Genomic DNA, 134760 nt, shown 5'->3' with positions numbered 1-134760 from the left:
TACATATAATGCAGAGAGGAAGCCACATAAACATTCACAAAAAAGGATCCATATAGAACATTACAATGCTAAGACCATTGAAAAGATGAGATCATACAATATATGGGATACAAGACAGAGGATGCCATTACAAGGATTACCATTTCAGAGATGTGAGTTGTACCATTATAGATATTGTCATATAGAAATGCGAGATTGAGCCACCATAAATAGGATATGTGAATCATCAAAATAAGTGAGTGAGAAAGTCATATGTTTGCTACAGGTGAAGATTCTAAACCATATCACAAAGATTACAACTTGGTATCATCAAACCATTCATTAAAAAATTGTGACCTTGTAATGCTAGTCACCAAGGGATATATGTTAGTTGGCTCAGAGAGAACATACACCAACCTCAAATCAAATCAAACCATAGAATATTGAAATGAATAATTGTATAGGATATGTGAATCATCAAAATAAGTGAGTGAGAAAGTCATATGTTTGCTACAGGGGAAGATTCTAAACCATATCACAAAGATTACAACTTGGTATCATCAAACCATTCATTAAAATATTGTGACCTTGTAATGTTTGTCACCAAGGGATATAAGTGAGTTGCCTCAGAGAGAACATACACCAACCTCAAATCAGATCGAACCATAGAATATTGAAATGAATAATTGTATGTCCAATAGGGATAGATCGATTTCCTATTTATATAATTCGATGTGGATTCCTTTTGTAGGACCGACTTTGATTTTGGAGGCAAAGTTTCAAATCGAATTCAAATTTAAATATAATTTTTTCTTTTAATATTTTCTTGCTCAAAATAATATTCTTCATTGACCATAGGGGTTGCAATTTGGGGCTTAGGGTTTCCATTAGGGGAAATTCGTCTAGACGTTGCCTAACTCTCAGCACTTCCTCTCTAGGGAGGAATTTCCATCATATTTGTAAGTCCCATCTTGAATGACACATTTCAACATAGAGAGGCAGGCAACTGTATCATTATTAGATCTTGTACCATCTCATAGAAGAATAATAATGCATAATCAAGGTGGGGGATGATCAATCCTCAAATCCTATTAATCTCCAAGTCAAGTCACATGTCCTCCATCATAGTTATATCAACAAAACATTCATCTCATCACATCTCATCTTCCTTTGGTCATCAATTGTTCCAATAGAAGAAGAAGAAGAATCATAATAAGGGAGCTTCAACTATGACCCTATATCCAATAATCAGTTCGGTCATCTGAAGTAGATTCATTATCGATCTATTCATATCTTATCTTGGCTCATTTATTAAATAGTCTTGAATATAAAGAGGATAAATATGACATCATATGGGAATTCAAGCTACCAGCTTCTATCCATCTGGGAGCCATGGATACCACCCTCTATCCATTAGGGATCCATTGCTACCACCTGAAATTACAACTAACGGGGAGCCACTACTACGACCTAGGAATCATGATCATCAGAGAGCCACTGCTACCACCCGAAATCATTTGTTGATATTCCCAACATGACCTTCAAGAGTCAGTAGTAGAACACCTACATCCACTACCTTGGAAGGAGATACACACTTACCCTACAAGGTAATGATCATACACAATCCAAGGAACTTGTGGGAGACACACACTTATCCTGCAAGTTAATGATTATACACGCCCAAGTCATCTTCTCAACCCATTGGCCAGATGGGGAGGAACAATCCCAAAAAGCCCAACTTTTGGGTAGGATACCCACTTGGGTATACTCAACAAGGGGAGATACACACTTACCGTGAGGTAAGGAACAAACATGCCCTGAGATGAAAATAGGGGAGATACACACTTATCGTGAGGTAAGGATCAAACAAACCTATTTTCTGTGAGTACCCTCAACCCCAAGAGCTCTTTGGATCAATTCCTCTCCCCGGGAGTGCAGACAAAGGGGCAGAGCATTGATCAATGTCTCGTTCAACCCTAGAACCTTACCTAGGAGGGTCACCTCCATCAGTCCAAGTTTATCTTTGAAGATAAGCAAGTATGGTGAGGCATCACTGCAACATATCAAAGCGCTCATATTTGGCAGTATCTCAAACAATTCACTAAAGATTTTAACCACCCTTATTCATTACTTTCGAGCAAAATTGCTTTGTTTTCATGTTTATGCAAGTCATTAAATCAAATATTATGTTAGAGAAAATACATGTCATAAAGAAGAGAATACCATATTCATCCTCTCCCTCTCACATAGGGAGGCGATAACCACAAGCCTAAGCTTGTCTCATACAACAACATAATCTCAATCCATGAGGATGTCTTTGTCTTAGCTATGCATGTATGTCTAGACTTTATCTAGCTGAGGGTGCATGCTGGTGACACAAGGATCTGTCTGGCCAATTGCTTATTATAGGATATGTTGTAACTTATTTTCACCATGTTATGTTTTCCATTTCCTTTATGTTCAAAAATAGAAAAAAGAAAAGAGAAAATACAAAAAGAAAGAAAAATAGAAAAAAAACATATAAAATGGGATATATATATGAGAAAAATAAAATAAAATCCCAAAGTATAGGCATGCTTATTTAAATGTTGCCGCATTATATTTGTATTATTGTTTAAATCTTTATTATGTTAATTAATCAATGATTAATTAATATATTGTTAATAAAGTGGATTGATTTGACATTTTGTCGGCTTGCGATAAATCCCGAGCAAGAACCAAAGGCAGAGATCACCCCCACCTTAATCAACGATGGGGGGATGAACTTTGAATCCCCCCCCGGTGTTATTGACGTTTAATGGGGGGGGGTCCGAAAAGTTGTTTTGTAAATTCCACCCATGGCTATGTGGCCTTTCCACAGCCATTCCCTCCACCCCGAAAAATGCTCTTTCACCTGCTCCACTCCTGTCGCTGCTTTCATACCTCCTTAGACCTTGCCACTTGTCATTCCCTCATTCGCCCACATCATATTACTGTTACATTAATAAATTTCCCCGCCTACATCTAATTAACCGTTATGACTAATAAATCTTGTAGAAATTACCACTGTAGATCAACAGATTATGCAATATACTAAAACACAATACAAGATCTACTTCTACAACACTTTGCGGAAGCTTAATCGAATTGAGCAAGATCAAGAAAACACATATAACTGAGAATGAGAAATCAATCACACATAACACAGAAGAAATATCGCGGGGAAAGCCTCAGCCTAAAACCCCAACTCTGTATTATCATACAAGTGGAAATCTTGTTCAAGTTACAAAAAGAATCAGCTCTCAAGCTATCCTTCTCTCTCTGCAAACAAACAATACAACTCACAAACTAAATACACATTGTATATGTCCTCCTCAAGCCCTCCAAGCCTCCTATTTCCTTGCGCAATTTTTCTTGGGTCCAATGATGTCACATGTGTGAATTGGCCTCATCACACTCACTAAACCTGAAGAAGTAACTGCGCAATCCTCAAGGAAAGAATTCGTTCTGCATGCAAGGAATATTCACAATGGAATATTCTAACAACTGATAGTACACTGCCCCTCCATCTGATCTCAACTGGGTCTCTGTCTGAACTGACATGCATGAGTTATTTGTGAGAGAATACTTAGTTATCTGAAGTGCAGTAGTTACATGCATGCAAGCATTAACGAACAGAACTTACATTAATTCAACAAACTGTTTGAATTAATCTAATTGGACTTGACTCAGTTAACTAAGTCAACTAATTACAACTCAATATTACAACTCATCCTTATCTCTTTAACTAATGGATAAATTCCTCAATTAATGGAGAAACTGTTGCATTTCCCCACATATACTTCAAGTTTGATTTTCCTTAAGTAATTAACTCAAGGTGAATTAATTAATTATTTTATAAACTGCTGCTAAGATCAAATTCGAATTTTACTTCACTATTTTAGTATAGGGATTGACTAAAATAGGAAGGTATCTCGAAATTCTATTTATAGAATGCTATTTTTAGCACTTCCATTTTTCCATCCATTGTTGCTAATATCAGCACTGGCTAAACTGTTATTTATAGCAGTGCTATTTTTAGCATTTCTTGTTGATATTTTCAACACCCCCTCTCAACAAGAAAGGGATTATTAGTAACCCCAATCTTGTCTCTCTGGAACTCGAACTTGCATCTTGACATGCCTTAGTCAAGATATCTACATCCTGTTCCTCGGTCGAAACATATGACAACAACATGATCCTCTTGACCACACAATCTTGAAGATGGTGATACCAGATATCTATGTGGTTGGACCTATCATGAAAAACTGGATTCTCCAAGAGTTTAATACAACTCTGGTTATCGCAGTAGATCACTGTAGGATCCACCATCTGACCAAACAATCCCAATAGAATCTTCCGCATCCAAATGGCCTCACATGCAGCCTGACTAGCAGCCATGTATTCAGCCTCTGATGAGCTAAGTGCAACTTATCTCTATTTCCTACTGTACTAGGAAACTGCAGCTGAACCAAGGTTGAAGATTCCTCCAGAAGTGCTCTTCTGGTTTGTTAGACTCCTTGCCCAATCCGCATCTGTGAAGCCCTGAAGCTTCACTCCCTCTGTCTATCTGTACCACAATCCGAACTGAGATGTGCCTCTGAGGTATCTCAGCACATGCTTCATTGTCTTCCAAAACAGCTTGGTAGGCTGAACCATAGCTTGACTCATCTGGTTCACCGCAAAGCATAAGTCGAGTCGTGTGTTCACCAGATACATAAGTGAACCCACCAGCTATCGACAAATAGTAGCAGATACTACCTCACCTGAAGTAGCATCCTCCTTCCTCCAGTTCCCAGCTAAAGGAGTTTGCATGGGCTTGCACTTCTCCATGTGAAAGCGCCTGAGTATCTCATTGGCATACTTACCTTGAGACACAAATAATTCCCCATCTTTCTGCCACACCTCCATGCCTAGAAAGTAGTGCATAAGGCCCATGTCCTTCAACTCGAACTCTCTTGCAAGGTCCTCCTTGCAAGACTGTATCAGCTAATCATCACCTGTCAAAATCAAATCATCGGCATAAAGAACAATGATCAATGGTTTACCTTCTACCCTGATGTGGTAAAGGTTCACATCTGCTTCACTCTTGGTGAAGCCCAAACTGGTGAAATAATTGTCGGTCCTGGTGTACCAAGCACAAGGTTCTTGCTTCAGCCCATACAGAGCCCTCTTGAGTCTGCACACATGCGATTCACGATTGAAGGTCTCGAAACCCTCTAGCTACTCAATGTACACCTCCTCCTCAATCTTCCCATTGAGGAATGTTGTCTTCACATCCATCTGGTGGATCTTCCACCCCATATAAGCTGATAGTGCCAACATCGATCTAATCATTGAGTACCTTGCTACGGGAGAAAAATTCTCATCGTAGTCAATCCCCTCGACCTGTGAGAAACCCCGGGAAACAAACCTCGCCTTATGTTTCTCAACACTGCCATCAGCTACCTGCTTTACCCTGTGAAGCCATCTATAACTCACCACTGACTTGCCCTGAGGCCTTGGGACAACATCCCACACACTGTTCTGAATGATAGAGTCGTACTCCTCTACCATTGCATCAACCCAGACTGGTTGTTTCACTGCCTCCTCGAATGAAGAAGGTTCAGTATCTACACACTCCCCAACCAGGGCCATGTACCCAATGTACCGCTCGGGTGACCTCCTCTGTCTGCGTTGAGAAGATGGTTGTCCCACATTCTCCCGCGCATCTAGCATCAACCTGTCAGCTTCCCTTGAGCATTTCCTCCCATCTCTGGAAGTATCAGCATGAGTGGATGTCTCCACTCCTGGATCCTCTGCATGCAGTTGTTCCGCATCAATATGAGGCTCCTCATCCCTAGGAACTGAAAGTTCCTCATCTTCATGCAACTCGAGCTCCCTCTCAAGTGATAAGCGCATGGATTTCTACTCATCGAACTTCAGATCCCTGTGTACCACAGTCCTCTGAGTGGAAGGAAGGTACACCTGATAGTTATGGGGTGTATCCATGTACCCCACAAGTATTCCCAACTCAGTTGTTGGGTCTAGCTTCTTCCTGGCATCTTTGGTCACATGACAGTAAACTGATGATCCAAAGATTCGGAAGTGACTTACATTAGGTCACTTCCCGGAATAGGCCTCCATAGGTGTCTTCATCCCCAGTGTACAGTGCAGGGTTCTGTTCTGCAAGTATACTGTTGTATTGCATGCCTCAGCCCACAAATGCAATGGTAGGCTTTGGTCATGCAACATCGCTCGAGCTGCTCCCACAATCGATCTATTCTTCCTTTCGGCCACCCCATTCTGCTGTGGGTTATGGGGTGCCATCAATTCCCATTTAATACCTTCTGCAGTGCAGAAGTCTTTAAACTATTGGGAGACATACTCTCCACCATTGTCGCTATGCAAGGCTTTTATTTTCTTTCCAGATTCTTTCTCTGCCAAGGCTTTAAACTCACAAAACCTCAAGAAGGTTTGATCCTTCTTTTGCATAAAGTAGATCTAGCATCTACGAGAAAAATCATCAATAAAAATAACATAGTACCTTTGTTTAGTGGTGGAGGCTGTAGAGAAAGGTCCACAAACATCTGAGTGAACTCGCTCCAGGATTGCTCCAACTCTACTGTCTCGATCCAGAAAGGAAGATTTCGCATACTTACCCAAGGTACAACCTTTGCATGTAGTCGTCTGCTCAAGTTTTCCCTTGGGTAATCTAGTAGAAATCTGTTGCATGATCTTCAGGGCTCCATGGTGCAAGTGGCCCAGTCTTCTATGCCATATCTCACCAACATCTTGGCTCTGCACCATCTCAGCTTTGGAACTCAAAGCAGCACAATCATCTACCTCCAACTTGTAGAGATTCTTGACTCGAATCCCTATTCACTTTGTATGTCCAGTACCGATATGCCTCAAGAAGACTTTTCCTTTACTAAAGACTACATCATAGCCTTTATCTTCTAGCATAGCAACAGACACAAGATTCTTCTTCAGACCTGGTACATACTTTACATCATTCAGGGTGAGGGGAGCTCCATGCTCCCTCTGAAACACAATCGTACCTTCACCTGAAACATGGTACTTTCCATCATCACCCATCTCCATCCGCAACTGGAGATCCTTCTCCTCCAAGGTACTGAAAAGATTCTTGTCACCTGACATGTGGAATGAAGCTCCACTGTCCAGGTACCACACACATCCCCCCATGGATGAAACCATGCATGCAATAAGTGAGAAATCTACCTCAAAATGTGAGGCATGTGCCTCACCATCAGATCCCTTTGAGGAACCCTTCTTGGATTTCTTCTGTGGACAATTTGTAGCATAATGGCCCACTTCATGACAATGAAAAATCACACTTTCGATTTGTCAATCTTCTTCCCACCATGGGAAGAACTGAATTTGGAATGGGATGCCTTCCCTTTCCCTTTCCTCACCTTACTCGTTAAGGCTAGATTTTCCTCATCATCTTGCTTCGGTGAGGATCCATCTTTGGTGCTTCTTCTAATTTCCTCCTGCATCAAATCCGACCAAAGTCGTTCTCAATATAGCAGTTTTTCTCTTCCATTAACTGAGTCCTGGTAGCTATGCCAACTCTTAGGAAGACCGAGGAGTGCAAGACTCACCATTTCATCATCAGCGATAGTGATAGCTACACTTCCAAGCTCATCCCTGCAGGTGGTGAGCTTGTTCAAATATGTAGAGATTGTGTCACCATTTTCACACTTGATCTTATGAAGCTTCTCTTTCAACGCCAACTTCCTCTAATCGTTGTTGTTCTGATATAAATCTTTCAATGTTTTCCACATCAAAAATGGTGTCTCCTTCCCATGGAGGCTCGAGACAATGTGGTCTCGAACTCCCTCCAGGAGGATTCTCCTTATTCTAGCCACACATTCCTTCCATTCCGCCAGTTGAGTAGCATCAGTCGGCTTGAGGACTTCTTGATCAATGAAGTCCTTTAGACCGTTATCCTCTAATACTGCCTCCATGTGATCCTCCCAAGCTATATAATTCGAGTCTTAAACCATTGAATGCCATAGGTGAAATAGAGATGTGATAAGAACTCGATTTCTATATTCAGGAACCAAACTTCGAACTTCTCCTTCTTTTATACGGTTCTTCGCCTTGATCACCTTTGCTCTGATACCATGTAGAAATTCCCACTGTAGATCAATAGATTATGCAATATACTAAAACACAATACAAGATCTACTTATACAACACTTTGCGGAGGCTTAATCGAATTGAGGAAGATCAAGAGAACACATATAGCTGAGAATGAGAAATCAATCACATATAACACAAAAGAAATATCACGGGGAAATCCTTAACCTAAAACCGCAACCCTGTATTATCATACAAGTGGAAATATTGTTCAAGTTACAAAAAGAATTAGCTCTCAAGCTATCCTGCTATATCTGCAATCAAACAATACAATGCACAGACTGAATAGACACTGTATATGTCCTCCTCAAGCCCTCCAAACCTCCTATTTCCTTGTGCAATTTTTCTTGCGATCCAATGATGTCACATGTGCGAATTGGCCTTATCACACTCACTAAACCTGAAGAAGTAACTGCGCATTCCTCAAGGAAAGAATTCCTTCTGCATGCAAAGAATATTCTAGCAACTGATAGTACACTGCCCCTCCATCTGATCTCAACTGGGTCTCTGTCTGAACTGACATGCATGAGTTATTTATGAGAGAATACTTAGTTATCTGAAGTGCAGTAGTTACATGCATGCAAGTATTAACTAACTGAACTTACATTAATTCAACAAACTGTTTGAATTAATCTAACTGGACTTGACTCAGTTAACTAAGTCAACTAATTACAACTCATCCTTATCTCTTTAACTGATGGATAAATTCCTCAATTAATGGAGAAACTGTTGCATGTCCCTACATAGACTTCAAGTTTGATTTTCCTTAACTAATTAACTCAAGATGAATTAATTAATTATTTTACAAACTGCTGCTAAGATCAAATTTGAATTTTACTTCACTACTTTAGTATAGGGACTGACTAAAATAGGAAGGTATTCGGAAATTCTATTTATAGAATGTTATTTTTAGCCCTTCCATTTTTCCATCCATTGTTTCTAATATCAACGCTCGTTGAACTACTATTTATAGCAGTACTGTTTTTAGAAATTCTATTTTTAGCATTTCTTGTTTCTATTTTCAACACTTCCTGTTAATGTCTAAGTGCATTAACTAGGCACACCAAAACAATTAATTCATTTAACTCCCTTATAAAATATCATGCTACCCTTCAAACTCGCTTTCTCCCATTCTCTTGCAGAAGTGTTGGTATCATTCAGATTCTATCAGCTAATAGGCACTTGCTACACCAACGATCACCACTTTCCAGTAATTGGATACACCTGTCTACAAATTCATAGTTCAACATCTCCTCGTCCAAAGGAAAGTCAAAATTAGTGGTGGAAAGCCAATGTTTCTGCATGTAGTGAATTTAGACGAATTTCCCCTAGTTGACAAGAAATACAAAATCTTTGAAACCCAGTGTGAGTTCGATCTTTATGAACTTCACAACTAGGTAAATCAGAAGTTTTTAGATGATAGTGATGAATTGAACATATGGGACTCCTTCCAACCCCAATTCGTCTTTCCTCAGACCCATTTCTTCTTGGAATTTGTTACCTGGTGTCATTTAAGGTATTTACCCAGTCAGAGGGCTGAAATTGCCCAAAATAATGAAGTATTGTTTATTGTCACTCCTAAATCAATATGTCAAATCCTTCAAGTTAAACCTATAGCTCCTTTTCATCCTTTTTCTATAGATTCTCTCATGGAGATCTATTATAAAATCACATTCCCTCAAAGAACCAATATCTTTGAATCATTTTTACCAAGAACCAATCCACCCTACTCTTCAATATTTCCATAAATGTCTAGGCAAGTCATCTCTATGGTTTCATGTCTATTAGGTTACCCTAGTGATCAGTGGGTTGATGAGGTAATTCTAGCATTTTTATCAGTATTTTCAGCAGGTGATAAACCATCACTCATTTTCAACTACAGTCAATTTCTGGCAGAGAGCATTCATGATCAGTTTTTGAAGTTTTCTACTGAAGGTGCTTTTAAGCATCAATCAATCCTTGTGTATTTATTTCTATTTTTCCAAGAAGATAGATTCAAATTTCCACTACAAAAATTAGATGCACAGGGGAATCCTCAGTCTGTTATTCATTGGACTTCATTGGTAAGAAAGAACACATAGGAGTATTCTTTCAGTGATTATGTAAATCAGTTTTTACATATGACATTATGTCTTCTCAGCAGTGATATTATACCTAGAATTTCACTTGAAATCAAAAGAATTCTTCACCTCTCTGAGAAAACTAAGATTGGAGACTAGTACCTCTATTAGAACTACACAGAAATCAGGATCTATGGGTGTGAGCTTCCTCCCTATAGGTTGCCAAAATTTGTACCAATCAAAATTTTTGCATTGGAATATATCAAACAAATGATGAACATGGATGATCTACATTTTGTATCCAGCAAGGAGAAATCTCTTTTTAAACTAAAAGCACGAATTGTGCCATTTGTTGTCAACATTAGAGAAGCATCAAAGGAGGTAGATCTTCTCTTGAAACAAGTGAATTTCAAATTGAGCTTCACCTAGTCTTATGATCCCTTAGGGATTATTTCTAAGTTAAGAGTCAAACATAAGACTACAACTTATGCACATACACCTAAGCCAAAAATAGAATAGTATGAAAATCAAGAGGAGTGGCAGGATAACACATTACAAGAGGCAGAGGAACAAATTGATATTCTAATAACTTCATAAACTCCATTTCCTCAAGAGAAAGAGACTAAGAGGCCAAGCGAAAGTTTGTCTCCTTTAGTTTCAGAAATTCAAAAGACATACTTCCAAGTGTTTAAAAGAAGAAAGAAAACTAATACTCGGGAGGGTCCTTTTCAAGGAGAAAGTTCAAAAGAGCAGGCAACAATGATATTAATAAGTTCTCATACTTCTACCTTTCCAAGGATTGATGAGATTTCCACATATTCTCCTATATCATTTATTTCTCAGGGTACAAAATAACATAACATTTTTGCTAGGTACAAAGAGATTAAATGAAAGAATGAAGCATTGAAGGCCACCACATATTTTGAATTCTGGAAACAGACTTCTACTACCCAACATAGACTTCTATCTACACTTGATACTGAAAAGGGACAATTTGAGTTACCTTTCTTGGAACCCAAAGTTCCAGTCCCTAGAGGTGCAGAAGATTATAAGAACTCAATTTTTGCTTTTGACACTGTTATCACTGACAAAATTTCAAAGAAAAAAGGTAAGGGAAGATTTAATTGATCCTGGAAATATTCATGATGATCTTGGTCGTGTTCATGCAATAGGCATTTGACCCAATTCTTAGTTTGAGCAAACAAGCCCATGGTGAGCAGAGATAAGAAATCTTCATCAAATTCAAGCAAGGCAGCTCCTCAATTAAGCAAGGTATTTTCTTCCAAGTTGTTTTTTCTAAAGAAATTTCAAAGGAGAAAATGTCAAAAGAAAGGAAAATATCATCATCAGTACAACCATCACCAATGTACAAGAATGACAGAAACAAGGCAGCCAGCAGTCAAGAAGAAAGACAGAGCTTTGAGGAGGATAAGGAGAAATTTTGAAACTAGCTACGAATCCACGTTTTCGTAGCGCAGACAGTGTAAAAATCCTATTTTGCGCTACGAAATCAGTGTTTTCGTAGCGCGTTGCGAAACCCCTGTAGCAGCCTGTTTCAGCTGAAGAAACTCTGTTTTCTGCTTTTACTAGTCAATTTCTAAAAGCTTTCCTGAGCAGCTGAGAACTTAATTTTGCAAAATGAAAGAGGCGTTTCTTCATACCATGCTGCACTACAAAAACCTCTTTCAGTTTCTTCCAATTCGTTCTGAGGTGGGAGGAATTTATGGTTAAACTTGCGCTACGAAACTGCAGAAAGTCAAGCTTTGTCTACTGGTTTTAGTAGTGTTTTTCAAAATCAGTTTCTGGTCACATGAAAGGCTATCTTGGAATTATGAAGGAGGTTTCTCTTCATAACATGTCCAGCTACAATAACCTATCTCACTTTATTCGTATGTGTTTTCAGTTGGGAGATAAGAAGCCTTCATTGAGACCCTACTTTCAGAAAACGGATTTTTTCCTGTTTGCCACGTGTTTTTCAAGGACAGTTTCTGAATAGCTGGAGGAATGTTTTAAAAAACCAGGAGAGGTTTTTGTTCTAGACATCATGGGCTACAAAAACCTCCTTCAGTTTCATAAAATGTGTCATGGATGAAGAGATAAAGGCTCTGCGATTTTCAAGGATCTAAACCTAAAAACAGGGAAACATGTTCCCTAATTTCTAGGGTTTGTCATCAGCAGTTGGGTGACCACGTGGGAGGATTCATCAAATTCGACTTCATGGAGTGTTAGGTGTCAAAGAATGCTTTAAATGTTTAGATAAGGTTGTTGTAATCATAATAAGGAGTTACACTCCTAGTTGTATTAGGTCTCTAGGACTCCTAGTTAGCTGTCCTTTGCATTTAATAGTTAGTTTTGAATGTCATTAGGTGTCAGGTCAGGTAGAATTCGAATTTTCCTCATCCTAGAAGAGGAATCTAAGTTATGTAAATAACTCTATATATAGCAGAAGAGCTGATGTACAAGGGGTTGGAGATTTATGAAAAAACAGAGTTTTGTATATCAGCTTATGTAAAAGACTTTGACAGTAATATAAAGATTACTTTTTCTTCCCAAGATTCATCATGTGTTCAAGTGCTCAGAATATATGTGGCTTTGTTTTTATCCTTTTATGTTTTACAGCTCACTAAATATGCAATCACTCTGAATTCACCTAGTGCTCAGACTTCCTGTGTATATTTATGAGTTGAGGTTCCTTTTGAGAAATGTTCTGAGTGTTTAACATTATATGCCTTGGCTTCCATGATTAAGTAGTTAATAGTTTACTGCAGAGGTGTTTGACTCCATGAGCCCAATAGAAGAAATGTTTTTTTTGTTGTTCCAACCAGCTTACTTTCATAAACTGTTTGAAGAGTTAGCCATCTTTTCTTATTAATAATTCCTATCAAAAATCTGTGAGAGAGCCCTCTCTGACTAAGGAGGCTAAGCCTTAGTCTAAAGCCTGGTTTGAAGTAGTTACATGAGATCTTGCTAAGTAGCAGCCCTTAGTACACGATTTTGTGATAACATTTTGGTGCGTCTGCCGGGAGCCTGAAGTCTATTCATTCCCGAAATCATGAAGCTGAACTTCTGAAGGTAGCAGGAGCTCAGACATCTTTTTGAGGCTGCAAAACTACCTTGGCGACTCCACACATCAAATAACAAATTAGAAGGTGACTCCACTGCTAGAAGACTAGTAGCTTGATGAAGTTACAAGATGAGTTCCACTGCAAGAATGAATGCCAGGTATGCTCCTATGAATCGGTCTCATATCCCTGGTTTTCCAAATCCTATGCCAAAGGTTGATTGGTTAGAGGATCTTCCGATATTCAAAGATGAAAAGAAAGACAATGCTGCTCTTCATTTGGTTAGGTTTCATATGCATGTACGCAGTCTTAAGGTTCACTTTCCTGAGGATTGTCTCATGAGGATGTTTATGGCCACTTTAGAAGGAAAAGCATGGTCTTGGTATAAAAGTTTGGAAAATGGTTCATTATCTTCTCTTGCTGATTTCCATGATGTGTTCTATGACACGTATAAATAATGTCATCCTTCATTATTGTTGCTCAAAGATTGCTGTAGACATTCTTTAAATCTCATTCAGTACTTGGAGGATTGTTATGATGATGATGAGTTTATGAATGAAGAAATTTTAGAGGCTCTTCATAACAATGCATTTCAGCACCAAGAAGAAAGTACAACATCTCATGAAATGCAGCATGAAGATCAGCAGGGGTTTACTTATGAAAACCATGTTCAATCCTCTGATATTGATGTAGATATGCAGCAGACTTGTCAGTCTTCGGATCATTATCAAAATGAACATGATTACAAACACCAAGAAGAAATGTTGGAAGAAATTTTTTATGACCCTCAGGCAGAGGAAAACATTGTTCATTTTTGTAATTTCTTGCAGCAGCTTACACCAAAGAATGATGATAATAATGAGGAAAATTCCATTGTTTGTTGGAATGATTCAAAAAAGCAGTTGGATAGCATGTCAAATAAATTTGGTGTGGCTGAGGATAAGTTGTTTGAAGATATAGAATGTTATGAGAATCAGCAAACTAACCGTGTGTTTTTTGACCCTGTAGCTAACTACATGGAGAAGATTTACTATTCAGCTTTCCAATTATATGTTTATCTTGAAGAACAGTTACACCTCATGCTTCCTTGGCTATTTTAGTATCTGGTTCATATATGCTTCAAGCACAGTAAGGAGATCCAAGTTTCAGATCAGATTGATGATTGGCTTCATTGGAAATATCATGTTGCTTGAGCTATAAGTGGAGCTTGCAGCTGATAGGGTAGGTAGGTAGGAAAGTGCCAATAAGCTCAAGGTTGATTGAGCATTTTTTTTTTCAGTAGCGGTAGATTTCTTTTTCCCACAGTGACCATCAAGCTTAAGCCCGAGGTGAAGGCCCAAAAGCTTGAAGAAGATGTTTGTCAAATAATTTTTTGTTCATCATAAGAGGATAAGGCACTGGAACTGCAGGTTCTTAGTGTACCACAAGGGCACACTATCCCAAGTGGAGCCACTGTTATCACTGACAAAATTTCAAAGAAAAAAGGTAAGGGAAGAGTTAATTGATCCTGGACATATTCATGATGATCTTGGTTGTGTTCATGCAATAGGCATTTGACCCAATTCTTAGTTTGAGCAAACAAGCCCATGGTGAGCAGAGATAAGAAATCTTCATCAAATTCAAGCAAGGCAGCTCCTCAATTAAGCAAGGTATTTTCTTCCAAGTTGTTTTGTCTAAAGAAATTTCAAAGGAGAAAATGTCAAAAGAAAGGAAAATATCATCATCAGTACAACCATCACCAATGTACAAGAATGACAGAAACAAGGCAGCCAGCAGTCAAGAAGAAAGACAGAGCTTTGAGGAGGATAAGGAGAAATTTTGAAACTAGCTACGAATCCACATTTTCATAGCGCAGAAAGTGTAAAAATCCTATTTTGCGCTACGAAATCAGTGTTTTCGTAGCGCGCTGCGAAACCCCTGTAGCAGCCTGTTTCAGCTGAAGAAACTCTGTTTTCTGTTTTTACTAGTCAATTTCTAAAATCTTTCCTGAGCAGCTGAGAACTTAATTTTGCAAACTGAAAGAGGCTTTTCTTCATAACATGCTGCACTACAAAAAATTCTTTCAGTTTCTTCCAATTCGTTCTGAGGTGGGAGGAATTTATGGTTAAACTTGCGCTACGAAACTGCAGAAAGTCAAGCTTTGTCTACTAGTTTTAGTAGTGTTTTTCAAAATCAGTTTCTGGTCACATGAAAGGCTATCTTGGAATTCTGAAGGAGGTTTCTCTTAATAACATGTCCAGCTACAATAACCTATCTCACTTTATTCGGATGTGTTTTCAGTTGGGAGATAAGAAGCTTTCATTGAGACCCTACTTTCAGAAAATGGATTTTTTCCTGTTTGCCACGTGTTTTTCAAGGACAGTTTCTGAACAGCTGGAGGAATGTTTTAAAAAACCAGGAGAGTTTTTTGTTCTAGACATCATGGGCTACAAAAACCTCCTTCAGTTTCGTAAAATGTGTCATGGATGAAGAGATAAAGGCTCTGCAATTTTCAAGGATCTAAACCTAAAAACATGGAAACATGTTCCCTAATTTCTAGGGTTTGTCATCAGCAGTTGAGTGACCACGTGGGAGGATTCATCAAATTCGACTTCATGGAGTGTTAGGTGTCAAAGAATGATTTAAATGTTTAGATAAGGTTGTTGTAATCATAATAAGGAGTTACACTCCTAGTTGTATTAGGTCTCTAGGACTCCTAGTTAGCTGTCCTTTGCATTTAATAGTTAGTTTTGAATGTCATTAGGTGTCAGGTCAGGTAGAATTCGAATTTTCCTCATCCTAGAAGAGGAATCTAAGTTATGTAAATAGCTCTATATATAGCAGAAGAGCTGATGTACAAAGGGTTGGAGATTTATGAAAAAACAGAGTTTTTATATCAGCTTATGTAAAAGACTTTTGACAGTAATATAAAGATTACTTTTTCTTCCCAAGATTCATCATGTGTTCAAGTGCTCAGAATATATGTGGCTTTGTTTTTATCCTTTTATGTTTTACAGCTCACTAAATATGCAATCACTCTGAATTCACCTAGTGCTCAGACTTCCTGTGTATATTTATGAGTTGAGGTTCCTTTTGAGAAATGTTCTGAGTGTTTAACATTATATGCCTTGGCTTCCATGATTAAGTAGTTAATAGTTTACTGCAGAGGTGTTTGACTCCATGAGCCCAATAGAAGAAATGTTTTTTTTGTTGTTCCAACCAGCTTACTTTCATAAACTGTTTGAAGAGTTAGCCATCTTTTCTTATTAATAATTCCTATCAAAAATCTGTGAGAGAGCCCTCTCTGACTAAGGAGGCTAAGCCTTAGTCTAAAGCCTGGTTTGAAGTAGTTACATGAGATCTTGCTAAGTAGCAGCCCTTAGTACACGATTTTGTGATAACAGACACCATACATATTCATACCATTGATCAACTTTGATATATTCTACTTTGACCAACTTAGCTATGGCAACTTTAAAACTACAAGCTTCACTGAATAACATTCATTCACAATTAAAAATGGATAAAATGTCATCCCTAACCAAAGATACCAGAATTAAGTCATTAGAAGACTTGGTAATAAAATTAGGATATGATCCTAATAATGTTAAACAAGCTAAAGAAATGATCAAGAACAAGAATGTTGTTATTTAAGCATTAAGGAAACAGCTAAAGCTTCCTACTACATAACATCCACAGGCGAAAGAAGTTGGTTAATTGGAGATAGAAAAATAGAATATGTTCAAAATGATAATTGAACAAAATCTCGAGATACAGAAAATGGAAGTTGAAATGGAGACACTATTAAAGGAAAAAGAACAATAGCTTGATGTTTCAGCAACTATCTCCATAGCAACATCTATTGCAGTTACTTCAACAGCAGGGACTCCTATTTATCAAAAGCCATGGGAGACTTAACACTAAAGGATTAGGAGATTGAGAAATTAAAAACTCTACTTTAGAAGCTCCAAGAACAAAAGATTAAGGTTGATAATGCATATTTGTCCGAGTTGTAGAAAAGTTATAAGTTGACTTAGTAAATAACAACTTATGAAAATGAATCTGTAATTGCTTAGACCATTGCTCAGGACAAAAAAATATTTGGATTAATATTAATGAATCAATTACTGAATTGTGGTCGTCAATTGAGATTATTTTTGAACACGAAGAGTTGTTACAGGAATCAAAGGAAGCAGAGGAAAAAGTAAAGGAAGACCTTAACCACAAACCAGGAGATGGTACAAAAATAATCAAGGTTCTGAATTCCAAGACATAAGAAGAGCTTGAAGAATATGGTATTGAAGATAGAACTAAAGGTGTCTTAGAGGTGAGAAGGGTACATACTAAAAGAAATTAATGCTACAGCTGGAGAATAAATGTCATAATTTAGAAGTCCAGATTAAAAAGTTTCATAGAAAATTTAATTCATTACATGTAAAAGGACTTCCAGGTCTGTACGGTATAGGTGATAAATTAATTTCACTGGAAGATTATCAGTATAGATTGCATGATATAACAATAGATAAAGCTATTTTTTCTAAAATCAAAGGAACCATCATTGGAAAGGCTTTCATGGAAGATCTTAGTTATGATTTATTAATTCAACATGAGATCAAGCATATGTTCATAACTAAGCTTATTTTTTAGAAATACACTGAAGTGGATGAATCATAGATAAAATTATTAAAATTTTCTATTCCTGATGAAAAAATACGGGACAGGTTGTGTGAATTCATCAAATGAGAGACAACAACTTTTCAGCAGCAGAATACCAAGTTTTCAAGAACAAAGAATAGATTTCCAGGAACAAGAAACAAAATAACAACTTTATAACTCCATTCACCTGCAACCGTCCTCGAATTATGTGCAAGATGTCAAATCAGTTCAAATTTCCAAGATTGGTGGAGAAATGTTTAAGTGTTCTTCTGCATTAGAATAATCTCTCACAGTGACTACTAAAATGATGTTTAGAAAATAAACCTTCAAAATAATGTAAACTTTGAAATGGGAACTGATACGATTACCCGTTTCGTTGAGGTAGCAAAGAAGTCAATTGAGATTATTTTTGAACACGAAGAGTTGTTACAGGAATCAAAGGAAGCAGTGGAAAAAGTAAAGGAAGACCTTAACCACAAACCAGGAGATGGTACAAAAATAATCAAGGTTCTGAATTCCAAGACATAAGAAGAGCTTGAAGAATATGGTATTGAAGATAGAACTAAAGGTGTCTTAGAGGTGAGAAGGGTACATACTAAAAGAAATTAATGCTACAGCTGGAGAATAAATGTCATAATTTAGAAGTCCACATTAAAAAGTTTCATAGAAAATTTAATTCATTACATGTAAAAGGACTTCCAGGTCTGTATGGTATAGGTGATAAATTAATTTCACTGGAAGATTATCAGTATAGATTGCATGATATAACAATAGATAAAGCTATTTTTTCTAAAATCAAAGGAACCATCATTGGAAAGGCTTTCATGGAAGATCTTAGTTATGATTTATTAATTCAACATGAGATCAAGCATATGTTCATAACTAAGCTTATTTTTTAGAAATACACTGAAGTGGATGAATCATAGATAAAATTATTAAAATTTTCTATTCCTGATGAAAAAATACGGGACAGGTTGTGTGAATTCATCAAATGAGAGACAACAACTTTTCAGCAGCAGAATACCAAGTTTTCAAGAACAAAGAATAGATTTCCAGGAACAAGAAATAGAATAACAACTTTATAACTCCATTCACCTGCAACCGTCCTCGAATTATGTGCAAGATGTCAAATCAGTTCAAATTTCCAAGATTGGTGGAGCAATGTTTAAGTGTTCTTCTGCATTAGAATAATCTCTCACAGTGACTACTAAAATGATGTTTAGAAAATAAACCTTCAAAATAATGTAAACTTTGAAATGGGAACTGATACGATTACCCGTTTCGTTGAGGTAGCAAAGAAGTCAACCGATTTTGAAAAGTGGTGGTGCAGAATACACTTTTTTTTCGAAGCATATTTTTGACACTTCAAATTTTCTTATTTATCAAATATAGATATTTGTTTTTAAATGTTAGTGATTTTCATGCTGATTTTGAAACGTGTTGATGCAACATCAACTCTTTTTTTAAGAGGACTTATTTTTGACACTTTAAAACTTTTAATGTATTAAGTGTGGATATTTTTTTAAATGTTACATTTTTAACACTTTAAAAAATTTTATGTCCATTTTTTTTTTAAATCATGATTACTTAACAAATTTTCTAGTTGTTTTAATTTTCTTTTTTTAAATGTTGATTACTTAAAAAAATTCAAATATAAAAATATATTAGCCTCACTCTCTTAAAAATCAATTATTAAATTAAATAAATAAAATCATGATAATTCCTCAAACTAAGGAGTCTAGTTTGGATGAGAGATTCTCTCCAACTAGCTCTCCTAAATTAGTGTGTAAGTTGAGAAATTGTCTCAACCAAGTGAGTCTAAGATAGACGCACTATCTTAAGACCACTTACTCATGTATTTAAATGTATTATTAATTTTTTTGAATAATGTGAATTACATGAACTAGAGAGGCAACTGATCCAATGCAGAGACCCCCTTCGTGAAAGTATAGAATGATCAAAATTCTTGTTTTTTATCTGTAACCTCGAAACGAGGGAGGTAGAAACGAACGGAGACACCAGTTTCAGGATCCAGCACCACGTCCTTTATTTGGTTTATTTCTGTAGTAGCGTTCATTCTCCCAACCAATATGAAAGTTATCTTATTCGATTGACCCCGTTGTACTAACATTGTAGAACTCTGTCTCGGCCTGTTTGTCGTTATATATAGTGTATATATCAATAGATCTCTGAAGATACTCGCATGTGGAGCTAAGGGAGCGAGAATTAAGGGGCTTATGTGCTCATAGATGTCAAACGTTTTGTTGAGATTGAAAATTGAAATTGTTTTTGGCTTTCCTCTTCGGCTAGAAGCCGTCAGATTGGCAGTGAAGTTAAAACCTGCTTCGATGTCCTGATGGTCAGACACTTCATTGCTAGGTTTTATTGGACATGATTTCAATCAGAGTTGTGATTTCCATTCTTGGGATGCAGATAAGTCGACAAAATTCTCTGCAAGCAATGTTAAGTACTTTTCTGTTTGCCCCAAAAGAAAATCCAATTGTTTGTCGCGCTCTCGATTCTTTCTTTCTTCAGTCTCCTGCGGGTGCTTATAAAGCTCCAGTTTTTTAATATTCATCCAGAACTTCCTAACATCTTTTGCAATGTTACTGGCCAACCTCTGAGTACGCTACTCCTCCTCCTTTAAACGCTTCTCTCCCCTTGAAGCCTGGTCTAGCCTCTAGTTGAATACCATGGGCCTTCTCTGGTCGAAACTGAGCAACTGAGATGAAATTCTGTAATTTCTCTAGTCTCTCCAAAGGAAGTGCTTGGAGAGAGAGCGTACTACTAGGGACCTGCAAATTGAAGGCCCAAACAAAAGGCTTCTTGACACTTTCACAATCCTTACAGGCTTCTTCTAGAGCCCGCTTCACATGACCCTCGAATTTCCTGAAACCCTGGAGCCGTTGATAGAAGCTTTCAAAACCCCAACAACCCCATCGATTTTTCCACATGATCTTCAAATTTCTCACTGTACAAGTTACAGAGTCATCAGATCTAGAATCTCTGAAATTTCTTAAGCGGAAGGCTATTTCACGTCAAAATATAATCCTAGTTTTGTATCAATGGCTCCCATCATGCTCCGTAAACATTTATTTGATGGATCAGCCTTGGGATCTTTGGCTTCGCTAGAATTTCTTCACTGAGGGTTTGCTTGATTTGGTTGAGGATTGGTTGGATGTGAAATCAAAGGAGTGGTTTTTTGTGTTTGGCAACAACAGTGAAGATGAAGGATTGGCTGTGGATTGATTGTGTCAGTTGTTGCTTGATTTACCATTTGTTCAGTGCTGGAGTGTTTTCATTATCCAAGATTGGAAGAAGAGGAGAAACACCATTTGAGAAAACTAGGCAATCTGTGTCTGAAAATTTCGGGCTTGTTTGAATGCCTATGGAAAGCAAAGTTGTATGAAGATGCGGTTTAGGGGGAATCACTTGACTTGAATTTCCTAGTTTGAAAGCTTTTTGTTACTTTAAAGTTTTTTTGTGAATAAAATAATTTTTTTATATTTGGAGTTATAAGGATGAAAGTTCCACTTAATTTAAATTTTAGTGAAAGGGTAAATTGTTGGAAGAGATAAGGTTTGCTACCATTTTGTATGAGAAGAAAATATTAATTTTTTTGTGCAGTGTTAAAGTGAAATTATTCTTTTGTAATATTGGGAGTGAAAGTGAAAGTCATTATTGTAATCCAAAGTAATTTTTTACTTTGAGAGCGATTGAGTCAGTGCAGGAAGTTTTTGAAGACAAGTTGCTTCAAGCATTTGTAAGCTTGGCATTCTCATTGTTTGAAGAATTTCATTCACGATGTTGTGAATGTGAAGGTTGATGTAATTCACTACTTAATAAAAACATATCTTTTTTGTGGTGCTTGTGTCCTAGATCCACCCGAAATTTAATAAGGGGATGTTAGGTACACCGTGTGTAATGAATGTGTGTGCATGACTTGTATTCAAATTCTCAAAATGCTCTCTTTGTATTATGCTTAAACAACTACGTGCACATAAGCAATCTTAAGCATAATAACGCTTAATCAAACTTCTGTAATCAAGCTTAAGTACAAAAGCACTAAGCGTCACATCATCAACTTGATAAGATGATCTTCTAAGCAAGCACATTTCACATCATGTAATCAAAGCAATCAAGTTAAGGATGCTACAAAATCAAACATTTCAAGCCAAGACAACATCAACATCATCAACACTTTTTGTATCACTTGCAAACAAACATTTTTTAACTGAATTGTACAGGTGCATTCTCGGTTGTAACCGACACCCTAATTTGAATTGATAAGATGAATACATTAAGTCAAGTAAGTCTTCAACTGAGTCATCAAGATTGAACTTGAACATTTATCATCTGGGTACATTTTCGACAATATTCAACACCCTTGTTTTGATCACTCAAGAGTGTGAGTTCAAACAATCAATTGTTAAAACAAGTTCAAGCGAGCTTGCAACAATCAATCAAACATCAAGCGAGCGAGTTCTACAAATCCAACAAGTATTAAAAGCAAGCGAGCGTGAATTCCAATAAGTTCACATGGTGAAAAGCATTCAGTTGTTAAAGATTTTTAACAATTTGATCCTCTCAACTGCTGAAGACATGGTACAAATCAACAAAACCACTCTCGCTAACATTCAAGTGCATATTCAACATGCACATGAAACAATTAAGTTCCTTCAACTGGAGTCGCAACTGTAGAGAAATGAGTTGCAAGAGAAGCGTGTTGCTTCCAAGTCTTTTACCAATCCAGAGACAGCTGATCATTCGACTTCATTCATCTAACTAGATTCAAGTGTTGAAGTTGTTCCAATTCAACTTTCTTCCAAACCCTTCATCAAGCCATCAGAAGAAATTCAAAGTAATCGAAATTGACGCAGCTTAGGATATGTCAAAGATAACGACAACTTACATATCCCTGATTATTCAAAGCCCATTCAATTCGTCAATGCAAAATTACTTGAATAAATCACCTCAGCAAGTTCTCAACAACTTGCAAACTGACGTCCATGCATACAAACTGAAGTTGTAGAAAAACAGAAATGCACACAAACTCGAGTTGCAGACAAACCGAAATGTTCTCATTGTCAAAGAACCGGTCATCTGGAAAATCAATGTTTTGATCTTCATCCTTGTAGCCATCGTGGAAAGTCAAATCATACATCAGAGAACTGCTGCAACCAATGACAGTCAGCTAAATTGAAGATAAACTATTCATGGATTGATCCCTGGGAATGGTCATCCACAGCGAGAAGATTGTCTAATGTCTAAGTTTTACAATCGGATTCACTCACACATCTTGCAGCCCACAGTCAAATGAAGATGGTACTCTCGTGCAGTTAAACAGGGGAGTACACCAGTGAAATACTCCACCTATAGGGGGGAGTTCAGATACATTTTCGAGAAGATTGCCTCTCCTTTCAGTTGACAAAGGGGGGAAAATGTCAATGAAATTGATAAGTGGTTTTCAGACTGAAAGTCTTAACAACATCAGCGAAGCAGCCAGTGGGCATCTTCATTAGCCAGTGGGTGATCATCAGTAGCAAATACGTCAATGGACGTTCATCAAATTGTGTCAATGGACACCGGATGCCAGATCTTTTTTTCAAGCAAAGGACAGTAGGATCCTTTTGTGGCTTGGCACATGATGGATTTTTCAAGTGACATTCAAAGATGAATCAGTCACGCAGCTGACTCATGGTCTCTTCATATTGTAGTTTCTTCAACATCTAGCTTTGGCGGTTTTTTAGGCAAATGTTTTTTGAGGATCAACTTGAGAACTTGGAAGCTGGTTCCTTATTCGTTTTGGATTTATCATTGAGGAGGAGAATGTTAGCCTCACTCTCTTAAAAATCAATAATAAATCCAACTATTAAATTAAATAAATAAAATCATGAGAATTCCTCAAACTAAGGAGTCTAGTTTGGATGAGAGATTCTCTCCAACTAGCTCTCTTAAATTAGTGTGTAAGTTGAGAAATTGTCTCAACCAAGTGAGTCTAAGATAGACGCACTATCTTAAGACCACTTACTCATGTATTTAAATGTATTATTAAATTGTTTGAATAATGTGAATTACATGAACATTAGAGACCACATGATGGCTCTCTGCCTTTTCCGCCAGTTTAATTTTTGTGTGTTAATTTGTTGTGCATATGGTTATATGGCTTTGTGATTCTTATTTATATATATATATATAAAGACACAAAAATGTAAAAAACAAAAAACAAAACAAACAAACAAACTAGAAAAATAGATTAAAAATATTTAAAAAAAAAAAAAAACCTAAAAAACAAAAAATACTCGAATTTAAATAAAACAATATATATATATATATATATATATTTCAAACTTGTAAAAAAAAATTCGCGCCCCCATGAGCATTCGGACAGTGGCAGTCCGATTTTGGGAATCGAACTCCCACAGCCCGTGGGGGTGAAGCCCTAAGCAGCGTGGCTGCACGAACCTCGCCCCCACAAGTGGCGGCAATGGTGCAGCTCCGTCGCCCAGGGTTGCGCCCCCATAGACGGTCGGGCGACAGTAGTCCAATCGACGCTTGGCCGCCCATGGGGGCGCAATTTTTTTTTTGGGTAAGTTTGAATATATATATATATATATATATATATATATATATATATATATATATATATATATATATATATATATATATATATATATATATATATATATATATATATATATATATATATATATATATATATATATATATTATTTATTTATTTATTTATTTTTATCGGTAAAGACTAATTCTATTAAGTAAAATATAGTACAATCAAGAGAAGCAAGAGACCGGCAGACCGGAAATGATGGAGCCATCAACCTCGGTCCCGGAGGAAGGAATCAATCTCACAGCTACATCAAGTAATTTGAGAGTAAAGACTGACTAACTGACTTTTACCCCACAGGGGCAGAAACTTCAACACAGTGTTTTTTCCCTTTCTTTTTGTTGACTTTTGTCCAGCCCTCATGGGGAGAATGAGCTAGAACCACTTGAAGACTGGAATTCTCTATCTTCGGGAACTCCTTTTCAGATTCAGAGGAGGAAGTCTCATGGGCGCGTTTCTGAGAGATTGTTGTGACATGGGTGTACCCCTCAGTTTCCGTGGGCGGAACCATCGGCTGAGGCGCCTGGTCCGGATCTGAATCACTTTCCTCATCCTCCTTACTTGGGGAGCTAGAGCTCCCAGCTGGTGGCGGTGGACAGGGAGTCCAACGCTTGGGTTTGGATTTTGCGAAGATGCCCTTTTTCATTCTTGCTGTCAGCGATGGGCATGAGTTCTGCAGGTGCCCTGTTAGGTGACAATGGCGGCATCGGAAGGCCGTGTTTTCGTAATCTAGAAACTGGGTCCAAACCGAGTCATTGATCTTGAGTTTGATTTGCTCTGGCAATCCCTTCCTTAAATCTAGCTCCACACATACTCTAGCATATGTATAGAGACCTTGTCGTTCCCTCTTGTAATCTCCCATTAAAAAGCAGCCCAAGGCGTTGCTTATTTGCATGTATACTTATGTGCGCCACATGTGAATTGGGAGATTTGGAAGTCTGATCCATACAGGGGCTTTAGTGAAGACTGCAGAAGCTGGGTCAAAGTCTGGGAACCATGGAGTTAAGAAGAGGCCTGCTGAACCCATGAACCAAGGGCCTTCTTCTAAGGCCTTTTTGTAGTGCTCGGGGTTATCGAACAACACTATGAAATATCCCTTTGCATAGAAATGAACCTTGCAACGATCAGTCCAGTTGTCATTGATCCAGTCATAAAGATCCTTTGAGCGTGGCCATAGCCCATTGAATCTGCAGATGATGGCCCTTTCAGCAAATTTTTGGGTGTCGTCTGCAAGATCAGAGTAGGAGATCTCAACAGAGGGAACCTCCTCCAATTTGTCCACCAAAAAAGGCTTAGGTTTAGGAGGTTCCGGGGTTGCAGGTATCTCAGAGCGGACTGCATCTTTGTAGGAGAATGGAGGAGCAGAAGAGGATTGCCCTGCAGCTCCACCTCTCAAGCGAAAGGAAAACACTAAAGAACTGTTGATTTTTATGCTGTAAAAAGAGAGAGGAAGAGGATCGTCGAGCTGTTTACCTTGGAAAATAAGTCTCTGTAGGGCTGTGGGGATCCCAAGTCTGTGCTCCAGATTTGCTTTGAGGTTCTGCACCAGATCTGAAGGGTGTACCCATTGCATAATGGTTTTGCCTGAGATCTGTGTGATTTGAACCTGAAAGGGGGCAGAGAACTTTTTTCCAGAAACATTCTGAAGCAGCACAGGGCCAGAGGCTGTAGGGTCTCCTAACTCTTGACGCCCTGGAGGCAGAGGAGGAGAAAAAGGTTTCTGCCAATGGTAGCTTTCATTCCAGCCCAGATCCGATGCAAAGGAGTTCTTTCGTGCCGTAGATTCTGACAGAGAACTCGATTTCAGGTTCGCACTGTGAAGGGTATCCGAATATGAAATTTCTGAAACAACATTGGCTTCTTTAGGCAGGCTGCCTTCTGTGTACGCGGGTTCGTCCATTGGTGAAACAAGAGAAAGATCTGCGTCCTCTTTCTCAGTCGCCGCCTCTGCATTCTGCAGGAGGCAGATTTTCATGCATTCTACAGAGGTTTGAGGAGAAACAAGAGAAAGATCTGCGTCCTCTTTCTCAGTCGCCGCCTCTGCATTCTGTAGGAGGCAGCTGGCACGAGATGCGGCCGTAAAAGATCCAGATCTGGCATCTTCAGGGCCGAAGGCGACGCAGTGGAGATGGAGGGTTGCTTTCAGAATGTCATGGAGACCTGGCGTATCATCAATGCACTGGAGCGGAGGTCCTTGAATATATCGCATTTCCCCTGCATCAACAGAGCCTTCCAGAGGCCGGACGGCGGCCGAAGGCGAGGAGGCGGCGGCTCTGCATGTAGGGTTCATCTTCGCTCTTCCTATTCTTCTTCTCTTATCATGACATAATTGTCTATATATATATATATATTAATGGTTTTTTAAACTTTTGTATTTTTATTTAATAATTTTGTTTTTTTTTTAATTCCAATTTTTTTTTATGGTTTACGAGATATTTTTATTTTTACATTTTTTATGTTTTTCTGCAAATATGTTTTTCTTATTATTTATTTATTTATATTTTTATTTTTATTTTTTTTTAGTATTTTTAATTTTATCTTTATAGGTTTTTTTTTTCAAACATTTTTTTGATTGATTTTTTTTTTGTTAATATTTTCTTTTTCGTCTTTTTTTATATATTTGATTTTTTTTGTTTTTTGTTTTTTTTTTTAATTATTTTATTTTATGTTTTGTTTTTAATATATATTTTTATTTAAGTTTTGTTATTATTATTATTATTTTTCATTGTTTTTAATTTTTGTTTTTTCATTATTCTTTTGAAATTTTAATGTTTTTCGGAGTCGTGATAAAATCTTTTACACCATTATTTCAAAATGTTGAAAATTTATCCTAGGAAAAAAAAATGTTATTCAAGCATCAACACTTTTCGTTTCCAAGGAGTTTTTTGCACAATTTTTGCACGAAAAATTGGTTTTCACTGCCATTTTTAAAACATCAACACTTTCGTTTTTAGCATTGTTTTTCATGTCTTTTTTTTTTTTTTGCTAGAGTTTCTGTTTTGAGTTTATAATTCCCATTTCAAAGTTTACATTGTTTTAAACAAAGTCTAAGTATACTTGTGCGACTCTTTTCTATGGTTCTTAGGTCAAGATGTGACTGAATAAGAACCCTAACCAGTGATCCAAAAGGAAACTCGACACACCTATATGGATCAATATTTGTGGAGATTAACTCACACCTAAGGAATAATTTAAGCTCTATTATCATTGTCTTATACTCATATTCAAGCTTTGAAACAATTAATTTGTCAATACATTTTGAGCTAAGGCCATTCTAAGATCTCATTATTTTAAAGTTAGTATGTTCTTTGATCTGTAATATTGAAAATTCAAGGGTTGATATGACTAAAGTTTTGGTCCTTAGAAGCATTCTTGAAGATCACTCCCTCACCACAAATTGGGGAGCCTCTTTTCGACACCCCTCTATTGGTTGATGACTATTGGTGGATCCAAGTTGTTACAAGGTGTGAATTTATCTGAAGACCCTGAAGCATGTTTGCAAACTCTTGTTCCTAATCTGTACGTTGAAAAGTAACAATAGATGTGTTAACTGGTGGACACTGAAAAATATCCATTAATACCTTGACACTATGACATGAGTCCAAGCATTTACGCTGAAAGGAATACCCTTAAACCTTAATTTAGAGATAAGTCTCAAAGAATCTTTATACTTAATTAATATAAGTCTACTACCTAGGTATTGTTTTGTGCATTTGATTGAAGTAGAGTTGTATGTGTTTCCTGTAGTAAGATCAATGGGTCAGTATCACAGTGGAGTCATTCATATTTTCAAATCATTGAGTAATACTTTAAGACTATCATTGTTGGATAGACTAGCATTCTTTTCTTTGCAAAATATGATATTCTTAAAGCTAGTAACACATGTTAGGTACCATCATCACTTCACAATAACTGCAGACATCTCTGAATAGTGACAAAGGTTCATCTTCAGTAGTTTCAAGGCAGAGGTAATTCATCTTCATCTTTAACAGTTGCAAAGACTAAGATCAGTTCTATAGTAAAAGTAGTGTGGTTAATATGTTAAGGATGACGGAATTTTGAGGAGGATTCATTTGAACTTGATGTTAGGGTTTGGAAAGTTGATGACTAGATGTTGAAATTGTTGGAGGACTGAAAAATTATTCACTTATCTGTATAATGGTGCTAACATATTAGGTAACTGAGAAAGGTTGCATGTACGATGTTGTTGCATCAAATACATTAAGAGATGTTGAATGTTGTCTAGGTTGCTAGGGTTTCTACCTAGACAAAAGATACCAAGGTTTGAAAAAGAATGTCCCAAGCAAAGGTTGTATATGAGTAGAGATTATAACATTTGATGCCAACTTAGATTTGACTTTGATGAGTGTAATGAATTGTTTAGGATTTGTTGGCTATGTATAATGCCAACAGAGACGTGAATATTGAGATAGGGTTTTTGGTAGAAGTATTTATGTTAAGAGGATAATATGCAGGGAGAAGAAGTGAATTGGCTATTGATGGAAGTTTCTAGGGCTTAATGTTGAACATAATAAGCAGAAGCAGAATTTTTTTAGCAGCTAGGGTTTGTTACCTTGTGTAGAAGCAGAATTCATTGTATTGTAGGTTTTTTATCTTAATATTAGGCACAGATGGATCCAATCTGAAATTGTGAAATGTGGTCCATCAGCTAAACAGTGTGACAGGGTTGTGCAAGGCAAGAGAGTGGAGTCTCCTTCAAGTCGAAGCCTAAGAATAATTCATGGCAATATGGTGGTGCTAGGGTAGGTTGGAGTCTGCACAGGGCGTTGGAACGTCCTTCTAGTTGGAGCTAGTAAATAGGGTGTTGGAGCATCCTTCGGGTTGGAGCCTTTTAACTAGGGTGTTGGAGTGTCCTTCCAATTGGAGCTTGTAAACCCAAGCGTTGGAGTGTCCTTCAAGTTGGGGCATGTAAACCAGGGGTTGGAGCCTCCTTCAATTGGAGCTAAAAATTTTGAAAGTTGGAGCTTCCTAATTGATGTAAATATTTTGAAGACAAATATTAAAAATAATTCAGTGGTTTCTCTCCCGGAAGGGTTTACACCTAAAAATATGTTATCTCCTATCTTGATGTTTTTGCATTGTTGAATGGTATTGTTTATTGATGTGATGAATGTTTATTTTTATATGGTCATAATGATAAATAATGCTCTATGAAGTTTAAATTCACCCCCTTTTCAATATTTAGATAGGTCCCTTCACAAGCATTTTAACCACTTGAAGGGAGATCATGGAGTGCACAAAGTCTAGAGTTCCAGTATTTAATGGACATAACAATGCACTTTGGAGTGGAAGGATGAAAGCATATGTGAAAGCACAAGGATATGATGTATGGAAATCTATGAAGACTGGATACACAGAACCCTCAACACCTCCAATAGATGATGTAGGTAAAAATCTTTATGACAGTAATGTTAAAGTTATGAGTGTTATTTTAAATGGTTTAACAGAATTAGTATATGTTAAAGTGATGCAATGAAAATCAGTGAAAGAAGTTTGGGGCAAGCTCCAAAATATATATGAAAGGGACAAGAAGGTCAAGGAAGCCAAGCTCCTAACCTATTGAGGAAAAATTGAGCAGCTAAAAATGAATGAAGATGAAAATATTGCAGCTTATTTTCTCTGGGTTATTGAAGTAGTCAATGCCATAGAAGGACCAGGAGAAGCAATGGAGAACAAAGTAATTGATTGAAAGGTACTAAGATCACTTCCAATAGATTTGATGTTAAAGTCTCGGTACACAAAGAAATAGAGGATTTAGAAGAGGTCAACATGGACGAGTTGCATGGAATACTCATTAGAGAAATTTTGAGGTCAAAAATGGGTCTCAAAACAAAAATTTACAATCAAAATAAACTTTATAAGAACCAATAGGATTCAAGATGATGATGTCAACCATGGGGGATGATTCACCATTTTTGGAGTCAAAAAGTAAAAAGGTAAAAAAAATAAAAACTACTTTTCAACTTATCTCCCTATGGTTTTACACAAATTTTGAGTGGGTGCACTCATTAGATGAAAAAATTAATTTATCATCCAAGGAATACCCATGTTGCATACTTTCGATGGATGTTGCTACACGAAAAATGAGAAATATATGAAAAATGTGATTGCAATCACATTTTTCACGTATTTCTCGTTTTTCTTCTAGCTGAGTCCATCAAAAGTAGGCAACATGGGTACTCTTTGGATGAGGAATTAAATTTTGCATCTAACGAGTCTCTTCCAAATTTGAGGAATACCATAGGGAGATAAGTTGAAAAAATAGTTTTTTTCCCTCTAAAATTTGATGATGTAATCTAATATTATTTTATTATTTCCACTATTATTTTATATTATTCCTTAGGAGAAGTGTTATCGGAACCGGCTGGTTTGACCAATTTAGGGGCAAAATTGGTCTGCACTGACCCTCCGAACCAAAAAACACTAGTTCGAAGACCACTTCCACTGGTTCACAAGGTCCCCAAACTATTTTTTGACTAGTTTCTAACTCTACTCTAACGCCGCCTCCCCCCCTCTAAATCTATTTAAACACCCCCACCCCCTCTATTTCACTCACACTATTCATTCGAGTCTCTTGCAATTTTTGAGTTGAGTTCGGTGAGGAGAATTCAGAGACTTTTTTCCAAGTTTATTCTGAAGGATAATTTTTGAAGATTTGATTGGAGTCTTGGAGTTTTTGGAGAGTGTGTTCGAACATATACACACTAAGAAGAGGAACCATTTCGAGCAAAAGCAATTAATTGACATGGTTTTTGTTCAATACAACCTTAGGTTGAGGCACAACCAATAGTTTAATAAAACCCTTGAATCAAGCAACATTGCCTTGGGTGACTTTGATCCAACATCAAAATGGTTTGTGGAGAGTCAAGCACCAACATTTGACAATGAATGCATTTCTTGGCTGGAATTGGGCCCACCTATGTAGGATGCAGATGAAGATATATCAGAAGCATCAGTAGTTGCTTTAGGGCCAGGGGAATCAAGCCATAATCCCATTGCAGACTTGGATGTTACTCATTCTTTAAATGACAATGAGGAGGATGATCAAAAATCGGATGGTGATTCTAATAATAATTGATGATTTGATCATTGATTTTTTGTAGTTGTAGCTTGTAGTATTGTAGGTTGTAGTGTAATACTATGATCTATCATGTTATTTTGGACTATAAATTCCTTTTAGAGTCTGATTCTTGATGTTTGTAACATTTTTGGTTCAGTGATGTTTTGCACTAAGTGTTATTTTGGTTATATGCACTATTACTTTCTATATAAATGAGACCTTTGTGTTTAAATGGTTTGGATTCATATGGATGCACATGAATATATATATGTGTGTGTGTGTGTGTGCGTTTTCTTTAAAATATGAATATTTTATGTGTTTTTAGTAAACCGGTTTTTTTCCGGTTTCCAGTCCACAAGGTTTTCTGGTTCAGTTTTGATAACATTGCTTAGGAGGCCCATTTTAGACCTCAAATTTCTCTAATGCACAACTTACAAAATGATAATGGAACAAGAAATTCCATCCAACAGAAAAGTAGCCTTCACAACATCCAAGAAGAGCAGGAAAAACAAACAACAATAGAAGCCAAGCTCTAGTTGTTGCGATGACAAAATTTCAAATGAACAAGTTGCCAACTTTATTAGAAAGATGAAAAGAGGTACATGTAAATTCAAAGGTAAGATCCGCTTAATTTGTTTCAATTGTGGTGAGATTGGTCATTTGGTTGCTAAGTGTCCTCACAGGAACTCAAATGATGAAGAAAAAGCTCCCAAGAAAGTGAAGAAGAATCAAAGAAATTACAAGAAGAAAGGAAAAAGGAAAGCTTTTAAGAAAAGGTTTTATTCAAAACAAGACAACTCCTCATCTAAAGAAGAGTGACAGTGATGACGAAAATGACACTATAAGAGTTTTATTCATGTCAAAGGATAACAGGAAGGCAACTCATAAAGAGGAAGAACATGATGAAGAAGAGGAAGACGAGGTTAATTTTGAAAAGGAGATTGTCAGAGTTATAAAGGATCTCAAGGTTGAAAGGGGAAATGTCTAAAGACCATAAGTTAAGCTAAAAGAGTTGAAGGGACATGTCAAAAGCCTCAATAAAAAGACTAAAGAATCATTAAACATCATTATCAATCTTAAGGTACAGTTGGAAGAAGCCAAAAAAATTGGAGATTCACTCAAAAGAGAACTGGAAGAAAGCAACAAGGCAAGGGAAGTTCTAGAAGTAGAGATAGTCTCTCTACGAAAGGAAGTGCGGAAAGGGAATGTCCAACAGAACTTTGCGAACCATTCCAAAGTATTGGATGAGAATATTAGCAGTCAAAGACCATGTGACGATAAGTCTGGATTAGGAAGCAAAGCAGTCAAGATGTGTAAGTGTCATCAAGGGTTCCGTCATAAGAGAAGATCACATGCTTTCAAAAGAGAATTAAAAAAAAGTGGAATCAGCTACTCGTAGTAGAAAGGACTCCAGATGAATTTAACAAAAGAGGTGTACCACCAAGAAGAATGCCCCCATCCAAGTACTCTAGCATATTTTTTAGTTATTGCTATTCATGTACTAGCTTTGGGCACATGGCTAGGAATTGCAAATCTTATGACATGAATGGTTATCAATACCCAAGAAGCAAGTTTGCAAGAACATAAGGCAGATACTGAGTTGCACCATCATTCAGGTACCATGTGGAATGCTTCAAATGCCACAAATATGGACATTTAGCTCGTGATTGCAGAAGCATGATGAAGTATTTCTTGAGAGAAAACACCAATTTGAGGAACAAGAATGGTTGGAAAAGAAAACAAGAAAAATAAGAACAGGTAAATGAAGAAATCCTTGAGATCATTCCTTCAGGAGTTGAAAAGACACAAAATAATGATGAATCTACAGGTAAAGAAGAAATCGAGATTCAAGATGATGATCCTGAAGCAACACAGGTTAATGTATTATTCTAAATGACCAAGTTTGATGACTCCCTGTCCTGTGAATTTTGAAGAGGGGGAGTCAATGTAGCAGAGGTTGCACTTTTGAAGATCTATCTTTTGATAGTTTGACAGATGGGAGATACAAAGAAGTGAGAATAGTATTATGGATAGATTTGTGGAGAAGCAGGATTGCAAAAGGTCAGTCATGGCAAGCCATGAGAAGCATAGCATATCAAGGGGAGAAATTGTGAGAAAAAGAAAGGTGTATTGCAGGAAGTTAGAGAAAGGCATTTCATCAGGGGGGTAACCCTTTGCCATTGATGTCAAAGGAGGAGAGAAATCAAGAAAAGAATATCAGAGGCATGGAGTTAAGGGGACCAATGAACGCATGGGGAGTATGTGTTGCCATCGATGACAAAGAGGGAGATTTTTGAATGTTGTTGTCATTGATGCTAACATCGGTTCTTTGAATGCTCTTAATATTTGTCTAGTTTGCATCAATTGAAAGCTCCAAAGGGCAAGAAGCCCTAGAATCATTGTACTTGTTGAAGCTTTTGAAGATGAAAACCAATGCATTTACTTTGGAGACCATATTTATTGGCTTCTCCTCGTCATGAAGATTTCGATAGTATGTGACTCGTCATGAGAATCCTCACAATTTGAAAGATATGCTTGTTTGAAGTTGATGCCCGCGCCTCGTGGTCAAAAACCCCAACAAATGGTTGATGTGGCAATTTATTATTAGCTAGCAAAATCATCAAGTCAAAGAGGTCTTCTTACTAAAAATCAAATTAAATATTTGTGGCTAAGATATCTCGTTAAGGGCATCAAAATTTGAATTAAAATCAAAATCAAAGTTGGCCCTATTTTATGTGGGGTTTTTCGCTCCAATAATTTTGAATGGCAAATTTTCATTTTCCCTCATAATTTAAGGTCGGCCTACCCCTTCATTGAGGAGCATTTGTCTTCCAATGATCATCAAAGCAACTCACATTCTCCTCTAAAAGATATTGGCCCTGTGGAGCAAAGAAACGTCTTAATGTCTAAAACTCTTTGTTGCAACCTAGCATCTGATTTCATCTCTCTCATAATTTTTGTTTGGGGTAAAGGTTTTCATTGTGGGAAAATAAGGGTTTCGTTATTGCTTGAAAGGATTGTTGAAAAGGAAATTTCAGCCTTTTAAAGGCAAACCTAAAGGACTTCGTTTTATGCATTTTGAGGTATGTTCTTCAGACATCTACAGCCCTATTAGGACTTGATCTGAACCAGGCCACGAAGTCTAAACTCTGTCTGAACCGAGGGTTTTTTTATCCTATGAAACTCTGAAAATGATCTGGATTGTGTACTGAAGCAACGGAGCTTCTAAGGCATGGTATTGGGCATCAATATTAGCATCGTTCTAGCAGCAAATTGAAGAAAGACTTGGCATCATCTTAGCACAAGAATAACCCTCTCAGCCCTCTTAAAATTTGAAAAAGTGACATTTGAATATTCATGGAACAACGTCTAAGTCTTCTTCCATGCTGGAACAATCTCTCATGGTGACTACTAAAATGTTGTTCAGAAACTAAACCTTCAAGCAAAGTCTAAGCATATTTGTGTGGCTCTTTTCTATGGTTCATAGGTCGAACTGTGACTAATCTGGTGTGAAATTTAAGAACCCTAACCAGAGATCCAAAAGGAAACTCAACACACCTATTTGGAGCAAGATTGTGGCAATTAACCCGCACCGAAGGAATAATTTTGACTCTCCAGTCATTGTCTTATACTCAAAATTCGAGCTTTGAAACAGTTAATTCATCAACACCTTTTGAGCCAAGGCCATTATAGGCTCTTGCTAGTCTATAAGTGAGTACATTCACTGATCTGTAATATTGAAAATTCAAGGGTTGATATGTCTAAAGTTTTAGTGCATAGCAGCATTCTTGAAGATCATTCCATCAGCGCAAATTGGGTAGCCTCTTTTCAGCCTCTCTATTGACAAATTAGTAGTGTGTGAGGACTATATTGGTTGATCACTTTTGGTGGATCTAAGTTGTCACAAGGTGGGGTGGGAATTTATCTGAAGGTACTGAAGCATGTTTGCAACCTCTTGTTCTTGATATGTGTTTCGAAAATTAACAACAAATGTGTTAACTGGTGGACACAGAAAAATATCCATTAAGACCTTGATAACGTGACATGATTCCAAGCATTTAGGCTAAAAGGAATACCCTAACTAGAATTTAGAGATAAGTCTCAGAGAATCTTTATACTTAATTAATCCAAGTATACTACCCAAGTCATTAGGGGAATTTTGAGGTCTAAAATGGGCCTCCTAAGAAAAATGTACAACCAAAATAAATTTTATAAGAACCAATAGGATTCAAGATGATGATGTCAACCATGGGGATAGTTCACCATTTTTTGAATAAAAAAAGTAAAAAGATTAAAAAATAATGAAATAATAAAACTACTTTTTCAAGTCGTATTTTCAACTTATCTCCTTAAGCTTTTACTAAAATTTCGAGCACGAGTACTCGTTGGATGCAAAATTTAATTCTTTATCCAAGAAATACCCATATTGCATACTTTCGATGGACCCTGTTATACCAAAAATGAGAAATACATGAAAAAACGTGATTGCAATCACATTTTTCATGTAGTAGGCTCCATCGAAAGTATGCAACATGGGTACTCCTTGGATGAAGAATCAAATTTTACATTTAACGAGTGTTTATGTTCGAAATTTGAATAAAGTCATAGGGAGATAAGTTGAAAATATGAGTTAAAAAAAAATAGTTTTTCTTTTTTCCCTCTAAAATTTGATGATGTAATATAATATTATTTTATTATTTCCGCTATTATTTTATAATTTCCTTAGGAGGCCCATTTTAAACCTCAATATTCCGCTAATGACTCTTTTGTGCATTTGTTTGAAGTAGAGTTGTATGTGTTTCCTGTAGCAAGATTAGTGGGTCGGTATCACAGTGGCAACCATTCATATTTGCAAACCATTGAGTAATACTTTAAGATTATCATTGTTGGATAGACTTGCATTCTTTGCTTTGCAAAAAATGGTATTCTTAAAGGTAGTAACACATGTTAGGTACCATCATCACTTCACAATAATTGTAGACATCTTTGAACAGTGATAGGGGTTCATCTTCAACGGTTTCAAGGCAAAAGTAATTCAACTTCATCTTTAACAGTTGCAAACATCGGGATCAGTTCTACAGTGAAAGAAATGTGGTTAATATGTTAAGGATGACAAAATTTTGAGGAGGATGATGCATTTTAACTTGATGTTAGGGCTTGGAAAGTTGATGACTAGTCATTGATATTGTTGGAGGAATGAAAAAATTATTAGCGTGTGTATGATGACACTTAACATCTTAGATAGTTGAGAAAGGTTGCCTATATAATGTTGTTATAGAAAATACGTTATGAGATGTTGAATATTGGCTAGGTCGCTAGTGTTTCTGCCAACACAAAAAATACCAAGGTTTGAAAAAGAGTATCCCAAGCAGAGGTTGTAATGAGCAAGGATTATAACATTTGATGTTAGCCTAGATTCGACTTTGTTGACTATAATGAACTATTGAGGATTTGTTGAATATGTATAATGTCGACAGAGACATGTGCATATTGAGACAAGGTTTTTGGCAGAAGTATTTATGTTAAGAGGATATTGCTAAGAGTACAGATTACTAGGCTAATATGCAAGGAGAAGCAGTGAATTAGTTATTGATGAAAGTTGTTAAGGTTCGATGTTGAACATAATAAGCATAAGCATATTTGTTTTTAGCATCTAGGGTTTGTTATGTTGTGTAGAAGCATAATTGATTGTATTGCAATTGTTTTATCTTGATATTGAGCATAGGAGAGTCCAGTTTAAAAATTGTGAAACGTGGTCAGTCGGTTGAGCAGGGTGGCAGGGTGGTGCAAGGCAAGAGAATGGAGTCTCATTTAGGTTGGAGCCTGAGAATTCTTCAGGGCAAGAAGGTTGTGCTAAGACAAATTGAAGCTTGCACAAGGTGTAGAGCATCCTTCAGGTCAGAGCCTGTAAATTAGGGCGTCAGAACATCCTTCCAGTTGGAGGTGGTAAATCGGGGTGCTAGAGCATCCTTCAAGTTGGAGCCTGTAAACTAGGGGGTTGGAGCCTCCCTCAGTGGAAGTTGAAAATCTTGGAAGTTAGAGCTTCCTAATTGATGTAATTTTTTTAAAAACATATTAAGAAACATTCAGTGGTTTTTCTCCCGATAAAGTTTCCACCTAAAAATATGTTGTCTATTGTCTTAATGTTTGTACATTGTTGAATGGTGTAATGTACTGATGTGATGAATGTTTATGTTTATATGATGACAATGATAAGTAATACTTTGTGAAATTAAAAATATACTAATTGAAGAGAAATATTGATTCACCCCGCTTTGTATTTCCAACAAAGATTTTGGGAGCTTCAATTTGGTATATGATATAATACATTTCTACTCAATATTCAATGCACCATAACTTTTAGAAATTTATACCCTCAAAACTCTCTCTCATATCTATAATTAGCTTATGGCATTCTACAGGAATATATTAGTCCCCATAATGGAGGAATATCCATTGTTGTTTGCAAAGTATGTGGAAAATGCAAACTATGTATAGAAAGCCTCTCACGTAAGTTTACTTGAACTTGTTATGGATTATAAAGAGCATTTCAAACAATGATTATACATTTCGACTTTGTATGGAGCATAGAGGACAAAAACTACATGAAGCCTATGAAACAATATGAAGATTGGAACTTTGGAGACATATGGAGGAGGATTACACAAGAGGCATACCTTCCTAATATGATTTAGAGGATGTTTTTAATGATTGATACATAGGCAACGGTTATTTTTGAAAGAAAAAAACAACTTCCAACCTCTTTTTTATGGTTGTACTACCAAATTATTTTGAGAACATCACTAGGGAAAGTCAAATGCAAGTTATACCAATTTCCAATTCCAATGGTGGTGTTCCTTCCAAATCCACAACCAACCTTTTATAGTGATGTGGACAACCTTCTAGGTAAGGACAATTCTTGTTCTTTGTATCCACATGACCATGTTGGGGATTTGGGCACAATGCTCAGTGATTAATCAAGCTCAAGAGTCATCAGACTAGCTTCTTCGTGAGCACCTCAAAGTGGGACTTCAGTTTATAGACAAACTTCTTGAGCCACTTCAATGTTAAGAATTGTGCTTACACATGGGACTCTAGCTTATGGACGAACTTCCAATACTACTTGAATGTTGTGGTCAATGTTAGTACATGGGGCCCTAATTTATGAAAATCTCCTTGGACTACTTTAGGTCTGTGGACAACCTTTGTACATGGTACATTGATTCCACCAAGTAATTTAGTGTTATAGTCAATTCCCATAGAAGGGTCATTACTTTGTGGTTATACATCCTCATTACAAGCATTGAGGGCAATGTGTTTACAAGGGGGAATAGAGTGTCATTGTCCTCCCTAGGGTTGTAATGAGGAACTAAGAGGCCCATTAAAATATAATAGTATAGTTATGGTGGCCATTCAATGTATAGTGGATTAAGTCCACTAAATTTGTCATTATTAAATGAATTGGGAAGTCAATATTTAATGAGTGTAAATGTGTCCGCATTAAACTTGGGTCCAAAAAGTAGCTACAAGATGGTTATGATTAAGGTTCTCTAGTTGACTACATATAAAGATGAAGTCCACCAGTTGGAGCATGTATTGGAGCATACAATATTGGAGCTTAGCTCCAATATAAAGGGTTCCCACTCAAAAAAGCATGTTAACAAAAGTGGATTCCTTCCATAAAATTATCATTGTACGACACCATTGTACCTTAAAAGTATTTTGGTAAATCAAATAATGAGAATTTTTACATATCTTGATTCAATTTGAAGGGTTAAACATCATAACAAAATCAATCGTAAATACATCCCCCAAGATCTTGTTAAGCCCTCATATAGTTTCTTTGCATTGGCCACACATTAGTCATCTAAAATACCATTTCCCCACAATTGTTTTTGCACTTTTAGTGCTTTTCATAATGCTTTTGGGTTCTTCTTTGCCATATTGATCAATATCTCTTAACGTTTTCATTGGTCGAATGTCACTTGTAATTTTTCTTCATTGCCTTGTACTCCTCATCAAACCAAAGGTTTACACAAAATGTTTTGGTCACATGCCATGTTTTTGGGTTGGCTTGGGTGAAACACTTTGCTTTTACTAATTTTGATTGCCTCCATTAACACCTTACACCTTGCTTTGCTAATTTTGATTGCCTTCATTAACTCCTTACACTTTGCATGCCCCCTCACTGAATTTTGGTTCCTTTGTCCAAGTTGTCAAGTTCCTACCTATAGATTTCGATGTTTTCGGATTGTTGTTGTCGTCTCCCACATTCACCTTACATATCATGAAATTGGCTTATCAATATGTAACAACGAACCTATGTGATTTTCCAAGCATGTTGCATATTCAACCACATGATATTCAGTATGAGTAAAGCAGGTGGCTCTGTGTGAGTCTCGCCATCTAGTTGTTCCCTTGCAAATAATCATATTGTGTGCATTACAAAGGTTGAAGGCCTCTTCCCCAAAGTGTAATCTCCTTGTTGCCATCTTTTGAAGCTCTTTTCCAAATTTTCTCTTCTTCATACAAGAAAAGAGGGTCATTGTTATGCATGTGCTATCCCGTTTAGCAAGATCCTTTTTTGCCCATTAAAATATTTTGTTATATATTTCACTTCTTTAGAACAGGTATCTCATTTGTGAGTTGGTGGAACAGGTCCTCATTACTCGAACCATTAAAGAACATGCATCTCATTTGTGAGCTGGGGGAACAGGTCTTCATTACTTGAACCATTACAAGTATATAGAACTGGTGTCCATCGAAATTAGCTACCTATAGATTTCAATGTTTTCCTTGCAAGATATGGATTGTTGTTGTCTCCCACATTCACCCTCTGTGGCTCTCTATCCTTATCCTTCCCTTGGTAGCTAATTTCGATGGACACTAATTCACGAATGAATGACAACATACCATGAAATTGGCTTATCAATATGTAACAGCTAACCTATGTGATTTTCCAAGCATGTTGCATATTCAACCACATGATATTCATTATGAGTAAAGCAAGTGGCTCTGTGTGACGGTGAGTCACCATCAGTTGTCCCCTTGCAAATAATCATATTGTGTGCATTACAAAGGTTGAAGGCCTCTTCCCCAAAGTGTAATCTCCTTGTTGCCATCTTTTGAGACTCTTTTCCAAATTTTCTCTTCTTCATACAGGAAAAGAGGGTCATTGTTATGCATGTGCTATCCCGTTCAGTACGATACTTTTTTGCCCATTAAAATATTTTGTTATATATTTCACTTCTTTAGAACGGGGATCTCATTTGTGAGCTGGGGGAACAGGTCTTCATTACTTGAACCATAACAAGTATAGATATCTAACTTTGTAAAGCAAATGGACAAGCAACAACAAATGTCTTATTTTTGTTGTTTTGAAGTTCAAGGCAATGTGTTATTTCATGTTCATCCATCTTTAAGAAGACACTCTATGCCTATTCTTTTATGAAGCAGAGCATCCCCCATGTCCCTTATGGCATCTGGATCCTTGGTTCCAAAAGGTCCATTTCACCCCAAATATTTTAGATTCTCGAGCCCCCTTTTGTTTAACGTCCCTCCACCTTTGGCTCAATCGCATGACTTCTTCTCCATGGATATACTCAACAATGCTTTATCACCATTTGCAACTTAGGTAGATTACAAGGCACATTGCATGCATAAACAAAACATTTTTGCTTACGCAAGGGAAATCATAATGAGTTATTTTGCTTCCAAGTGCGTAGTTTCGTAATAATGTTTCACCAGTTCATCTGTTGATATTTAGCACAAGCCCGCTGATAAATAATTCTCAAATAAATAATCATATGATTAAAATTGATTACATAAACAAAAGCCCAATTGCCCATACAGATAACCTGGACCACAAGCTAGGATTTCATTTCATCTTTTGTATCTAATAGGGCTCTTCGCCCTTGCTTGTGATCATTTTATTATCAATCAATGAAATATTATTACTCACTGCAGTGTCCCACTTTGAAGTAATCTTCGTAAATATGACCCCAATCCAACAATGAGCACAGAAGGCCACAACTGTTTGTTCTTAGTCTCTTGCTGATTATTTATCTTTATATCTTAACTTTCGGTATTGGTGTAGTGCCAGAGTCCATTTTATTTACAAGGATACTACAAGAAACATAAGTTTCCCAACATAATGGTTGCTTATGAAGGATTTACAAGAGGGTGAAACAAAACAAAAGGCAACCTGGACAAAGTAGATGTACCCTTATCATGAATCCATATCCAACAAATTAGTGATTAAGTTGGTTCCTACCAAAAGAAAAGCATACAAATCTTCATTACTCCTAATATTTAAACCAGAAGAAAACAGTCAAGACTACCAGAATCACATTCACTTCTGTAAAGAGTTTGAAACTTTGATCATAACAACAAAAAAGGTCTATTTAAAGCAAAGGCCTTGGAGAAACTGCTGGTTTAGGATATCAATTTTATATTTGGACATTTTTAACTTTTGAGATATCATCACATGGTAGTAGTGTAAAAGTCATGATTGCTGTTTACCCTTTGGAAAAATTAACTATATATTTGGCTTTTCTTTGGAAAATTAAGTCAATCTAAAGATGAGACAGGCATGTCACGTTCTCTGTAATTGTGGAATTGAGGACAGGGGCATTGGCAAGAAGAACGGGTAGGATAGACACGAACTACCTGCACATAATTGATCTTGACCCATGCACGCATGGTTGGATTTAAGCCATCAGATCCCAGTTGGTCAGACCGAGCCAATAGTCCACTAAATAGATGTATACATATATCAAGTCATATAAATATATATTTTTGTGAAGTCCCCATCCATAGGTAACCAATCTAATCCCTCAAAGTTCAAACACATCTTGGGTTCCACTGGTCTCTCGTACATGATCTATGTCATATCCTCCCCCTACAATTATTCTAAGAAAGATATTTGCAAACAACCCTACGGAAGTCTGTTCTTCTCACTTCTGAGATGAGGGTCAACATTAATAGATTTTACAATATCAAATGATATGCAAGCTATGTACGAACAATGAACAGCCAGATCTAGAACACAATTCATAGTTCTGCAGACCACACCCCTTTTTGGTCTTGTTGGCACTACTCCAGCAATTGCAAATAACCAGAGAATAACACCCGTCACTGAGCAGAATGTAAAGATATTAAAGGAATCAGCATCAACACTGAATAAGTGAAAAAGGGTCCCCACATATGCTCAGATAGAACTACGTGGTTATAAACAGAAAGTATTAAACATCCAAATGCATGAGCACTCGATTGTTGATACCAATAAATATACTATAATTTCCAGTATGAATCGACAAAAAAAGCAATGCCTGGAATCCTTGAATGAACGTAGCTTTCAAAATACACATGAACCCAGAGGAACCATTCCTCCAAGTGAAAAAAACACCACTTACATATCTTGCTTCTGAAATGGATCACTGAAACCGAGAAAATGGATCTCGTGAATAAGACCGAGAGCCATGTCTAGACTCTAAATCATTTAGAGAGACCTTCAATCAACCTTGCAGCAACTGTTTCAAATTTCTTTTCGTTATTGCTTCAGTTGAAGAATACCATACTCCATATGGTACATAAAGAAAATACTCGTGTACATAGAATCTAAAGAGACAAATTAACTCCAATGATTTCTGTTGTCAAATATAATTTTAAGAGAAGTTGCCAACAATGGGTAGAGATTCAATCAGCTAGCACGATCAATCCACTCTCATGTCAACATTAGCCACTTGTCTATGCGTCATGGAACCGGAGTATGTGAGATTACTAGCAGATGAGCTGCCTTGAGAGGAAAAATCAGATTCTTGATCCTGCAGAGGCACATGCTGAACACTACCATTTGCATTGTTACTTGATGCTCCAACCTTCTGCCCCTCATCAGCAAGCCTCTTTAGAATGCCCATGACAGTGGGAAGAAACTTGGTTGATAATTGAAGGATGCCAGAGAGCTGTGGCATATTCAATGATGAAACATCATAAACATTACTGTAATTAAATGTAACTAGAGTAAAACAAAATATGACTCTAATATCACTATTTCTTTTCATCTCCTTTAAACATGTAACTTGATGGTATGGCAAATATACTCATTGTTAAAGGTAAGCAACAACTTACAGCGCCATGCTGAAATATACTTGCAATATCCAGCTGTACCCATAGGGCTTTTACCAACAGAAAAAGCACAAACAGCACACCAAGATATAATGGATTCCTGTTGATATTAAGAAACAAGGATAACATCAACCTATTATAAACCAGAAAGGAATTTACAAGGATAACAGAATTAGTATTCTCAGATTCTGAACATTTCTTTAAAAAGCAACACCCAAACCATTACCTCAGGAGCAACATGAACTCGTTGAATCCAAGAATTAACAATGCAACTATCGCCCATGGTGGTGGCAAAAATGTAGAACTTCGCCTACTGGCTTCCTGAGTAATATCAATAAAGTAAATTTGCTTGTAAGGTTGTTATCAATTATCTAATTACATGGTAACAGAATGAGCACTGGAAATGTTTTAGGGCCATTTTAAATCGGCTGATATGACCGATCATTGCATAAAGCCATAAACTAAAATAAGATAGTTCTGCAATATAACTAATAATGATTACAAATATTTCCCTGAAGTACATCCAGAGGAAACTTAACAGAAATCCCAAACAAAATTGTGAGAAATGAGAGAATATATATTCAAACTTCAAAGCATATCTTAATCAAACAGTCTATGCAACATGGCCCTTAGTCTAATTAGCTAGTGCTGAAAACATTTTAGTCCACTTGGCTGTTCATTCAGTTTCAAAGCATTTTAAAGTCTTCCCCTTGGTACCAGAAAGAATCAATATTACCAAGCAACTATATTTCTAAAGAAATCAATGATCTTATTTATATCTATAAAGAAATCAATAATCATATATTGGCCCCTGGAAACCTGCTAGCAGACAAAACTATCAATAAATATAAGGTAGATGCTCCAGTCGAAATCACACCCAACCATTTTTTACGAAGTACAGTGAATGACTACTCATTACACATGCATGATGTCCTGAGAAAAGCTCTCCACATAAAACTGATATAGCAGCCGCTTAAATTTGATACTGAAGCTGATGGGAGAGAAGAACCTTTCAACTGAGTGAGATGATTTTAAAAAGGGAGAGCACTTCCAAATTTCCCATGCCTTGTTTTTAAGAAGGACAACAGCAAAAACCAAAGGGGAGAATTTTTGCTTTCATCAGGAATCGGAATAGCAACAGAGAGCAAAGCAAATCCAGCAAATCTAAGGAACCAAGGCAACAAGGAAGATGAGAAACCATGGGAAGAAGACACCTCTTCAAACCATGTGGCAGAGAAGGGGACAACAGGGCAGAGAGACCAATTCCATCACAAGTTCATTCATGATGGTACCACATCAGATCGCAAACATTACAGATGAACACCCCGATTAGAATTCTGAGTGGCCACAGCAGGACAGTCAAATCATACCTAAGGATTATAGCAAGGAAAGATTGAGGGAAACAACATATCAGCTTCAGGACTGTACTATACCTCCAGGTGGTATGGGGCTATCCATCATGGACAGATACAGTAGGCCATTGCAACAGTTATCAATATTGGCAGAAAGCATTTCAGAGTCCACCAACTATGGTAGACGGAAATAAAGGTACACTCACATTTGATACAGATGAAGCCCGTTTGTTCTTTGGTTGAAGGGTGGGGGCATAAAATTGTTTAAGACTTCATGACCTCAGAGAACAGTATTATCATAGGTGGAAATGCACTGAGTTGCTTATGAAGCTCGCACCCCAGCCAATAAGTCCAAAAGATGAAGAGCTCGTTCTTTGGTTGAAGGGTGGGGGCATAAAATTGTTTAAGACTTCATGACCTCAGAGAACAGTATTATCATAGGTGGAAACGCACTGAGTTGCTTATGAAGCTCGCACCCCATCCAATAAGTCCAAAAGATGAAGAGCTCAGAAGGAGATCGGCCAAGGAAAGAAATATGTTTAGTGAAGAGGGACTTGAGAGGGCCTTCCATCTCCTCTCCCACAGATCAAAGTTCAGGTTTTAAAGCAGCAATAAATTTCAAGTGAAGGAGCTGGAAGTATGGTGAAGACAGGAGAAAAAGATCTCCATTTTAGATCAAGTCTTCCAACAGCAGCTATAACAAACTCTGGGACCTAGTTCTCTAATTGATGTCCAACCACAAATTACTCATGCAACACGGCAGTGGCTGATAGTCCGTGAGGTGTGTGTGTGGGGGCGGGGGGGAGGGTGGGGTACACAATGTGAAGAGACCAAAAAACTATCCTTCAGCACCATTTGAAACAATATCTGGAGACTCGCAGATCGTGACTCAATATATGCTGGCAATAGTTTCATTCAATCAACCAACTGGCAGCAGGTAACATTTAATGCCTCCAGCACTGATGGAGAAAAAGACCCAAGGGCCCCACATCTCATGATAATTTTGTCCCATCTAAGGATATTATCTTTTTAAACTCTTATTATCAGTGAAGTTCCGGGGCTTGCACCTGGTAACCAGGACTTCCTGGGAGGTCACCCATCCCAGATCGCCTCTGGCTCAAGCGCGCTTAACTGTGGAGTTTTCCCCACAATCAAGCCCACTTAGCTTGCTACCCCATTTGCAAAAGCAAGTATTGTGCCTCATGAACCATTCAAGAAGAGATCCCTTCACTCTTTTTGAATTTAAGTATTAGGGGGTTTACGCAGTGCATTATATTAGATATCATTTTTGGGATTCAACTGCGTTAAGTAAGTCATTCACGTATGACCATTTCCACGAGAGGTAGTCATAACTGACTAATTTCTCATGATCTTTTGAATAGTTCACTTAGCACTCATTGCATCGGGTGATGCTCACAGGGGTGAAGAAATGGGATTGAAACTAGTGAAATGAATCATATAGCGTCAATCATCACTTACGAGGCTTGCACCCGGTAATTAGGTCTTCCCGGGAGGTCACCCCTCCCAGATCGCCTCTAGCTCAAGCGTGCTTAACTGTGGAGTTTTCCCCACAATCAAGCCCACTTAGCTTGCTACCCCAAAATACTTTTTCTTAAAATGGAGACATGGAAGCGTCTTCGAAGTTATTGCTTCCATGTCCAGTGGAATGAAGTTACAAAAGCTCACTGGACATCCATCTGAGATCCATGTATTTCCTCCTATATATTAATATAAGACATTTTTTTTACCAAAAAGAAAGTGGCTGCTAGAAAGCAATTAAATTCATTAGATAGCAGAATACAATTTGGCCAGCACAAAGGAATGATATAAGCAATTGTAAGATCCCAGATGGGGTGAACGGAGGTCAGATAGGACATGAGGAAGTTGGTGATGAGGGGGCAAATGCAAGTCACATTAAGGGATGTGACCAATGTGAAAAGGCACTTCTCAATATAGCCAGGTTTTTATGTATTATATATTAATAATACTATGTTGCAAGAAGCATCCCTACCCCCACATGTCTAGTCTAGATATGCCAAAAACATTTTGAAACACCTCAAAAAGATTTGGCAAATTTTGTGATTTGGAAATATGGCCTGGAATTTGAACCCAAGCTTACAAAATATTTCAGCCTGGATAACACATGTTTCAACTTTCAACTTTCAGCCCAACCAAGGTGTTTCAAGCCAAAGAAAGTGCTTAACATGTGCATGGGACCTATAGCAAGCCCGCAAATGTAACAGTCAGTTTTCTTTTAAAACCAGAACAAGAATTTCTGGAATATTGGTAACTTTGAAAGATTGGCTGCCACTATTACACCAGATACAACTATTCATAAATGCCACAAACTGGCCAGTTACAACATGTCTCTGGAGACTTGAAACCACTCTGGGAACTAATTGCTCACCAAGCCACTCAAGCTAAGATCCTTTTGACGAGAAAATGACAATTTTTGAATTTAATATTAAATCTCATTTGACTATCTCTAACAGTTATATTTGGAACAGCATGCATATCAGCTGTTTTAACCCTATGTCACAAGGTTCCTCAAACTTTAACCTTGACGTTAGAATTTTGGCGAACCTTAAAAAAAATTGAGGTTCGGCGAACGTCATCGAACCTCATAGCCATTGACCAAGTCCATAGATCAAAACTCATAACTTCATGTCACAACTCAAGCTTGTAATTTATCCTTGCAGTTTCCATGTCCATGATAGCATTTTTTATGTTTACTGATGTTGATTTCTTAGTATTTTATCCTATAATTCATTATATATATATATAGACGAACCTCATGGCGAACCTCATCAAAACATTCGAACTCAAACCGAACCTAATCATTTCCGAACCCGAACCATGTGACATTGTTTTAACCTATGGATGGATCGGGTTTCATCATCTTTGTCCTAAGGATGAACCACATTAGATGGTTCGAAACGTCGACCAAATAATGAATTATGTGATTAATCCGAAAGACAGTCTCAGGACAATATAGATCACAGAAGTCTGAAATCAGAAAATTCAAGTATACAATCATTCTAAGTTTCCTGATCATTTTCTTCAAATTGAAAGGTTCTCCACTATTTGAAAATCCCAGTCTTCCTTCAAAAATAAAGTATTGAGGTCGTTTATACTCCAGCAAGGTTTGGCTGTCCAGACTAGGCTTCAAGAAGTCGGTGTTATAAATGTTGTGTGCAAGCTTTATGGTAGAGATGAAACAGTTCTGCATACCTGCTGGAGATACTCGTCTACCAAGGTTTTTTGGGCGTTGGTTTTAGGCTAAAAAAACTATTTTCTCACTAGTCCACTGTTTTGAAAAGGCCCTCTCCCTGGAGGAACTTAGATTGTTAGAGATGACTACAAATTTTTATGGCACACAATTTGGTTGTTTGCAATTAGGTTTTGTGGAATCCAGGTTTAAGGCTACTTTTCAACCATTCCCTCTTAACGTAGGGGAATTGCTGCTTTTCCAAAAACTAGATTTGCTCGTAAGAATCAAATTCGTTTTTTTCCATAAAAATGTTGAATCCCTACCACTTTTGGTTGTGGTTTTTATGGAAATCTACGTGTAAGGCTACTCTTCATTATGAACAACCCCCACTTAGCTTAAGGGGATTTTGGCTTTTTAAGCAGAGGTCTATTTTGCTCGTAAAAGCCAAAATCAGTTTTTCCATAAAGATGTTGAATCAATGTTGCGAACATCGGCATCGGGATAAAATCGGCAAGGGTCCAGAAAACCAAACAATCCGGAAAATCGGGAAAATATCAGTAAAAAATCGGCAAACATCGGCAAAAGTAAGATACCATTAAAATAACTTTAAAAATCGTCAAACATCGGCTAGGCCAAAAAAACGTGATATCGAGATAAAATCGGGATGTTATCGAGATGTTCGCAACACTGCGTTGAATCCCTACCAATTGAGCAAATGCTCAAATATTAGAATTTCTCTATAATCTTATTGTTAGATTGGTGTAACTCTTTTTTCCATGGTGCCAACATGAGTAAGGAGAATTGGTGAAAGTCATGAGTTCTCTTGGAGGAGACCCGTGTTCAAACCCAATGGAGGACATGTTTAGGTCAGAGGGTTGAGAAAATGTGTTAAAATTGGCAACTAGGGCCAACTTCCACTTTAGGACAATTCATATGATGGAGATGATTATTGCATTGGATTCCTCATTCGGAGAGTACAATTTTGATATAAAGATCATCTCATTCTGACATGCAGGAATGGAATTATGAATTTATTCTTCTTATGGATATTTGTCAAGGTCAGCCTCACTCAAATGTAGGCTCATGAAGCCCAATAGATGGGTCTCCTCACCCTCAATGAATTGTATAAATAGAAGTGACCCTTCCCTCATTTGGACATTCACTCATCACACATCACATCATCTCTCTCTTCTCTTATTTGGTTCGTACAGCTATTGGAGGCAGCTTCTCTTCTTCCCACATGTGGCAGGAGGCCAAGTGTTTCTGGGGCAAAACAGGTCGAAGTTTCAGGGCGTTGACCAAGGGGGGTTTGACCACATTGACCTCGATTTTTGTGCCAGAATTCTGATTTTTCTAGGCCGCATTTATTGGCACAGAATTGAGTTTGGGACAGGTTGACCTGCATTGACTTCGGGTTGACTTCAGATTTGACTGCAGAATTGGACTGTTGTTGACCGAGCTGCTTGGAGGACGTTTTGGGGCAGTTTTGACCACCGTTGACTTTCTAGTTAGGGCTGCATTGACTGCTGATTTTGCAGATCTGTTTTGGGCTTGTACTTATGATATTTGTACTCTCTCTCTCTGCTGAAATCTTGAAGAATAATAAGAATATTTGATCAAAGGGTTTCCCCACATTGGGGTTTGTCCCTGGCATTTTCCACATCTTGTGTCCTCTTGTCTTGGCTTGTTTTCTTCATATGATTTTATGTTCTAACTACATTTACTGTCAATGTTTATAAGTTAATGTGATTGCTACTAGATATAATTGGAAATTGTCATTGGGCTGCTAAAGGAACATTGAAGTAAATTGTGCTCAAGCATAAAACATACCATTGTTATCTAAAATTAACAAAATGTAACAATACTATGTTAATGCAACATTGGGTCCATAGATGAAAACTTCAGATCTGAAGAGCATTGCTATTTCTGTTGAGAAATCTAGGGGCAGCTAGATTAGGTGATTTCACTTACTTTGATAATTGCTTGTGATGTTCTTTCACTTAACTTGATGTACTTGTTATTAGCTTCTTTTTCACTTGATTATTATTATGTTTTTATCATCAAACAGCTACCAAACAATGAAGATCAAAGAGACAAGAGGACACAAAATGTAGGCTGCTAGCCAAGGCCAAAACCTCTCCTCTTGAGAGGAAAACCCACAAGAATTCTTCTCTTCTTATAGAATATTCCGATGTCAAATTCAAAAACCTATGACCCTTCACAAAGACCCCTCCAAGACCAAGTCAAACTGCTCCTTGATGAACTTCCTTCAACCCAAGTCAAACTTGCCTCATAGCAGATACAACTTCTCCTTTGACCAATATTTTGGACCTACAACTTCTTGACTGCAACTCGGCCTTACTGTAGAAACCCTAGGCCACACATGTGAGTGAGAATATGGTGAAATAGTCCTTTCTTCTTCGCTTAGTGGGTTGCTTCTTCTTCAATAACTCGGCTACCTTGATCCTTGGCTTCCAGATTTCAGCTTCTTTAAGTAGCTCTGCAATTTGGCCTTCCTGCAAAAAATAGATGCCCTAATTCGTCTTCGCACGGTAAGAGTGATTCTTCTCCAAAACAGACCTTAAAAAATTTGTTTCTTCTGTTTTGGTGTCTCCTCCTTCACCGCTCTTGTTCTTGGTCTTTTTCTTGCGCTTCAACGAGCTGATTCTGTGTCCTCCCAATGAGGTCGACTATCTTGTATAAGCTTCATGTGGATGTCGAATAGCCCCTTAGGAGACTGACTTGTTGCTGCCTGTGGACTGACATGTTCGACTGTTAGGCCGACTTGTTTTGGAGGGTCTTATGATACTTCTTAACTTACAATATTGTTCTTGACATGATACAATATGCTCAATAGGGCCTTTACATACGACAATGACATCTTTGACTTATAAATATGACCTTTTTCTCTAACACCCTCAAACCTTCCATAATGGTCATTTTACAAGATCTTCAAAATCGTGGCTGGAAACGAACTATATTAGACAAGGTTGATGAAATTAGTCACCAGCCTTTTGTCTGACCATTGACTCACCAACCAGATGAGAACTAATGTTGGCTGAACAGTTAATGTTTCCACCATTGACATAGAACTTAGCTTGTTCCCTGAACTCACCTCGGTCCTCATCCATATCTTTGTTGTCCAACATATCAAATTTTTGCATTTGCTTCTCTAAGAAAGCACCATCTTGTTTTATCAGTTCATCTTCACCCTCCTTGAGAGACTTCTTTGCTCTTCATCTTCACTCTCCCTACGGTTCTTCTTCATATGGATTAAAGCAAATAATGCCTAATAAACCTGCTGTTTGCTTACCTTCTCTTCTTCACTGATTTGGACTTGTTTCAGCAGCAACATCTTCTAAGTCTTCATTTCTCGAAATCTATCTCACTTGACACTTCTCTACCCTAGGCATTTTTGTGGAATTATGAGTAAAATTACAGCCATCCTTCATTTGAACCAATCCCGCATTCTCAACTTCTATCAACAAATATAAGCCCTATTCTTCCACACACATAGCAACCATCTTTTTGCTACTCTTATCAACAATAGAACATTTATTATTGCTGAAACTTATATCTTTATATTACTTATTAGAACAACAACTACAAAAAATCTCCAAACAGGGAACATAATAAGCATCTTTAATCCTGTAACCTCGTATTCTTTTCCACCATACAACGGAACACAATCAATATTAAATTTATGCTATACAAAGTCAAGGTAACAATCAATAATGTTAGTAAAATGCCTAGATGCCCCTGAACTAACATTCCAATCAACCTCACAACTCTTTGAATCCCTTCTTCCAAACATGAAAACATAAAACTCCTCATGTTCAACGACATTAGCATGCTTCTTTTCGTATTGATCATCAGAAGAATGCTATGGGTTGTGCTTTTCATCCCACAACCCTTCTTATAAACTCTGCTTATATGCCCTAATTTGCCAAAATAAACTCTTTAATATGTTTACTTCCCTTTGTCTTAAATTTTGTTGCAAGTGATACCACAAAAGCGTCATTAACATTGCTATTCCCACACTTTTTTTCCCATCTATCTTCCAGTGAGAGTTTTGTGGTCAGTGGCTCAAATGACAGGTCACATATCTTTATCAGAAAAAAGTAATGTTCCAGGTCTCAGTAAAATCTGCAGGAAGAAAGCAGATTTTTCAAATTTATAACCACCATATCTTCTTGTTCCATTATCCTTTCAATTGATTTCTAATATCCTTGATTTTTAACAAATGATCTTGCAAGGAGTCAAATTCCTACATTTAATTGAGAATAACATTTTTTTAGGAAAAACACTCTACCTTTGTAAGAGGCTTCATGCATCTACTATTTTCCCATATGACAAATGCACCAGTACCATATTGAACATCAAGAAGTATCTCATTGATTACCAAGAGCTTGATCTGCTTCACAACCTCTAGATTCTTCACATCATACTCCAATTAGGCATCCACATCAGTCTTGCTCCACATTTCTTGTCCCAATACAAGTTCGTCCAAACATCTCTAATTCAAATATGGGAAGCATCGTTTGCAGTCATAATTTAAAAATTATAACCATTAAACTTTTATCTTTTTGCCCAGCATCATATGAGCTGAACTAGACATTGTTAAGGTTTTAATGACACCAAACAAATCCGATTTCACTGTTGCTGATCCTGTCTCATACAGAAACACAGTCTAAATCCAAGCCTTAAACTAATTTTTTTAAGTTCTAAATACAAATAAAAACACCTTCATCAGAATTACTGTCAATACAAGGAATCATAAAACTTACTGGTATTAATTTCCAAGCATAGACCTTCTCAATCATTCTCCAACTTGACCCAATTATCTTCCTTGCCCTATGTGCTTGTAGGTTCGTTTGCACCCATAGTAGAACAATTTGTAAAAGGGTGGCTCCTCAAATTCCCACAAACCAATGGCAGCTCCATCTTCCATATTACATTTAGAATGGTATCTTCACTTTAAAAAATAATCCTGACAGCTTCAAGCTTCATAACAACTTCACTTTCATTCTTTGAGTACAACCTTACATAGCAGCTTACCAAACCGTCTCAGTGGCTCCTTTCAAAAAAGATTATTGCTGACTACATCTTCTGGTAGACAGCAAGCCATACTCTTGTCCATGGTCTCACAAATTCTTTAAATTCGTCACCTTCTTCAACAACTCCAATTCCTCAACAACTTCTTTTGTCAGATGTTGACTCGTTATTCACACACTAGTAAGCCCTTTTCCAATATTTACCAAGTGGCAGCAATCTTTTTTGAATTGTTCATTGTCAAATCCCACAATGGGTATGGCACTGGCTCCTCGAACCTTGAATCTATTTGCAAAGTGTGACAGCGACACCTTCTATATTCCTGAATGACAGCCACAAATTCATTTGCTCAGTGACTCACACGACGGCTACCAATCACAAGAGCCAATAGACACTTCCTTTCTCTGATACGAGTATCTCCTTTACAACTGCAAATCGCCCCATACACTAACCCCTCTAGCAGCCCAATTCACCATCGGTTTTTTAATTAAAAAATATACCTCTACACACACTCAGCACCATCTCTCATCCATTTCCTTAGTCCCTCCGTCCAATCACAGCAATCCCTCAGACCAATCACCCACTTCCTCGGTGTGTACTCAATTTGCTTTCGATGCCATGTTGTTTTACATACACACATGAACATGAATAATAATGGGAAAGAATGGATTTGTTCAATGTCTCATTTCATAGTACTATAGTACGAAAAATGTCTCAATTCATAGTGAAAACAAAAAGCATGTTACATAGTGGGAAACTGCCTTATTAGTATATCACTTGATTAATAGGAAAATGCCTAGTTACTATATCAGTTCATTAATGAAAATTTATTATGTCTCGTATCCCCTCCGCACCCACCTTATACCACCTCTTCTCTGCACTATCACTTAGGAAAGCAGCCTGAGCTTTGAGTACCAACAGAGCAGCTGATGAGGATGGGTTTCAGGTCAAATTCCTCAAGCATGGCTTTCAGTCACTTGAGTCATATATTGCAAATCTTTTTAACCATGTGGTTTGTTCAGGATTCTCCCCCTCCTGGACAAGACACATCATCCATCCGATCCACAAATCTAGAAGCAGTGCTAATCCAAATAACTATAGAACTATCATGGTGGGCCACAGATTCTCCAAGTTTTATGCCACATTTCTACACCAATGGCTTTTTGAGGAACTGGGAAATCGATATATCAGAGCTATAGGACAAGCAAGATTCCGCACAAAGTACCATACAACTGATCACATCTTCACCCTCAGAGCCATCACTATGGAGGCTCACCATCACTCTTCGCGGGTTTACAGTTGCTTTGTTGATTTTCAGAAAGCTTTTGACAAGGTGCCAAGGGAGGCATTATTCCAAAGACTCCACGACATTGGCATATATAAGAGACCCTCTTAACTGTTATCATGAGACTCTATGAGTCAGCGTTGGGGCGACTCAAGATGACCCATGGTCTTTCAGACTTCATTCAAAGTACCATTGGGGTGAAGCAAGGGTGTCCCCTCTCTCATACTCTCCTTGGAATTTATATTTATGAGATCAAGTCTTTTTCCTCCATGAGCACATAAAAGAGGGTGTAGACTACCTACTACGCCATGTTTTGATCTCCTTTCTCCTCTTTCCTGATGACTTGGTCTTGTTGGCATCTACTCTTGAGGAATTACAAAGACAAATTGACACGTTGGCCAATTTCTGTGACCTTCAATGATTGAAGGTCAACCTGGGTAAAACCAAGGTTTTGATCTTCAATGCCTCAAAGAACTTTGTTGCATACCTACACTTCTACTACGGCGGGTCAAAGATTTAGATCACCACATCTTACACCTACTTGGGGGTACTATTCACAGGGCCCATATTTGGTATGTGGTAGGCACTCCAACTTTGACTTAGTAAAGGTTACGGCTTGTTGGGCCTCATCAAGTGATAGTGCTTCCAAGCATAGTTTCAGGACATCTCATCCAAGCTCCACCTCATGGAGGCCATTATCAGTGATCCAGATTTAAGCAGGAACGCAACAAATTACAGAGATAACCATATACACAAAGATGCAGCGGAAATAATACTTCATTTCTTTAATGGAAAATACTGACATATGCTTACAAACAGAAATGGCAATAAACTAACTAGGGCGATGGTAGCTTATCTCTGAGAAGAGATGTGATGGCTACATGCCTCTGAACTGTTCTGAACTGTATTACAATGAGGCTCGAAGGCCTATTTATTGTTGAGAAACAATGGAAAACCCTTCACATACCGAAACCTAACCCTAGAAGATGAAACGCCAAATTGTGGGCCCCGTTTGGGTAAATTGGTACATCAATTTCCCAGGGTCGTAACTTTGGCATACGATCTCCGTTTGACGCGTACGATAGCTCGTTAGAAAGATCTATCCGAGTACTACCACTTTGGGAGGCAACATAGGGCTCAGTCGCCCCAGAATTCCAAAAAAACGTCGTTTAGGGCCTCAAAACGGCTCCGGAAGTTCAGGACCCGAAAAACTGCTAAAAATAGTAAACTGTGCTACAATTAAGGAAACTGAAAATGCTGAGAAAGACAATGGTGGGGGTCCAGGTGGACCTGGCAGGTGGCCACCAATATCCACCTGGATCATTCCTCCCCCCTTAGGAAGCAATGGTCCCCATTGCGTTGAGCTCCTCCATGAGATGAGGAAACCTCTGCTGAACTTGTTCCCTGGTGAGCCACTTGCCCTGCTGAAGGAGTTGGCCTGCTTTGACAACTCGATACAGTTGGATATGCTGTTGGCGAGTGTTCTTGATCTGTGTGTCCATGATCCGATCAGTTGCAGCTTGTTCCATGCAATCTGGATTTAATTCTGTGGGTTTGAGCTGTTCTGCAATGTCGGATGTGTCTAGCAATGGTGGAAAGTATGGCCGAAGGCGGTCCACATTGAACACTGGGTGCAGGCCAAGGAATGGGGGAATGCTGAGCTCAAATGCATTGTCTCCCATAGCCTTAGTAATGGTGTAAGGACCATATCGAAGTGGTCTCAATTTCCGATAGGCTCCAGTAAGGCGTTCCTTTTGCAAATGCAACCAGACTTTGTCGCCCACCTGAAACTTGTGTGGCACCCGGTGTTGATCATGTCGCTGCTTGTACTTGGCCTTTGATTTCTCAAGAATGTCATGGACCTGCTGGCGAATATGTTGGATGCGCTCAATGAAGCTGGTGGCCTTATCTGTTTCGGACTGGACATGAGCTGAATTCATGTGAGTAGCTGCAAGTGGCATGGCCACATCAATGGGGCATAGTGGCTGGAATCCTAAACCCACCTGAAAAGGGCTATGGCCAGTGGAGCTGTGAAGAGCTCGGTTGTAGCTGTGCTGAACATAGGGGAGGCTCTCGTCCCATGTGCGTGGATGCTTTGAGTTATACATGCGCAGAATGTGCACAATCATCCTGTTGACAACCTCTGTCTGGCCATCAGTTTGAGGATGGAAGGTTGTGGACTTCGTGAGTTTGGTGTCCAGCATTGACCAGAGACTGGACCAAAATGTGCTGAGAAACCGACTGTCCCGATCTGAGATGATAGACTGTGGGATCCCAAAGTGCACCCACACTCGTTCAAAGAAGAGTTTAGCAGTGGCTTCTGCTGTGATATTCTTCTTGCAGGCCATCATAATGGCCATCTTTGATAACCTATCGACGACCACAAAAACACAGTCATTTCCATGCTTAGTGGAAGGAAGGCCTGACATGTAATCCATGGAGATGGATTCCCAAGGTCGACTAGGGGTAGGCAACGGGGTATAGAGGCCTTGCTTCTTAATGGTCGGTTTGGCAATGGCACAGGCAGTACATGATCGGATGTACTTCCCAACATCCTGTCGAAGATTCGGCCAATAGAAATAGTTTTGCAGTACTGCCACTGTTTTCTCGACCCCGAAATGCCCAGCAGCCCGACTGTAGTGTGCTTCCCAAATCATCTTGGCACGCTCGCTTGAAGGAACACAAAGGTGACCGAGGTGGCATAATAGGGCATCCTAGAGGTGAAAATCTGCAACCTGCCGACCCTCCAAGAGTGTCTGGTATGTGTGGCCGAATTCTGGGTCGCTTTTGTAGAGAAGTGGCCAATCAGAAGTCTCGTGCCCGCAAGAGTTGAGCACGGTGGTTAGCGCCATGATCGGTGGTCGACTGAGGCAATCTGCAACATTATTGGTGCTGCCCTTTTTATACTTGATATTCAAGTGAAACTGTTGCAGGTATGTAGACCACTTCTGATGGCGATCATTCTGCAATTTCCCTTGGGTCTGTATGAATTGCAGAGGTCGGTGGTCTGTGTGGATGACCGTTTCCTTCCCCAAAATGTAATGCTTCCATTGTCGGCAGGCCTGTACAATGGAATACATCTCTTTATCATAAGTGGGGTACTTCCGGACTGTGTCTGAAAGTGTTTCACTGTGATATGCCACTGGATGTCCATGTTGAGTAAGGACTGCCCCAATAGCATAGTCAGAGGCATCTGTCTCGACCTCAAATGGTTGTTGTAAATCTGGTAACGCGAGCACTGGTGCCGTGCAGAGGCGATCCTTCAACTCCCTGAATGCCTTCTGTTGAGATTCAGACCAAAAAATTTTGCTTTCGCCCCGCCCTTGGTGACTTGACTCAAGGGCCAAGAAATATGAGAAAATCCCAACACAAACCTGCGGTAGAAGTTGGCAAGACCTAGAAAGCTGCGGAGCTCTGTTAGAGTGGTTGGAGAGGGCCAATCCCGAATGACTTGGACCTTGGCTGGATCGACATGCACCCCCTGTTCATCAATGATGTATCCCAGATACTGGACCTCGGTCATGCCAAAAGTGCATTTCTCCAAATTGGCACATAGCTTGTGTTGCCGCAGTGTTTGGAGAACCTGTCGGATGTGGTGGAGGTGCTCTTCCCAACTCTGGCTGAAGATCAGAATGTCATCCAAGTATACTACTACAAAGGAGTTGGTGAATGGCCGCAAGATGTCATCCATTAGCCTCATAAAGGTTGCAGGAGCATTCGTCAATCCGAAAGGCATGACCAACCATTCGAAGAGGCCCTCCTTGGATTTGAAGGCAGTCTTCCACACATCTGAGGGTTCAATTGGTACCTGGTGATATCCTGACTTCAGATCGATCTTGCTGAAATATTTCGCCCCCTTTAGTTGGTCTAGGAGGTCATCAATCCGCGGGATCGGGTACCTATTACGGACAGTGATCTTGTTCAGCGCCCGATAGTCAATACAGAGTCTCCACGTCCCATCCTTCTTCTGTACCAACACTATCGGGCTCCCACAGGGCGAAGAACTCGGACGGATGTGACCTTTCTGTAGGAGCTCCTGAATCTGCCTCTTGATTTCATTGTTCTCCAGAACGGAGCGCCGATAAATTGGTCCATTGGGTAGCGGCGCACCTGGGGTCAGATCAATGGAGTGCTTGACTTGACAGTGCAGAGGAACCCCTGCCGGGGAGGTGAAGATGTCTTTGTACTCCTCCACAATCTTGTCCATTTGTAGCTGCCGTGCAGAGGGACCTCGTTTGGAGGCCGCGGCCACTGTCTTCTTCTTCCCTTGAGGGCGTATCATCAGGAAAACAAATTTCCTGGTTTTGGAAATGATCTTACTGCATTGTTTTGCAGTAATCAAAGAGATGGCGGCAGGTGGTGGTACCTCTGGTATCCTGAACAACTTATTTCCCAATGTAATAATAACAGCACGGGGCCTTGATTCATACACAGCATGTCGCTTCCACAAGTATGGTTGTCCTAGTAATACATCACAAACTTCAAGGGGAGCAATGTCACACAATACCTCATCCGTGAAGGGCTTGATGTTGTATGGAAGGCGACACTGCTGGCTCACGCGAAGATCTCGCCCTTGGTAAAGCCACCCAATGGTGTATGGTTGTGGATGTGCTGTGGTCGGTAAGCCCAACCGCTTCACGACCTCTGCCGAAATGAGGTTCTTTTGACTCCCGCTATCAACAATGAACTGTATCGGGGAGCCCTTGACCCACATCTGGGAGTGGAAGAGACGCTCCTCCTCCTCTGGATCTTCGGGTTCATTTTTCTGGATCTTTGCGGTAGCAACAGTGGCGCTGGGATCCGCATCAATGATCTGCTTCCCTTTTTCATACCCCTTATCGGGTTCTGACTCAGAGTCGGAACATGCATCTGATTCTGAAACCTTTAGCTCAGCCACCAGTGACTGTTTGGCCCGACACTCACTTGTGTTGTGAGTGGAGCTCTTATGGAACTCGCACCATTTTCCAGTGTCCTTTCTCGGCTTCGCGGCGTTGCTCTTTGCTTGCAGCTTCAGCTGGTTGTCTTGGGCTGTCCCGCCTTGGCTTTGTCCTTTGTTCTGTGGTTTAGGGGCACCTTTCCCCTGCTTTGGATTCGCAGATCCAAAGTCTCGCTTCTTTTGTTTAAACTTCTGCTCGACTTTGACGGCATACCGGTATGCTGCGCCGAGCGAGGGGATGTTTAGGAACTGTATTTCTTCCTGGATGTACTTGTGCAGGCAGCCACGGTATTTGAGTATCAAATGTTGCTCCGAATCCTTGATACCCAACTTTGTGCGAAGGGTATGGAAAAGATTGGTGAACTCCGGCACATCTTGGTCCCTTCCCTGCCGCAGCGTGGTCCACTTTATGTATTCATCCTCATAGCTTCCGACAGGGTAGTACTGCTCCTTGATGGCATCCCGGAACGAATCCCAGGTGGGTGCGGCTGAAAATAGTGAGCCAGTACTTTCATCCTTCTGCTCGCAGTAGGTTTCCCACCAGTCCTTGACGTGGGGGGCTGCTTTGAGAAGAGCAAAAACAATCTTTTCCCGACTCGAAAATTCATGAACAGAAAAATAACCCTCTAGCAGATTTAACCATTTATCTACGGCATCGGCGTCTATCTGACCCTCGAATATGGGGATTTCAAAATTAACTTGTACCTTAAAGGGTGTGGCGTTTCCAGAGGAGCTGCTGGAAGCCGATGCGCCGCTTCTGGGTAGCCGCTGAAGGATCTGCGCAAAGCTGTCCATCATCGCGTTCCGTTGTCGCTCGAGCGCTTCTTCGAGCAAGATTTTGATGGGATCTCCTGCCCCCTCGTCTTTCTTCTCGTCCGCCATGGGAGGCCGTCGGGATTTGCGAGGCTGGTCTTGCAAAGGTTCAACCAGTTCAAGCCCTAACTCCTTATATCCCGACCTTGTTGGGGACATGCAAAGAAAAACAGAGAAAAAGCAGACCGCTCTGATACCACTGATCCAGATTTAAGCAGGAACGCAACAAATTACAGAGATAACCATATACACAAAGATGCAGCGGAAATAATACTTCATTTCATTAATGGAAAATACTGACATATGCTTACAAACAGAAATGGCAATAAACTAGCTAGGGCGATGGTAGCTTATCTCTGAGAAGAGATGTGATGGCTACATGCCTCTGAACTGTTCTGAACTGTATTACAATGAGGCTCGAAGGCCTATTTATTGTTGAGAAACAATGGAAAACCCTTCACATACCGAAACCTAACCCTAGAAGATGAAACGCCAAATTGTGGGCCCCGTTTGGGTAAATTGGTACATCAATTTCCCGGGGTCGTAACTTTGGCATACGATCTCCGTTTGACGCGTACGATAGCTCGTTAGAAAGATCTATCCGAGTACTACCACTTTGGGAGACAACATAGGGCTCGGTCGCCCCAGAATTCCAAAAAAACGTCGTTTAGGGCCTCAAAACGGCTCCGGAAGTTCAGGACCCGAAAAACTGCTAAAAATAGTAAACTGTGCTACAATTAAGGAAACTGAAAATGCTGAGAAAGACAATGGTGGGGGTCCAGGTGGACCTGGCAGGTGGCCACCAATATCCACCTGGATCAATCAGACCCACAATCCTCTCTGTCTCCAAGATCTGGGGACCCAATTTCCAAAAGTCAAATTGGGCCATGATGGAGAAAGTCCAAACCATGCTTCTCTAGCATATCATCCGTTGCAAACACACAATTCTACAGCCCATTATTCAAGAAGTGTTTGGGGTTCACCCCTTTCACCTTGAGGTCATTTCCCACCTGATCCCTTTACTCCATAGAGTCAGGGCTTACAAGGATTCTACCACCGAGAGAAAGATAACCCTATCTTGCAATTTGTTCTTCGAAGGCCATACTTGATCTCTTTACTCCATAGGCTTACAATGATTCTACTACCAAAAGAAAGATAACCCTATCTTGCAATTCATTCTTCGAAGGCCATCGCTTTGGATGCCCTTAGGTCATGCTTGTGGATGATTCGTAGAGGCATCTCAGCTCCTTTAGTCGATGACCATCTCCCTAGAGTGCCTTCCTCCATTTAATTTCTCCCTTGACAGACCAACACATCTCTTACCAACTTGGTAGATACCAAATCGAGCCATCAAATACATTCAGGTCACTTGGACATCCCCCTCAATGAGCCTTGGCTCAAAAATGTTCTTCTACCTAGAGCATTTTTTGGAGTTGTGAGATGGCCTCATCGCCTGCCCCCTTATACTCGCAGGCACTGGATGCACTCACTCAGGATCCCACTGGGGCAACTTCAAGTTGGGTCTCATTGACTTCGGGTAGAGACGGATCACCGTATACCACGATCTAATAGGGTATCCCAGTTGTATCACCTATAGGAGCCAAACATCAAGATGCACTTCATTTTTCAATGCCCCATATACCGTGAGACCAAAGGACGATATCATTACCTATATAGAGAGTCCATAGGATCTCTCTACCTTCTTCCTATATCATGATTAGAGATGCCTAGCCCTCTTCATCAAGGAGCATTTAGACACAAATCTCAAATCCTGCATACCCTACCTCACTTGAGGACGATTCAGACAATCACATAATATTTTCAAGTTGATCCAATTGATCAAAGCACCAAGCGACGAGCTAAGTTCCAAGGTATTTCAGATAGTAAGGCAGTGAAACCTTGAGCGTCCCCTCAGCCACCCACCCCCCCCCCCGGCGCATGTTTTGGGAGGCCCACCAATACCCTCGATACCATTGTGGATGTGTCGAACATCACATCAATTCACCCACACCTAGAGCATCAAAGGGTTTAGTACCATATGATTCCCAAACATGGGCCCTTTACCCAACGAGTTCCTCCCCAACCCCAGCAAAGCGACTAGAGACTTATCCAAATCTTCTTTCCTTTGGCCTCGGATGTTAAGAGTGTCCCTCGCTCCAACAACTCCCGCCCCCAAATCATGCAACCAAACTCCTCGTTGGATCCAAAGGACTCTAATAGCGAACTAGTACCATTGTCGCCCCACTCGCCATCGACTTTCAAACTCAAGCACTCTTGACATCATCGAACTCCAGCCCTAGACTTATCCACTTAGCCTTTCTACATGATTGGGTTATATACATGTATAGGAGGCTGTCCTATTATTCTATCCTTCTTTACTTCATTTTATCCTAGATTTAGCTTTGGCATTTTCTAGGAGTTGTGTTTGCATTCCCGCATTGTACTCGTACTGGTTGTATCCTTCAGTCTCGTTGACCTATTTATGGTCATTTGTTGGACATTAATAAAATTATCTTAACTTATACATGGGTGCACATACTCCTCAACATTATAAATGACATGTAAATGTTTTCAACATTCCAAGGTGATAGTTGATACACACTAAAATGTCCTGCTGTGCTAGCATTGATATCCTAAAGTTGTTGACTGTGATAATAAGCATTAATTTCAGCAAAAGCGAACCTAAAAACGAGGATGAGACAAAAATAAAATTGTGAACAGCCAATTCCAGCATACACTCAGCAAACACCTCAACAAGGGCAGCCTGAGGTTTGTTGTTATTGAAGAAAATAAAACATGTATCCTGTGTTTCGGCCCTGAATTTTGAGGAAGAAGATTTGAAGAGTGTCTGTTAGGGCACAAATCCATAACAGGGATAACCCAGAAACTCTACAATCACACTGAGATATAACCTGCTAATGGCCTATAGACAGACTGTATAAGGTGCCATACACAGCACAGGCAACCAGAGCCATGGTTCAGCAGTATCATCCAAAACAGAGGACCTGAAGTGCTGTTTTCTGATAGCAAAAGTACCCTATAATCTAGGGAAACAATGAAGTTTGAAAACCACACTAGGCAGTTCAGAAGCTATAAATGCCAAAACAGATTGGAATGTAATAAACCCCAATTTGAGTAAAGATTAGCAATAATACAGACGCTCATATGCAAACAAAATGAAACCTCAGATTAGGCATGGAGCCTGCTCACAGCTCACCACATTGCAGACAAGGTCATTTTTTATCTTTATTCTACAAGGAAAAATATTTATTTCCAAGCTGTAAAGGCATGGCATTCAAAAAGACACGTTTTATCACAATTATTATAACAAAGTACTTATCCCAAAGCTCAAGAACAGAAAACCCATTAAAGAAAATTCCAGTTATCCTCATAGTTTGTGAAGCAAGGAAGGAAAAAATTGATAATGAAACCGATAAAAATCAATTCAGAATACCTATTTTAATTAGATGCTAAGAGTCCCCAAAAAGAGGATACTAAAGAACGATTAACTAGTTGATTGACTGGATAGAGGAATCCAGCCTAACTCCCCCTTAAAAGAAAAAGGGTGATGGCAATCTGATGGAAGTGACAGATTGTCTACAGAATCCAAGTGGAGATCTTCCTTCAAAATTAGAGTTATGCTAGTCAGAGATGGACACTGGGAAGCTCCTGGACATGAAGAGAAGCTCAAGATACGACATGTAACTGCAGATGGTTACTTAGGTGCCTCGGAGTGGGAGGTAGACCCATACACTGTCTTCAAATTTGTAGTCGCCTTGTATTAATTCTTTGTAAACTTCTTTTAAAATTTATTGAGGGAGGCGCTAAAATCTGAGAAATATCATGTTCATGTTAAAGGAGGGTCTTGCAGTATTAATACTCCAGTAATATATAGGATTAATAATTATTTATATAAGGAATACTTTATATGTGAAATGTGAACAATGTAACATTTAGATGAAATGGTTGGTGGTTAGGTGGTTAAACTGCCATAACCACTTAAGGTTAGTTAAATATGAAGTGTGAGACATGCATGGCAGCAGCATTCATGGTAATTTCTATTCTTATTTTGAAACTTTATCTCTCCAGCATTGTCTCAGTGAATGTTTTAAACAAAATTTAGTTGAATTGTACAAATCAAACACTACTAGAGGAAAACATCACCTACAGTTATGCATCTACCTAGCAACATGGACTCGGGTTAAAAATCTAGTCTTCATTACACTTGAGCAAAATAAGACAGCAAGATTGTCCCTAAATACGGAGAACATGGCAAAAAACATGAAAGGAAAGGACTTATCCTTAAACATCCATGATCACTTGTTACAAAAAAAAACTAAAAGCCTTTATACTGTACTGCAATACAACTAACAAAAACAAACAAAATAATCCCAGTAAAACATAAAGGGATAAATAATGCAAACACATAGAAGAAATGCAAGCAACCAGAACTGCAATAATGAGTCCTTGTGTGCACAAAGGAGTACAGGTAGACCCTGCTTATAAAATGGATGACATACTTTCATGGAAATAATGAACAGAAGTAGACTCCATTTAACCTAACAAGCTGCATAATTAACAAACACAAATAGACTTCTAGATTAGTGGGATGATGAAAACTCACCTGAGTAGCAATAGCCTGCCCAACTGTATACTCTGTCTCTGTTTTGAATTGCCTCCATATAGACTTACATTGCACTGGTGTAATTAATGTATCAGAAGGAGAAACCTGCAAACACCAAGAATTATATAAAAACAGTAAGTAAATAAACTTAAAAATAATAAATTAAATACACACACATGCCATTAAAGATAATGAATTAGAAAAACAAAGAGGAAACAATTAGATAACTGAACTATGTTATCCACATGAAACATACCTCCTCCCAAGTGCTTGACGCTAGTGGGCTCACTATAGCAGAGACACTTCTCTCTTGGATGGCACTAGATCCATCACCATTATCTAGTAGGGCAGACGACAACACAGATTCAATTTTATCCGTTTTATCTTCTGATTTATCTGTTTTTTCTTCCAAACGTAAGGCAGCCATGACAGCAAGCAGCTTCAAAGACTGCAAACAGAGACAAGAAGAAACTTCATGGTAATGATATTCACAGGATGCATACAAGGTTTTGTTCAAAACCATTTACTAATAATAGGCATCCAATAACAATACCCTGGAACGAGCATCTTTTGTAATAGCTCGGATGTTTTCTTTCCCAGTCCAAACCCTTGGCATTGAATCAGAATCGTGACTAAACAAACTTGAAAACCTGAAAACATGTCAATAATTAACTAGTCAGCTCTACCAGAATTACAGAGCCACTATGAGGAGGAGATTAATAAGAAACCTGAATTACCTCTCCTTCATCCGGATCAACACTTGCCCAGCTTCTTCCCTAGCCTTTTTCTCAACCACACTTCTTGCATACTCTTTCAAGTTCTCAACCATCTTATTAGCAGTCTTCTCATCAATTTCAAACCCACTTATGGAAGATGAAAAATCCGATATTGCTGAGTCGGTCTCACGTTTCAATATCTTCCTGATTGATGGCCAAGTGTCTCGTGAACCAGCATCAAGGAGAGATGCAACTGGCTCAGAAAGTGCTTCACTAAGGCGCTTCTGCAAAACCAAAAATAAATAGCCAATAAATATAAAGTTTTCTACCCTACAAATAATAGCAGGCACAAATTTTGCTAAGGGCCACTGTCTTTTAAGAATATCACCTAAGCAATGTTATCAGGACTGGACCAAACCAGTCTGAACTGGTCAGTCCAACTGGTTTTAGGCTAAAACCAGTTCGGACGAGTGACCTGAACCGTTTTTGGCAGCCTTTTTCACTGAACCAACAGATTCGGTTTTGTACATTTCTGCCAAGGACCCTTTGAATGCAATTTTTTTCAAAAAACAATAATTTATGACAGGGGAAGCCTAGTATTTGACCATATTGCTCTACTAAGGCTATGCAATTCATGGTAATGTTAAATTCTTAAATTAAAATTTAAAAGTGACATCTTTTACTTAAATTTTTAACACTACCATGAAAGGACTAAGGATGTTTGAGAGTGGTTCTGACCTCATTGGATTTCATATGAAGAAAGTAGAATTTTAGATCTCACTCAAAATCCAGCAGACTTAACATTTTTCCAGGATTTCAAGATTGGGGAGATTGCAACGCTCCATTGGATTTTGTCATGTACGAAGGTATGGAACTAGTAATTAATCAAGTGCACCAAGCCCTCTATGTATCTTGATGTTAGTGGCATTGGTTGTTGAACTCCTCTATCATGAGCCTACTAAAAAAAGTACCCATCACTCAAACGAAATTTTGATTTGACATGTTATGCTTTTTCTATCTTATTTTAATGCTTAGAAGGTGATATTGATGACAAAGATCCCAATATAGACAATGATTTTGATAATATGTACGTATTTGTTGTAGCATGATTTTTTTTGGATGCTAGAGGCATACAGAACTTGTTTGTTGATGTATTTTCAGTTTAGAGATGGATTGCACTCGGTGCTCTTTCGGTTATGTGCACCCTTACATGCTATATAAAATAGAACTTCTGTTTATTTCTGTATAAATGGTTTGGATTCATATGGATGCACATGAATATATATGTTTTTCTTTAAAATTTGAATATTTTACATGTTTTTGGTTCATTGCCTTTTTGGTCCGGTATTTTACATGTTCTGGTCCGGTTCTGACCAGTTCCCAGTCTGGCGGGTCTAACGATTCGATGATCGGTCCAGTTCTGATAACATTGCACCTAAGTGCTAGATATAAAATGTATTTGTTGTTACTGCTAGCAATAAGATTGTAATTCTACCTCGAATTGTGCTGAAATTTCTGACAGCTTCGTGGCACGAACCGAAGCCGCATGGTTGTCAATATCACGGCGTAATTTTTCTCTGGTTTTCAATGAGTCCCAGGTTGCTTGCTGAACAGTTGCATCTGAAATTTACAATTAAGTGTCAAGATCCCACAAACTGCACCATCAGTTTACAATGTGACCTTTGAGGAATGGAAAGAAAGTAAAATAGGAATATGTAACTCAAAAATTAAGAACATTAATTAAAAAAATGTCAGATCACATCCACATTAAACTCCAATATAGAGGAAAACTCATTTCATGCCAACAGAGTTAGACAATTTGACAGTTTATATGGGAAATTAAAATCTTGCGTTCAACCAAAGTTATGTATGCTGGCTTCACATAATCAATTATGGCAACATGTTGCATAAAACCAATGGCATATCATGAAAAACGTCCAAATGGCAATCAGATTAACAGGGCCAACAGCTGGTCATAATGAATCCACCATAGACAAATTGTGCACAAGAAAAAGGAAATGGTGCAGATAAGGGCTGGCATATATGCACCAAAGCCAACAGATCACCATTGTTATAACTTGTTAAATATGAACAGAACAGTGCTATTAAGGCTCCTCTAATGAAATATAAACTGAATAGTAATATTAAGGCTCCCTTGTGAAATCTCCATTGAAAGTAGAAGAGCTCCTTATAAAGCCAATAGACCTAGCTATTGAGAGTCTATGATAATGTAGAAGACCAAATTTCCAAACATCCATACCTGCACATCCTTGATCGAATTCTGCCAAAGAAGTTTCCATACAATCACGAACAGCCCCTGCAAATGCTTCTCCTATCTTAAGAGCCTGCTCAAGCTGCTCCTTAAACATATTTAAAGCTTTAGCACGGAGGTGTCCCAGCATCGCCTGATAAGCAGGATAGACAAGCTACAAAAGTATATAATATTTTAAAGTTAATTTACGTGCAGAAGCATACACACAAAGGTGCATATCTGTAAAGCATATGTAAGTAATAACGCTCTATTAACTGGAATAAAGAAATTTAGGGTAAAAATTTTCAACATATAAGAAGCTTTCCAAACATTATGCACTTCATAATTACAGGAAAGAACCAAGGGCATTATCTTAAACTTACATCCAATGACTTGGACTCCAAATGCTGACGCTTGGTTGTTCTTACACTCTCATCAAAATAAACTGCTTCTGTGTCATAACTGCAAAAATAGTTGCATTATTCGAAAATTTAAATACTTGCAGTACATTACAGCAAAATTTTGTTAAGAGTTCAAAGAAAGGGATACAGGATTTGCGAAAATCTTGAAAATATAAATGCATATAGAAATCCTTCTGATATTCATCTTCAACTTTATCCTTTCCAATCACTTCCCTTTTTCAGCTTCCATTAGCATTTTTAGGACATGGCATGAGGGATATAGTGTTATGCCTGTTAGGTGGGCATCCTAAACGCCCGTGCTTTTAGTATTGAGTAATAACTTTCCTGAGTTTTCATGGACACATCACTTGGAACTCCATTCATTAGGTTGGATTGGGTTGCAGGCTTCAGAATATTTGAGTTGGATATCTTAACATCAATTTTGTTGAGGTTTAGATTAATAAAGCTATAACTGTTTTTAACGTTTGAAAATGGCAGCATCACATGGAAACTGTCATTAAACAGATGAACCAACAAGTATATATGATTGGGGTGTTTCTAGAATAGCCTAAAATACAACTGTTTTGCATGTAGAAGATTTTGAATGGCTTCACATTTTTGTCAAGTTTGCTTGAATGGCTGGAAACTGCCTAAACCAAGATAGTTTCCACTTCACGTTAAAAGCATAAGACAATAACAAAATTCTAGTAGCACCTAAACTCCCACAGTAGACTGAGATTGGTTTCATTATTTCATGGGTTGCATATGCTGGAAAAATTCACACAATCGGTATTTACAAAAATTACAATAGAGGGAAGGTCCCTCTTTCTCACCTCTATGGAGGAATATCTTTTTCTTCTCAGACCTAAGTGTTCCACCATATATTAAGAAGTTGTTAAACTGTTACAAAATGGCCCAAACAGAGGGGAGGCCCTGCAAAGAATTTGTTGATACCTTCCAGGATAACAATGTTTGGCCAACACTGTTATACATTGTTAAGACTTAAACTGGTGAAGCAATTCGCTGACAGAGAAATTGGGTATGAAACCATCATGCTGCTAAAAATTTTCATGTCTCGACTCTCAACTCTCCCTGTGCTTTTGCCTCTTTGCTTCAAGGTAGCAAGCTAATAAAAAGACCGTTTTTTTTCTGTCATGTAACATTTGGAGTTGTGTGTGGTGACTCTTGCATGGTTATGATGGTCCTCACTCCATGTAAGCAACAATGCTGCCTCACCTATTGAAAATAAAATATTGTAACATGACCCCAGAGAGTGTCAAATACTAGTCACCAAGGTATTAACCTCTTATGACTCTTGGGAATACGCCTCATGAAGCCCCATGGCCTTGGCTGCCAAAAAGCATCCTTCTCACACGGACTAGATGTTTGTTTTAATGTTGTGTGGTCTGTATTTGGCTGGTCCTTGGTGGAATATCTTGACTTTTAACCTAATTGTCTTTTTGTTTGGAGTTTACAGATTTTTTATTGGTAATATTTATGTCTGAAGGTTTTCCAAACTCATGGCCATGTTATGGTTAATATGTTGGGCATGTAGAGTCTGCAACACAACCTTAGATGGTTGTTGGTCTGCAGCATGCCTTATTCCACCACAATTTTGCTGGACTCACATGAACCCACCAAGGCCCGCCTTTCCCGAGTTCATTAGTTCTTCTTGTTGACTGTAGATATTTCCAATTTATTAATTGACCCTTTTCAGAACTAATTCATTTGACAAAATCAAATGGTTTCAAATGCCAGAAAACAATTAGGAAATAAACTGATATGTAAGTACAGAGATCTTGCCTCAGGACCTGAAAAGCATTCTAATAAGAGAGACTGACAAATAGGACCTGCAATGGATAGTTTACCAAGTTACCACATTTTTACAAGGACAATGTTATCAGTTAATTTGACTAGCATTCACATATTACTCTTCTAAGATCTTTGCAATATTTTTATTTAATAGCCTATATTTTTTAAAAATGGCACTTTGTGACCCTCCAAGAAACATGGGTCACCATAAAAGGGCAGACCATCTGCATTAAGATTGCACAGGCAATCCCCCGCAGCCACAACATTGTTAAAATCACTGTTAACATTTTACAAGCATTAACATATATGTAACAATTTCTTGAAAGTTGAAACAGCCATTTTTTGTTGCTTATCCTGCCAACATAATTTCATGCCTCCAGTGCAAGATTTGCAAGAGGAACAAGTGCATTCAACTCCTCTTTTGATTGACAATACTTCTGCAATAAAATTGGCCAAGAACCCAAAGTTCCATGATCGAACCAAGCCCATTAATACAAAATATCATCTAATTCAACATCATGTTGAGGCCAAGACAATCCACCTCTGACATTGTTCCACAAATGAGTAGATTGCAGACATCTTCACCAAAGTGCTTGGAAGGGAAAAGTTTGAAAGATTCGGAATGATGTTTGGACTCACCAACATCCCTTCAGATTAAGGGGGGAAATGTTGACACCTAATCTGAAAGGATTGGGAATATTGTAAATGTTGTAAATAGTTTCAGTTATGCATTAGAGAAAACCAAGAGACCTTGGAATTGGAATCCCAAGAGTCTCTCCACTCGTATATATTCATGATTTGGCTAATGCAATAAACAACAATTTCATTCAGAGTTACTCTTGGCCTGAAAATTATCAATGTCTAACCACTCATGGCACATTCTCCTAGGACACACTTCATTGAGTATTATATTATTTGTGGGTGGTTGAGGTGGTTACATGGCACACTTCTTTAGATTGAACCTCTCCTAGGTGCTCTCTCATCTTTATTGTATGGATATTCCAGCTACACTTGTCATCATTCAACCTTCATTGGAGAATGCCCTCACCTCTTTAACTGGGCATATATATTATTTTATTGGACATGGTTATGGGAGTCTTATGGAGGGGCGTGTAGCATACTTGGAGGGCCACACATTTGGATTTTGCATATATTTTCTTGGTCCATAACTATCTTTGAGCATATCCTTCGGCTTGAAGGATGCACTAGTGTAGCCACTCTAGCTCTACATGCAAATAAAACAAATATAATAGAAAGGATACTTACAGAACTTCATCAAATTCAAACTTGTTATTTCACAATATTTTTAGCCTTCATAATACACTAGTATAACTTTATAGCTTATCAAAGAATACTCTTTTTTGACATAAAAACAATCAGGATAGCATAATACCGTGCTACCACATCAATTCTCACTTGCTTGAAAGCAGAAATCCAGTAAGGTCGATTAAAACAGTAAAACTCCTAAAGAAATTGTTTTTGCTAGCAACGAGTGCCAGGTAACAGCCTTTAAGTACATGCATAATCATGTGTAAGAGAAAGATTAAAATGCATACGCAATAAGTGATACTACTAGTTATTTCAATTATCCCATAATTTATGTCATTCAAAGTTTGAGAATTGTTAAAGCTTACACAGGCTAAGCATGAGAAGCTAAATACTTTTATTTGAAAGATTGTGAACATCATACTATGTAAATTGTGTGCATCAAAATCCCCTAGTAGATAAAAAACTTACTCTGAAAAATACTTGTCTAGAATGGAACTTATTTTCTTCCCGAACCCTAGCACTGGACCAGATTGTACAGCTTCCTCTAGTTCTAGCCAATCCTGAGAATTATAAAATGAGTCAAATGAAAATATTACAAACAGTGAATCTCCAAACAAATTGAAACTGTGACCAAGTACCTCATCGGATTCCAATTTAGCAAGGCTTTCATTAGCAATCTCTTCACAGCGAACAGTCGCAACCATAACCTGTAAGTTGGAACATACATTTAAGACACTGTAATTGTTCCACAACATTAGAACCCTAAAAGCAACAGATGAAATTAATCAATCGTGCCAACACCCAAACCACGGAATAATAGTAAGAACCTTGTGAGCAGGCAAGTCAAGGTCTTTATTCTCTCTAATAATTTTCCAGATCTGTTGTGTACTGAATGGAAAACCTGAGGCAGGAACAACTGCCCTTCTGTCACCAGCAAGTCCGCCTGGTGCTATGGAGTTGAAAAACCGTTGTCTCAGCAACATTACCTGTAAAAAAGAAGAATTTCATGAAACTATTTGCAGAAAGGAACTCAACAAAAGAAAACTGTGGAATGCTTTTTAAGTATAATTCATCAGCAATGAAAACAATAGTGAATACAAAAATTTGTTTAAAAGACCAAAACCCGGTGACTGAACTGTGTATTACATGAATAACTAAATTGTTCTCTCTCATAATATTGACAGCCTTATCTCATTCATTGATGATGCCTCTCTTGAAAGTTTTAAATGTTAGCTGTTATGAAGTGCAATTGCCAGAATTCAGAAGCAAGTAAAAAACTGGCTTCTCTTACCCATCTTCTTCAAAGCATTGTATACTTACCAGGCACAACACATAGAAGACTAAAGTGACAATGTTTCATTCTATCAGCTAATAATAAATAGTAGTCATAAATAAAAGCCAGCAAGAAATTTGCTATTACGCCAATATTAAAGATGATGGAACAAATCTCCTTGAGTAAATAAAATCTGGGAAATTGGAATTTGAAAATGAATCTATATACAACATAAAAGTTACAATCAAATCGAAGATAGTTACTCCTCTCCCATACCGCTTATGGGGAGCGAAAATGGCGGGCGAACCAGAGGGAAGATTTTTTGAATGACAAAAATGGCGGTCGAACCAGAGGGAAGGAGTTTTGGCTGATGAAAATGGTGGGTGTCGGTATTTTACGGCCATGGAAAACAGACGGTCGGTTTTAAGTAAGCTAGGTTTTACGGGATCTGGAATACTCCTTTCAGAAGGTGTAGGAGGAACGTTTTACTGTATCACATCTCTTAATGGATTCTGGGCGTCGTGTAGAGCGGGAGAAGGAGCTTGATAATGAATCAGTGGACCTAGAACCAGCTCTCGAAGATCTTCTTGCTTATTGGGGTCATGAAGTCTCTGAGAAAAACCTGCAAATCTTTTTTCCAAAAAACGCAGAGGACCCTGTTCTGCCTGCAGAGAAAATGGAAGGAGGGGGGTCGGAAAAAATCGCACAGAAAAAAGGAAATGCATCAAACCCTTCTCCGATAAGGATGCCCCCCTGCCTGACGTGGTCCTCGTCCAGTGAAGAGGAAGGCGGGGATCCGAAAGGCTCCGGAGTAAAGGAACAAATGAGAAGAGTAGCCAATGCACCTGAGTTATTGGTTGATAGGGCGATTGGGAGGGTTTTTGAAGAAAACAGAGTCCCTGTCGCTAGACGCTCTGAGCTACATGAGACAGAGGAAACAAATGTTCATGGAAAGAATAATACAGGAGAGGGAGGAACTCAGACGGAGGACGTGGGAGGGAAGAGAAAGAAGAACAAACCAATCAGAAAAAAGGAGGAGCGGCCTAGTTGCGTGTTTGGAGTGGATATTAGTATAGATCAGGCAATGGAAGCCTCGGAAACCTTTTTAGTCGGCAGAGTTCGTGGCAGAAAGTTCTCGGTTGACTCCATCAAGGACTGGGCGCAGGCTGAATGGAAAGAAGCTCCGGGACAGCCAGTAGAGATCAAGAATCTGGTCAGAGGTTGGTTCTGCATTAGATTCGGCCAAAAGGAGCATGCAGAATGGGTGTTGGACAAGCATTGGAGTCTCGGAAAAAGGCCAATCCTATTCAGACGATGGACGCCCCTCTTTGATGCTCAGAAAGAAAAGATGGTGGAGTCACCAGTATGGGTCAAACTACCGGGTCTCCCCATGCAATTCTGGACGGACTCGGCCTTTACTTCGATGGGCAATACCCTGGGGAGGTTTCTAGATATTGATAGATCTTATCTTAGAACTCATGACTGGAGTGTCGCTCGTATACTGGTAAGCTTAAATCCCAGAGATGGTCTGGCGGATGCTATGAACCTGAAGTATAGAAGCCTAGAGTTCCTTCAGACCCTGGACTATGAAAACCTCCCTTTCAGATGCCATCGTTGTCACAAATACGGACATCTGGCTCGGGAGTGTCCTCTAGGTCACAGGCGCCGTCGAAGACAAAAGAGAAAAGGAAAAAACCTGGAGGTTAATCAGTGGTTGTCTTCCCAGAAAGAAGGGGCTCCATTAGAGGAGAACGGTCTACAGGCAGAAGTTCAGGGGTCGGATCCGGAGCAAGTGAAGGAAGCTGAACAGGAACAGCCTGGGTTTCTAGCAAGTGAGTCTGTCTCAACTCCGATGTCTCGCATGGGAACTGCAGCAGTTTCTGAAATGGCAGGGGTGACCCAGGCTAGCCCGCTTCAATACCCTCCCTTTTCCATATGCTCTTCTTTTGATGTATCTCAATCATGCTGTGATGAGGCTGGACCCCTTAGGCAGCTAGTGGATGATCTGTCGCTCTTGCGGCAGGGCCAAGACACTTCAGACAGTGTAATTATGACTATCCCACCCTCTCCAAAGCTGACCTCCAGTCCCACGGATGCTGCCTTACTTTTTCCTCCCAGCGTTTGGAGTCCTGAACCCCCCTACAATCTCAGATCATTGGCATCCAGAAAAGGGAAAGGGCTTGTTGTGGGAGGACTGGATTCGGACATGGTGTCAACAGGACCGAGGAAGACAAGAGGAAGGAAATCAAATCTGACGAAGGCACAGTTGAAGGCTGTCATTGATATTGCTGGTGGGAAACAGATGTCCCTGCCAGGGGTGCTTAGAGCAAAGCGGACACCCCCAGAGGTTACCCGATGATCATTTTATCCTACAACAGCAGGGGTTTAGCTAGTCAGCCCAAAAAGCTAGCTCTGAAGGAACTGGTCAGGACCAACAAACCTGACATTCTTCTGATTCAAGAAACGCTTGGGAAGGGGGAAGAAGTTATAGGTTGGCTCATCAAGCTCTTTCCGGGTTGGACCTTCCACGCTATTGATGCAAATGGTCATTCAGGAGGAGTGGCTCTGGGTTTCAACGCAAAGGTACTTCGGGAGATCTCCTCTTGGGGATCGGAAAATGTTTTGGCAGTCGAACTTTATTCCAATGAACTCTGCATCCCTTTACATATTCTAAATGTTTATGGTCCAGTCTTGGATCGGGAGAACTTCTGGAATGCTTTCTTTGCAAAGTCTTTTCTGTCGCACCCAAATCTTATAGTTGGGGGAGATTTTAATTTTTCTTTGGGGATGTCAGAATCGTGGGGGGTCAGAGCCAGGGCTGATCCCCTCACCGATTTTTTTCAAAATAAACTGGCCTCATCGCACATGGTGGATGTCCCTCTACTCAAGATGCGCCCGTCATGGAGGAATCGTAGAATTGCAGAAGAATGGGTGGGAAAGAAACTAGATCGATTTCTGCTTGGTGAATCGATGGCAGAAAATTTACAGGCTTATAGACATTGGGTTGGGGAAGGCGGTCTATCGGATCATTTCCCAGTCTTTCTGGAAGTGAAAGGGGCTTTCACCAAGCCGGGCACCCCTTTCAAATTTAACGCATCTTGGCTTTTGGATGCAACTTATATCAGTTTATTCCACAACACTTGGAAGAAAGATGCATTCAGTGAAGATGAGAGCCGCAGTCAAAATCTTATGGATAATCTAAAAAGGATGAAGGCCGCCTCTAAACAATGGGCCCTTCAAAAGAAACTGAAGGATGAAGCAATGCTGGAATCTGTCAATTCTGAGATTGCGCTTTTGGAAGATTCAGGTGGAAATGGTTATGGAACAGCTGAAGCTCGGGATAGATTACAAGAGTTGGAGAGAGAAAGGAGGAGGATCCTTCATCAAAAAGAGGAAAGCTGGCGTTTAAAAAGTAGAGCGATCTGGTTGCAGGCGGGGGACGACAATACCAAGTTTTTTCAGAATTACGCAAGAGGGAGGAAAAACTCCAACACTATCTGGGAAATGGAGAAAGACAATGGTGAGCAGGCGCGCTCTTTTGAAGATCTGGCCTCCTTAGGGGTAGATTTCTTTAAGAATTTGTACAAAGCGACAGAGGAAATCTCGATTGCAGAGGTTATAAGAGTTGCGCAGTTCTTCCCAAGGTTCATAGAGGAGGAAGGAAATGAATCTATAATGGCGCCTGTTACAAAGGAGGAGGTTGAAGACATTCTCAAGTCAATGCAAAAGGACAAAAGTCCAGGCCCGGATGGCTGGACCGTCGAATTTTTCCAACACTTTTTTGAATTCATTGGAGACGAGCTAGTGGCAGTCGTTGAAGATTCCAGACGTACAGGTACAATTCCAAACCCTTTCAATGCCACTTTTCTGGCCCTTATTCCCAAATCGGATCTTCCGGTTTCCTATGATGAATTCAGGCCTATCTCTTTGTGCACCTGCGTGTATAAAATTATTGCAAAAGTTATCTCCTCTAGACTTAAACCAGTCCTCTCTAGAAATATTTCTCCAGAGCAGTTTGGATTTCTAGACGGCAGGCAAATTCATGAAGCCGTCGGAGTAGCGCAAGAAACTCTTCATAGTCTAAAAATTGGGAAGAAAAAAGGGATCGTGGTGAAAATCGATCTGTCAAAGGCTTATGACAGGATCAGCTGGCTGTATCTCAGGCTTTTGCTAACTCATCTGGGTTTTAGGTATGATTTTGTGAGATGGGTGATGAGTTGTGTTTCCTCTTCTTCCATAGCAGTGCTGATCAACAGAGCGGCCTCTAGTTTTTTTAGCCCCGAGCGTGGCCTACGCCAAGGCTGTCTGCTCTCTCCACTTCTGTTTTTGCTGGCAGCAGACGGCATCAGCCTTATGATTCAGGATGCTAAAAGACAAGGGACTCTCAAAGGCATTGAAGTGGCGGTAAACTTGTGGGTCACCCACCTCCTCTTCGTGGATGATATTCTCCTGTTCAGCAACGGAAGTCTAGAGGACTGCAGGACGCTAAAGAAGCTTTTGGACCTATTCCTGAAGGCTACAGGTCTATGCATTAATGAGAGAAAATCCACCCTCACCTGTGCTGGAATGCCCAGAGAGCAGGTTCGCAGAGTGGAACTGGTTCTAAATTTCGAAGTCAAATCAATGGAGGATGCCTTTAAATATTTGGGGTTCTATTTGAAGCCTGACAATTACAGGATAAAAGACTGGAAATGGATACTTGTAAAAATTGAATCCAAGCTGAAACACTGGAGTTTCAAGTGGCTGTCCAGGGCAGGAAGGCTAGTGTTAATCAAATCTGTTCTGATGGCAATCCCAGTGTATTGGGCTAGTCTGACTTGGGTTCCTAAAGGAATCTTATCCTCAATCGACAAACTATGTAGCAGATTCCTGTGGGCGGGGTCCAAGTCGGAGAAAGTTACCCCATGGATTGCTTGGGATAAAGTGGCTCGCCCCAAAGAGTGGGGAGGTTGGGGCATAAAAAATCTTGAATGCTTCTCCAAATCTCTTGCAGCAAAGCTCAGCTGGAGGCTCATTTCTACGGAGAATCTGTGGACTTCTGTTTCTAAAAGAAAATATATTGATCCGCTAACAATCCTAGATTGGATCAGATTGCCACAAAAGAAATGCAAAAATTCCTCAGTGGTCTGGAAAGCTGTGGTCGCCTCTGTCACAATTATAGAAAAGGGTTTGGCTTGGAGTGTGGGGGATGGAACTCAGGTCAGGCTGGGTAGAGATCCGTGGGTAGGTTGTACTGATATTTTCTCCCTTTCTCAGGGCTTGGTTTCGGCTTTAAAAGACAGAGGGCTATACACGCTAAATCAGGTCGCTGATCCTCGGGCTTCATCCATTTGGAGTCAAGGATGGATTCAGGGAAGGGACTTACATTTGGAGGAAGAATGGTTGGAGGAATGGGATCAGTTCAGAAGGGATCTTCTCAATTCCTCAGTCCGGCTCTCAGACTCCCCGGATGAACTCAGATGGGTCTTTGCCCAAAATGGGCTTTATTCTCCAAAGATGGGCTATAAATGGATGATGTCTCAAAAAGGATGGGAGATTCCGGATTGGTGGTTTAAACCGCTCTGGAAACTAAAAGGGCCGGCCAAATCGAGATTGTTCTTCTGGTGTGTTTTGCTCCAGAAAGCCCCTACGTGGGATGTTCTACAAAAAAGAGGTAGGATTGGTCCTGGATGGTGCCCGCTCTGTAAAGATAGTGATGAGTCTGCTCAGCACCTTTTCCTTTTCTGCCCCTTTAACTCCAGTCTTTGGGCCGAAATGGTAAGGATTCTAAAAATTCCTTTCAGATGGGAAGGGCAGGGGCTCTTGGAAGCCTGGCAGAAGTGGTGGAATGAAGCAACAAACAACAGAGAGAGATCAATTCCTCTGATCGTTACCTGGGGGACCTGGCTTGCAAGGAATCAAGCTATATTCAAGGACTCTGTTTTCCCAATAGGTCGCCTTGCAGTTGAAGGAGCTGCAATTTTTGAAAGTATCCCGGTTCCTCTGGATCCTCCTCCCACCAGAGTTGTTCGACAAGAAATTATTAGATATACAATGCCGTGGGCTTATTTTGACGGAGCCTCAGATATTAATGGACGCTGTGGGGCTGGGTTGATCATTCATTTATCAGAGGTTAAGGTTGTAAAAGCTTCTGTCGGTCTTGGACAGGGCTCCAATAATTTTGCCGAATTGAAAGCTCTGCACTTCCTTCTTTGTTGGCTAATTCTTAGGAATGTGAGAGACGTCCAGATCTTTGGGGATTCAATGAACGTTGTTAAATGGTTTAATGGGTCTCATCAATGCAGGAACTTCACCTTGCTCCCTCTGCTTAGAGAAGTCCTTCGTCTAAAAGGTCGTTTCTCGGAGATCTCTCTGAGTCATATCTATCGGGAAAGAAATTTCGAAGCTGACCGGCTTTCAAAAGAGGGGGTTGATCATGATTCGGGGTCTTGGTCTGTTCTGGAGGAAGAAAATGGGCTGGTTCGGCCGCTCGAACAGCCAATTTTCGTTTAAATTTTTCTTACAGGTTTTGGTTTTGTTCATGTACATAGTTTTCCTTCTGTATATACCTCTTTTTCTTACAGTTTTCGCCAGGGTCCCTGGGCTGTTTTCCTTCCCTACAGGAAGTCCGGGCCGTGGTGTTCCCTCTCTGTTTTTCGATCTACATTGGGGGCGCTGAATACTGTTTACTTTTCTGGTCTCACGGCCTCATCGTGGATCGCTCCTTTCTGTGTGATTCATTTCCCGGAGGTTTGGTCCTTCTGTTGATGGCGTGTTGTGCCCCTTAACGGGCAGTTGAAACTGGAGCTCATCTGCGCTTCAGGTTTTTACCTTTCAGGCACGACTACATTTCTCCCTTCTCGGCGAAATTCAAGTCGTTCTGTAATCTTTTGATTTACTCTGTAACATTCTATTTATAATAGAAAGTTCGGTTTTTTTTCCGTGGAAAAAAAAAGTTACAATCAAATCAATAATTTATAGTTTCAGGTAGTAAATAGGATCCCAGATCATATTATATTGATTGATTCTTAATTGCACAAAAAGGCAAATTTTCTGTGAATATCATAAAAGTCCTTTTACTAGTTTTATAATTGACTGGAGACATCAATTCCCACAAGTGATATGTTGAGCTCTTAATGAGTATATTTTTGTGTTGGCCTTGAGCCTGAAGAATCAGGTTTACCCTGAGTACCATCTTTGAAATGAGGGGAAGTGTCTAGTGGGTTTCCCCTGGATGTGTATTTCATGCAAATAAATAATTGACTAACAACAAAGAAGGTGATATATTTAGTCTTTTATTATACCATCCTGCCGTTACATGTAATATATTCTTCAGTACGCACATGCAGACCAACCCATAAAGAAAACACCACAGCATTTACAAACTTGCCAGAATTCTTAGCGTGTACATTGTTTCTCGTTGAATCAAACATGATCATTCTCTATTGGCACAATGTTTGATGCTTCAGCATTGTAGATTAACCCAAGAAAGTGCTTCTCTAAGAGAAATTAAAAAACAAGTTTAATGTCATGTCAAATAGACCAACAATCATTAGAACCAATAAAACAGGCAATCCTAACCCAACTTAACTTCGAAAATGTTATCAAATCCAGCTTCGCCAGAGATGCATTAATTTGAATAGGTTGAATTGCATTCCATCCATAAGACATAATTATGATTTTAGCATTGCAATTATCGTACTTTATAGGCCAACAAGTAGCAGAATACCTGATCTTTGAACTGCTCTTCCTTCTCCTCATAACTGGATAAGGCTGTCACCTCCACCTACATATATAAAACGAGAACACAATTGAGAAAGTGAAGAGCATGAAATCATGCAATAACTGCCATCGATTCTCTGGATGAAACAACATTTAAATGCCAGTTCACTGCATTGATCCTTAAATGAAGCTACTTACATTGAAGAACTCACTAATTGATCCTTAAATGAAGCTACTTACATTGAAGAACTCACTAAGTGGGGTTTGTTTGTGTGCAGGAGGCTTAGGAACAGAATCCCATATCTGCATTCAGGATACAGATCAGCACAATGTGTAAAGATAACTAAAACTTCATATCACAAATATGAAATGAAAAAATGGGACAAACCTTTTGAATATCTTCTCGAAGAACAGGTTCCAGCACTTCTAGAGGAGTCTATAGAAAAGCCACATTGAGCAGAATTAGAAGTGATCCCAAACTTCTTGAACAATGCAAACTGTTTAACTCATGATCTTGCCTAAAACTTAGCATGGAGGACTGATCATCTACCTTAGTCTTGTCCCGAATAACAAACAGTAATGTTGTCTTGCGGGGACTAAATAAACGCATCATAACCTGTCAAAAAAGAAGAACCAGAAGTAAATGATAATAGGACCACAAATTACTTAACAGTATAATTTTACAAGTTGCCCTATGCTAAAGAATACCTGGAATACTGTTTTCAATAGTGGCTTGTTTGCTGCCTGCTCACGGCCAATATCATGACACCACCTAAAAGCAAAACAAATCAATTAAACATGTTACAAGAAAGCAAAGTTTGAATATGAATTGTCATTTTCCTATTGTTTGAAGTGGAACACAATCAACATCAAAAGACAACAATTGGTAATTAGATTACACATAAATTACATGTTTATCAACACTATGTCTGAAACAGCCAAGGCAAATAATGCACTCTGTTTCTCAAATGCAGTATCATCCTGCAATCAAAACATAACATCCTCATTAGCATGACATGGAAAAGAAGAGGCACTGAATATTCAGATGAGTAGATCCGAAGTTGTGAATTGGAAAGAAAATTAAAATAAGGATCCATAGATGAAATGTAAAACCCAAAATAGTAACTTTAGAAGAATGATTCCAAAGTTTTGACCATTTCATCTATTTAAAAAATTAAGACAGTAAGTATATATGAACAACCAAGTCAATGAACATAGTTTTCCTATATTGGAAAGTTAAAAAAGTGTCTGAGTCTCTTGCATAAAACTGCATTGTAAAAAATGCTATCAGAATTTCAAATGCGTACATTCCTAAATCACATACAAAATGATGCAAGATGAAAATGATCATATTGTCAGTTCAAAAAAAACAGTCCATTAACTGATCTTTAAGGAAATCCACGAAAATAATTTTAGCTTCAGTTAGAGACCATATGACAACAATACAAGTCTTGAGATATGTTCCACTAAAATGGAACAAAGTGGATGAACAGACGATCATGCAATCTGATCTTGTAATGTCACTAAGTGTACCACTATTATAATCGTGGCTAACTCAAACAACCATGGAGTAGGATCCTAAGCGATTAAACAAGTGCTGAAGAAAAAGTATGGGAAAGAAATGAACTTAGAGAAACCGCAAGCATGGAATACTCCTCTCTGTCGTAATTCAGTATAATAATAACTATTGCAAGCATGTCTAATAGGGCTTGTGGCAATGTGGCCTAATGCTTTAGATGTTATATAGCCCACACTAGTAGACAATATCTACAAACAAGTTCGAAAATGTCCCTAAGCCAGTCCTACTAGACTATGCTACATATGGTTATTCTGTCCAAGCATAAAATGAATTCTCAGAATGGAGAAACAACATCACCTCTCCTCTTTCTCTCCCATCAGTACCCTCTAGATCCATGATTAGTGTACAGGGATCAATACCAGTAGCCCTCGCTATCCAAATACCCTGCGTAGTTTGAGTCCTGTATCAAAGAAAACATAAGGTGAATGATGGCCATTGTAAATTTTCAATTACAGATAGCAAATATGTGATAGCATGTAAACACATGCATAAAACAAACCAGCAACGATATCATAAATAAAACCAAGGAACTGACAGATCACCTCCCCCTAAATGCATCCATCTCTCTGAAATTTGTATGGAAAAGATTATTCAAGAGTGTGCTCTTTCCTGCTCAAATATGATACAAAGTTTAAGTAAGATGATCTGATATGTGTAAATAAAAATCCAATATAAAGCTCAGAACCTCATGCCACTCCATGAATCTTGATACCACATTCTGCTAATAAATTTCGACAACAATTTACATCACAAAGTGTCCAAATAAATTTCTCACCAATAGTCAATGTAAGTTACTCATGTTAAACATCCAAATACTGTTCTGTTTGGAATATGTTATAGATAAAGATTATGGTACTTCAGAAACTTGTTTCTTCAAGCAATAAGGTCAAGCCAGGAAATCCTCAACCTAGATGAAGTTTGAGCCTGTCCAAACTATATCCTTCAACTCTTCAAACTTTTCATGCAAGAAATTACATAACTACATATGTTATATAAATGAAAATGAAAGAAAATCTATATTAATGCCCACTAACATCCCAAAGAAGGTCATTGGTCAAAGGGGTGGTTCAGCAGTGAAGACAGTGGCATGGCAGGATAATACCATGTAAGGCCACCCACCAATGTTCAATCCCCCTAGAGACGAACAGCGCCAGGTACAAGTCTTGGGTGATTTTCACACAAGAGTACCCCCTCTAATAGCAGCTTTGATAAATGAAACTGCTTGTGTTCAACAGTGTGCCCCACATAATAATTGTACTTCAAATGAATGTCAAATTTATCGTGTCAGCAAATATGTTGCCAAAGGTCTGGAATATAACTCACTGGCAATATCAGAGAAAATATCAACATACTTAAAAAATATACAAAATATTCCTTTTTTCCATTTGTTTAAAGTTTAAACATTTAAAGCAACAACAACAAACAAACACATTTTCACATAAATATGAAAATAAAAATCATATATGAGATCTTTAAAATGCCATTGAGTGACACATCAAACAATGATACTATATTCTGATATCTGCCCCAAGTCCTAAGTCAGAAAGGCTGATACAAAATCAAATCAATATATAATAAATGCATCTCATGATTCGCCATCATGAGCAAGGTTATCAGGCCTGGAACCGGCATCAGAACTAGCCTATGTAGTATGAACTGATTTGTGCATTGATCTACAAAAAATATACATGAAATATGTAAAATTTAATAATACACACACATACACATGTAAATCTAAACCTTTAGACATTAAATACGCAAAGTTTGATCATGTATATAGCATGTAAGTACTAAGGGTGAACATAACAAAATGGTACCAAATGTGAATTACAATACATATCTGAAACAAACTACATAGACATCGAAAGCCAAAATGACCTCTACAGTCCTACAACATATAACTACACATCATCAAAATCATCGACGTGATGGGATACTTATCATTAGGAGCACCCTCTGCCCCCTCCTCTAGCCTTTGTCTCTACTTCCATCCTCCAGGGCATAAGTCAAAACCCTCCAACTTTGGTGAAACTCACTATTCCAAGCGCTAAAATAAGGTAGAAAAAGCTTTACATGCCTAATCAGTGATTTTGCTCAAGTGAAGGATCCAGTTTTACTATTTACTATGGTCATGACAGAGAAGTTCAACAATCAGCACCACCAACATGAAGATACAAAGAGGGATTGGGGCTCTTGATTAAATACCAATCCCATATTTCCGTAAATGATTGAATCCAGTGGATACTCTGGAATCTTGACAATCCTGAAATCTTGAAAACTGTTATGTTTGCTGAATTCTGAATGGGATATGAAGTTTTACTTTCTCCATATGAAGTTTGATCAGGTTGAAGCCACTCTCAAACATCCTAAAACAATTAATTATAACATTAAATATTTAAGAATTTAAAATTACCAAGTCAATCCCCTATCTCTGTTTTTCAAACCAAGGGTAAAAAGACCAAAAATCAGGTTATAAAGCACTATTGGCATCAGCAGGATGATATTTTCATTTGACTCGTGACAGATAACCAAGATATTGTGATATATTAAATGCATTGCAATATTTTCATCAGAAGACCGATAATATCAGCTTGAGGTAAATTGCACAATATATCACGATACCAGCAATATATTCACGATATATCTAACACTGCTTTAGATACTTATTTTTTCAAGCAAGGATGACAAGCTACGAAATCCTCAACCTCAATGAAGTTCAAGCCTGTCCAAACTACATCCTTCAACTCTTCAAACCTTTCATGGAAAAAATTACATCACTACATCAGATACCAAATGAAAAATGGAAGAGAACGAAAAATAAACTATATTTATGCCCACTAATAGCCCAAAGAAGCTAATTACCCAATTAAGATCATCGTTTGGTGATGAAGATGGCGTCATGGCAAGCCAGGGGCAAGTCATGAGTGATTCTGTTGAAAAAGAAACCCCCTGTCATGGTAGCTTAGCCAAACAAAAGTGAAGGTCACTTCTAGTGCCCCACCTCTTCAGACCAGTTGTAACACTTCTCTTGAAATTAAAGGAAGCACTTTCAGGTAAGATAAGATAATTTTATTGATATTCAACAAATGACCACAAAAGTAGGTAAATAGGACTAAAGAAGAGTACAATAAGTATGAATCCAGTGTGGGAGTGCAAGTGCAGCTCCTAGAAAATGCTGAAAATAACATAAAGAAACAAACTGTAATGCTGCCACAACAGTGCAACACGCCCAATGTTGCACGAAGCGGCCCCCCCCCCCGGTTCCAAGCCCGGAAGCACGTCCTATGCGGAAGCGTCTAGGAAGCTTCGGCGGAAGCGCGCTTCCGAAATTCGGAAGTGCACTTCCGCCTGTTTTGGACACTTCCTGGAAATTTCGGAAGCTTTCCTCCAAAGCGCGTTTCCGAATCTCCGAAGCGCGCTTCGTACGGTGCTTCGGCAGTACGAAGCGTGGCACTTCAGAGAGTGAAGCGTACGCTTCCGTGCGATTCCGGAAAAGCATTTAGAAAATCGTTTTTTTTTTTTTCAATTTTTTTTTTAATTTTAGGTGAGTTTGCTTGTTGGGGGTGGGTCCACCTGGGTTAGGGTGAAGAATGAAGGCAAAAAAAAAAAAATATATATATATATATATATATATATAGCAAATGCTCCCTCATGGTAATGTTAAATTCTTAAAGTAAAAGGATGAAAATGAAAAATAAAGGAGAATGACTCGGGATGTTTGAGAGTGGTTCCAGCCTCATTGGACTTCATATGGAGAAAATAGAATTTCATATCCTATTCAAAATTCAGCAGACTTAACAGTTTTTAGGAATTCAGGATCAACTGGATTGTGGCATTTCATTAGATTATATCAAGTATGAAGGTATGCGATTAGCATTTAATCAAGAGCACCAAGCCCTATATGTACCCTAGTGTTGGTGGTGTTAATTGTTGAACTCCTTTGTCACACGGCACGCCCTTAGCAAAAAATTACCTTTCAATCAAGTCAAAATCATCAATCAAGCATGTTAAGCTTTTTCTACCATATTTCAAGTCTTGAATTAGGTAGTTTGATCAAAATTGGGCAATGTTGACTAATATCCCTAGACAATCGAGGTAGAGGCAAAGGCTAGACAAGAGGATAAGAATCTAGATTCTAGATAATTGATGCATCTAAATGGTTGATGCTCGAATAATTAATCATTAATGTACAATGGATGTTATATCTATCTTGATTTATGCAAAACTATGCATGTTTTCATGTCTTCTACAACTAATTTGGTATTTGGGATGTTTGTTTTGAGTATAAATGCAAAAATATATATATATATATAGCAGACGCTTCGCTTCCTAGATTTTTGGAAAATGACGCTTCCGCATCCCCGCTTCCAAAAAACGTCCCCGCTTCGTGCAACATTGAACATGCCTATAAAAGACTGCCACAATACAAAATAATCAATAACCCGCCAAGAAAGAAAATGAGTGTAATAACAAGATCTGGCAATGGAATTAAAGATGTCAAGGGCTCCTGAGTCTGATGGCCAGTGGTGCAGGAGGCGAACTAGGCCCCGGCTCGCTGTCGAAGCCACCTGGAACAAGTGATGGATCTGACCATATGATCCTGGGGGGGGGGGGGGGAGAACGTAGGAGTGACGAATACTCCTAGCAAATAATTGAACAGTGAAATATTAACCTTTGCGTGCCCATAGGCTGCTTCTTCTGTATGCTGTCAGAGTTTAGTCGACAACTTGAATCTCTACATATGGATTGAAAGCTTGTTTTTGATATCCCATGATGGAGTTCAAAACTTTTGAGGTGGCAGCGATCTTGCTATGCTCCGAGAGTGACATATAGACCAATTATGCCACTCTCAAAACAATGAGCACCCTGAAACTGAACAGGAAAACTAAAAATTGAGGAAAAAGGAGTCTTTTGCACTGTTGCAAGTTTAAGGAGCCATCCCTCAAGGATCACAGAGCTGTGCCTTTGGTGGTGCCATGGGTTGTATGGTTAGCAATAAATGCAGGTTTCTTCCAGTGTAGGGGGAACCTCCATTCCATGATTGTCATCAAGTAAAATTCGTATATGAAGGTATTTAGTTTGCTGGAAGGATAAAAGTTCCAAGGCAAATAACAGAACCAGGGATTGACAAGACCATACCTTGGGCTTTCTTCAATAGAGCTTGTCAATGTACTCAGAGTATATGTGGAGCAGGTGGCATGTTATACTGATCTAACCTCCATAAGTTGAGCTATAGGGCTGGATCAGGTGAAGGTATGAAGAATTTTGCTGAATGGAACACCCTAGCATTGCTAAAGAGAATAACAATTGATCAAAGATTCCGACCTTTGGGGATTCCAAATCAGTCATTAAGTGGGTAAACGGAAACATCAGGATGCAAAATTTGCCCAATCCTTGCCCAATCAAAGTAAACGGAAACCCTTCTTTGCCCAATCAAAGTTACTGGAAATAAGCTTCACAGTTATTTCTCATTCTCATATATATCGGGAGTTCAATGTTCAAGTTGATTATTGACCAAAGAAAGCATTGGATATAGCTGTGAATAAAATGGAACTCATAGAGGAGAATGCCACTGTTGCTTCTCCGGCAATAATGCATTCACTATATGACTAATGGCTAGCAGCCACTTAGTGTTTTTAAGCCCAAAGATATTGATTTCAATTTTTATGGATGTTCTCAATTTAATGTTTTAGGTCTTTAGTGACAGTTGATGGGAGCTTCAAAGCCCGTTTTATTTGAAAAATATGTATTAGAAAGACACTAGTCCTTGGACCCATCTTTTCAGCTCTTAGTGAAGTCAACTCTCTGCTGTTTCTCAGTAGGCAGACCTTTTTTGAGTGCTGTAATGCACATACAAAATGTACCTTTATGTTTCTTAATAAAATGAAAAAGTACAAGTTTTTCCATGGCAAAAAAGGACTGAGCCCAACGCGTGAGTCTAAAATATGAGTACACAGATCCCAAGAAGACTCACATACCTTTGGGTTTCCTCCTCTAGCACAAGTTTCCATGCAGACTGAGACCTATGAACTGATTTAGTCAAATTTTATTGTAACCCATGACCATCTGCTTCAATTACAAAAGCAGAGCATAGGAATAATGTCAATCGTTCAGTTTTTTCTAGCATGAGATAAGTGATTTTATGAGTTTCTACTGTAGATTTCTTCTTAAGAAATATGAAAAAGCAGTAACAGGTTTGACAGTCCATTTAGCTTTTGTTGTTCCTACTTCTTCAGTCTGATGAGTTTCGGTATCTGAATATAGATCAGGTTAGAAGTTTTGAGAGTAAGTTAAAGCTTTTCATTTTTTGCTGTTCAAGTTTTAATCCGAATACAGTAAACTGTTAGCATGAGCTGAAAATTTAAGTGTCAATCATGGAATGGCCTTGTTTTGTTACCACTTGAAATGCACAAAATTGCTCAACAGAAGAGGATACGGCAGAATAAACACAAAGATAATAGAAACTAAGGAATTATTCAAAAAAAAAAAATCTGTAATATTTAGCAAATAGTGCAAACTATCATAAATTGCATATAAATAGATAAAGATAGGGTAAGCACATTGCTTCCAAGTGATTGTTTGAAGTTTGAACATCGCCCAGAAAGACAAATGGGGCATTCTGCCACCCAAATAGAAGACTCACTACCTTAAACCTGAAAACCCACAAAATATAAGAGAAATGAATGGCTAAGGGTGTATATATATAGAGAGAGAGAAAGAGAGACGTACACCCACACACACTAGAAAGAAATTTTATATATATATATATATATAATATATATATATATATATATATATATATATATAATTTATTTTTAGCATGTGTGTGTGGGTATACATAGACACACACACTAAAAAATATGATTTCTTTCTAGTTTGTGTGTATATATGTATATATATAGAGTCTAGACACACACACAAGAAAGAAATCATAATATATATGATTTCTTTCTAGTGTGTGTGTATATATGATGTCGTTCTAGTGTGTCTGTATATATATGATTTCTTTCTAGTGTGTGTATATATACATATATGATTTCTTTCTAGTGTGTGTGTGTCTGTTTCTGTGTGAGAGAGAGAGAGAGATTTTTTTCTTGTGTGTGTGTGTGTGTGTGTATGATTTGTTTCTAGCATGTGTGTGTGTGTATGTATGATTTCTTTCTAGTTTGTGTGTGTGTGTGTGTGATTTCTTTCTAGTGTGTATGGGTGTGTGTGTGTGTGATTTCTTTCTAGTGTGTGTGTGTGTGCTAGAAAGAAATCATAAGCCTGGATATCATGGCTAGTGTACCCATACATTATTAAAAAAAAAAAAAAAGGTGCATAGCAAAATGGCTGACCACATAAGATAACCTTAGTAACTCATTACAATGATTTATATGGCTCAACTAACCCCTGAGGACCCATAGACCCCAATAATAGAATAGTTTTTATGTTATACATGGTGTATGTTGTTTGAAGGGCACAACCCCTGACCTCCTTTGCCAACATTTCCAAGATATAGACCCAAACTTGATTTCCTCCTTTTGAAGACTATGCGAAATCAAGCTGTATCTCTTTTGGTCTCTACTCTGCCTTTGCAAGTCTCCCAAGAGAGAGAGGAAATGTTCTCCTTGTCACTTTCCTCCATGCGGGGGTCAAGGTCCAATCTAGAGAACAGGTCCATCAACAAACTTACTAACGGATATCATGGCTAGTGTAGCCATCTATTATAAAAAAAATAAGTGTGCATAGCAAAATGGCTGACCACATAAGATAACCTTAGTAACTCATTACAATGATTTATATGGCTCAACTAAACCCTGAGGGCCCGTAGACCCCAATAATAGAATAGTTTTTATGTTATACATGATGTATGTTGTGTGAAGGGCACAACCCCTGACCTCCTTTGCCACCATTTCCAAGATATAGACCCAAACTTGATTTCCTCCTCTTGAAGACTATGCAAAATCAAGTTGTATCTCTCTTGGTCTCTACTCTGCCTTTGCAAGTCTCCCAAGAGAGAGAGGAAATGTTCTCCTTGTCACTTTCCTCCAAGTGGGGGTCAAGGTCCAATCTAGAGGACAGGTCCATCAACAAACTTACTGACTATTTATGATTCAGCTCAGCCAAGACATTCTCTACTACAACCTTCTCGGTAGCAAGGTTTTGTAATTATATTTGGCATCCTGCAATTTATACAGAATGACGTAGCCCTAGAATTAGCAACCCATTATCTTCATACGACATTCCCCTTGGCATGTGATTTACAGAATCCTATCCAAAGGTGGAATCACCAAATCAAAATAAAAAATAAAAACATCATTGCCATATACCTAAATGACTTTGATGTTCTCAACCAATGCTTGATTTCTCTCATTAAGATAAGTCATTTGCACACAATCCTAGCTTGAAGTAATTGGAGGTCTTGCTTCCCTCAGAGTTCACTTCCTCATGTCCAAGAGCTAGCAATTTATCACAATATTTATACACATATTTATACCTTGAATTAGAACTAGTTCAAACCACCTAAAACTAGGATCAACCCTGTTGTCAAACTCAAAACCCAACAATGATGTCAAAATGTCAAAGCAGACTCGCTAAAATTTGTGAGTATAGACTAATCAACAATGATAATGAAACAGAAATAACAATATTTATGAAACTATAAAGAATGCCATTAATGCTCTTATTCAACATAAAACCTTATATATAGGTATTTACACATTGTAAACGAAAATGGAGGTATGAAGTCCAGACATGATGATGCATCAACTATTGAGTCATTGACAATTATTCAAATTGAAAATAGGGGACTTCTTGTTTAAATTGAGGTGACATGTCCTATGTATCCAATGGTTGAAGAAGCAACCATCCACCAGCAATTAGGTGTCAGGACTTCCTAATGAAGACTTCATAACAAAGAGCCCATAATAATTATCTCACGCCTTAATTCATGACCAACAAAGTAATTACATCCCAATATCATTATCATTCTGCCGACCACATGCACAAGTTACCCAAAGACAAACATAGACTACACAACAAAGTACATTTAGTGGCAAAACCTGGAGATAACAGCCAGACATATGTTAGGATAGTCATTTCTTAGAAACCAGCTAATCAAATCCCCTCAGCAAATTATAGATTGCATATCACAATTCACAATTAACTTCAAGGGTTTACTTCAAGTAATTAAGCACACTATATAAACTTCCAAGAGCTTGCATACTTCTGTGAACATAATTAATTACCCGGCTTAAATGTACTAATCTGTGGAGTGTCTTGAAATGCTTGCCAAGAAGCAGCATATACTTCAACTTGGACAAAATCAAGTTAGTACGTTCAATACTTAGAAAGATCAGCTCGTTAAGATTTATATGCAACCTTAAAATCTAGATCAGAAATAGATTTGAAGGGTAAGTTTGGGATTTCACAGAAGACTGGTTTCAACTTTCAACAACAACATCAGATACTGTTGCTAACAATAGCTCCATTCTACGTAATACCTTATTCAATGCCTTCTTAGCAGAGTACTTTAAGAAATTGTTTAATCTACCTCTAGCACGGTCAAATATACAGCTAAGGTTGTACTTAACAGTTATCATTCTGAAGCAAGTAAATTTCAGTAATTATGGCTGCACTTACAAACCCTTGCTAAGCAATGTATACATCACTAATAATAACGGATATATACAACAAAAAGAAACTAATATCCACTCAAACACATAATAACCAATATTGCATATACATACTTGATTTTCAGCTTTATAATCAAGTATGAAAAAATAACATATTTGCCAGAAGTCTATACCGCTGCTTTGGGGGCCCATGATAGAAACTACAGCATATGAGAGTCCCTGATCTGCCAATTTCATGGCCTTCATGCACTTGTCAAGACCAGCTTCACTGAAATTGCCTTCTCCATCAATAAGCTGAGTAGAGCAACATTCCTCCATGGTCATGCCTGGAGAGTAAGCACACAGAGATTGAAAATGGATTCTGTGTATCAAAAAATTCTTCTACTTGTAATATTTTTCCAAGATACTCTGCTTCACTCATAACACACCAAATTCCCTACATATAAGTTGTGGAAAACCCACTTTCTTCGCATCAGAAGGTAATTGCACCAAGGGGAGAGTCTGTTTATACATGGCAAGGTTGTTTGCATGGTTTCATTTTCCAGCCAAATCAAATTTTGATCAAACATACATTATTACTAGTCCCAAGTTTGTAAGCATGATTAGCTGCATTTGTGATTTATAAAAAGTGGCAAAAAATGTAGCTATAGTAGGCTGAGGCTGTGACTGGAACAGAATGTCTGTGCACAGGTAAAATACATTTTGGCATTTACCGTATGTAATGAAAAGAACACATAGAATTATGCCACACATTGTACTTATGAATACTAGTTCAAAAAATTAACCTGCTAACCATTTGACAAAATTTCATTCATTGAACTTTAAAAATTTATGTATTAAAAATGCTTTCTAGATTCTGCATACAAATTTTACTACACAGTTACATGGGCAGTAGACAAAAAAAATATTAAAAAAAGCAATAAAATAGAATACCATTCCCCGAGTCAAAAGTAATAAGGCCATTCTAGAGTCAAATGTTCCGCTAGATGTACAGAATATTTCAACATGTATTGGCAACACTAGTTCCTTTCTGGGAACTTATCAATTATGCATTGGCCATCTCAAAATTCAAATAGCAGGGTTCTGAAGACAGCGAAATCAAGCCTAATCGAAAACAAGCAAAGTTGCCCCGAAGCAACACAAACAACCTTAGCAATGGATAAAACAGGTATCATACATTGACATTAAATGGCAGAGAACATTCTGGATCTAATCAAATGTCTTAGGTTATAGTCCAGAATTCTTTACTTTGCTTACCACATCATTAGGTGATAAATCAAAGTAAATGAAATTCCAATAGATCATAATGTACTGAATAGTTAAAGTGTATGGATTTCCAAAAACTCAAGTACTGACTGCTCGTTTAAGCAAATACTGATTAATTTGAAGGTGTTGCTCAGAGCATTAACAACAAAAATTGAAGATCGTTTGAGAACACCTTGTGTCAGACATTTTTCTCGGCTGTTTTTCTACAATGACTTTTATCCAATCTACACCTTTGTTCATATAGCTCCAGTACCTATCAGTAGCTAGCTAAGAGAGAGAGCATTGAGAAGACTCCTCAGCCAGTGATTTATGCGTCTCCAAATAATGTGCATCGCCAATCCAAACACCACCAAAGCTTTTCAACTCTTCCTCAAAATACATATGTTCCATTGTGATAATCAATCAAAGAAGAAAAAAACAAAATCTCAACCACATATATTGAGAAATCTGGCCGCAGAACCTTTCAAGTTTCAATAAGCCAAGGATATTGCTCTATATTAAGCATGTTAATCGATTTCAATATGTTTTTGTACAAATTAAATCTAATCGGAAGATTAACTGGATTGAAGTCAGCTTACAGCTGATGAATAATAAAAAGTGGGGCAAAAGATTCCATAGCATCGAAAGCTGGATGTGTGTAAAAGGACGAAATGCCAATGTATGGATAGAAATTTGAAATTATTATCCAGATTCCAGATAAACAAGAATATGATATAAATATAAGAACAACTACAAAGATGACCAGTAAAAAAGCTATGTGATTCACAAGGCGAATATTTAAGAGAAGGCTAATCTAACAGATAGAACTGAAGATGGAAGTCATGATCAAGTGCATAGGGATAAAAGAGAACCAATTTCCCCTAAATACGACCTCACCCCCTTTTGGCTGTAACGCCTGTTTCCAATCTGAAGCAATCTTCCTTATGTAGGTTGCATTATCTTCAGTAGGCAACTTTCTATGTTGATTTTGCATTCTAGCCTAATGTATAAGGTGGATTTTGCACGTAGTAATCATTTATGCCAGTTGCCAGTTAGTATTCTTTTGAAGGAAAACCTCGCAGGGAAACCCAAGGGATCCTTCCCCACATCTGTTAAATGACATCCCTATCAAACCCCTCAGCATAGACTATTGCACCTCACCCAATGGAATTCAAACTGGGCACTCAACCGCAAGTAACTAGCCAAATGCTTAGCAACATTAGGGACAAATGAATATGCTAACTTCTTGGGCTTATGGAAGTTTATTATTAATGTGTGTGTGAGTGTGTCAGCTTTCTATTAAATTGTTGTTTGTGTCTATCAACCTAAATTTCTTGATTATTCCATTGTAGATTTCGTCAATTTCTGATTTTAAAAAGAAAAATGTTTTCTCTTTAATTATTTATATTTTTAGTTTTGAATACCGTGTTTCCATGTTTCCTAAAAATTCAGGGGATGCATTTTCTATGTCGTACCTATTTCCAACATTTGTGCAACTTAGCTATCATATCATATCATATATGTCTTTGGTACTAAGCACCTTCTGAGCATATTATGACGAGACTGAACCTCATGGACCTCTGCAGGACTTTGCCCCACAGAGTGCCCTCACTCTCATGGTCTCTACACTCCTTTAGACAGATGATAGATTATAAGTACTCTGTTGATAAGAGTAACTGACCAGGCTGGCAAGAATAACTTGTGAATGTCCTGCTGTTCTTTATAAGTGTGTTAGTTTTTCGACAATGCAAAAAGTTACAAAACCCTGTACTTAAAAGTCACATGAATTGATATCATATAATCTTATTGACTTGGTTTCAAAATAACCAGGAATTCTTCCAAAAGTCCTGGTTGTCCCCCGAGGCACTCCTCAGTGCACGGATCAGTGTTAATGAAGGGCAACTGAACAGTTAGGAAGGAATATCTTGTGGATGTCCTGCTGTTTTTTATCAGTGCGTTTGTTATTTGACAATGCCAAATATAATTATAAAACCCTATACTTACCAGTTGCATAAATTGATATCGTATAATCTTTATTGACTTGGTTTCCACAAAATAGCCAGGAATTCTTCCAAAAGTCCTGGTTGTCCCCCGAGCCACTCCTCAGCGCACGGATCAGTGATAGCCAGTGGGCTAAGTGAACTTGAAAATTGGACAAAAGGTGATGGAATCGAAAACCAATAAAGACAAAATCTCAAAGCCAAGCAATAGGAAAAACTACAAAATAACCGAAAGAGAAAAATAGAAGCGATTAGATCATCTAATTGCATGACCATCGGCTGAAATTGTCATGTTAAAACTAATTTCAGCCACACAGCTGCCGGGACAGTTATGGATCACATAAATGCAATCCACTCATCAGACGTCGCTGGTAACGGCAAGGGCTTGCCAATGATTATGTTAAACCAAAATCAATAACAGTCACAGCAAAAGCTGAATTTGGCAAAATAAGACAGCTTCTTCAGAATAACTTCATTTAAGGTGGCTTCCAGCGGCATTATTTAAAACTAAATTTCATGAAAACTGGATCCTATACCAAATCAAATAATTCAATCTAAACCATAGATTCCTAGAGATGGACTTCTACCAATATAATTCCGTCACTTGTGAAACTCCTCGCACCCTTTCCAGGGCTAACTATGGATTACCCCAACTGCTTTTGCTTCACAAAATTTCAGGTAGTGATTTTATTGAAAAAGACATTATCAGGCTCTGAAGATCCACCCTAATCTAACAATCAACACAGTATTAAACCTTTTAAAATGAAACCCAAATCGGGGATTAATGTTTGATCGCTGAAGATCTTATTGAAATGTAAATCAATCGATATAACAAGGTTAGAGGATTGTTTGAGCCTTACCTGATAACGAGTCTCCTTCCTTGGAAATGCCGAACAAACAACCCACAAAATCACTCCAAATCGGGCAACAGTAGCTCTGTAGATAGGATCCAACTGAGAGGATGAAACAGGGCCGATCTCGACACAGATGCTGTTGTAATCGTCTTAGTCTGTGTGAGCCTCTCTTCAAGCATTTGATATACAAATGGTCGCTTCAACTTTAATGCCGTATTTTAAAAAAGTAAAGCATCCTGCCTACCTTGTTTTTTTAATTATTAATATTTATAATATTAATGTTGATTTTTATTTTATTATGTTAATGTTGATCTATGATGGATGTGATCAAATATGTTTATGGAAAAAATATTATTAAATAAAATATATATGTAATAAACAACATTAGTGATGCAGCTGATGGTCATAAATAAAAGTGAAATGATGGGTGTGAATAAATGTGTATATTGAAAAAATTGTTTAAAAAAAATAATTTGATTAATGGAGGTTATGTTCATAAATAATATGATTGATCGATCTTGGAATATGATTAAAATAGATTTTGTTGGTTAAGAGGTTTTTTTAGAGGTAAAGAAATTCGTTAATGACCTAAAATTCCGAAATATTCGCTTGGTGTGGAAGTTTACCTTTTTTTCCGCTGAATTATCAAGAAATTATTTTAGGTAATGTGGTTTTAAATTTTTTTATTATTTAAAAAAATTAAATAAATAAAAAAATGGTTTTTTTAATATTAATTAAAATAATATTTTTTAGATACAATAGAATAGGTTAAAGACATTTTATAAAAATGAAAGTTTACTTCTTATGACCATCAATAAATTGAACTATTTTAGATAACTAAATTTTATTTACTTATAATGATATAAGTGTAAGTAGAGTTACTTTATTCTTAAGCAAAGGATGTTAATCTTTCAACCCAAAATAAAAGAGACTTAGTCATATTTTTGGCTCCGATAATGAGTGGACACAAATGTATTCACGAGTCAGATCAGATCATTCGGATAGCGACAAGGAAACAACAAATACAATAGAACCTTTGGAAATGGAATTGTCTGAAAGCAATATTGTCATTGTCTCATCTACATGTGTTCCAAAAAATGCCTTGAAGTGGATTGACATCCATATGAGGAAAGAAAAAAAGGAAAAATCCATGACCAATCCTTGCATTTTATACCAGGAATGTAGTAAATGTATTGTCGTGTATTGTGCCTATATGTGATACATGAGTGATGTAATCTACCATTTTGAATTAATACAAATTAACTTACAAAAAAAATTGATATAAGTAAGTAGAGATTTTCAAATTGTATCAACAAAAACCGAAAAAACTTTAGGCATTATAATTTTTTGCTCTAGTATAAAGTAAAAGTGTGTTATTAAATAAAGTTAAGTTTTCTTTACCAAGTGTGGGTTTCTTCTTAATAGCATGTGCGATATATAAGTTTGGGTGACTCTTAGCCAAATAAATATCCTACTTATAGTTTTTTAGTTCAAAATTTACTTGTGGTTTGGAAAATATCCAAAAATACTTTTATATGTTAGGTTTGACTCCAAGGGTACACCTACCATTTGAGCCTCGTCATAGCGAGTTGATATTAATCATTCAACATATACAAACTCTACGCCCCTTTGGTTTTGAACTCATGACTTCCAAAGAGGAAACACATGTTCTTAACAATTAACATATATATATTTCCATATAAAAAATTTGGGCATTAAGGAGTGCCCAATGAAAGAAATCAGCCTCCCTATCAACCCTAAGGCAAGAGTAAGGTTGTTGGTACTATGCCAACACCACATTATATATCCATTTAAGAGCACCACGTAGATTACTCTTTCTAAGAGCCTAACATGTCACTTTATGGGATTTGAACCTAGGTGGGGAGGATAACAAATATTCCATTAAATCATCCAACCAAAACCCAAATAATATATGTGTGTGTATCTAACTATTAAACATTTTTTCCTTTTTCATTAAAATTGATGATACATTTTTTGGCAAAATCATGAATTTAAATTATTTAAAATGTGTTTATGAGTGTATAAATGGATTCAACAACTTAAAAAACCCTTGGGTCATTAGATTTTTGTAGATTGCATGACTCAAACTTAACATTCCAATTTTTTTTTAGAATTCTTACTAGATTTTAATCAAAATTTACAACAACAACAAAAAGATAAAAACATCAAAATAGTTAAATATAGTCTCTCTCATAAGTTATGGTTTAGTAGTGAAAGGAAAGTCATTTTTTGACCAATTTTTTATACAAATAATGTAGATGATTTTAGGGCTCCTTGTTTAACTTTGAATCAATCAACTAACTTATGAAAACATTAAAAGAAAAAAAAAATCCATCAAAATAAAGAATTTAAACCAAAACTTTAACCAATTTTGTAAAAATAACATTAAAAGAAAAAGAAAAATGCATCAACATAAAGAATTAAACCAAATCTTTAACCCATTTTGTTAAAATAATGTAATTGTTATTATTGGAACCTATTTTAATTTTAAAACAATCATCTAACTTGTGACAACTTAGAAAGAAAGAGAAGAGAAAAATCTATAAACATATAGCAAAAGAATTTAAATAAGATAATATCTCTACGGGTTTTATAAACAATAAAATAATTTGAGTTTTTACCTAATTAAATAAATAATTTAAAATTTATATTTATATTAAAAAATAAAATTTGCTCACGGGTATAGAATAGATGATGATGGGGTGTACTGTTAAGTCACTCTGTGATGTGAGGGTCACCAATTCGAAACTCTGTAGGTAAAAATCTAGTCATGTTAAGGGCTGGTGTGGCCTGGGTCGCGTGCAATCCCTGGGTGATTTTGACGACTTAGATACCCCTCGATCGCAGCTTCTCAAGCTACAGGTTAAGCTTGTTGTCATCTCTCGAGGACAGAGACCACTTGGCAAAAGGATTAAATAGTAGCTAGCACCTAGAAATGTGATTGACTAATAATGTTTATATTAACATATATACACTTTAATATTTATATTTATTATATATATATATATATATAATTTTTTATAATTAAATTTATTAAAATATGTTTTTAATATAATAACAAGCTATTTTAGATTAAAAATATGAAAGAAAAAACTAAAACTAAAACTAAAAATTAGTAAATAATAGAAATGGAAGTTAGTAAACAGCTCATAATAAAACATCAACCAAACACCTTACAAATAAATAAATAATAATAATAATAATAATTAAATTTTAATATTAAACTATAAATAAATCTTTAAAAAATTAAGTAAAAAAATAAAATTTTAATTTTAATTTTAAATTAAAAACTATATATTATATATAAAAGAATTATAGTTATGATTTAATAAGAAAGATGGCGATATTTCCAATTATTTATTAAGGTTCCACTCCCGCCCATTACAATTTAATTAATTAAACAAGCGAGTCAAAGGAAAGTGAAGATGTTTTTATAAGTGAGGTTTTCATTAAAAATGTTTTATGATGTAAATACATTGCTGTAAAACTCCGCTAGTGTGGGCCTGAGGACATCACTTTTCCCATTAAAAAACTTTGAAATTTTGATGTATTATTTTACCTAAATACATTGTTGTAAAACTCACTATTGTGAGCCTATGGAAATGACTTTCAAATTAAAAAAACTCACTATTGTGAGCCTATGGAAATCACTTTCAAATTAAAAAGGTTTGAAATTTTGATGTAGATACTAATGTCAAAATTCTCTCCAACTTGGATGGGTTTGGATTTGCGTAGAGAATAACGTGTGTAATGTTGACATAAAATGTTTATACGGATATAAAATGTTGGCATGTCCATCCTATGAGGCATGAATATATGATGGTTAACAAACACATATTTGTCTAGAAGTTATAATGTTTGATGATCTTTTATGGGGCATGCTCTCTGTTCTTTTGCACCGTCCATGACCAAAATGGGACCCACTCAGGCCGCCCACGCTTTATTTTTTCAGTGTTTTGTTTATGGCAACAGTGGGCATATTGAGGTACTTTTGCCTTTCCCAATTATGGAGAAAGTAGGTTTAGTGAGATGGTGATCGGAATTCAACACCTATAAAGTCATTGAATGGGCCCTACTCACTTATAGAATACAGTCACTGACATAGGTGATGGTAATTTTTATTTTATTTTATTTTGGGTGAGGTTAAAAGTGAATACTTTAAAAAGAAAATTGTAATTAGATATAGTTTTTTTAAATGGAGTTAAATTTAGGTGGATACATGATTTTTACCAAGTTTTAAAGATAATGGAAAACGATGTTAGGTATTTAGGGGTATAAATTATCTAGGTTGATATCGGTGGTTATTCATATTTTCAATTTACTCAATGATTTTCTATTTTTTAATTATTTTTTTATTTTTTTATCCCAAATTTTTAATGTTATTTTGAGGTCTTGAATAATGTTTTTTGGGAATTCAAGGGGGTCAAGGGTAATTGTGGTATGCCTATATTTGAATTGGAAGTTTTAGTCATCAGATAGTTCCTGCCAACAAGCTACTTTGCACCTCAAACAAATATTGCATGCAAAAACTGTGCCTTTGGGCAATTGATGTACCAACTAATCACCTTAAGGTCCATAAATCTTTTGGTGTTTCATCTTCTAGGATTAGGCTTTTGTGCCTCTGAGGTTATTTCTTTATGTTAAAAGGTTGTTCTTTTAGCGTCTTGCAATATCTTTTACGTATGCGAGCAACCTCCATCTCTCTCTCTCTCTTGAAAGATAGCTACCACCATTCTAGCCAATTTATGTTCTACAATGTTATTTTGTTTATTAATGGAAATTGTATTTCCACTGTATTATTCTGCTTTCTATTGTATTTCTCTATGTGTGTGTTTCATTTCATTTCCTATCTTTCAGTTCATTCCTTGTACAATCTAGATTAATGGTATCAAAACACTATGCTCCCTGTTGTTTCTTAGTGCATGTCTCTGATAAGGTCAAGGTACAAAGAGTTGGGTTTCAAGAGTCTCACTTGGGAACAGTCCTCTCACCAACCCAAGCAACCTCCCATGGAGAAGAAAAGAGAGATGATGGAGTGGGAGATCTTATCAAGTTGTTGTTTGAGGAAGGACTCATCTGATAGAGGAATGAGATAGTGGAAAATTTTGTTGAGATCCTTTCATGACTTCCAAGTGCAGTTGAGGAACCTTCAACCATTGACAATTTTAGAAGTGCAACACCCTTCAAGGTACAAGTTAACTTTGATATCCACTTGTTTGAAGGCCAAATAGATGCAAGTGCTTTGGATAAATCGTTAATATGATATAGGGTTGTTACTCTGTCCAAAAAAATTCGACAATGAAAAGGTCACCTTTGTTATTTGAAGAGACAAAATGAAGATTACTTTGCGATATTCAAGGTAAGAACCACTTGGGAAGCTTTGTTGATGCCCTTAAGGAGGAATTTCATCTTGTAGTGAACTAGGAGCTGGAAAACCTTGTGATAGGAGAGAGAGACTACATGGTGCTAGAGTGCAAAAATAGGGTGAAAAGAGTGTCTTATGCCTGTTTAGAATTACGGAATAGTGCTTTGTATTTAAATGGGGGTGTTCCTTCGTCAAACCAGGGAGATTCTTGTGGGTATATTTTGTTCGTGGGAAATTATTAGTTGAGGGAGCCAGTTGTTGGCCTGCCAATTGGTTGGTGGTGAGATTGTGAATTATTCAATGAGGTTCCACCTAACTACACGTTAGTTTGAGTGAGAAACCTCAAGAGCTCTTGAATTTGGAATGTTCCTTAATTGATTTGGAGATATTCAGGTAGAAAATTACGTTCTTGAAAAATTTTCGGTCAGGGAGCCGACAGTCAGCCTAGAAATTTGGTGATTAAGGGATTGTGACAAACGTGGGGTGTTTCCACTAGTTTGTTCATTGGGTTCAGCGAGAGGCCCGAGGGGCGCTTGTCTGATACAATTTCAAGCCAAGTTTTGTGGGCTCTATGTCACTCTCAAAACATTATTCAAAATTTTGAATTGTTGTATTTTCTACTTGGTGAAAGTCATTGTTGTTGGACACAATGTCAGTGTATTCATGAGGTGCAACCATAAGAAATTGATAGCCTAACTTGTGGAGAAGATACATTCTCCACAATTGGATGTCCTAACTCTTAAATTAAAACAAAACGAACACATTGCATCAACTTCTTGGGTGATGGTGGATCTACAAGGAGTGAAAACAAAAGCAACTAAGAAAGAAGAAGAAGTGGATGCTTTGCGCATGCACATTGAGGAGCTTCAAGCACGGGTCAATAGTTTAACTCTTAGTCTGAATGACACTGCTAGTTCAAGCAATCCAAATGTTGTCAATTGCCTCGACTTAAATGAACTATTCATGACTATAGCAGGTTTATAATGGTAAAGCACCATATAATTAATCAATAGTGAAATGGTTTGTAAATTTTGTTTTTTGTTGGCAAAAATTTATAAGATGTGCACTTACAAACTCCCTCTCCCACCCCAACCTTTGATGTTCAAAATAATGATCCTTTAGATGAGGTTGTAGTAATCTTGGATAAGAGAGATCTATATGAAATTTTGTCAACTCAAACATGTATTTTTTGATATATTTACTACAATCCAAATACAAAATAAATATGATACAAAATTCTCATTCCAATATATATATTTACAAATTTATTAAAAATATCATTTATCATTAATAAGGTAAACAACACATTTTTAATAATTTTTATTTTTTACAATTATTTCACCTTTATTAACCCTTTTTCCACATAATGATAAAATCATGATAACTCTCTTGTCAAACATATTAACACAATTACATTTACTAATAAATTAAACCTACAATTATTAATACCATTGCATTCACTAATATATTAAGCATACAATTATTAAAAATAAATCTAATAACCATTCCACACATAAACTCAAAATAACATTAAAAAATACTCAAAATAATATATACATACATTAAAACATGAGGAACATAAACGCAAATTCCTTCACGAGGGGAGGAATATCTTTCTTGACCAAAAGAGAAAAGAGCTTATTTTCGGCGGTGAACAACTCTAAAGTGGATTCTCCATTGTCACTTTAGACTAGGTAAACCTTAACAACGACTCTCTAGAATCTATCTAGTCACTTGTACAATTTCTTAATTTATCTAGTGACTTTAATTTAAAGACTTTTTAAATTCGTTGACCTTTATTTCAAATTTATTATGTTTTTATAGATAATAATTTTTTTTAATTGAGTGGTTGTTTTCTTTCAAATTTATTATGTTTTTATAGATAATATTATGTTTTTATTGAGTAGTTGTTTTTGAGCAAGTAGATATGTTATAATGTAACATTTAATATTTTGACTAAATCAAATTATATAAAAATAAAAATTAAATTAAATAAAAAGATTAATGTAATGTAAACTTTTTAACTTCGTCAAAAATAAAAAGAACTTTACAAAAATGAAATAAAAATGGCCTTTGGTATTGAGAACTTATGGTATTTGTGTAGAACGTAGCCTATTTAAAGGGGGAATTAAACCAGCGTAGACGTTGAAAAAATGTAGCAAGAAAGACTTAATTTGACTTTAACTTTAGTCAAATTGAGTAAATCGAATTTCCACATTAGTGAGACAACTTGGAGGCAATTAACTAGTGTGACATGGCTCTTGTCACTTAGGTAGCTCAGTAAATTCGAGTTAGAGGGCTTGGAGTTCAGTTATGCATGTGTGATTGCTAAATTTTAGTAATCCAGTTCAATTCTTTTCAGTTGTATTCAGTTAACTAACCTCTAACTATTGTTGGAGTTAGTTGAAGGTTAGTGGGACAATAGTCTAACTCAAAGATCTAACAGTTGACTGATCAATCGCCCCAAAATAACTAGTGCATGCAAGGAATTTGAATTCCTCAATTGAAGTGGAGAGGACAAGGCAGTGTAACATCTGTTGTAGACTAGTCTCGAGTGTACAAGTGTTGCGTGCAATCAATGATCAATCCTTGGGAATTATGCAATCAATTTGGAGGAAATTCCTAAAGAATAGGGGCTTATTTCCACCAAAATTGTGCAAGGAAATAGGGGGCTAGGTGAGCAAAGAATTGGCTAAGTATTGACCATAATTGTTCATTAAGCAAAGAGAACATTTGTTCTTTTGCAGGTTGAGCTCAGAGTTGGAGTTAACAATTGTAATAGATTCTCTATTCATTTGATTAATGCAAAGAGGCTTGACGGGTTTTTTCCCAGTTGGGTTCCCCTATAAATCACTGTGTATTTGTGGTTTTGCTTATTGCATGTCTATGCATGTTTTCTAAATTATGAATTTCATTTTTCAAATCAGTAGAGTAGAATTGTGTCTCTTGATTTTGGACTAAATTTCTTTAGGAGTTGTCATTTTATAAAATTTCTACACTAGATCCAGCGTAACTCTGGATTTACCAAGGGCCTTTAGGAATCAAATCTCTTGATATGCAAACCTCTTTTAGAGTGAAAAGAGATTTGATCCCTCTTAGCACTTGGTAGATCCAGAGTTAAGATGGATCTAGGTTGGTTATATAAAATCTAGAGTGTATATGATGTAGCCCAGCCGCACTGGCCCACACTTCCACGTGTCCGGAAGGTTATGTTTGTTTGTTGGACTTTATGACGTGTTAAACGTTGGGGAATGTTTTCGATGGTTGTATGCAAGTTGGTCCGTTGATATTTGTTTGGCGATGGAACGAGTTAATGCTACATTTACTCACCACCTACTCACCTTGGGCCTGGTTCCTCGACCTTCTCTTTGGCCAAAACACTTTGGCTTCCCGGTCATTCGCGATTGTTCTGTTCGCCGGTGAGGTTGCTGCGAGGGTTTGTTGATTGTCCTGTGTGGTTTTTGCTCTGGTGAGTATGGTGTTCCCTGGTTCTTCTCCGGGTGTAACTGTGAGTGTATACTGGCCTTTCCAACTTGGTTGTAAGCTCGTTGATGGTTTTCTCCGGTGGCTCGATACCGTTTTGGTTCCGGTGTGCTCGCTCAGCTCCTTTTCACCTGGTAAGGTTTCTGGTCTCGTCTTGTTGTTCTGCTTTGGTTTGGTTGTAAAGTTTGGTGTCCCGTCTGGTAACTGCTCCTTGCTATTATTCATTTGCTTCTACCTTCATTTGGTCACCTTTGTTGGTATTATCATTGTCTCTGGTCACTGCTCTGTGCGTAAAATGGTGTCAACTTTCGTCGTCTTGGATTCAGGTAGCAACTTGGTGGTTTTCCGCGGCCCTAAACAGGTATTGACCCCTTCCCTGATTCAAATCGGCCTCCTCATGGTATTGACGCTAACCAGCAATGTTCCTTCTGTCTCAGCTCTGTCGGTTTTCTTGGCAACGGCTCTGCTCCTCGAGCCCTGGTCCGACTTACTCAGGTAAGGTATGAAAACCCTTTTGTTTCTGTGCAGGTTTCGACTCCAGTTCTTTTGCTGCGTAAGTATGTTAACAATGCTCATTTGTGTTTACAAGTCAGTGACTCGACCTGGGTACGCAGGTTCCTCCTGGTTTCAACTTCCCAAAGGTGGTGAACCTCTGCCGGTAGGCTCTGGCTCTTCAATCTGTTGATGCACTGTTAGGATTCTAGGGTTTCTGTAGAGTTGATAGTTTGCCGTTTGTTGCTTCTTGTCTGTGGTTGACGTCCCTTTCGAAGGTTAAACTTCGGCCTAGCTATAATTCCTGGTTAACTGCTTGTTTAAAAGGTTATGGGGTTACTGTTCCCAAACCCTAGACTAGGGTTTGTCCACTCTGGACACGACACTTGTTTTTATATATCAAAGAATATAATGTATATGTATATGTCTCAGTCAACAGCAAGAAAAATATGGTTTTGTTATCACTGTTCAACTTGTGTAAATCATGAGAAGTCGTTTGGTGAAATACCTTTGCTGTGGGTTGTTCTTTCACACTCTGTTTCTTGTTTGCTCTCGGTCGTTTGCTATCTTTCAGTACTCGGACTGTCGATCCACTCGCTGGTCCTTCACTCTGTATATGGACATTTGCATGAATTTGAAATGGTTTGTTTGATAGGCGAGAACACAAAAGAGTCACGACCTCACGTGGTCGCTCATAGTTTGTTAGTACAACTCTTTTGCAATTCGATAAATGAAATTACAGTGTTACAGTAAATAGGCAATGAATACAGATGGACAATATCTGGAAAATAAGATCTGTCTCTATTTCTTTTATTTTTCTGATATGAAATTGCTGAACCTTTTCCTCGTCTTACATTTATGTTCTTATACATTTTGATTACAGTTAATTGAAACTGTCATTGATTCAGTTGAACTGGCACGATATGGTTGATAATCATAGTTCGGTTGACATTACAAGATTTTTATTTAGACAGTTTTGTCTTTTCTCTTCTAAGTTGACAGATTAAATATTTAACTATTGTTTGGACCATAACAACCCCAACTGACATTTAACTTTGACATTTAACAACTAAGAGTAAAGTAAACTAAAATCCTATCTCATGACTCCATAAACTAATTAAAAAAAACAATCCAGATACTCAACAACCTTCCAACCTGGCGAGACTTCACCCGGTCATGGTGAGCTAGATGCTCCTGCATCAGTATAAGTTTCTTAATTGCTTAAGATTAATTTTTAATATTTATTAATGTGAAGAAGATGTTGCAATATCCATAAATGAGTGTAAATATTTAAATGTGGATTTAATATAAGGAGATGTTGTAGTGTCTGTAAAACAAAACATTAAATAATAATAATAATAAAACATAATGTCAACTTAATTTTTAAAGTAATAAAAAATAAATAATAATAATAATATGGTTTCTAGGTAGGCAAGTTAGTTCCGCAGCAAACTCATTGTCAATTTTTAGGCTTAATTAATTTGAATTTGGAAGTTTAAAAAAACCATTTAATTCAATTTGCTATATTGATTTTGTTTAGAAACAATTTCTTTTTAGAAAAAATTATAATGTGCATATCATATTTAAAATAAATTTAAATAATTTTAATTCATATTCACAACCATGATATTTCACAAGATACAATTAATAAATATATAAAAACTATATATAATAAATAAATCTGAATATGAAAGAAATATTGTAATGTGAATATAAACATTTTGACTCCCAATATGAAAGAAATGGTGTAATGTGAACATAAACATTTTGACTTGGTCAAACAAAAATTAAATTAAATTAATAATTTAGCATTGCGAGTTTTTGGGCTCCAGGTTTTGACGACCCATAGTTTTGCCCATGGTATTTGTCGTGATGAAGTTTATTTAAAGTCTTGAGGAAATCCATTACGGAATGAGATTCATCTTAACTCTTAATCTCTCGCTTGGCAATCTAATTTAAGATGGATCTAGTTGGTAGTAACTATAAATTATTGACCAAATAAATTGAAATAATGATGTGTAACCATTATATTTTAGAACTTCACATTGAAATTTAATTAATAAACATATAAAAAAATAAATATTTACAATAATTATGTTTCCTAAGTTATATATCTATCTATATCCTCAATACTATGCATATCACATTAAAAAATTAAATTATAAAAATTATAAGACATATAAAAGAAAATTGTTCTAATATTGTTATATATAAAGACATGGGATTTATATTAATATAATAATATTATTAAGAACTAGTGTAGAGTCCCCGATTAGGGTGCGAGCTGATAGCAGGGATCTCTGGGATTTGTGCCATGGATATTGCCTAGATAAGAAAGGACAATGAGCGGTCTTATTACAACCCTCGCACACTTGCTCTATACTGCAAAGTGGCATCACACATGCAAATCATTTATGGTGAAGGGGGAGGACAAAGGGACATCTCCCTGCCAGGGTTTTGTAGAAATTTTGAATAATAAACACATATTCAACAGAGATTATCCAGATTATACACTATTGCGGAAAACATGCATAATACATAACCTCCTCTACGTTTATCATCAATTTACAGAAGCAGAAACGATAACATGTGCACATAGAAGCATCAATCACACATATCAACACAGTATTTTCCTGGGGAAAGCATCTCGTTAAAAACCCCAACTATCTGTGTATTATATTGATTGAGAACATGTAACAATACATAGTACAATAATCCTCACAAGTATCCAACACTATCTCCACCTGTTACACACAATATAGCTCAGATCTGATCTCCAAATCTCCCCCGGTGCTTTGCCTGCCTCCACTGCACAATCCTGCAAGAGAGAATGAATGAGAATGGCTGATCCAAACTCCTATTTACCTTGTGAAAATCACCCACACTGTAAATCACATGAGCACAAGCTATATTTCACTTGGTATTGGCCCACACTACGCAAAGATCATTGGCATAACTCAATACCATGCATGTGCACAATCTCATGCACAACTGATAGCAATCTCAACCTTTAACACCTGTCTCCACTGAACTGTACATGCACTGAGTTAACTGATGTATTCTTCAGTTGCATTATGAGTTAATAATTAGTGAATTAATTAATAACTAATTCACACAACTCATCACTTAGTCTATTGATCAGTTAGACTAAATACAACTAGTTTAACAAAGTCAAACTGAACACAACTCCATCAACTCCACATCCAACTCCATAGAACTCTCATGCATGAGTTCTAACTGATGTCCTTCATGCAATAGCTCAACTGACTCACAAGAAAAGTGTATTTCCTTCTGACAGCTGCATGTGCCACATCTGTAGCTCAAACTGAAGTGCTCCAAGAGGATAAGATAAAGTTTATAGTCCAAATATTATTATGAGACAATAATATTTGAATTTTCTTTTTTTATTAGCAGTCTAAAAATATACTTTGATCACTCCTGCTGTGATCACTCCTGTTGTGATCCAAAAATAGACTTTGTGCCATAATTTGCCTGCGGGCCCACTTAGTGAAGGCGACTCCTTTCCACTAAGCTCCATCATCTTGTTGCATTCTCAACAAGCATTTCTTGTTGCACACTTTTCAACAGGTTTTATGACGGTAACTATGAAAGTTAGGAGGAATTGTTACTGGAATAGTTACAGGTTTTCTGGCAAGCTTGGGGATGAATGTGAAGGCACCTCACGAGGTCCGCCGCCCCGGTGTAGACGGTTTCATTCTCCTCCCTATGGTCGGTGATGTTGTTCCTTAAGAAACCAATTTCCTGGCTGTAGAGACATTGTGCTTAAGACATTAATAAATATTATTTTACTGTTACTTATTTGTTACTTAGATATAAGTTGTGTTCTCAAATGAAGGACCTGGAAAACTTGGTCCTTAACCCTTAATACATGTATGACCAGAACATCTCAGAATGCCATTTGTTGCTAGATATAAATGATGAATGAAGAATGCTTGAAGGAGAAGTTAAAGATAATATGTTGATCTTTCACAGAAACTACTATCTGTAACTTAGAAGAATTATGAAACTGAGAACTGAATCATAGACAATATGTTGTTTAACACAAAAACTACTATCTGTGACTCTTGGAGAAGTTAAAGATAATATGTTGGTCTTTCACAAAAACTATTATCTATAACTTAAAAAGGAAGGTGAAAACTTCAAGTATAGGAGCGCTCTTTTAAGGAATTTTAACTTTATCTACATAAGCAAATAAAGACCTATAGCTTCATTACTATACTTGAAAGAAGAAAACATAAGATGACACATAACAGAGAGGGTTACAAAATTATACCCAACAATTCATGGAAACTTTTGATTCTTTCATTAATCAACAATTATATGAGGAATACAGTGGCCTAGTCTCCGGGTTCTCCAAAATTCCAACCCTTTCTTTGTAAATTTCATCTTTTTATACATTGTGGAATAGTTGTTGATTTCTGAAACTACCCAAATTATTTAACTGCTTCTCTAACTATATGAAGTAAAAACTATTACAGAATTTTACAGAGGGTAAAAGACACCTCAAAGAACATGAAATAACAGGAACATAACTGAATTCAGAAGAGGACGATAATTGTTGGCTTGCTCTGTTAATCCACTGCCGAATTCCTCTGTAAATGCCCTAATGATGTTTAATTCGTTTTAGCCATAATGAAATGTGTTTAGCTTGTGTAATCCTAGGCTTACATACGTATCGAGCGTTTTGATTGGCCAAAATACAAAGAAAACATACCCGATTGTCTTCCTCTTCAGATTTGGCTCTAACCTTGATTTTCCACTTTACACAGCGAAATTAACGCGAACATTTGCTTAATATGGAACTCAAAAAGAGTTAATCTTGCTTTATAAATCTGTCTAATCTGCCCGTACAACACTTCGTTGACTTCCAACGCAAATCGCAATTGGCCCTTTCAAATGATATACCACAAAACTTAACTTTACGCACCCTTAAGCCGCATATGCATAAATCCTTCATATTTGCGCTATTTCTATTATATACCTTTTATAATAGAAATATGCCATAAAACATGCCTTTTCCACCGATATAATGTTTGCGATGCGATATTTAAATCCCCGTCATTGATCTTCCGCCACCAGATCAACGGCTGGTGTCTTCTCCGAACAACACAACTTGCCCGATAGATCCCCACCGTAGATCTGCGCTTAGTGGATCTGACAGTCTACAAAGATTTTGGGTGGGACATAAGCACGGAGAATACCCGCCCGAAATGAGCAGTTTTCTCTCTCCACCTAGCTGCTACGTGTCGAACAATAAGTGGAATCAGGTGAGCTCCACTAAAAACCGCTTACCACTTTGCATCCGCCCGAAATTCCACCTTTTAGCTTAAAATTTGCCTTTTCGTATGCCTTGCGGACCCGCCAGAATTATAAAATGTAATATATAGTTTTTTGGGTCTGTCATTGCAAATCGCAATCGGCAATCGGTGAATGAACCAATACATATGCATTCGGCACTTTACAGGCCCGCCGGGCTTTTAAATATAATATATATATTTCGGGTTCGGATCTTTGACACTTTATAACTTGTTTCTTTTGTGATTCCGATACACAATATGCTTTGTGATATATATATATATATGTATACATTCATATAACCATTGGCTTAATCCTTGGCTATACCGGGGCCGATTCTTTTATTTTTATTTGTTCCTTTACAAAGAAAACATACTTGATATACCATTATTGCTCCTTCCTTTTGCTTTTATCTATTTTTGAAATATTTTCAAGTTCTTGTATGAAAAATGAATACTACAAGCAACAAAAATGCATGTTACAACAGGTGACAATGAGTATGTTATCTCAATGTGCTTCTCTTATACACTTTCCTCTGCAAATCAAGCCCATATGATATTACGTTAGAGTCGAGTCTTTGAACTGATGTATGGAGTTAAAAGGAAACCCATCCGTGAAATTTGGGAGCAAAGTGTTAATTTTTCTAATGGGTTGTCTAAATATTCTAAAAAAAATCTGTTTATTATGGAATCTTATTGTCTCGAATGGGCATATACTTGAGGTCTATGTCCTGGAATTCAGCATGTATCTCTTGCATGGATGATTGTATTTATTACCTTGTTTGTTCAATGAACTTGTTGGTATTTAAGAGATGGGGTCTCCTAGGTAAGGAATTGCCTGAATCGACTTCGTGTTATGTCTTAAGATGGCCCGGGGATCCCTGGGTTGATGTTTTCGACATTTCTCAGCATACCCATTTCAATTCCATGGAAAATTGTTTTGTTTCTGGCCTTACCACTCACTGCTATATGGATTTCTGTTGTGGTATCCTTACAGGTCTAAATTTACAGTGTTCGTATCAAGACCTTAAGCCTGTCAATCACTTCGAGCTCGATGTCTTGGCTTTCTATTTCAGGGTTTCATATCTTTGTAGTGTTTGGTTGAAGCACAACATGGTGTTCCCCTCCTTCAGCAGAGGCTCCTTGCTAGTGGAGTTCGTGGGCACAATAGAATTGCAACGCATCGACAAGGAAGAAGCACACCCCAACCTCGGCAAGCTCAAGGTAGGGGTCGCAAATCCACTTCGAGACTCATTAGGGAATTAGTTGAGTCATACTAGATCGACACGTCAGCTCAGGTTCGTCAATTAATATTTGGATGGGAAGAAGAATTAAATCAATTCGCAGTTGGTGCAAAGCTAGATATGGAGGAATGACGATATTTTTTGGGGACGGATCCTAGACACTCCAGAGGTCAGTCCTCTCAATACAAACATATTGTTTACCTTTATTGGTTGATGAAGAACATCGTGGCTAGAGCTTTGATGAATCCTTCAGTTGGCTCATCCAAGACTGATCGTGGTCTGAAGGAAATTCCAAATTCAACAACATAATGTCTGCCTCAATCACATTGAGAAGCATATTCCATGTCTCCCTCAAATGGAATTACCTGGTTCAAGTGCGAAAGACCCAACACCTGTGGACTGTTCGGATTACTAGTAGCATGTTTTGCTTAGATTTGGCTTTAATTACTGCTACATATAGATGAAGGCTTTGCAAACTTTAATAATGAGTTTTAGTTATTGAGATTTTAGGAAAGTTAAATATACTCAGACATATATAGCTCTGTTAGACAGTCTTAAACTATTTTGTTTTTGGATAACTTATAATTCAGTTAGGTGGCCAACAAATCTGGTTTCCCAATGGGCATGAAGGCCACCTAACCATAAGAATATGGATGTAACTTGCTTTTTTTGAAGAAAATGAATTAAAAAGGTATTGTTTAACTCTGAATCTACCAAGCATCTCAAAGAATCAAATATTTCGAGGTGCAAACATTTCCTCAAGTTTTACACTCATAAAGAAAGTTTACATCTTGAGAGAGATCTCAGATTAAGATAGATCTATGTTGATTTATTTATTTATATATTAAGTGTTTAAAGCTATAAAACTAATTTCTTATTAGTATTTTGTGAGTTTTTCACCTTAATTTAAATAAAAAAGTAATATTAATCACAATTTCTAATTATTATTGTTAATAACTTTATAACATTTAATGGAAATTGCAATCGAACAACCTTTTTACACATTACACTTTAAATTAGGAAATTAAGAAACTAAAAATAATAATAATAATAATAACTAACCTTAATTTACTAACATGTGAATATTATTGATTGTCAAATGTCCATTTATTATATACCAAGCCTGATTTTTTAATTGAACTGGTTCTCATTAAGGAGATTGCAGAATGAGGAACACTAGAGTTTTTGAAGGTTTCACTACCCTCGATGCCACCGCTAGGTTTCAGCCCATAGTTGAGGCTTTCATCAATCACGCAAAAGGAGTATGGCTGGATTGGCGTGAGCCAAGTCATGGTCATGGAAGAGTTGGTTTGATCTTGAAGAGATTTCGGCCTCTTGCAATCTCGTAGAAACTGAAAGTCATTTCAGTCTTTCCTTATGCGAAGTGGGTGACGATTTTGTCGAAAACCGCAAAGGTATGGCAGCCAGAAGTGATCAAAGTCACCTTGGTAGTAGATTTGTTCCACATATCCACATATCTGCTATTTGTATGCCATCTTGTAGATCTAATGTCTGACAGAGATGGAGGGTTCGTATTTTTTCCCTTCACTTCTAAGGAACTGGATTAGGATTGTCTCAAACAAAAATTGTACGAAGGACTTGTGATCCGGGAGGATCCTAGAAGGCCAATTTTTCAAAGTCCTCAAAATGCAGCGCAACCAGTCTTAATTCAAAGAGCTCGTTGTTCTGAATCTAGCTGCACGAACAACACCTCAAATCGACATCGTATGAAAAATTTATGGCCTGCTGAAGTTTTTCAAAAACAACTAAATATTTTGCAAGCATGGACACTTGGCATGTTGACGTCAACAGTACAGATGCTGACATCAGTTGTACAGATGATGATGTCAGCTATACGGATGTTGATGTCAACAGAGGATGTGGCAGTATGGATGAGGGGAGCTAATCACAAAGCGACATGTGTCAACTGACATCAGTAGCGTAATCAGTTGTACGGGCTAATCCGGATGCGCCATGTGTTGGCCCAGTCGACGTGTCAGAATTTGATAAGGAGGTGACAATTGGACCAGTTCGATGGTCGAGGATGACAAATTTGTCGCATACTTAAAATGGCTAATAAACCCAAAAATATCAGCGGGAAAATGGGTCGTTATGGATTCAAAATACTATTAAAAAATAAATAAATAGCGGGCAACTAGCCGGTGGACGGTCAACCTTGCTGATCAATCAACGACTCATATATATATATATAAACAAACCAACGGAGTGTGTCGAACTTGCGCGACGAGTCCGCTGGCTGGTCTGATGGCACCAGTGACCAAAAACTACAAATCGCCCATAACAAGCAACAAACTATTGCTAGACTTAAACCTTGGGAGCGGGTCAACCTCGTGACCTCCGTAGGCCAAACACCACTCGCCACCACTATGCCAGTGAAGCACTTTGGAATTGTCGATGACTGAATATTATTTAACTCGTATGTAATCGAGCGAGGACACTCCATGGCGAATCAAGAGCCGAGACCTGCGCACACGAAGTTCGAGACAAGGAGAATATTCCTTGGGATTATTCCAAGGAATCGTTTAGATTCCTTAGAGCCTCAGAAATCGCCAGAGCAGAAGTAGGTCGAGTTTATACTCATTTTACTCGGTTTTCCGCAAGGAATGCAGTGGTGAAGTCTATTTTATCATTTGGGTAGCCAAACCCCAGTCGACCCATGGGAAGGAATCTTTGAGATCCTCGGGGGTCTAGATTTTGACCGAACCATAACAAGGTCGACTTTATAGTCATTTTTCTTGATTTTTCACCAGGATTCCAACCGTGCAATCTGTTTCTTCAGCAGAGGTCTACATTTTCAGGCCATTCCCGAAAGTGGAGATATAAGGTGTCATTTTGTATTTGCTTGTAATCTGATTTTGCTTCTAATTAATGAAAGAGGCTTCCTCATATTAACAAAAAAAACAAAACAAAACAAAACAAACCAATAAACAAACAAACAAAAAAAACAAACAAGCAAACAAACAAATCAAACAAACAAACAAATAAAAAACAAACAAACTAACTAAAAAAACAAACAAACAAACAAATAAACAAACAAACAAACTAAAAAAAAACAAACAAAACAAACAAACAAACAAGTGTAAAGCATAGATTCATTTTAACTCCAAATCTACCAAGCATCTCAAAGAATCAAATATCTCGAGGTGCAAACATTTCCTCAAGTTTTACACTCAAAAAGAAAGTTTACATCTTGAGAGAGATCTCAAATTAAGATAGATCTATGTTGATTTAGTTATTTATGGATTAAATGTTTAAAGCTATAAAATTAATTTCTTATTAGTATTTTGTGAGTTTTTCACCTTAATTTGAATAAAAATATTATTAATCACAATTTCTAATAAATAATTAATTAAAATTATCAAATAATTAACATAATTAAAATCATTAATTACTTAGAGAATTAAAATAATCAAATAATTAATTAAAATTATCAAATCAAATAATTAAAACAAACAGTATTAGAACATCAAAATTAATAATTAATTAAAATAATATAATGAACATAATTAAGATAAATCATTAATAAAATTAAAGAATTAAAATAATCAAAATAATTAATTAAAATAATCAAAATAATTAATTAAAATAATCAAAACAAATAATTAATTTAAATAATTACAATAGTAATTCAAAATAAATATAATTAAAATACATAATGTGTAAAATAAATACAGTTAATATAACCATAACCCTAATAAAAATGACAATTCTAAAAAATAAAAAATAAAAAAAATTCACAAATAAAATCAAAATTGACAGAATATAATAAAACAATTAAAATTATAATTAACAAATACTAATAATTGTCGGCTAAACATCTCATACACCTCTATATATATTTGAAAAATGAGATCAGTCTTTTAACAATCTTTCACATCCTGAAGATGAACCATCGTTGCTGGTTCGAAACGTCGATTATAAAGAAACCTAATGCGATGAATCCGGAAGAAAGTCTACAAAATCATGAAACTCATAGAAACCTCAAAGACAAAATAAACCCTAAAATATCAGTGGGAAAATGGGTCGTTATGGTTTCAAAATATTAATTAAAAAAATAGCGAGCGACTAACCGGTGGGTGGTCAACCCTGTCGATCAACCAACGACCATGGTGGTATATATATATATATATATATAGACATAAACGAGCAACGAGTGTCGAACCTCCCTGGCGAATCCATCAGCTAGTTCGCTGGAACAGTGACCAAAAAATACAAACTACCAATAACAAGCAACAAATTACCAAGCTTAAACCATGGGAGTAAGTTGAGTGGGGGTCGACCTCATGACCTTCGCTCGCAAAACACCACCCACCACCACTACAACAATGAAGCACTTTGGAATTGCTTGAGACCGAATATTATTTAACCTGCATGCAACCCAGTGTCAAGCGAGGAGGCTGCGTGGCGGAGCGAGAACCACAGATCTGCGTGCACAAAGTTCAAGACAAGGAGAATATTCCTTGGAATTATTCCAGGGAATACATAGATTCCTTAGAGCCTCAAAATTGCCATAGCAAAAGTAGGCCGAGTTTATACTCATTTACTTGGTTTTCCACAAGGAACGCAGTGGTGAAGTCTGTTTCATCATCTGGGTATCCAAACTCCAGTCAACCCACGAGAAGGAATATTTGGGGAATCTTTGAGATTCTCGGGGGTCTAGATTTTAACCGAACCATAACAGGGTTGACTTTATAGTCATTTTTCTCGATTTTTCGCAAGGATTCCAAACGTGCAGTCTGTTTCTTCAGTAGAGGTCTACATTTTCAGGCCATCCCCAGAAGTGGAGGTATGAGGTGTCATTTCGTATTTGCTTGTAATATGATTTTGCTGCCAATTAATGAAAGATGCCTCCCCACATTGAGCAGGGCCTGGAGATGTAGCCCACACTGGGTGAACTCCGTTATCAAGTTATTTTTGTGCCTTTTGTCTCATGTTTGTATTTGATTTCTGCTTCTTTTATGTGTTTATGTCACTTGGTTATGTGCTGTTTTAAATGCAATTTTGTATGCATTCTTAAAGTAAAAGATCTAGATCAAGTTTGGTATTGATCCAGGTGGATATTGGTGGCCCCCTGCCAATTCCAATTGGACCCCCACCATTGTTTCTTTCATTTTTTCAGTTTCCTTAATTGTAGCACAATTTACTATTTTTAGCAATTTTTCGGGTCCTGAACTTCCAGAGCCGTTTTAAGGCCCTAAACGACATTTTCTGGGAAAATTGGGAGCAACATGGGTCCATGGACGAATGTTTGTCATCTAAAAGTTGTAGTCCTCGAATAGATCTTTCTAATGAGGTATTGTGGGCATCAAACAGAGATCGTATGCCAAAGTTACGACCCTGGGAAGTTGATGTACCAATTTACCCAAACGGGGCCCATAGTTTGGTGCTTCATCTCCTAAGGTTAGGTTTTTGGATGTTTAGGGTTTTCCATTGTTTCTCAACAATAAATAGGCCTTCGAGCCTCATTGTAAGATAGTTTAGAGGCATGTAGCCGCCACATCTCTCCTCAGAGATAAGCTACCATCGCCCAGGCTAGTTTATTTCCATTTCTGTTTCTAAGCATATTTCAGTATGTTACATTAATGAAATGAAGTATTATTTATGCTGCATCTTTGTAATTTGTTGCGTTCTTGTTTAAATTATGATATCAGAGCAGTTTGCTCTTTCTCTGTTTTTCTTTGCATGTCCCCAACGAGGTCGGGATATAAGGAGTTAGGGCTTGAACTAGTTGAACCTTTGCAAGACCAGCCTCACAAATCCTGACGGCCTCCCATGATGGATGAAAAGAAAGACGAGGGGGCAGGAAACCCTATCAAGATCTTGCTCAAAGAGGCCCTCGAGTGACAAAGGAACGCAATGATGGACAACTTTGCCCAGATCCTTCAGCGGTTGCCCAAGGGCGACGCATCTACTTGCAGCTACTCTGGAAGCGCCACACCCTTTAAGGTACAATTTAATTTTGACATTCCCATATTTGAGGGTCAGATAGATGCAGACACTATAGATAAATGGATAAATATGCTAGAAGGGTATTTTTTTGTTCATGACTTTCTGGTCGGGAAAAGATTACTTTCGCTCTTCTCAAAGCCGCCCCTCACGTCAAGGACTGGTGGGAAACCTATTGCGAGCAGAAGGATGAAACTACAGCCTCATTGTTTTCAGCCGCACCCACTTGGAATTCATTCCGGAATGCCATCAAGGAGCAGTACTACCCTGTTAGAAGCTATGAGGATAAATACATAAAGTGGACCACGTTGCAGTAAGGAAGGGACCAAGACGTGCCAGAGTTTACCAATATTTTTCATACCCTTCGCACAAAGTTGGGTATAAAGGATTATGAGTTGCATTTGGTACTCAAATTCCGTGGCTACCTACACAGGTACATCTAAGACGAGATGGAATTCCTAGACATCTCCTCGCTTGGCACAACATACCGATACATTGTCAAGATCGAGCAAAAGTTTAAACAGAAGAAGCAAGACTTTGGATCTGCAAATTTGAAGCAAGGGAAAGGTGCCCCCAAACCGTTGAACAAAGGACAAAGCCAAGGTGGGGTGGCCCAAGACAACTCGCTAAAGCCACAAGCAAAGAACAACACCACAAAGCCGAAGAAGGACACAGAAAGTGGTGTGAGTTCCATAAGAGCTCCACTCACAACACAAGTGAGTATCGGGCCAAGCAGTCACTCGTGGCCGAGCTAAAATCTTTAGAATGAGATGCATGTTCCAACTCTTCGTAAAAACCCGATAAGGGGAGTGACAAAGGGAAGCAGATTATCGATGCGGAGCCCAATGCCACCATTGCCACCACAAAGATCCAGAAGGAGGAACCCGAAGATCCAGAGGAGGAGGAGTGCCTCTTCCACTCCCGGATGTGGGTAAAGGGCTCCCCGCTACAGTTCATTGTCGACAGTGGAAACTAAAAGAACCTCATTTCGGCAGAGGTTGTGAAGCGGCTAGGCTTACCGACCACAGCCCATCCACAACCGTACACCATCGGGTGGCTTCACCAAGGATGAGATCTTTGTGTGAGACGATAGTGTCGCCTTCCATACAACATCAAGCCCTTCACAGATGAGGTATTGTGTGACGTTGCTCCCTTTGATGTTTGTGATATATTATTGGGCCAACCATACTAGTGGAAGCGACATGTTGTGTATGAGTCAAGGCCTCATGTTGTTATTGTTACTTTGGGAAATAAGTTTTACAGGATACCGGAGGTAGCACTGCTTACCGCCATCTCTTTGGTTACTGCAAAATAATGCAGTAAGCTCATTTCCAAAACCGGGAAATTTGTTTTCTTGATGATATGCCCTCAAGGAAAGAATAAGACGGTGGCCACGACCTCCAAACAGGGCCCCTCCGCATGACAATAACAAATAGTCAAGGTCATGGAGGAGTACGAGGACATCTTCACCTCCCCCACAGGGGTTCCTCTACACCGTCAGGTCAAGCACTCCATCGATCTAACCCTAGGTGCACCACTGCCCAATGGACCAATCTATCGGCGCTCCGTTCTGGAGAACGATGAAATCAAGAGGCAGATTCAAAAGCTACTACAAAAAGGTCATATCCGACCGAGGTCATCGCCCTGTGGGAGCTCGATCGTGTTGGTACAGAAGAAAGATGGGACTTGGAGACTCTGTATTGACTATCAGGCGCTGAATAATATCACTGTTTGGAATAGGTACCCGATCCCAGGGATTGATGACCTTCTGGACGAACTGAAGGGGGAAAAATATTTCAACAAGATCGATTTGAAGTTAGGATATCACCAGGTACCAATCGAACCCTCCGATGTGTGGAAGATTGCCTTCAAAGCCAAGGAGGGCCTTTTCGAATGGTTGGTTATGCCTGTCGGGTTGACGAATGCTCCTGCAACCTTCATGAGGCTAATGGATGACATCTTGCGGCCATTATCCAACTCATTTGTAGTGGTATGCTTGGATGACATCCTGATCTTCAGCCAGAGTTGGGAAGAGCACCTCCACCACATCCGATAGGTTGTCCAAACACTGCGACAACACAAGTTATGTGCCAATTTGGAGAAATGCACTTTTGGCATGACCCAAGTTTAGTATTTGAGATACATTAGTGATGAACGAAGATCCAACCAAGACCTAGCCAAGATCCAAGTCATTCAAGATTGCCCATCTCCAACCACTCTGACAAAGCTTCGTAGCTTTTTGGGTCTTGCCAACTTCTACTACAGGTTCGTGTTCGGATTTTCTCATATCACTTGGCCCTTGAGTCAAGTCACCAAGGGAGGAGCGAAAGAAAAATTCTTTTGGTCTGAATCTCAACAGAAGGCATTCATAGAGTTGAAACATCGCCTCTACTCGGCCCCATTGCTCGCATTACCAGACTTGCAACAACCATTTGAGATTGAGACAAATGCCTTTGACTATGCTATTGCGGCAGTCCTTAAGCAACACGGGCATCCAGTGGCATATCACAATGAGACATTTTCAGACACAGTCCGGAAGTATCCCACGTATGAAAAAGAGATGTATTCCATTGTGCAGGCCTGCCGGCAATGGAAGCATTACATTTTGGGGAAGGAAACGGTCATCCACACAGACCACCGGCCCTTGCAGTTCATACAAACCCAAGGGAAGTTGCAGAATGATCGCCATCAGAAGTGGTCCACATACCTACAACAGTTCCATTTGAATATCAAGTATAAGAAGGGCATCACCAATAATGTTGTAGATTGCCTCAGTCGACCATCGATCATGGTGTTAACCACCATGCTCAACTCTTGTGGGCACGAGACTTCTGATTGGCCACTTCTCTACAAAAGTGACCCAAAATTCGGCCACACATACCAGACACTCTTGGAGGGTCAACAAGTTCCAAATTTTCACCTCCAAGATGCCCTGTTATGCCACCTGGGTCACCTTTGTGTTCCTTCAAGCGAGCATGCCAAGATGATTTGGGAAGAACACTATAGTTAGTTTGTTGGGCATTTCGAGGTTGAGAAAATGGTGGTAGTACTGCAAAAGTATTTCTATTGGCCGAATCTTCGACAAGATGTCAGGAAGTACATAAGATCTTGCACTGCCTGCACCATTTCCAAACCAACCATCAAGAGGCAAGGCCTATATACTCCGTTGCCTACCCCTAGTCGACCTTGGGAATCCATCTCCATGGACTACATGTTGGGCCTTCCTTCTAGTGAGCATGGAAATGACTGTGTTTTTGTGGTTGTCAATCGGTTCTCGAAGATGGCCATTATGGCGGCTTGCAAGAAGAATATCACAGTAGAAGCCACTGCTAAAATCTTCTTTGAACGAGTGTGGGTACACTTTCGGATCCCACAGTATATCATCTTAGATCAGGACAGCAGGTTCCTTAGTACATTTTGGTCCAGTCTCTGGTCGATGCTAGACACCAAACTCACTAGTCCACAACCTTCCATCCCCAAACTAATGGCCAGACAAAGGTTGTCAACAGGATGATCATACACATTCTGTGCATGTAGAACTCAAAGCATCCATGCAAATGGGATGAGAGCCTCCCCTATGTTCAACATAGCTATAACCGAGCTCTCCACAACTCGACTGGCCATAGCCCTTTTCAGGTGGGCTTGGGATTCCATCCACTATGTCCCATTGATGTGGCCATGCCATTTGCAGCTACTCAGGTAGATTCGGCTCATGTCCAGTATGAAACAAATAAGGCAAACAACTTCATTGAACACATCCAACATATCCACCAGTAGGTCCACGACATTATGGAGAAATTAAATGCAAATACAAGTAGCGACATGATCAACATCGGGTGCCACACAAGTTTCATGTGGGCAACAAAGTTTGGTTGCATTTGCAAAAGGAACACCTTATCAGAGCCTATCGAAAACTCGGACCACTCCTATATGGTCCTTACACCATTACCAAGGCTGTGGGAGACAATGCATTTGAGCTCAGCGTTCCCCCATTCCTTGGCCTGCACCCAGTGTTTAATGTGGACTGCCTTCAACCATACTTTCCACCATTATTAGACACATCCGACATTGCAGAACAACTCACACCAACAAAGTTAAATCCAGATTGCATGGAACAAGATGCAACTGATTGGCAACTGAGGAAGGATCCCTAATGGTCGATTGGTTCCTTTGTTAAAAGCCAAAAAATTCTGGGTAACTGGCACAAGTGGCGGTGAACCGAGCGCTTGCCAAGTAGTTGAGGAAAGGATACTCACAGACGCACCTTCATCTATAATAGTGCCAGATACAATCATATTACAAACTTGTACTATGATATGGAAAGGCACATAAGAAGGAAGAAGAAATCCTGCCAGTTGGTTCCAATCAAAGGAAGTGACTAGACTACTTGGAGGGGGTACCGTAGAAACGGGAGAATTAACCCCTTGAGTTACGAGAACTGGAGGATTTTCCTCCTGTCTTAATGGAACGGGAGGACTTCCCCCAAGCTCATTAGAATCTAAAGAAACAAAAAGAACTTGAGTGGTATTGTATTCACTCTCTTCATGAAAGGTACGATTTACTGAAGGTGAAATCGGTCAACTATTGCCTCGACCTGTTGATTTGGGTTGGATATAGACTCATAGGATTCACTTTCAGAGAGAGTGGGTTTTGTTATCACTCAAGTTGTTCCCCAAAAGTTGTAAGAAAAGGGAATACGGCCGAGGTAACCACAAACCAATCTTTTAGATGCAGGTTCTAGCCAATCTGCATCCAGAGAGGGCTCTCTCTTTAGGATTTAACTTTGTTTTTTAAGGTATATTAGGCTAGTTATGAAGTACAAAGGTTTGTTTGATTTTTGGATGGTGATTTTCAATAGAACATGGGTGTAATCTGAGAAGTTCAGTCCATTGGGCTAATGGAGTCTGTGAGGATGAACTGCTGGATATGGTTTCTTTGACAAAAGGTGGTATTACAGAGCAAGGTAATCAACCATGGAACAAATTGTAAGCTGGAATCAGGTGGGATGGGGTCAGGGGGTGAAGGGCAACTAAGAATCCTTCATCATGCTGACAGAGGGAAAGTGGATGAATATTGCCAGGGAGTAGTTAAGAATTCCTTAGCTATATTCAAGATGTAAGAACCAGGGGAAACAGGAGCAGTTAAGAATTCCTGCTTATGCTAATTCTGAAGAAAACACAAATAATAATAGAGATTGAACATAGAGTGCAGTTAAGCAAGTTATGGGTTATTCTTTTTCCCTGTTATTTAGATCATGAACATAGATGATATATAAAACGTAGAAATTGTTAGACATGAGTTAAAAAGACTTATTGATCCATGAAACAATTCGAGAATTCTGTAACATAGTCCTCTGCCATCAATTCCACAACCAGAGATTTCAGCAACAACGCATTCCAGCAACCTTTTATTCAGAAGAGTTTTCAAAGTTACAACACAGTTCCAGAAATGAATCACCAACCCCTAATACTTCTATTGGGGAGGTATTTGTACAAAATGTTTACAAAATATCTCAATGAGATAATATCTAGCAATAAATTCTTCTACCTACTCTACAGGAGAAGTAAATGATCTTGGGAACAGGAAGAAATAAATGCAGAAGTAAATGTTGTTGTGCTGGCCGCTCAGTTGGTGAGGTGCGTTGACTGTTTGCTCGGTGAGTCGGCTGGTGGATGCTTCACTGATATTCCGCGCGGCTGGCTTAGCTTTTTCGGGGCATTTAATTTTGATTTAATAGACTGCAGCCCCGCGAGACTCTCACCCGTTCCTTTTATCTGCTTTATGATATCTGTTGTTTTCTGGGAAAAACAAAAATTTGAAACCCGCCTACAAGATTTCCAACATGCTTTGCCACCACTGCTCTTCTGGCAACTGATGTCTTTGCAGCTTTATCAAAGTCTCATCAGCATCTGTGTACCTGTAGAAGTTAGGCTGGACTGTAAAAAGATGTTGTACTTCATGTTCTATATAAAATAGATTTTCCAAATTGCTGTAAAGAGTTTGGCTAGATGGAAGGGTCTTCTCTGCTGGAGTACTTGGTGATGTATTTAGTTGGTCAGCAGCATGTTTATTCAACCTGAGCCGATACTCAGCTTGTCTCAAAAGGCGTTGATTGCTTCCCAGCAGACTAGGCAAGCCCATTTCCTGCAAAACTGCAAATTTTTCTACAAAAGAATTTACCTCCACTTGCATGTCTTGGCTCTTCCTCTCTAAATTCTGCATTAGGGTTCTCATGGTCAGAACTCTTTTTATTGTTAGGATGGTTCCTGTCCTATCTCTGATGTCCAATGCTGCGATTTCTTCCTTAGTTTTAGTGTTCAAAAAATGGATTAGCCTGTTGGCCTGTTCGGGCTTATGTCCTAATAAATTTCAGGCCCTTTGAATTTCCACCTGGGCTGCTGCTATCAAATCAATCTGTTCATATATAATTTGAATAGATCTCCAGATATTACTAATGGATTCACTAATATTAGCCCATAAAATGCCCTTGATTTCTCCCAGAGGCTTATCTAAAGAGAGGTCCTTTTCCAACGCCTTTACCTTATTCTCTAATGCCTTTACCTCTCTTGTCTTTTTTGCCACAGTCATTTTAGATTTGTCATAATTTATTTCTAACTTTGCCAATTTCTCTTTGGCCTCTTTTAATTCTGATACTTGGAGTTTTAAATCCTCCATAGCCTTTATCAATTCCTCAGTGGTCATGGTAGTGCTGCTGCCTGCTGCTGTTGTTGCTGAAGTACCTGCTGCTGATGTCGGGACAGTGGGAGGGACTGCTGTTGTGGCTGTAGGAGGAGCAGTTGTAACTGTTGGAGCTATTTGAGATGGCTGGGAGGTCGACACTCCCTGCTTTTCCTGTAATTCCTTCTCCAATTCCTACTCTGTCTCATTTAGTCTTTGATTCATTTTCATTAGCAAATCCATCATGTCTTCTTCTGCTTTTTCTTGCACAACCTCTGTGGTTTGTGGATGCATAGTAATTGGTAGCTTCAATTGTTTCCTGAGGGTAGCAATGTCCTCTCCTTTTTCTTTATCAATGCTTTTATCCCCTTGGCATCCTTGGGATCATGTCCCAGCTCAATGATAATTTCTTCCAAGGACTTTATCCTGTTGTCCTTGGCTAAAGAAGATGTCTTTCCCAAATCTAGTTGGGCAGATGTGTTGTTTAATGAGTTCTGCAATTTCTGAGCTAACATTGCCTTATCTGCCAATGTAGAGTAGACCATCTCTCCAGTTTGCTTGTGCAACTCAATTTGGTCCAAAGGGTGAATGTCTTTGGCAAGGGCCTCCAGATTTGTTCTAATATAATCAGCTGCTGACTGTGGCTGCTGCACTTTAGGCTTGAAGTGGCTCAAGATCATTTTTCCTTCTTTAATATCATATGCAGACATTAACCTTTGCTATTTGGCGGGGGTCATCTTGAGAAACTGGTCATAAAGTTGCAGTCTTATTGGCTCATTCTGGGCCTTGATGTCCGTGAATGTTCTTTTGATATTAGAACCTTACTTGCTTTGTGGCCTTGTTGAGGAAACTTCCACACTATGTTGTTTCTCCAATTCCTGCCTATGAGAGCTGGTGGATGTTTCTACCACTAGGGATGTCTGTGGGCTGGTTGTCCTCTCACCCCTTGGACTTTCTATGATTTCCTCAATAATTTCCTTTTTAGGTAGAGGATTTATCCTTTGCCTTTTTGCCCCTGGTTGCTATGCTGGCCCACTTATAGGTGTGGTCTCTTCTCGGTCCCTTTTTCTGCCCTTTTCCTCATTTAGAGGAGTCTGTAATGCTGGTACCTCTAGTGCTTTGGTCTGGGCAGGAGGAATTTTCCCTTGGCCTTGCTGCTTTGATGATGCCAGCTGATCTGTCATTATGTGCTGCTCTGAATCCAGCACTTCTTTGCCTTTAGATGTCCCTGCAGCTGGTGTAGTGCTTTCTTGGGCAAGTTGCTGTGAAGTTCCAGCAGATGAGGTGCCTACTCCGGTTTGCTGAGGTACTTTGAAAGACACCTATCCAAAATAGTCCAGGTCAAGAGTCTTTTCAAGATTTTTCATTGCTTGTTCCATATTTTCTTCCTCAGTGAGTTCTTCTATCAATGTGCCCTCTACCACTCATCTTGATTAGCATACTGTTCTAATTCAGGGATCCTACAATGATTATAGGCTGATAGCCTATTTTTTACCTTTCTATCACAGATGAATCCATTTGGGTCATAGGGTACCCACCAAAAGCTCCTTTTTAATTTGAGTTGTTCCCCCAATATTTTTCTAGCATCTTGCCATCCTTCCTTTTTGTTAATGATGAAAGGGCCTAATTGGTTTCTTAATTTCAGCTGAGATTTTTTCTTGGCACCAACAAAATGAGTCAAACCTAAGCTGATAAATTGCCTGAAGTATTCAAGAGCAAACAGTTTCATAGGCACATATTTTGGCAGTTTATAGGGGCACAGCTCACAACCATATATCCTGATTTCAGTGTGATTCTGGTAAAAGTACCAGTCACCTATTTTGTAGCTTTTGGAGAGCTGTAAAATTTTCTGCATTTCACTAGAGAGTCTAGGAGGAGTTCTCATCAGCAGAGAGGAGACCGGATGTATAAACAAATCAATGAATTCACAGTAAGTGTAAAGAGAGCTATGGACTTGATGGAAGACTGAGGTCCAAAATATCACAGACCTCCTTTCTCCTTTAGTATCCAATTTTCTGATAGGAAACTAAAAACTGTATGTTTGATAGTACAAGAATAGATGATATATATATGATGTGTACTTGAAGACTCCTTCTCTATCTAGACTCATGAATTTTTCATGGATTTTGTTGGTAATGAAAGTAGCAAAGTCAAATTTGACAGCAGGAAGATGTCTTGGAATAAACATGGACATCAAAGCTAAAATTATTTCATCAACGTATTCACTTGTCTTAAATCCCAGGACATAAGATATCATGTCAATAATGAATCTTCCAACTTCATTGAACCAGACATGGTGAAAAGGAGGTGGCTCTCTGGGTTGGCAATCTGGTCTCATAAATAACTTGGCAATCCGGCCTATTTCTGCAGTGGATAGTTTAGAGCCTTCATCTAACAAATGTCCCATGGAAAGAGGAGCCAGAGGCTGACTAGGTTTGAAGTGTAGCATTTCATTGATTGAGTCAAGTGTTATATGAAAAATGACAGTTCCAGTTGAAGACATGACTGCACTTTGAGTAGGTTCATAATTGGCACAGAATAGGCAGATTACATCTGGGGATACATTTACTGAGGGGAGATAGTATATGGGCAGATTGGATTCCCATATGCCATAGAGATCAGTCTTGCTTAGGTGATTGTTCCTAATTTCACAGAATCCTTGGAGGTGGTTTTTGTCACCAGCTAAGTCATGTATTTGAAAATCCCTATCAGCCAAGGGAAACCACTCCAAGTCCTTATGAGGTGCATTAAGGGGAGCAATGTTCAGGGCCACTGGAGCTTCCATTACTCACTTCTTTGTGATTTTTCAATTGAAATTCAGGTTTTTGCAGCCAAAAAAGGTAAAATGACAACTCTGGGGCTCTTCTCTGGGAGTTTCAGACCGAATCCGACTTGTATTTAGCTCAGTGAGTGAATTTTGCAAAGGAAAACGGAGTCTGCAGGGTTTTTTGGTAAAAAATGGGCAAAATAGTGGTTCTGGTGCGTATGTTTGAAGGTGGTATGGTGAATTTAATTCAAACTTGGGTTCTTTGGACAATTTTGCAGAGAAAAGCTAAAAAAACAGGGTGTGGGAACGAAATTTAGGTAAATACTTGTTTTTATGAGTGCTTTGGGCAAATTGTAGGTTGCGGAACGAATTGGAAGACCGGACTGCGGGCTTGATTTGGCTTGGTGGCGGACTGTGTGGTCGAATCACTGCTTTTGGACGTAAACGGCATGCACAGGTCGCACAAAGAAAATAAACGAAAACAAGTGAAAATGACGCTTTCACGCCTTTTTTAACAAAAATTGACTTTGGCGGGCTTTTGGCGCGTTTCTGTCGGATGACGTCAGCATGACGGAGTGCTTTTTCGTGTAGCGGGGTGACGTGGCGCTGACGTGGTTGTGACGTCAGCTGATGACGCAAGGATGATGTCAGCAGGGAGGCAGCGGGGGGCGATAAGCGGTTTGGCCCCCGCACCGCTTTTGGACAGAGGTGGTATTGGAGGGGAGGGCAGCGAGCAGTGCGGGAGGCCACCACCTGTCCCAGGGTACGGCGGCAAAACCACCATCCCCCGGGCGCTAAAGGTTGGCACGAAAGGCCATCGCGATATCACTGTGAGCCGTCCGTTCTGTGGGCTATGATCGAACGGCTGGTGGTCAACGGAAAACGGCGGAGGGCTACGGCGCGAGACCCGCACAAATAAAATAAACGTTTTATAATGTTTTGAGGGGTATTACTTTTGGTTAGGTCTGCGGGTTAGGGGTTAAGTTAATTAATCAACCGGATGTCAATTAATGTCTTTTGAATGACACGACAATGGATTATTAAAAGGTTCCAAATAAACCTTTTAATTCCCTTTGTATAATAACATATGGCTTATAGTGTAACCAAGGGTGGGATATTAGCTTTTTTCGGGGTTTTCATATGTTTTATATAATACGGGCATGGGGGAAAATGTTATGTAGGAATTATAATATAATGTTAATATGGAAAATATGTTCAAACAAAAACACTAAGTTGAAAAGTGAAACTTAGGCTTAGGGAAATGAAAGGATCCAAGCTATGAATTTGGCAAACTTAGCGTAACGGAAGAAAATCATTTTTACATAAGAAATGTGGCTTTGTTATGCTAAGTAAAAACAGAGTTTCACTTAGTCTTTTTCATGAAATGAAGTGTTTTTAGGAGTACTGAGCAGATCTCAATGTCCTTGTGGGGAGGTTAGCAAGTGATTTGGGAGAAATGTGAAGGGAAATTAGACATGCTTCATCTGTTTTGTGACCACGTAGTTGCCATGATACTTATGATTTCCATGAGATGATTTATCTTCAAAAGACAAAATTGCTTATAAACCTGCTTCTACAACATCAAAACTGCCTACCTAGCCTATTACATCTAACATTTCTTCTTCCTTTTTCCTTGGGTGCATTTAAACTAGCAAACCCTTACTCTCTTCCTTTCTTTTAACTGCCATCCTATCTAAGTCTACCCTTATTTCTTCCAGGGGCTCAGATTTAACTGTTGAGCACCTTTGTTTCTCTATCTAACTACTAATCTGCCAAGCTTGAACTATTTGGACAAATTTTATTCTCTACCTCTAAAACAAGACACTTAAACATGGACTAGCCAAGATTAAGCTGTTCGGTCATCCATAAAGTGTGACAAAAGTCAACTAATTGCACACAATGAACTTCTTTGCAAAAATAGAATAGTAGTGGCATTTTGGACTAGCACACTTTCCTGGTCTTCTTCATTTGGGGTTCATTTTCTTTTTTTTTGACCATTTCATTCTTTTTGCCCTTTCATCTTTCTTTTAGGGAATACCCTCTTTTAATTTTTTAATTTTTTGGTTTTTTCAAAATATGGAACCTTTGTAGCATGGAAAGGATGAACATTTTTGGCACTTTACCAGTCAATCATGAAATATGACACCTATTGGTATAGGAGCATAACAAGTTTGACCGACGTTTGATTTTGGTCCGTCAATTCATCAACTAGTGAAGGATACAGGGAGAGTTTCCTATAACCAGATGGAAGTCGCTGCGGTGAAGCAGGACGGTTATCCAACACTTTCTTGGCTTCATCCAGATAGGGACAAAGGTGAATGGAATGATTCCCTTCACATAACCTACAAGGAAACTTAACTTTACCCTTTTTTCCATGAACTTTACTACCACTAGTTGATGGTGTGTCACCAACATGATCTCCAGAAGTTGATGACACAGGATGATGTGAACATGAAGACCATTCTTCTAAGATCTGAGGAATATTAGGACAAATTTGAAGAAGATGGTCTACCACACAAAGTTTGCATGGATATCGAACTTTGTGAGGCTTGATGGACAATTTCTCATCTAATGTTGCATTCAAAGCAATGGTTGCTTGGTTTCCCCTCTGCTGAATTTGCTTCTTCTTCTTCTTAGCCACCTGGTTACTAGTACCAACACTTTCAACAGGCGAAGAGGAAGAAGGTGAGGAAGAAACAACCGAGGAAGAAGGCAAAGGGTCAACTTTAGGATCAACTGGCAGGGTTGATTTTGTCCAGTTGGAGGTGTACTCGATTGTGGAGAAATCACTATATTTTGAACCAAGGAGGTTGAAAACAACCATACTGGCAAGCCAATGGTAAATATCGGAAGGGACAATGTAGCCATATAAGGAGCACCAATATTTCCAAAAGGATGAAAAGGACTAGGATTCCCATCAAAAGGAATTCCTTGATCGGTGGACTCCATATTTGTCGCCATATGTTTCAACCTAAGATCAACTAAGGAGTGAGTGTGGAGGATGTTATCTGTGGTCAATTAATTTTATTTTAATCAAAGTTACATAACAAAAGAAAAAGAGGGATGATATAGGCAAAAGGATTACCAAGTATCTGTTAACTGCATAATACCTCTTAGCGAACCAAGAAGTACGGGCAAGCAATCTCCCCGAATGCTTTGTTCAGTGTATCATAGTGGACAAGGCGACTGACTCGGTTACTTAAGGATGGATAGCAACCTCATGTTGTCCTCCCATATATACCTGAAGGTGCGTGGAGGCCCAGTCCATATAAGCGTTGTCTAATGCAAGACCGGACAGTGAGAGCATTCCCATATACTTTACGTACTATAACACCGCCCTATATACCCAAAGGTACGTGGACGAGCTACAATATACTCATATATGTGGAATGAGGTATCACACTTGAGATGTATTGTAGACAAGTTAGCGACAACTACTTTATTTTACGACGCCGGAACACGTCTCTAGCCTATACCTCTAAATGTTTTTCATTAGGTGACAATGCTGCATTAGGTAAATTTGGATAAATTTTAAGTTGATCTTCTTTAGAATTTGCCTTTCAAGGTTCACCACGTGATGTATGTTTGCAATTCCTAAAATGCAACTAATATGATAAGCATTTTTTCCATTCAATTTAACGATGAAAATCCATAGCTAGTAGGGATAGAGCAATCAGGGCTTTGATAAAGAGCAAAGAGCACAATTAATGCAATTTCCCTAGCTATTCCATTCAAGAATTCACAAACTACAATATGAGTGATGCAAGTTTTTCTTTTCAAATCCCTTAATGTTATGATGAACAAAAAGGAAATATGCACAATTGATCAAAAATCTCTTTTCATAAAAATGACAATTTTGCGACAATTTCTTTTCAAGGAAAGGAAGATTTTACGACACTTTCGATTTCAAAGAAATGAGGAATTACAACACTTTCGACGAAAAGACAAACCATATGCACATATAAATCAATCGATCTTTTATGAATGAAGACTTTACGATAATTCAGTTTTCGAAGGAAAATACAACTTTTAGACACTTTCTTTCGAACAAAGATTAATCATATGCACACATTAGTCAATCAATCTTTTATGAATGAAGAATTTACGACAATTCAATTTTCGAAGGAAAAGACGACTTTACGACACTTTCTTTCAACAAAGATCAATCGACCAAAAACTAACTTTGACTATAGACTGATAATGATAAAGAAAACATTAAAGAAACATTAATCAATCCAATCAAAGTAGGGCTAGCTAAGGAGATGAAAACCTATTTTCTGAGACATGACATCATTGACATTCAGCAAGCAAGCAATTAGAAGAATTTTGGAAAAAACTCAATCCAAAGGTGGGAATTTGACCTAAGGTTGAACAGCGCAAGTCAAAGAGGGGATAACTGCGCTGCAGAGCACTGTCTCTCACTAAAGCCAACGCTAATTTTAATGATTTCAAGATTAATCAGCACAGGTAAAAGAGGGCCCAACTGCATTGATTGAAATATTTCAAGGTTAATCAGCGCAGGTCAAAGAAGGCCTAACAGCGCTGCAGAGCACTGTCTCTAAGTCTAGCCTGCGTTGATTCCTGTGAGGCTACCCAAGAGTCATCTAACCTCAAATTTTGACCAAAATTCAATGCAAAAGGATAAATTACGACAAGTAAAGTATGTCAAGGTGTCTAAGAGGCTGATAAGCTACTAAGATGGATGATCGTTCCCCAACGGAGTCCCCAATTTGTTTTGGGAAGTTTTAATGTTCTTGGATAAACGCTTAACCCTCTAGACTAGTAGCTAAGTCTAGAACAATAGTGCAAAGCATTCTCTACTTTTTCTATGACCAATAGATTAAATAAGAGGCAAAGAAGCCTACCTATGGCTTTCGCTTACTTCTTATCTCCCTTGACCAACTCTGTCACTTCTCTCCGTACTTAATTCGCTTGAAGAGTACCAGTACACAGACAAAAGACAAAAACCGATCAAAGCATATGATAATGATCTATTGATTAAACATAGCATGGAACCAAGTACATGATACACATATGAAAGCATAAATGAATAAAACAAGCATATGGAAAAAGCTTTGAACACTTTATTAGTAAAAGGAAGAGTTACAACCAATTTGATCGATTCAACATCACTCCTCCAGTTCAATCCCATACCCCATCCTCTCCTCATAACAAGTAAGACATTTTGACATCATTACAATACTTGAAATCAAATCAAGTCTCATACTAACAACATCTCCTTATAATTCATGTATTTCCAACCCAGCCAGCCCCACTTAGATGAGTGGTCTTTTTATAGGTGAATGAAGGAGGTTATGCCATAAATGGTGATAATGAATGCCCTCCCAAACTTAGAATTTAGTTCCATGGAGGAAGGGATAAAGGGATTGATGTTCCTTAACTCCCTACCTCATCCAAATTCGAGCTCAAAGGAGTATATAAACTTGGGAAACTTCTAGATGCATCCAATGGATAAGAATATTCCCAAACCCCAATGCTATTTCACTCAAATTCGCCCAGCGCAGGCCCAAGAGGGCTCAAGTGCGCTGCATAACACCCTATCAGTGTATGGTCTGCATTATAGCGCACCCTAATTAAGGCTTACCTGCGCTGAATTTCTTAGAGGCAGTTTCTGGATGATTTCAGTCATGAAACTTCTTGGGAAGCTAGGCATTCTGATGGTTGACTTCTTTAGGGCATGTAACAACTGAATTAGGGGTTTATGGGCCCTAATATTACTGATCTGTAAGTTGGGGTTGATGTGCCCAAATGGATATGTAACAGTTGTCCCCTAAAGCATGAAGTCGTGAATATGTATGTCGAGTGAAATGCTTTATTGTGTGGAGAGGAGGTTTCGAAGCAGAAGGTGACCTGCATCAATTATAATACATATATCATGATAATTTTATTTTTCTCATGAACTTGCTAAGGGAAGGCATACCCATGCTCAGCTTATAAACTTTCATTACATGTACAAATATAGTCGTCTACAGATATAGACCCATGAATGGATGACCATGAATGTAAGGCCATTTGTACATTTGATTTAGTACTCCTGAAAATATCACAGCCCGAATGGATGAAGCTAGATCTGGGGTCTTCAATCTCATTCAATCTTTCGCTCAAGTACAAGTCTAACCATGTGAATAGATGATCTAAAGTCGAACATGGAAAGACATCGTCTGATTACCAGCCAATGATGTAAGTCGTTAACAGATGCAAGAGGAATCACAGATAATGATAATGACCCTCAAGGTACTATAGTACATTTCGCATGGTGTGAATAAATGATTTGATGTCGAACACCATACAAAGTCTTTTGGTCGAAGGCCAGTGATGTCAACCTATTTCCAGAAGCGAGAAACCTGCCATTGATGTATGCAAGCCTCAAGGTACTGAAGGGGTGTTTCTATGTCAAATTCTTGGATAATGTGCTGATGTCGACAAGAAGCGACTCGTCATAGGAGGGCCTTTATGTATCCAACATCAACGACATGAAATGAGGTAAATGATTTTGGAGATAAAAATCAAATGATGACAAAAGGTTTAGGAATGGCGGTCATGAAAATGAAGGTTTATAGTATTGCAAAGGATGAAGTTTAAACTGAATGACTTCTCTTGAACATGTCAATGACACTAAAATGAATTGGTAGCATTGATCCACAACAAAGTAATGGATGGTATGATAGACCAACGGTGTGATAACCATCAAGCTAAATGACCCAACCCACATAGTCACAGTGATGAGGTGAAAGTGTCATGTTCAAGAGCGACTTTCTACCATAAAGTGTTTTCCCCTTTTTCCAATTTTCCCCAATCATTGCTGACCAGTACCTCTTTATTTTTTATCAAGCTTGAGGAGGATAACATACGCTTGTTGTATAATTCCACCCTTCGGGTGAATCCATTGCTATTTGGTGCTTTAACGAGTCTAGCGAAGGTGAAACTCGGTCTTGTCTAGATGGACAAGTTTGTCGCTATTTGATGTTTTTAACAAGTTTAACAATAAAGATAACTCAGTCCTTTTCATGTTTAGGGAGTTTGAAAAGGGACGAAAAGGAAACTCCACAAGTTTTTTTTTCTTCGTAAAATAATCTCTCAAGTCTGAAAAAACGTAAAATAATACAAGAGAGGTATCGTTTCCAATCCGTTAACGAGCTGGAAAGGACAAGCGCTCGACAATATTTTCATGTTTAGAGAGTCTGAGAAGAGCTTAAAGAGGACTCCATTTTGAGGAATGAGTGGTGTCTAGGGTAGCAACTGGTTTCGGTGATGTTGGAACTTCTCAAAACATGTTGATTTATGTGAAGAGGCTGGATAATAAGACCACTCATTGCAACTGTTCCTCAAAAAGGGTAAAACGACCAAGTGAAAGCGTATGATCGGCCAAAGAGATGGTGGTGATGGAAAGAAACAACCAAGGCTCATCTGAGTAAAGAGGCTAATAGAATGGCAATCACGAGGGTTAAAATGGAAATGGGTTCATTTTTACACAAGCTTGAACAATAGGGAACTATGCTTGAATTCAGTTTCATGTTTACACAAGCTTGAAACGAAAAACTATACTTGAATTTAGTTTCATTTTTACACAAGCTTGAAACAAAGAACTATGCTTGATATTGGTTTACATGCCCCCAGCATGATGAAAAGGAGAGTCTCCTGTAACCAGATGGAAGTCGTTGCGGTGAAACAGGACGGTTATCCAA

At 38.2% G+C, this 134760-nt stretch overlaps 1 protein-coding gene across 1 annotated transcript; it reads right to left on the bottom strand.

Annotated features, from left to right (window-relative positions):
• Positions 1–42912: 42912 nt before the first annotated feature.
• Positions 42913–95918, bottom strand: LOC149186212 (protein ROOT HAIR DEFECTIVE 3-like). Its single transcript, XM_089410927.1, has 23 exons — positions 95729–95918; positions 91797–91949; positions 82549–82615; positions 82304–82406; positions 81338–81408; positions 81136–81199; positions 80978–81043; positions 80816–80863; positions 80668–80730; positions 80435–80491; positions 72281–72439; positions 72092–72160; positions 71922–72013; positions 68355–68433; positions 67981–68146; positions 67216–67340; positions 65742–66004; positions 65558–65654; positions 65261–65452; positions 65005–65109; positions 43958–44052; positions 43735–43831; positions 42913–43568 (listed from the first exon to the last, which is right to left on the bottom strand). Exons 2-23 carry the CDS (start codon positions 91945–91947, stop codon positions 43320–43322), a joined length of 2478 nt encoding a protein of 825 aa, XP_089267053.1. The 5' UTR covers positions 91948–91949; positions 95729–95918; the 3' UTR covers positions 42913–43319.
• Positions 95919–134760: the final 38842 nt, after the last annotated feature.

The sequence above is a fragment of the Pinus tabuliformis genome, chromosome 3_1, assembly GCF_031772625.1.
Source record: "Pinus tabuliformis cultivar Carrire ecotype Pingquan chromosome 3_1, CPIR1, whole genome shotgun sequence".
Lineage (NCBI taxonomy): Eukaryota > Viridiplantae > Streptophyta > Pinopsida > Pinales > Pinaceae > Pinus > Pinus tabuliformis.
The sequence above is the reverse complement of the archived record's forward strand: the minus strand, read 5'-3'. Positions and strand labels throughout refer to the sequence as shown.

Excerpts from the sequence above, each read along its gene's own strand:
- LOC149186212 (XM_089410927.1), bottom strand. The coding sequence starts at position 91,947 with ATGACCATGGAGGAATGTTGCTCTACTCAGCTTATTGATGGAGAAGGC. Across the intron at positions 82,407-82,548 it reads ATGGATGCATTTAGGGGGAG|GACTCAAACTACGCAGGGTA; the intron begins GTGATCTGTCAG and ends TCTTTGATACAG. Across the intron at positions 67,341-67,980 it reads ATTCGATCAAGGATGTGCAG|ATGCAACTGTTCAGCAAGCA; the intron begins GTATGGATGTTT and ends TGTAAATTTCAG.